The sequence below is a fragment of the Melozone crissalis genome, unplaced genomic scaffold (assembly GCF_028551555.1).
Source record: "Melozone crissalis strain CALT ecotype California unplaced genomic scaffold, PUWL_Pcris_2 ptg000357l_1, whole genome shotgun sequence".
NCBI lineage: Eukaryota > Metazoa > Chordata > Aves > Passeriformes > Passerellidae > Melozone > Melozone crissalis.
In genome coordinates, this window is record NW_026536102.1 from 77,690 (window position 1) to 221,868 (window position 144,179).

At 40.9% G+C, this 144,179-nt stretch overlaps 1 protein-coding gene across 1 annotated transcript; it reads right to left on the minus strand.

Moving 5' to 3' along the window:
• Positions 1 to 9,113: 9,113 nt before the first annotated feature.
• On the minus strand, positions 9,114 to 108,548 carry LOC128949966 (inositol polyphosphate 4-phosphatase type II-like; the record flags this gene model as incomplete). Its single annotated transcript, XM_054294858.1, has 17 exons — positions 9,114 to 9,246; positions 33,572 to 33,726; positions 35,552 to 35,664; positions 39,318 to 39,415; positions 41,964 to 42,104; positions 43,792 to 43,909; positions 44,825 to 44,949; positions 45,820 to 45,991; positions 54,070 to 54,214; positions 69,723 to 69,935; positions 74,640 to 74,817; positions 79,974 to 80,082; positions 83,315 to 83,419; positions 86,459 to 86,589; positions 101,787 to 101,934; positions 106,760 to 106,832; positions 108,444 to 108,548. Coding segments are annotated over 17 exons (2,262 nt in total), but the record flags the coding sequence as incomplete, so codon positions are not given.
• Positions 108,549 to 144,179: the final 35,631 nt, after the last annotated feature.

Below are 144,179 nucleotides of genomic sequence, written 5' to 3' on the forward strand. Positions count from 1 at the left end.
TGTTATAGTAAGTTCAGATATAAATAACTTGTTATAAAAGTCTTTACAGGGAAAAGGAAGTGAATAAGTTATCAACTACCTATAAACATACTAAAAAATGTGAAATTATAATAAAGACCCATCTTAGTAAGAACATGTCATTTTAAAATGTGGTAGTCTTAATGATAGCTAATTTATCAATGAGAGAAATGCAAAGGTTTAATTTTCTTTTGGAAAACATTTTGATGTGGAATTTATCACAATTCCTCCAGCAGGTCAAATGAAATAAGGCAGCATTAAATTCAGATTGCAGTCTCAGAACTGTGATGGCAATGTGTTACATCTTGCATCATTTGCAAAATCTCAATGCAGTTAGCAACTCAGAAAACTGTGATCCGTTCCATTTTCACTGCTGAAGAATGTATCACTACAGTGATGGTAATTTGCTGTAGAATAAAGTAGAGAGACAAAAAGTGTTATGTCTGTATTCCCGCTGGTGCACAATATATATATATATATATATATATATATATATTTATATATATATATACACTCATTGTTATGAAGAGAAATACATATTACTGTGCACTACACCTTTTTCCCTTTTGTTTTATGTCCTTTTCTAGACAGTGGAAGAGGATGAAGATTATCAGCCAATAAAAACTGTAGCAAACACCAGGCAAAGAGATAGAGGAGTTTGACATACAGCCAGCATCCCAAGGTCAAGCTCCTGGGACATGGATTGCTGCAGGGAAGCACAGAGTAAGAAAATAAGTATGAACATCCAGCTGCCTCAAACAAGAATAGATATAAAACTCTCCTATCTGCTTTGTGTGCTGATCTGGAATTTAAGTTGCCTTAATTGCTATTAGTCTTCATTTTGCTGTTTCAATAACACACTAGAGAAATGGGAGATATTATGACACATTTTCTGTCAAACCTAGTCATGAACTGAGCAGTACACTGGGAGAAAATGATTGAGGAAACTGTTGAAGTGGAATAAAGCTTTTAGTACCATGCAAGAGGGCTGCAACTTCTCAAGTTACCAGATGAGCAATGAAAGCAGGAAGCTAGATTGTAAAACAAAATTCTGGCAGAGGAAAACTAAGTACTAGAAGCTTCCTGTGGTGTCATAGATCTATATTGCTGATAGTGGCAGGGATTTATTGACACAGAGATGATTCAGATCGAGACTCACCAGAGTATTTAATCCATAGAAGGAACTTCTCATGTGTCTGGTTATCTTTTGTCGTATCTTCTTTGAGGACATGAACTCATATCTACTTATGTAGGTTATTCATTAAATCATGAATTGCTAATTAGATCATAACTTAAAAAGGAGATAGGAGGTGCTAGAGCAAAACAAAAGGCCAGCATATTTAGTAGGTCACAGGATTATGACAGTATTTATGATCCATGAGAGTGCAATCACAAACCATGAAAATATCTGAAGGCCATTTGATCCACACAGTTCCCTTCTTAGCTAAGGTGCATCCACCCTTCTCCCTAACACTAAGCAGTGCTCAGCTGAAAAAAGAATCCGTAATTCGGAAATGTGCCTTTCAGAACACTAATCATAGAAAAGAGTTTTGAATTAATGTCATATTGTAATGAAAAGAAAAATCAATTGACTCAGCCCCAAAATGTTCCATTTAAAACCTGTCACATCATAGCAGTCTTCTTCTCCAGACACCTAACAGGTATGGGGGCTGCACCTCAAGCACAGAAATTAGTGGGAGTATTCTGTAATGCTGGCTTTGCAAAAGTCAGGATCCTGTGTTTTGTGTGCTTCATGCTCTTGAACATAGCAGCGATATTTTCTTAACTCTACAATTTTCCCTTGTGCAAATGGCTGTTTGCGTGTCTGTGTGTGTGAGTGCAGACAATTAATAACTTGACAGGAATTTCAGTGCCTTAGTAGCACTAGAAGTTGTCATATTTTCATTTTAATGGTGTCCAAACAAATTATCTGTTAAAAATAAACTGCATGGTAGCACAATGGGAAGCAGAATTTAGCAGGCGGAAGATCAAAAGGAATTAAGTTCCAGAACTCTAGCCTATGTGCTTGTAAAAATTGATTTGACTTAATAAGTTTAATGCAAAAGCGAATTGCATAGTGTGCACTGCTTTCCTGTTGATTTTTAAAAAGTGTGGGATCACATCTCCCCTGCTGATGTCCATTAACCATGCCATTGAATATGTGAATATAAACTGGGTGCTCCACTTTTTTGTTTTTTGAACTCTTACTCAGTATTTTATACCTAAGTACACTAACTGGATTCACACACAAAAAACCTGCTAACACCTACTACTTCCCACCCATGAAATGATCACTTCTATTTCCCATACTGATATTAAAAAAGCAAAAACCCTGATTTAATTTTTTTTAATTAATTCTTTCTTTCAACAAAGCATGGAGGTGGTGTATCATGAGGAGGTAAAGGTAGTCATTAAAAGTATTCATTTATACTAGATGATGTTATTTTGTGAGTTTGGGAGTTGTTTTTAATTCCTGCTGAAAATTACCTTGATGTGTATCAAATATTCCCGTTGAACAGTGTAAATAATTAACCTATTTAAACTTAATTAAAAGTACTTAGAAGCAAGTAATTTATATTTACATTAGGACTTGCAATCAACCTCTAAAATTCTCTTTATCTTTTCTTTATCTAAAATGCTTTGTAACCTTTGGATGTGACTACAATTTTTATCTATCATAAAAAAAGCATTAAACCTTGATGCATTGTTACACTCCTTACCTCCTCAGCGGAGCACTGTCCTCTTCCCTTGCTGTTGGCAGAATGTGCAAAGTGGAACAACCATTTTTCCCTCAAAATCAAGCTCTTGCCTAGCAGAAGCAGCATTTGTGAACACATTCTGTTACAGGCAGCAATGGTCAGCCCAGTGTGGAACCCTGCAAACTGTGGTTCAGAAATATTATGTCACATACTCAAGCATGCTCTGAAGTAACACTGGAAAGGGAATCAGTGAAAACATATTTTTGCTATCATATTATTCTATCATCTCACTTCAGCTGTAGGTTCTTTCTCCTTTTCTGTCTTACATCGTTGTGAGAAGAAAGCGGCTCCCAGTTTACGAGGAAAATAAAATCCATAAACATGCAAAGTGAGACAAAGTAATTTAAAAATACTTTCACTTTTATTACTAAGAGACAAAACTCCTAGGCTCCTGTTAGCTGAATGCTAACAGCTTTTTAATTTATTTCCAAAGAAGCACCAATTCCCAGTGTTTTCTAAAGGTTATCAAGAACTCTGCAAGTAGTTAAAATCTCACTAAATATATTTTAGTAAAACTAAAAATGCTAACATATAAACAGAGATACTAAATTATGCAACCACCTTCTACTCGTAGTACTGACAGTACAGATGAGCCACATTTTATCATATACCCGAACAGAAGATCTGTTTGCTACATTTCAGCCAGCCATGGGGAACTTACCTTTCATTGTGGTGAGAGATCATATAATAAATCCGGATTCCAACAGAAACTCAAGAAAACAGCACAGAAGCAATCCATAATTATTTCCCAAGGAAATAATTTGCTGAGATGGTGAAGATGTGATACCAGACAAAGCATGACACATCACCTTTTTAAAAGTCTTCATTACGAAAAGCCTTGATCCCACCTGAATTAAAGATCAACAGTTATGTGAAAGGGATCTCCTTATGGGCATTGGAATGTTTTGTTTGCTTTGAACTAGAAAACGCATGACCCACCTGGTTCTGAGATGAAAGTTAAGGTAAGACTAAGAAGAATATGAACTATAAATTTTTGCCCATTGCCGGCTTTTAAATGTTATTTCAGAACTTTTCTTAAATCCTTGCTCCTAGAGGTGATGAGACCTGTGAGTGGGCTTCCCCCAACTGCTTCAGGAGGGAACACACTCTCATCAGCATGGACAATCCTCCCTCTGGGCAACGCCACCGCAATGACAATGAAAAATGAATAACGAACAGAAAAGTCAGAAACATAAAAAATAAACATTAAATTTATTTAAATAAAAATATACACATAGTGTACAATGGACATGGCTTACAGACAGCAATGAAACAAAACTGATAAACCCTGAAATATAAAAAGCATTGAATTCCTATAGTTGTGCTTTGTTTCTCTGGACACACACATGCTGCGGACTGAGGTCCTGTTAATGTTACTGATACACAGCCCTGTGTGCTCCAGAATGTAAGACAGGAACATCACAAGGAACAGCTACACAAAAGGAAAACAAGTACCAAAGTAATTTGGGATTTTAGAAGTTTTAAAGTCAGGCCATTCATAAACAGAAGTGCTGAAAACTTTCAAGGCACTTTGCATGCAAGGAAGGAGTAACCAAACACCACTGCAGCGTGGTTGAATTCTCACTGCTCTGAACCTGGCATGGCCAGGGCACTCTGTTAGCACAGACTCCAACTGTAACCTTTTTTCCCAGCCAGCACACAAATCCTGTGCCTTATGTTTCAGCTCTTTGGAATAGGGAGACGCTGGTTCACAAGTGTCTTACAGTTCATTTATCCTGAAGTATTTGCTCATATCTGAGCAAATGTAAGTTTTTAACTTGGATCGTGAGTATCATGCTGATAGTCACGGCTGTTATATTACTTATTCAGCAGATGCTATGAAAGAAAGAAAATAAATGTTTGAGTCCTGCAGAGTGCAAGCCAAATGCTTGGCAGCACAACAGTTGAGGTGTTGTACGGCTAAGGGAAAACCCCAGTGTTTTAAGGACTGAAATCTGTGATTTTTTTCTCTCTAAAAAGCATTTGTATGATTTTTTTTTTTGTAAACACACAATATACAAGGTAAGTTTGTGTTTTCGAGAACAGCAAATTACTTTAAACCATTTCCACTGTAAACATCTGCTTTTAAGCTGCAAGGAAGTGAAAAGCAAGATGCAAACATGCCTCATGGCACTACCTATACAGCGCAGTTCTTTATAATAAAAAAGAGCATAAATATAAATATCAATAGTTTCAAGTTTACAACATAACCAACTGGCACAATGTACGTATAAGACTGTTAAGTGATTACATACATTAACTCACACAAGTAATTTTGCTGCATAGTTTTCAATGCAATTCCTTTCTTTATTACACTGGTGGATGTTCAGTGCATTTCATGCTTTTTTTTAAATGGACCAAAGGATTTCTTGGAACTTGTGTTTAATCTAGAAATAAAAATAATTTTTTCCTGAAACTTTTAATAGGCATATTATAGAGTAGGCTTCAGAACGGAGTGTTGCACTTCTTTATACCAAAATTACTAATGAAGATTTAGAATATCATTACAAGTTATTCCACTGCAACTAAGTGAATTTTCATCAGGAGAGATTGATTTAGACACAAAATTGTTTGTTAATTTCCTCATTTCACTTACGTAATGGCAAAATTCAGACAGAAAAAAATTAAAATTGCATTGCAAAGGGCTTCCTTAAGGCTACTTCCCAGTTAATATTTTGTTTCAGCTGTCCTCCTAAATTATTTTTTTTTATAACACAGACATTGCTAGGATTCCATCAAAATACATAGCTTCACATAGACAAAAATCACACAACATGATTAAAAATTTTTGCTTTCTAATTGCTCCATAAAAGCCAAAGTATGAACATTAATCAGAATGCATTTTAAATTCCTCAGAAGACCTCAAAAAAAATACCCTGCCTGCTTAATGTCAGTCATGAACATGTATTATAAACAATAGATAATATAATGTCACTCATAGACATGTATTATAACAATATTACAATCATTTCTGGGGAAAAATACTTTAACATTCCTTTCCTTATGTTTTTAGTTATTTTAGGCTAGCTCTCTATTTAGTCACTACTCTGTGGTACAAAACCCCCATGGAAGTGTGTGATGCATTGTACAAATATTGAAAGCTAGAAGCCCTTATTTCAGGATTCCTCGAGACAGATCCTGATTAGATTTCTACAAATAATATCATCTCTAAGACAAGATTTGGCTTTAGATGCCAGATGTATTTTTGAATTTTCATCTTCTAGCCCTTAAGAACTGCCCTCCTCTAAAAGCAGATTATTTTATACCTTACAAAAGTTTTAAGACAGCAGTTATGGAACAGTTTTTGTGGAGCCACCATCAAAATCACTCTGCTTATGTTATCCCTCTGCAAGACAAAAAATGTAGTTTGCTCATAAAAATTAAGTAGTGCACTGAAATGCACAGTGAGCTAGAAGATAATGTGCAAGACCCCAGGGATGATTTAACTCCTCTGTCAGACACTCAAACAACCCACAGGGCTGGGAGCAGCTGCTACAAAGAGTAAATGTACTCCATGTAGCACAACCATCAACCTGCAGCAAGCCCCTCTTTGTTTCTCCATAAAAGGCAAACCAGAAAACCCCAAAATTTTGAATCCATGGCCAGCTGACGGCACAGCCTTTGCCCACAGGGACCACAGTAGCCCCAGCAGGCACTGACCAAACAACAAAATCTTTGGGCCTGTTTTGCTACTGAAGCAACGAGGTTTTTCCAGGACACTTGGAGCGCTTGTGCAGGTTTTACAAAGCTCTCCAGACCTACAACAAGATGTTCCAATCCAAATATCAGTGAGAAAAATTTCAGCACTATTTAGCACAGAGCTCAGGCAACTCTTCTGTAATGGCCCAAGCACGAGGCTTCACGGCAGCTGACTGATGTATTTGTGGTTTTGTCTAATTATCTTTAGCAAATAAGGGATTTATTTAATTTCACAAGAACATACTGTGAATGGTTGCTAAAACAAAAAGGATAGCAATCCAGTGCCATTTTTTCTTTCTCCTCATCAAATCCATGGCTTCAGCGTGAAAAACAATTTCAACGCAAAAATAACATGGTAGTGATAACAGCAATTTAGAGCCTGGGCAGGGCTAAAATGCTGAGGCACAATCTTGAAATACTATTTTCCTGGCAAGAAAATCTAGAATAATTTCATATTTTAATGTGACAGAATGCCAATGGGACTCAGATAAAGAAGTCTAGGTACCTATAGCACCCAGCAAAGAGCACCATCTCCACTGAGATTTTTACAGACAGTTTCAGAATTACTGTGCAATGGTTGGCATTCTCTACTGCATGCCTGGAGGTTATTTCAGAGACCCATAAGGAATTTATCACTATCTCTAAACTGCATATGTAGGGGTTCTTTAAGCTAATAATAAACATGTATATAGTGAGGGTTAGTGCAGCAGCCTGACACAAGAAAAATTACTTTTCTAGGAAAGATTATGTTCCATAAATTCAGAAGAAAGTTTCACACAGATCAGCTACATTATATTAATAGACAAACACTAATTTATGCACATATCCAGCCACCCAATGAGTATTGTCCCCTTCTACTGGTACATGACAAGAAGAAATCAAAGCATTATGTTCTCATGAGTCTGAGCTTATCTGTGATGCATTGTCAACTCTTCTGACATATACTGAATACATTCCAAGAAAAAGGAAGCAATTAATGACAGCATATTATATAATAGAAATAAAAAACTAATGCACCAAAACACTACTTACATTATCTACTTTTCTTGGAAAAAATAGTTCCAATTAGCTAATGTATTGTATAGGTGAATTTCTGGCTCCACTGAAGTCAATGAGTATTAGAACAAGAATCTCTTTCTGATGTTTTCCTACAAACTCCAAAGCCTGATCTTGCAAATACACAAGATGGATTTAATTTTAGGCAAATGATAGATCAGTTCCATGGATCACCCAAATAGAATTTGCAGAATCAGGCTCTTAAATTCTATTATAGTTACAGATTTATACCCAGTAATGAATATTAATGGATTAAAAAGAACTAATTAAAAGTCACGGTGTATAGAGATTTCTTTGACTTCCATAGGAGTAAGCAAACGTTTACTTCTTTATCCATGGCAATTACAATTTCCTACAGATGCTCAAATTCCCAGGGTAGTTTCATTAGGTTACATTTCTCATACTTCTGCTCTAGATATAAAAAGAAGGCATTGCATAAAGGTCAGTAACCAGTGAATACTTGGGAATTTTAAATTGTATTCCTCTCTGGGAGGCAGAAGAAGGTAAATAGAAGTAAATAGACACAATTAGAAAACACAAATGTTCTTTGCAAGACAAATTTCAGGATTAACACCAGCTGGCAGAACATTAACATTCATTTTTAAAGCTGATAGCTCTTCATCCTAGAGTGTCTACCTGCAGCATTACAAATTTTATATAAATCAGCTGCTGTGGCTAACTAGTCCTAGTACAGCAGTTTACTCATAACATTTATTTTAGGCTTTCTAATAACATACAAGTTTTCAGAGTCTAAGGATACATTAACTCCTGTATATACAACTTATTTTCCCTAGCACTAAAGAAAATTTGCTTTTAAGGGTTTACACTAAAGAGGAGGTGAAATTCAAGTCACATGACTTGTGGAATTAATCGCCCTGATTTCAGTGTGATCTATGTGAAAGTGAAATAAGTGGTATTTGGCTGAGGTGCAGAAAACCAAGAGTGATACATCCAAATGAACCGCAGGGAATCAAAATGGAATTACTGAAATTACAGTCTGCAATTACTAAAAACACATTATGAAGTTACCACGCTTATGTAAAGAAGCTAATTGTAATTACCAAAATTATATTTAGCCCAGGTATTATCATTAGCATCTTTCATAAACATTTCTGTGAAGGGTTTAATCCTTAGTGATCAAGACCTCAGTGCTCTGCTGGTTACAGAAAACACCTTTTCCAGCAGTAAGATACCCCTTAAATCAAATCTCAGGGTTTGGTTTGGAGTCAGAATGCCACCTTCCAGATTACTAATCTCTGTTCCTACAGCAAATGCCATTTCCCTTTTTAATCTTCAATCAAATGACCCCAGAAACTAATTCCAGCTGGCTTATGAGTCATACTAAGCTTCAATTTCACAAAGATAAGTTGAGTATATTTGATTTTCAGAATATCCAGTCCATTGCTTTTTCATGGTTTTATTTCATAATGACTAATCAGATTCATTTCAGTGTAAAGTGATAAAACCTGCTAAAAATAACACCTCCACTGGTCATACATTCCCAATTCATATGTCATAAACAGCAGTTGTTATATTCACTAATTAGCATGATACATGCTCCTGATTACACTTTTGTTAAACTTAGGTGTCAGCTTTTCCATATGTCCCCTCTGGAGGTCTGTAGTACTTTGGGAAAGCCATCAGCTGCATCATGTTGAATGCATACTTTCTGCATTTGACATTCTTCAGAACATTCTCTATGCGGCATCCTTCTCTAGTGAAAGGGGGAAAAAGTACAACTTCATGAAACATAGAATAAATAAATATGCTTTATTTGTTCATTGCAGAGTTTCAGCAACAGTTGAAGTAAAAATAACAAGGATTCAACTCTACATTTTTGTTTTCCATGAGTGATGATACATCTTACAGAATTAAATCCAAGGCCAGGCCCAGTACACTTATTGCCCTCAGAAATAGGTGATAAGATTTTCCATCCCCCTAATATATCTGCCCTTGAGGTTTAAAGTTCAGTAAAAAAATTTAATAACTTTAATGATACATTTTGTTCTAATTCCAGAAATATATTTGCCTTTTAAACCTTTTCATACCTTTCTTTTTCAAGTGATTTGCTATATATGTGTGAGTATACATTGCCCTAAAATGCGCATTCTAGGAATAAGGAATTTTATTAAGTCTGGCCCTAGAGATTCGTGAAGGAAAGTTTCATCTCTGCTTCATTTGCTGTATGTTCAGCTTTGCAATGAAAAAAAGAGAGAATGGCTTTTCAAACAGCCCAATCCACCTCTCTGCTTTATAAAGGAAGGATGTTCGTTCACATACAGTACAAAAGTCACAAGTGCCAAAGTGGTGCATCAAGACATAAACAGGACTTTGTTAAAAAGAATATAAAAGTGTACTGAAAGCAAAAGCAACTAAAGCAACAATTACAAACAGGCTAATTTCATTACAAAACAGAACTTAGTATATTCTATTTACTCTACAGAAAAGGGTTAGTTGTAGCAAAGTAATAATAATTTATTAAACGAAAACAATCCCGTCAGCTAGTTACAATGAAAAAACACAACGGAAGGTAAGTCTCACAAACCATTGCCCTGCCATATTTGTCTAGTTAGTTTGTGTTGTGCAAATTTTTATTTTATTTTTTTTTTTTTGGTCAGACTAATTACTCTGGAAAGAGGGATTCAAGCATTCAGGATTCCACAACTTCTATACAGTGACAGCATTGTAAGTGGGCTTTCTTTGCGCTAATTACAGTGGGAAAGCTTTACCATGAACAGAAAGAGCAAATCAATTCACTCAATGCATAGTATACTTCTCGGAGTTCAGAAAAAAAGAATGAAAACACAGTACATTTCAGACATGGGAATCTTAAAGATGAATCCTTGGGGTCTGAGACTGTAGAAATATTACAACATGATTCTTTTTTCTAGAGTTAGTTCGTTGCTGTTTGTAGAAAAGAAAGGAACACAAGTAAAGTTTATTGATATTTGGCTAATAGCAAAGCAAGACTTAAAATAAGCCACACAACCAGCAGGTGTGAGCTGACAAGCAGCAAGGCGACAGGATAGAAGTGTCGAGCAGTTGGCTTGTTATCAGTTAGACAGCCTGTTTCGGGATCATCCGAGTCAGTCAGTGCTCCCTGGGTCTGTCTGCTGTTAAACAGGGAAGTTAGGAACAGATAGAACAGCATTTCAGCAGCAAAGAAAGCCAACACGCAGGCATTTTGACAAAATGAAAGTACAGAGCCATTTTGAGGAAATAGATTTATCTAAGTACTTCCAGTATAACTTTTGTGTTCTACAGCTGACAGAGGAAGCACCATCACTGGGCGGCTACTAGCATACTAATGCTACTAGGTGCCTTGGAGTAGTATTCACAAGTGAACATTAAATCACTTCCACAATGAACTACACCATCACTAAAATCAACACACACACTGAACAGAAATGAAATAAGGAGGTTGAAAAAAAAAGTTAAGGAAGCAAAGAAAAAAAGATCATGAGTACGTCATAATGCAACACTGAACAAATGATGTCTCCATGGTGCTCACAGGCTTTTCAGTCCTGCTTCAGTATCTATTAGGAAGTTTATTGGCAGAAATGAAAAGGCCACACACTAACAGCTATTCTAAAATAGTATTAAATGATGGTAAACTGACTTCAAAAATTCATCACTGCTGGTGACTCAAAGTCCATAGCAGTTCTTTTTATTCAAAGGCTCGCACCTGCATTCCTGTAAGTAAATCACCTTGTATCTTTATCAGTCAACACAGGGAGGAGCTAATCTACTTAGAAGGAAGTTCTACTGAATCACGCTGGATTGTGTGGTCCTTGTCCTACCAGAGCAACAGGGACACTTCCACTGCCAGGCTTGCCTTTTGTATTCTTGACAGATTCTCTGTAAGTACAATTACTCACACTGCAACCACACTTCTTCAATTCCTCTGAAGCTTACTTGCATACACTCAGGAGTCCTGTTTATAGACTTCCTTTGGGCAGCAAGGACTGGCAAGATTTTTTTTTTTTTTCTATTTACTATGAATATCCTGTGATGAAAAGATAACTTGCCATTTTTTAATGTGGACTTGAGAATATCCAAATATATCAGATGACAATGCAGTGCCCTTTCAGAAGGACAGGTCACAAGTATGCTCTTGCTTTCAAGAGAGAAAAAGCTGGCAGACATTATCTTTACTGTCCCACAGCTGCAGGTAAGATGAAGAGGATACTCTGAAAACAGCAGCAGCCACATCACCTTACAGAAAGCCTGCCTTCTGACTCGTGTGTTAAAGGGCAGTGCTACATTTCCTAAGCTTGGATAGCAAGAGAGGTGCAAGAGCTGCGTTTGCAGGTGGAACCCTAGGCAAGGGGGGGTTGATCAAAACCTTTCCTTGCCCAATTTCTCTTTTGAACAAGCCTTCCATAATAAGTTCTTAGTCTTAGTCTTTGCTTTGAACTTCAGTCTGTATGTTACACTAATAAAGGGATCAATACATACTATTTCGAATAGCAAAATAAGAGATAAAAAAATAAAACCCCTGCTATTTTCATCTAGGTCAAAGTAATTGCTGGTGGCAGGGTGTTTGCTGCTTTTGTTCTACAGATCTCAAGTGTCCATGGATGGAACTTGGGCAGAACTGAGACTTTGCTGTAGACATTATCTCAGAAACTATCAAGAAATTAAGCTGATTGCATGGTTTATTGGCCTTGTCAGCACTGAAATAAGTAATTCTGTGTTTCTCTATCAGACTGCTCCAGCTATGCCTCTGTCCTAGGGCCCACCTACAGAACTGCCTTCCTCTTCTGCTCACAGTGACATTACTATTTGTGATCAGCTGGGAGGACTAACTTTATTGTTCCCAGTTAATGTTGTCCTCCATTATGTATTTCTATATACTTTTTTAAGAACCTGCTGCTTGCTGGTTTTCCTTTTCTTTTTTTAATCTCCACAGCATCCCACAGGTTTGTCCCTTTGACCCTGTCCCCTTACTCCCTTCCAACTCCTCAAGGTGAGCCTGCAGGTTTCAGCTTACTCCCCTTATGCCCACAACTCATGAGAAGTCCAGCTCAACCCTCCCAGTCCCATCTCTTCCTTCCCAGTCACAGAGTCCGGGTGATTTTTGTTTGCCCTGCATCCCTTCCATCACAGACATCACGTGTGCTCCTATGCACACACCAAACTTTTTTCTTCTGGAGAAATCCATCTGGGCAGCAGTGAAGTTGAGCATTCAGTAGGGTGCACAGCCACTGCATTAATCAGATTGATTGTTTACACCAATCTGGAGAGCCCTGGCTTTGCACACCAATGGTTCATTCCAAGCAGGCTGAGTCACACACTTGCAGGTTGTTCCTACAGGGATGAACCCTCCTGCTTCTGTGGTGTGCCTTGCTCTGTTGGACTCCACATCTCAACAGTGTCTGGCTTTCATCTGCACTGCTACAAGTCACATTAGCTTCAGTGAGATTTATGCGGGAGTAATGATGGAAATACAGATAAAAGCCATTTGTTCTCTTTTTTTTTTTTTTTTTTTCAACAGAAAAGCCTACAGTACATTTGTTCTTTGATATGCTGAAAAGAATGATCGGTGTCTTTTAACATAAAAAGTTTATCTTCCCCCCAGGAAAGCAACCGTGAACAGCTGATGCACAGGCACTCTGTTCCACAAATTAGTCACATCATTCAATGCATGATTCAATAAGATGTCCCCAAAATAGAGCAAGAGGATCCAAGTCCATTATTAGCTTCCTAAGAACAAGCTGAGCAGAATAGCTACGCATGCTTTTAATTGAGGAGGAATATTTGATCAGGGTCAGATGCCTTGCTATAGCGTGTGCCAACATTTCTCAGTGCAGTGCAGTGACAGTGCCTTCCAACACACCCCAAAGTGTCCTCTGCAGTGACTATTGAACAAAGCAAAGACCTACACCCAGCTGTCAGCACCATAACATTGCTTCCCCTGGCTCACCCCACCCTGGAGGAGTTTCACTGCAAACAGCAGAAATCCCACTAGTGCCCTGTCAGCTGGATTCATGTGGCTTCTGACTGACAGCACAACCAGAACAGAGCGCTAAGGGTGCTACATGCTCAGGTGTGAAGGTACAGCCATAGTTTCAGACGTTATCTCCATCACAAATTGAACTTTAACAGCAAAAGGAAGGAAGAAAACTTGAAAAATAACCAGCAAGTTTCTATTTTACAAATAATTTAAACAGAAGTAGTGAAACCACCTAAGTTCGCAACATCTGGAGTCATGAACACCCCACTAACCTATCATACAATTTTTATTCATTTACTCTCAAATTGTTCATTTGAGACCTCCGGCACAGCACAAACACATTGTAGCAGCCAAGGGTTCTGTAAGTTAATGACAATATAACCATTTCAGCCTGCCTTCTATCTCATTTGATGTTTTATCATCCTAAACTCCTGTTAGGAGTTGCTACATGCTTATCAAATGAGGCAAAGGCAAAACAGCAGGTATTTTTTGTTCTTTTCAAATTCAGCTGATAAATTATTTGGACCTCAAAGTAGTGAAGCAGAGATGATGAAAATGGTGTGAGGAAAAAGCCTCTCAAGTCCTTAAGAGAGTCAAGCACACACATGAGGGCACATTCTGGCTTTCGATTGTCAGTCACACTGATGTCCCTGAGCAACGTTTTTGGAGGAGATGATTTTCACATTTTGGGATGTATGCTTCTTTTTTAGAACTTTTCCAGCTACAGTTATTAGCAACACTGGAAACGTTGAACTCTTCTACACGATTTCTTCAGGTGGAATAAACAGGCAGCTTTCTATTAACAGGTGTCCCACGTGCTAGTGGTGACTACCGTTTGAATTCATGTCCTACTGCACTTGTACTTTATGGGAATTTCCCTTTTTTTTTTTGTAGACAGATTCAAGCAAGGTTTTTCTGGTCCTGATGTGTTTTTCTTCTTAAACTTCGGTGCTGACACAGAAAATAGCAAAAGTAAGTTGCTTCTCTAGAGTGCCATCTGGTAATAGTAGAGACATTTCTTCAAATAGAAAGGATGGCTAACAGTTCTCAGTCTTACACAATTTTGATAACTTACCTATTCCTTTTATTTCAAGACAGTCAAGTTCATAAGCAGCTTTCAAGAAGCAGCTTCTCTTAAGAAGTTTTTGGAACGAAAGCATCCTAATTTCTACATGATACATGTTACTGGGATTGACTGAAACACTTCAGAGAATAATCACCTGTATCAATGTACAGCACTACAGTTCAAGAAGGCAGCCTTAACTTTTTCAAAGAGAAAATGTGGGATCCTTGTGAACATCTCCTAGCCATTACCAAGCTGCTGCACTAGCACATCTAGAAGAATAAAACATCATGCAGAAGGAAATAAACAGGTATCAGCCTAGTCCTGAAGGATTTCAGTATCAGAGCAGAACTCAGATAAAACATATAAAGGAACATCGGGAAACAAAATTTTATTTTGAAATATGAAGTTGATGCAATAAACCTCCAACAATTTTTAAGAACAAAAAATGGTTCTGCATTGTTTCAAAATGGAAGCTAAGGGAGGGGAATCAGCAGAGACATCTTTTGTATCAATGATCTTTAAAATTATTCTTTTTCTGATACGCATTTAATAACTTAAATTTTTTCCCTCAAATCCACATGGCACTAAATAAAGTAGAAGATGCTAGAAATCAATTTTTGCTGCTTACATGATCCTATAATCTCAGCTCAAAACAACGAGAATTGCTGAAACTGATAAGCAGTCTTAGATCCAAGAATACTGAGAAATTCAGTCAGTGATTTAGGAAGCTGCTATTTAAACATACACAAAAACCCCAGACTGTTTATCAAATCTGTTTTATCAAATTGTCACACTAAACTCCCTCCTCCTGTTTTAACCTTTTGTAATGCAAGTTTTTCCCTACTCTTGTTGCTAGAATAGAAACCCTCTATTTCCCCACTCCTTTCTTCTCTCCTTGCTTGGTTATAACACACGACTTTTCTAATGCAATATTTAGGAAATAGAAAGGAAAGTAGATCATACAATATGAGGCTTGACCACTGAGTTGGACCATGCAGCAGATTCATGGTGCAGTCATGATGATAGGACACCTAGATCTTGAAAATCAGCTATTGTGAAGTAACTGTGGGGTTTGGGCTCAAAACCATTACGGAGTTTCAGTCTGTACAGAGCTAAAAATTCAATTTTGAGGAGGTGGTCAGAGACAGCAAGCTACTGGAGGCTCAGTGCTGGACAGGGTACAGGTTTTCAGCACTATTATGAACAGGCCTTAACAGTTCAGTACAGAGCAAGAGATTAATAAAGAAACCCTCTTGCAGCAATATTTAATAACAGGCAAGGAGACACTTGGTCCCACAGCCACACAACCACATCCGGGAAAACCCTGTTGTCTTATGTGCTGACATGGACAGGGATCCTTTGGAAGGAATGCTGAAGTCAAAACTCAATTTACACAGTTGCTCTTTTGCTCTGCTGTGTATGTGTTCTCCTTGAAGTCAAAATAATTATAAATGTGCAAATTTATGACCTATTTTATCAGCTTAGCTGTGTTTGGATTTCCCAGAGCAAGTGAAAGAGGCACACACCCTGCACTGCAGGCAACAAAACAGCACAACTCACTCCAGCTTTGGGCCATGGAAACATCTCCCGAATTGCTGGTTCACACAGAGCAACACCCCTATATTTGTCTATGTTTACTTTTTAACATACAATTAACTCCAAAGAATAGACGGGAAAAGGGCAGTTTCAAGCTTGATATCTAATATGCATAAAACATGCTACTGGGTAATATACATCTCTACCAGTGTTCATCTTAGCACTTTAGAAATCTCTGCTGATTGCAGAAGAATTAATATTTTCCTTTTTGACTGATACAGAATGCCTTCAAGAATGGTTTTCCCTCAATGTTAAAGAGTATCTATGTGGTAAAAAAGTAACATTGACAAACTTATTATAGTGAAAATACAAGAAACATTAAGAAAAAATTCCAGTTAGAATCACAATTTTTGTCACTGGTGCATTTAGGACACCTCCATTAGCAGGCTAAATTCACCCTCAGCATCTGAACAGCAAAGCCAAGTTGACTTTCTGTGCCTGTGTCCCTTAATCTGCCAAAATGGACAGCAGATGCTGCCCCATGGGCACAGTATCCTGGTCATGCCAACTCCCAAAGTGCCCTGGAATCACTTGAGAGCACACTTAATCTGCCAAAACTGCATCCGGAAACATTTAATAATTTCACTGTATAAAATGACTGAGATCATGTTCTAGCATCTGTCCGCAGAGGTTTTCAATTTACAGCTGTGGCCAGAAGCTTCAAGTCCTGCAAAGTCATTGTGGTGACTGTGTGAGAGATTAGCTTCAGAACTGGAAAGTGATGGGTTTGCAGAGGAGATTCTTCTTTACCTGTCGAGACAGCAGAGCAGTTTCTGAAACATGATTTTCACCTCTACTGTACTCCAAGGAAAGGATTTGCTATTTCATTCTGCTTTTTACTGATAGTCCTCTGTAGTATTACACATCAATTTTACAAAGGTTTCTCTGTCTATCAAAAAGTATGGTTCTAATAATCTTCCTAGACACTCTTCTATAAAGTATTAGGATTACATGTGTATGGGAATTTCTCAGGTCAAAGTTGCGAAATCTTTCCTGACAAATTTCTCTTACAAGGTGTCAAATTCAGTCTAATGTACGACCAACACTAAAGCCAATGTGGTCTGCATCTCTGTGCAGGAAAACAACCAAGCAAAACCCCACGGGTTTGACATTCACTTGAGCTCTGAACAGATCCAACATTTCCCTTCCGTAAGGGTAGGGCACTGGCATAATTGGTTAGCGAGTCACACTTGTTTCCAGACTGTTTCTGTCACAGCAAGAGAGTTTTACTGAAGATGTAGTTACACATTTAGCTCACATAGCACAGTGAAACATAAATCCATGATAAATTCTTTCATATGTCTAATCAGGTTTAAATACTTTCTGTTGGCCATGAAAATAAATCTTTGTGAGTCATCCCTTTTCTTTTGGCAAAAATTTTTTTAGTCTTTTTCCCCATGCTGAGGACAAAGTAGCAAAGCTGATTTTAGAGGCAGAAAGGGCTTCCTACACTAGTTAACAGACACGTGTGAAAGATGAAGCTTAAAATCTGTTATTCATTTCGAGATGTCCAAATCTATGGGTAGGATGACAGAATTAAGGTCAGAGAACTGCTGGTGTAAACAGAACATCATTTAATCTATGTTGCATCCCTAATTTAGGTATTTTAAGGGAGGAGGGTGCTGAACAGAAGGAATTCTAAATTTGAATGTTGTGACTTGCTGGGTTTTCACTTTGAGATATATGAAAGGAGGAATGCAACTGCTTTTCATTAATGACACCAAGAGACATAGTCTCTTCATGGGATTAACCAAAGTGTGAGTCATAAACTGCAGACAACTGCTAGTCTCTAAATAATTCAGCTAAATAATGTCAGTTCATTAAAAAAACTTTCACCTAACACACTGATACATTTTTTAAAAACCACAAAACCAGTTTGAGATTTTATCTGTTCTGATCCCAGCTGTTCTTTCAGCAGCACACAGTCTGGGGGTATATTTATACAAGGTGAATTTGTGCACATATAGATTCCCCAGCCACAAAGAAAAATGCATCTAAATCTGATTTTAGCTGCCACCAGGAAAAAAAATGCAGCCCTGTTTTGGTTAGGTAGGGAGCTAACCAAAACAACCTATCCAAAAAATGCATAGGCTGGGATGCACACTGCAGCAACCTGAAAATTGTGTCCCAACATTACTACCAATAAACCATCTTCTCCTCTCTTCAGCAGGTAGATTGTTAGAGAACTTTGGAAAATGCAAGGAAAACTCCATTTGAATCAGAAACACACAATTTTTCCATGTACTTCCTTCAGGGCAAATGACAAGGCTGGATAAAATTCTAATTTAAATGCCTTGAATGCATTTGTCATCTTTTCTGTTAATAGGTACAATGTGGAGACTTAGAGAAATAAACCTTTCTATGAGAAATTAGGAGTGAATGTAATTCTTTCATCTTACTTGTTTTGTTTCAGTATCTTTTTAGAAGATGGCTGAAATTTTGGAGTCTGTTCTTCACTCAAGTACCAAGGAGGAGAACTGAAACTGAAATCTTTTAAACAATATTGAATACAAGCATTTTCTCTTTGGTTGTTAAGCTGCATTTGTAAGGAAATCTTTATTTGAATGCTACTGCAGATTTGTTAAGAAGTTCATTGTATCTCACAAAGACAATATTAGCACAGATTCACTTTTTAAGCAAAAATACCACTGCACTGAAAGGGAGAATAAAGAGATGAAAGCCCATACTATTTTTCCCCCAGTATCAAGAAAAAAAAAAAGACTTTCAGAAGATTTGAGATCACTAAAGACTAAAAATTCAATAAGCCATTTATTTACCTTCTGCATTCCTAAATCTTTGCTGGCAGAAAGGAGTAAATAATTTATAACACAGGTGCAAATACCTTCCTCTCTGCAATAACACTACATTTTTCTCACTGTTACAAAGAGCTGAAGGACGTGGTTTTGCTCAGTGCAGTAACAGTAATTGTCAGTTTGCCAAAGATCAAAGACGCAGTTCTCAGGATAAGCTCTATGAACTATGCTCAAGACTCCCTGAGCTCAAGAGGAGTTCACTGCACTGTCAGCAGCACTTAACCATGAGCTAAGTCTCTGACAGATGAAAAAAATGGCCATTTATTTCCTGACCTGGACTGAACTATCAGATACATATGAAGTTTCTTATAAAGTCAGTCTTTCCTGCGTTGCAGACTGTGTTCCCTCAAGCGCATGACCAGTGGTGCTGAAACATTATCACCAGAGTTTAAACTACAATGCCTTGGGACCTTCTACAGAACCTGCCAATTCCTGAAACTTTGGAGTCTCTGGGTTTGAGATATTTTAAGTATGAATGTTCCCAAGCACATGTTTAGCAAGCCACATATGCAACTGCCAAGCAGAACAGCAATGGGGCTTTCCACATTTGGTGGCAATTGCAATCACGGGGAAAAGAGGGTGTTTTCCTGTGAGAAATCCAAAACATTAAAAAAAAAAAAAAAAGGAACCATCCAAGATTTTGTGGGAAACATTCATCCATTATTATTTTCTTCTGAAGAAGCAGCATGCCAATAGCAATGTTGGAGTATTCCTTCCTTCCTTCCTTCCCCAGGATGGGACACAGAAGGTAGCAAGTGGGTACAAATGTCTCACTGGGATGGTGGAGAGTGACCTTTGTCTGCAGTGCATTTTCCTACTCTATTATATGCACTGCTTATTATGTGCACTGGAAGGAAAACAGCTCAAGGTACATTTCAGAGTTTCATCATCTCACAGTGCTCCGACTTTAGCTAAACACTGCTCCAATTTTCCAGAAAAACCCTGTATTTTGAAATAACTACAAAATATTAGACTACACAGATTGAGGTTGTGCTGGAGGCAATGCCAGTGCCTCTGATTTTACACTCTCTTTATAAGAATACAGTTCTCAACTATATTCTTATACGTATATAAGATTACATTCTTATTACATTTGTATTACATTCATATATTCTGGTATGCTTATGTTTCTGGCCATGCCTTCTTCAGTCACTAGGAAAACCAATAACACTTATTCATATGCTTCAGGTGTTTGGATCAAATAAATATGAGCCAGAGGCCAGGTGTTCATACAGAAAAACCTACAGTGCAGCCAAAAAGCACACAGGTTGTTAATGAGAAACATTTCATCCTCTCCAAATGCCTGTAATGTCAGGCCTTAAGGAATTCCGCTTTCTTTTCAATTTCTAATAAATGCTAATGTCCTTCAATTATATTGCAACTCACTCCACATTAACCTCATTAGGAATAATGCTGCCTTTCCAGGTGAGTGAGGGATGTCAGCACTCACAGTCCTCTCTAGCACTTGCTCGTGGCCAGGGGACTACGAAAAAGGGCAGCCACCCTCCAAAAACATCTGAGCAGGCTGATTCTGTCCCTGGTTTTTAGATAATCCTGAGCTTCTGTGTCTGTTGGACAGCACTTACAGGCTTCTGGTAACTAAACAATTTCGGTTTGGTTATTTTTTAAAGATCTCAACAATTCTTATAGCTTTATTCTCAATTACCCTTTATTAAAAACTTATTATCAGTTAACATCATCTTGTCAGAGCCTGGTTTACACATGGAAATTAGTCCACTTGTCCCTTTTTATTAATATTCAATTCTGTGTTAAATGCACTATTAATGTACAGCTACTGATAGCTTAAATAAAATCTATAAAACACAAAAGCTGCAATTAAACAGCAAAAGCAATTTTAAAAAAATTATCTTTGCAGAGCTACAGGCATCTCTTGTTATCTCATTAATGTACACATGGGACAGGGCTTGTGCTCTCTTTGTTGTTCATAATATCCTTGCTACTCTCTTAGAACACTGGAGTTGGTTAAAGCAAGCACTCTGAATTCCTTGAACTATTTCCTTTGCTTTTCCTGCTTGCATGAATAGCTAATGATGGCAGATATGAGATTCAAATAAAGCTAAAGATATGTGAGTGCAGGCCAGCAGCTGCACTTGTCAGACAAGAAGGCTCATCAATGCAGACAGAGTATTTTGATGTATGAAATAATAAATGACATTTTCCCATGTATGGTGCACAGTAATGAAGCACATGCAGAACACTACAGAATATGAGAAATATTATAATCCTCCCCAAGATGGAATTGCTCACAGATAATGGAAATTTCAATGGAAAAGTAATGGGTTTAGATTTGACCAATAATGTTCTCTCGAGTGCAGAGGAATTCAACAACCGAAGAAGCAACAGACAACCTGAGGGCAAGGAAAGAGCTCTCTACCAAACACTTGCTTCCATAAACAGGACATACTTTATTTAGAAAGCTTCCTCACCCTCCCATTCATTCAAATTATTAGCTGCATATTTTTATTAAGGAACACTGATTATAAGTTCTTTTTCAAAAATAAACACATCAAATCACAATGGTAGAAAAACTAGAGCAACATCTAACGAAATACTGAAAAAGTGTTCTTCAGTATAGAAGTATAACTTCTGCACATGTATCTACTCAAAATGGCTAAATATCTGCAGAATTTGTAATGTTGCTGAAGTTATGCAAGCTAAAGTAACTTTGTCTGGAAGAGTTATCAAATAAAGTTTTTCTATGAAAATAAACAAGAATTTAGCATAAGGGCACTATAACTACATCACTTGATGGCTACTGCTCTCTATGTAAACAAGGAAAGTAACCAAAGTGGACTTCTACCCTTATTGCAAAGCATGCAGTAGTTATCATATGAATTGAGCAAACAAGCAGCCTCTATCTTGTAGCAGCTAAAGTTTAAAGAGTAACTTAACAGTACACATTTCGTTTCTTACCCATTTCTTCTTTCTAATAACTCCTGGCTTCCTTGACCTCATGATAATAAATAAATTAGTGTCTAGTGACAAGCATATGTTTAAAAGCCCATCAGGTTCTGATGTCAGCAAAATTTTCCTCAAGCTAAGTTTTGCCCTCATACCTTTATTTCACCTTCAGGTATTTACCATGACAACTACAGAATACACTTCTGAGACCTGATCCAACTCCTTTAAAAGGCAACATTCCCTAACCATGAGTGGCAAGTCTTTGGGTGCCAAATTTAACAGCCCAGGCTTCCTCTAGTTCTACAGAGCATCCCCAGGATGATTCAGGGCCCCTAAATCAGGCTACTAACCATCCTCCCCAGGACAGTATTGGGAACCTGAGTCCTTAGCTGGGATACAATAGCTATCTAAAGTTTTATGATAGAAATAGCTTGATTATAAGTGTTGCACTGAATTCAGTGGTCTTTGGAAATAACTTCTCCAATGCCAATCGCCCAAATGTTTTTTCCCTCTCATCTTCAAAGAGCTTCATAATCTCCAGTCCATACTTGCACTGCCACTGTATCCCCTAAAATATGAAGCTCACAAGCCTAGATTTTATCTCCAGCACCATAAACATAGTCAAACATGATGGATAACAACATAAACTTTCAAGCTCACTTGACGACAGAGTACTTTTGAAGGACAGACTTGATTTTTGTCTGTAGTGTAAATAAAAGAAAAACCAAGAGATTTATGAGCCAGGAATTGTCAGGTTTGGGCTACATTATGATGTGGTACAGAACATTAGGCTTTGCAACAAGATGAAATGTATTATTTCTCTTTTGGCATTCCATACCCAATGGAGTATGGATAGCGAGCTTCAAGTTTTTATTTTTGCCATATAAGATCATTTGACTTTTTCCACTCCATTGTAGTATATTTTTAATTTAATAAAACTTATAATTAAAAAACCCCTTCTAGTTTATTCAAGGATTACAATTCAGAGGGGGTTCATTTAATTCCAATAGTTTTAACATCTGTGGTTTAAGTTGCAGAAAGCTTCAAAAGTAGCTATTGAAGTAATGTATTGCTTCATTTACAAAGGAAATTGGATGCCTAATGCATTTTGTGGTGCAATAATAACGAAGCTGTAGTATTTGCATAAAGCAGCCCACAGTAGTACCAGGTGTAGGTCCTGTCTGAAGAAAGGCTTTTAGACTTTTCCTAGCCCAGTGTGGACACATTATTCCATCGGGTTACACATTAGCATAGAGTTTTGCATTCCAAATGGCTTTGATTGGTCTGATCAGAGGATCAGCCTCTTCATCTCAACAACCTATTATTTGCTACAAGGATCTCATCCTGATAATCATGAGCCATACTTCTTCTGGGTATGAATTTATGTAGACCTAATTCAAACCTAGGAGGTGAACTCCAAACGGTGTTACCGTATTCGCTGCAACAACAAGCAAAGCAGAAAATGTCAGGGTTTAATCTGCTCAAGAGAGAAACACTCTCAGAAGAGAACTATGTCTCAAAAATATCTGTCTTGTGTTTGAACATCTGTGTAAGCATGCAGGAGGTAATCTGTACTAAGTTCAAGTTCATTACCACCTCATTGCAAGTTTTTCAGATTGGAATTAAGTTAAGACTGAAATGAGGTTTTTTTAATCCCTATTGTGCTGCACCAAAGAAGATGCTTTGTGACAGCAGGAAGAACGATTGCCTTTAGGATAGAAAATATAAAATTTGAGATACATCTGTCACAAAAAGATTTTTAAATAGTCTGCTAAGCCTACAAATACTTTTCTACACTACTGTACCCAGCATTGTCTTGCCAGTGAATACCCTTGGTGTAAAAGTAAGAAAATGTGTCTGATTTGAAAAATGTTACTGCACTCAAGTTTCTCTGAAAACCAAGAACAAGAGCTTGATCACATTGTATGAAATGCCTACATTTTCCTAGAGCTTCTATCCCACCAAAATTTTCATTTACAAACAAAGATCATCACATGAAGATAATAAATCTGGCAGCACATCTTGGGCTCCTTGCACGGCACAGGAGAGAAAATAAACAGCATCATAGTCGTCTGATATGTGCCAAATTACTTGAAAAATAAATTCAAAAAGCGTCTTCACACGGCAAATGAACGTCAAACTAACTTTAATGTGGTTATCTACAAATTTGCTGATAATATCACTGTGATAGCAAATTTTTACAGAGAAAGGTGACATAGGGAGCAGCCTTCTCCCTGAGGCTACCACACAGCAGGAAAGCCAGAGAGGATTTTATTCAGGATGATGTTGAGGGAAGATTATCCATCAGCACTCAAAAGCTTAAACACCAGTTCAGCAGTGTCCAGAAGGCAGAGAGCCTTGAATTGTGCAGCCAGCATTGCTGCATTTGCTATGTCAGCATGAACCCAAGTAGCAAGAAGGAGTGTGAAAACAGAATTAGTACTATGCAGAAAAGTGAATGTCAGTAAGGTAATGAACATTATTTACAAGCTTTGCTATTGCACACTCAAGTACAGCAACAGGACTCTTATTTAAAGCAAAACAGTCTATGAGAAGAGGCCCTTTTAAAGAAAAAGTAGATTCAAATGAAATTTCAAACAAAGGAAGGACTATGATGTCATAAAGGACTTGGCACCTCTGTACTAGTTTTCTCCCACTTTAAAATTGAAAGAGATCCAAGAGCATTTCTTTCTCTTGCCCTTTGGTTGTCAATTATAAGCTTTTTAAATCAAAAAACATTTGACTTTAAAAAGTGCAAGTGGAATAAATACTCAAACCAGTTATAGCCAATATTATCAAAGCAGTCTCTTGTGGATTTTAAGAATAATTTAATGGATCTTTGAGAATGAGATATTGTTGTAGCTGCTTGCCTCTGCCTGATGCTACTTTGATCACTTCAAAACCAGCCAATAATGCCTCTGCCACAGTGCCAGTTTACCCATTTTCATTTGCTTTCCTGAGGCTTTCAATGTAACAACCATTTAGGAGAAATAAACTTAGAACAGAGACCATGCCAGTCTTGGTTAAACACCATGAGCTAAAACCCTAAAGAAACCAAACCAAAACCATGTGAAAAACACTCCACAACAAACTACTCTGGACCCTCACATATTTTACTTACTACACACCACAAGGCAGTTTGTTGGAAGCTGCAAACCTTTCTGAGCTGATTACTTTGTATTCTGTAGATGCTCTGCTATCAAGTTATGAAAGAATTATAAAGGAATTTAAATTAAAAAACCACCAACTTTGGAACGATGGTTGCAAATCAAATATAAAAGCCAACACTATTTTGACAGGAATTATGTATTTTCATCAGATTTTCAGTTCACCCAGGACACAAACTATTAACCAGATGATCCTACAACGGGGTTTTATAAAATACATGACTGTGTGATCAGATTGCACCTCAGTCTTTTCAATGTTTCAGTAATCTAAACAAGTTCCTCAAATCTGAAAAATGCTGAGTGGAGAGGGGCTGAAGAGTAAATATATATATTTTTTAAAGTCAGGTGTATCTCAGTGATCTATTGCAGATAATATGATGCCTTTTTAGCCTGTCTTTCTCTAGAAAGCAAAGGGCACATGCTAGCTCTCGGTGTGAGGGGAAGGAACAGCAATGTGTACATATCCTCTTTGGGCACAAGGACTGAGTTCAGCTAAACTGAAATGTGGGATAAGAAGGCTCACACATTACAGTGTTCCCACAAGGGTAAGGAGACGTGCAGCCAAGGGGAGGCTGTAGCATGAAATTAAAGCTGATGATACATCAGAAAACCCATAGGATGAATGAGAGGGACAGAAAGGAAGGTTTCTTATCTATGTACTACACAACAATTTCACGGAGCAGTAAGTGAAGTTCCTGAGCAGCACACACAGAGGCATTGTCTCCCTCAGCAAGAGGCAACCTAACAAAAGAGGCTGGTTCACATACCAAAGGATGTCATCCCTTAACAGAAGAGAGAGGGAGCAGTGATTCCCTTCCCACGCGCTGATCTCCGTGGTCTAAGGGACTGTAGATCTTGGCTAAGCCTTGTCTGGAATCACAAGACTCTGCAGAGGCAGAAACGCGCTCTGGCACCTTCCTGGGGCATTAGGAGCATCTCCAACAGAGCAGAAAAGCCAAGGGCTTTTCCCACTGCTGGAAGACAACACACACATGGCAACTTGCAGGCTGGGGAGAGGAGACAGGCTGGCAGGGAAGTAAACCCAGACCAGGGCACGGGAACAGCACTGCAGATGCACAGCCAAACCAGTGCCCAGGGATTGTGGCATTAGGGGTTTGGTTAGACCCACAGGACAACTGCAGCACCACTAAGTCCCAGGGCTGCAGAAACTACTTTAACTGTTCTATCATTAGGAGTCAGCTGTGGAGCGGGCTGTGCACTTTGGCAGGACTCCAACATTTCCTTTGCATTAACTTCCTTACAAACATGTGCTTTCTATTCATACAAATTATAGCAGAGACCTCCACTACTAAGAATGCAAATTCCCCAAACTATCTCCCAGCTTTATCTCTGGATGATCTAGAGAATAGGATAGCAATATAATACTGCTGTCTCCATTCCTGGGTTTAGTTCCAGCTGACTGCAGACAACATCATGAAAGTAGGAAATACATAATAGGTACATAATGATCCAAATGGAAACTCCTCTGGTCACTGCCCTGCAAACAGCTACCAGGACTTGTATTGCAGGTTAATACTGAGAAACAACTTGTTGCTGCCAGGGATTCCAGTGAAAGGTCACCAGTGGCTGCTGTAATGGTAAGGACACGCTTACAAAATGTCACTCACCAAACCAGAGCTGCCACAGAAAGCAACAAGTAGAAACTACTGCTAAAACTAAGCTGAGAAAAGCCACTGTCAGAAGAGTTTCTATAAAAATACCACACACTAAGATGTTACTGCAAGAGAGTAAGAAACAGGGAAATGCTCATTGGAAAAAGAAAAAGCAGCAGGCTGAAGGGAGAAAACCCCCATACATCAAAGACAGTTCCTCAAATTATGGTTATAAAATACGGGGGCTGATGATGACACACAATTACATCTCTCCTTTTATTTTGGTATCCAATATGATTTTAGATTCCTTCCCTAAAGAACCTGAGATAGAAAAATTCAGATCCAGTGTCTGAAGCTGAATAGGACCCTAATTATTTGAAAGCACAATTGTATAACAGAATGTGCCTGGTCACCTTATGAATGCATCATAATAAAAAATGGAAAAAGATAATGTGGAGATTGAATGCTGAATTCTCTCATGTCATGTACATCTTAAGCACTAGGCTAGCCCCCAGAGATGGTGGCTGGCCCTGAGCCAGTGTTCCATCCCAAAGGATGGGACTCAGGGAAAAAAAACCTGAAACCAGGCTGCTGGACAAGAAAAGATGATTATCTGAGCCAGAGAGCATTCCTACAATAGGAAACTAAGTTTATGAAGGGATCAAGGGAGTCTAAAATGAGAGGAAAGATAAACCTAGAAATGTATTTAGCTGCTTCCTTTACAAGGCAGCCAGAGCTATAGCCTGACACTCCGTCACCTTTCTCCTGAAGGAATGCAGGATCTGCTATCACAAAACCACCTTGTCTGGAAGAGCAGCTGGTTGCTTCATCCTTGTGTGCCCCCTCCCACCTTTGGACAGTCTGTAGGTTGCTGGGACTGCAGACAGGAAGTTATGAGCCCTCCCTGTCCAAGTTATATCACTCTGAGAAGAACACTGGTTTAGAGGCCAGTAACTTCTAGAAGAAATTTCATGTTTGATAGCTTTAACTCGCTGTTGTATGCTACTACTGCCCTCTTACTCTCATTTCCTGCTTCTTTCTTATCTACATTTTAGACTTGGCAGTGTTGTTCTTCCTGAGATTTAGCTGAACATGGCCAAAGCCATGGTAATTCAGCTGTAGGAACTGGATTTTCAATAGATAATGAACATGCATACAGGACTTTTCCCACACACTCTTCCAGGAAATCTTAATCAAAGTGAAATATAACAGGAAGAAACCTGGTATTACTCAGTCTGGTGATTATAAACATCTGGTTGTTGATTTCTGCTAAGACCGAGTTTTTCATGGAAGCTCTTAATAAGCAATAAAGCACTAGATGAATGAGAAAATTAATGAAGTTTTCCATAAGCAACTAGAAAAACCTCAAAAGTGAACACCAAACAATATTTTACAATAATCTAACTACTTGCATGCTAGCTTTGTCTAATCACAACAGGTGAATTAACTTTTAGAAAACAAGATGGATGGCAGTTCAAAGCACCAAAACTGGACCTTACCGTTACTTAATGCCCGGGCTCCTATCAGCACATCAGGTGATGCAAATCATCTACAGCTTCCACCTCCAAATAGAGATGTTAAGTTTCTAAAGAGCCATAGAATGATGTAAAAATCTATACTGGAAGTCAGGCTTGCCTTTCGAAAGTTTTGTTTGCACTGTGCTTATACTTTTAAAAGAAAAAAGAAAAGGTGGTGGAGGTCAGATATTCCTCCTCCTCAACTCACTCATTTTTAATGTCCTCAAACAGCTCTTTAAAAAAGGAGATATTTTCTTTATAATTGGCTCATCAAAAGCCCAATACTTGTTGTCCAGATCATTCATTCTTTGAACTCGTGCTTCAGGGATATTTTTGATAGGCACTTTATCTAAGACACCCTGAAATATCCTTAACCGTTTCAAGTGGAAACAGTGTGTGCCACACTGAGTCAAATTTTGTATTCAATGTCAGAAACACGTGACAGGTGTTGTGCCCAGCTCAGAACGATGATAAGGCTGACAGCATGGAGGATTCACCATAGACAGTGGATTTGTCATGGCCTTTGTTACTGCTTTGAGGCTTTATTGGAAACATGCCCAATGACAGGAGATCCTGAGGTTATTCATGACCCACAGCCTCCAAAAGGGATCCTGTCACTGAAACAATAAAGCTAAATAGAGTCAGAAAAGAAATAAATTTTAAAAAGGGAAAAAAATCTATTTTTTTTTACAGAGCTACTTCATTATGCATTGCCCACCAGTCCATCCTCCCTTAACAGCAGTCAGCTCTAAAGACCAAAAAAATAGAACCATGTGACAGATACTGCAATGAACTCAGGTAAACCAGTTTTGTGCCTCTCTGTCTCTTGGAATAGACTTAACACTGAATGATAGGAAACATTCAGGTATGGGTGAAGGGAAAAATAAGAATATTGATGCCTGCAAAAAGAGACTTGGAAGTGGCAGAGACATTATAAACAGGGTTTTAATACGATGTGAATTACAAGCACTTGATACAGAGGGGATGATATATTGATTTTCCTCATTCTGAACTATGCCTGTCACTAAGATCAATGGAAGTCACAAACCTATATCAAGGAAATTATAATATGTGGAATTATTTATAGAATGGCTGCTCCAGGTACACATCAATTGCAGCATCATAATGGCCCGACTTATGACTGAGGACAAAGCCATCTATTACATATTGTAAATGAGAAAGTGTGCATTGCCATCATTGCTTCATTTTCCACATTTTTCATAAGTGAAAGGAAGAACTAATAGAAGCATTCTTGTACAGCCTTTTTTTATAAAGAAGCAACAAACATTGTAGAGTTTATCACTAAACGACAACAATTCCACTTACAAACTAAGTCATTAAAAGAACAGCTACAGGCAGTATTTTCCAAAACAGAGTTATGCAATGTACACCAAGGCAAATACGCTGAAACTTTGGGAATCACTTCTGGATTGCTCAAAATTCTGGGCACCCTGAAGAAGCTGAAAAGCAGCAGCACACAGGAGGGCAGCATCTCCAAGCTGCTGGTGGCAAGGAAGCATGAACCTGTAAACGCATGCTTCCTTTTTCCACTGCAAAAGCTCTGTCACCACTGGCAGACAAAGAAAAAGTCTAATGGCTACACAGGCACCTTTATAATTTTCATATCTCAAAATTATGGCATTTCCAATAAAGTCTGCTTTTGAATCACCATTTACTTCTACAGTTCACTTAGTTTCACAGCAGTCTCTACCTCCCACTGTTAACTCTTAAAAGAAGCCTTTCAAAGGTCAACCCAAACTGTTAGGATTCTAGATGGTAAAACTGAATTTTTCATGTCTACTTGTTCTTCTGAAAGGCTTAAAAGCAATTTGTGGCAATCAGCACAAAGGGATTTGATTGACAAACTTTAACAAAGTGATCTAGAGAAGATTCATTGGGAAAAAAACTGCTAAAATTGCAAATTAAATGGCAAATAGTTTTTCTCTGTCTGCCCTTGAAGGAAAATAGGTTCTCTTCTTAGACGTGAAAATTTTGAATTCGGGAGGGAAAAAGAGGAATTTGGCTGGGTTTTTTTTGTATTTTATTTTTAAACCTCTAGTATTGTGTTAGACTGATAGCAACCAGCATAGTTAGAAGATTTATTTCTTTACTATCCTGATGGTGCAAATTATTTTGTATGCTACTGCCACTACTGCAAAGCCTTTGCTTTAGTCCTCAGACAATCCTATTACCCAAGTCAAAGTAACTCATTTTTCACCTACTTTAATTCAGTTCTGAAATTCATATACAGGGCAAGAGCAGGATAAAGCTTTTGTCTGTTTGAAAGTACAGCATAACTGATAGATTTTACATTTTTGTAATGGTGCTTCAACCTCATATACCCATTTGCTTGTTTAATTTTTAAGTATTATTCTGATTTTTTTGCCTTTACAACATTCTTCTGTGACTTCAAATTACTGTTGCCTGCAAATATAAACTAATGTGTTAATCTTCTCAACTTTCAAATCACTCACATGACATAAACCCACTCAAAACCATTTATATTTTGATCTACAAAAACCTACTACATTTTTTTACTAACAAGTTCAGGTTTTTTAAAATTATATTTATGTCTGTGAAAATTTTCCAATCTCCTACTCTACTCAAAGCTATTCTAACATTATGGCGATTTTATGTAATTAAATTATTTTCCTGTCTGGTAACTTACTGTAGTTTACATACTTTTGTATTTATTGGAGACATACCAGAAAAAAAAAAAAAAAGCATTTGAAATGCCAAAAAACAACATTTAACACAGAAAACTCAGAATTCATTAATGATAAAATATGTAGTTATGAAAGACTGCACAAAACTCATTCACTCACTGAATCACTACAGAGACTGAGGGATTTATGCAAGGTGCAATACATCCAAAACAATACAGCTCAGTTCAACACACCACATCTCACTGCATTAGTAGCACTTGTCAACTAAACCTACAGCTAAGCCATCTCAGCTCATTTACTCTTTATAAAATTACCTTTTCTCTTCAGAGCAGCTATCTTTGCCAAAGGACAAAGGGTTTATGTGGGCAAACCTACAGTATTAGTCTACACATTAAGCACCTATTCTGGCAATAATAAATATGAAGGTCCAGAATTACCCATTACAGACCGTAAACATGCTTGTTTACTTATTAGGATCTTTATAAAGCCACTATACAAACAATTTGTGTTTAAGAAAAGTCCAAGATATGATTCAGTTACTTCTTTGCAGGCTGACCAAAATATTTTCTATTAGTTTTGCAGTGACCTTTGTTATATGTTATTCTAGTGTCGGGGATACACATTTTAAAACTCCTCTTGACAATGTGATTAGAACTGTAACTATATGATTAAAACTATATGATTAAGCTCATTAAAACCAATGATGAAAGTTTCTTTAGATAATCTAGCATGTGGATTAATTTTATGATTGACATTTGTTTGCTCAAGAAGGTTTTTTTATTCATCAAAGACTCAGGTAATGAAAAATCTTTACATCTTTTAATTACACATTCCTGATAATATCAGCCTCAATTTCTGCATAGTTGCAATTTAGAATAAAACATGTTTTAATTCACTTCTTCTAAAGCGCAGTAAAGATTTCATCAGGTATTAGTGGCAAACACCACCAGTCCAAACCTACTTGGATGTTTCTTTTCAATAACATGACTAGTAAGAATTGCCATGCGTAACAAATTTTTCTTTTGCTTTCTCAGTGTTTGTGTAGATGTCGAACAAAAAATTTAATGACTGCGCAAATGGTTTTTAAAATACCCTCAAAATTGAAAGATAACTTTTTTTAAAAGCAACTGCTGCTCAGACTACTGCTCATATTCTACACTCGGTGAGCTGACCCTTGCAAGATTTCACATATCTGTCTCACAAACTGTTAATGACAGATAAAACACACCGCTGCAAAGAGCCTGCCCTGAGGTGACCCAGCAGCAGTCAGGCTGCTGCTCAGGCAGGCCTGGGCTCTGCTGGGCACTCAGAACCAGCCTCAGACCCTGTGCAGGCAGGCCTGGGCTCTGCTGGGCACTCAGAACCAGCCTCAGACCCTGTGCAGGCAGGCCTGGGCTCTGCTGGGCACTCAGAACCAGCCTCAGACCCTGTGCAGGCAGGCCTGGGCTCTGCTGGGCACTCAGAACCAGCCTGGGCTCTGCTGGGCACTCAGAACCAGCCTCAGACCCTGTGCAGGCAGGCCTGGGCTCTGCTGGGCCCTCAGAACCAGCCTCAGACCCTGTGTGCCCGTGGCCCTGGGCTCTGCTGGGCACTCAGCACCAGTCTGGGCTCTGCTGGGCACTCAGAACCAGCCTCAGACCCTGTGTGCCCGTGGCCCTGGGCACTCAGAACCAGCCTGGGCTCTGCTGGGCACTCAGCACCAGCCTGGGCTCTGCTGGGCCCTCAGAACCAGCCTCAGACCCTGTGTGCCCGTGGCCCTGGGCTCTGCTGGGCACTCAGCACCAGTCTGGGCTCTGCTGGGCACTCAGAACCAGCCTCAGACCCTGTGTGCCCGTGGCCCTGGGCACTCAGAACCAGCCTGGGCTCTGCTGGGCACTCAGCACCAGCCTGGGCTCTGCTGGGCCCTCAGAACCAGCCTCAGACCCTGTGTGCCCGTGGCCCTGGGCTCTGCTGGGCACTCAGCACCAGCCTGGGCTCTGCTGGGCACTCAGAACCAGCCTCAGACCCTGTGTGCCCGTGGCCCTGGGCACTCAGAACCAGCCTGGGCTCTGCTGGGCACTCAGCACCAGCCTGGGCTCTGCTGGGCACTCAGAACCAGCCTCAGACCCTGTGTGCCCGTGGCCCTGGGCTCTGCTGGGCACTCAGCACCAGTCTGGGCTCTGCTGGGCACTCAGAACCAGCCTCAGACCCTGTGTGCCCATGGCCCTGGGCACTCAGAACCAGCCTGGGCTCTGCTGGGCACTCAGCACCAGCCTGGGCTCTGCTGGGCACTCAGAACCAGCCTCAGACCCTGTGTGCCCGTGGCCCTGGGCTCTGCTGGGCACTCAGCACCAGCCTGGGCTCTGCTAGGCACTCAGAACCAGCCTCAGACCCTGTGCAGGCAGGCCTGGGCTCTGCGGGGCCCTCAGAACCAGCCTCAGACCCTGTGTGCCCGTGGCCCTGGGCTCTGCTGGGCACTCAGCACCAGCCTGGGCTCTGCTGGGCACTCAGAACCAGCCTCAGACCCTGTGTGCCCGTGGCCCTGGGCTCTGCTGGGCACTCAGAACCAGCCTCAGGCTCTGCTGGGCACTCAGAACCACCCTCAGACCCTGTGTGCCCGTGGCCCTGGGCTCTGCTGGGCACTCAGAACCTGCCTCAGGCTCTGCTGGGCCCTCAGAACCACCCTCAGGCCCTGTTCGCTGGCAGCCCTGGCCTGGCTCAGAGTTCCATGGAGCACCACGTACCTCCTCATGCAATCCAGCGCCCGGATGAAGAAGTCTTTGTGCAGCTGGTGCTCGTCCCTCAGGATGGAGCACTGCTCCAGCGTCACTGACATGGATGTCCTGTCTTTGGCACTCTTGCAGCAGGTGAAGCGCACTCCGTTCAGCTTGCGGCAAATCTGAAACACGGGCAGGCCCCACAGGTCAGCCCTTCCTTCCTACCAGGCTGCGCAGCCCTACAGCTCTGCAAGCCCAGCGAGGGCTTCCAGACAGCTACAGCACTTCTCAAGAAGAAAACATCTTCTGGAAGTTAGTACCAGTACACTGAATTCCTGAATTTGACATGGGACTTTCATAACTATAAAAGAAACAGTTCCTTCACCGTTTCCTCACTGAATGCAGCAGCTGCCCTGTTCAATGAAAGCTAAATTGTCTGAATATCTGATGAATGAAGATATGGTGAGTCTTAACTCACAAACATGAATGTAGCAGACTAACTTCTTGTGAAGGTATGGAGTCAGACACATCTAACTTACATAGTTTTTATTTTCAACAGGTGAACTGTTCAATGTATGGCTCACAATTAATAAAGTTTAACAAATTGCTGCCATGGATTGTCTACTTTCACTTATACTTTGAAAAAGTTATAACACATAAAGGAAACATGACATTTTGGAGGATGATTCCTCCTCTTAGGAATCAATCTGTGGTTGTATCATTCCATTAGTTTATACTATTGTTTCAAATGATATTTTACTAGAAAAAGAAAAATTGAAGGAGAGCTTCTGTGCCCAAATCTACCATTTCCCAGATATAACCTGTCCTGAGAAAAGGTAATACTTTGCTTACACCTATCCCTGGGGAATCACAGCTGTAATGGTACAAAACCTCAAAATGTTTGTGAGAATGCAGCAAGGCAATAAACTACAGCAGGAATCACAAAAAGAAACTTCCCGCATTGGCTATCATGGGAGAGCTCGCAGGATGAACTGGAACATGAACTGAAACATGACCAGTGTCAGTCCAGCAAATAAGTGTTTCTTCATCTAATGCTAATTGCATTCTTAGAAATTCTATTAAACAATAAATACTATTAAATTCTATAAAAATCAGAAAATACTTAGAGCCTTTAAGTTCTTTGTGATACCATGGTGAGGACAATCTCAAAAGTTTAATTTAGGGAACCAATTAAGGGAATCTTACTTAGAATCCAAAGAGGTACAGGATAGTGAAGGAGAACCTATGAGTGTTTCTTCCATCATATAATTGAAAATTTTAAAAGTTAAATCTGTTTAAAAATTTGAACAGTTGCACTGGGATTTAAAACAAGTACTATATGATAATCTGCTTAAATAATTATGTGAAAGAACTGTTTCATTGAAGAGATTAATTCTCTTTGCACTAGTATCTTTGGAAGCCCCCGATTCATTGGGGCTATTCGATGTGAATGAGTCCTAAAAAAATTTTAAAATATTAAAAAATCATTTATAAAATAAAGTAAAAAAATCCCAGGTAATTATTCTGGATGAGTGATGGGCTCATATGTGGAATCTTGTACTTCCACTGCAATAAAAAAGTGATATTGCACAGCTACTGCACTGACAAAGTTTTCTTCTTACATCTTTTTCAATAAATAAATGGAATATAGAATAACAGTGTGTAGATCACTAGGACCAGAAATACACATTTCAGAAAGTTAAAGTAAGGGAACCAAGCAATCGTGTCCCACATCATACCTCAAGGACACTAAAAAATTATTTTGAGTAATTTTATATTATCAAAGAATGGATATCAAACAAATCACTCAAATTCTAGCAGGTTCTACCAGTTTAAAAAGTGAGAAAAAGAAATTGTCTGCAAAAAACTATTACAGCACATCTGCCTCCTTTAACCAGTGAGTTTTCCAGTCATTTCCTTAAAATCCATTGCAGTTACAAAGTCAGCAAGCTTATGAAAATGAGTTTATGGTTAGTTCATCAATTTCTTTGAAACAAGAGAGCTCACCGTTGCAGCCAGCCACATGATTTCTACATTCTTTCTCTTTTTGGCCTGGATATTTTGATGAAGACTTTCTAGCAATCCCTTTAAATCATTTTGTTCTTGAAAATGTGGTAAACCTGGGAAAAAAGGACGAAAAAAGTTGCTCATTTTGATAAGGTTGGTGATATGATTGTCCCGACTAAAGAATGCTCATGGTAAAGAACAGGTCTATTATTTACAGCCTTGTTTTGGAACACAGGATAGAAATTACCAGCTAAATATTTAAGGAATAAGCAAACCTTATGTCTTTTGAGTATTGCCTTGTCCTCCCTAAGATCTTCACGTGGAAATTTGAAGTATCTTCAACCTTTATCTTATAAATGGATGGTGAAAAACAAAACCAAATCTCTGCTGTAGTTCTGTTCATCAGCTATTACAGACATTCAAAAGAAATCAGAAAAATAAAAAAAAAACTGAGTGTATTACAACCTGCTTTGATGGGATGATTATTTTTTAAAATTAAAGTAAAAAATTAGGGTTTTGTTTTCAAATTGAAACATCTAGTTTTTGTTTTAAAATATGCCTTAGATTTTTCTATAATGTAAGATAAGGGTTAAACAGCACTTAGTATCCCCTCTAAAAAGTAACAAAGTATCTTTCTCCTGAAATTAAGTGGGGCTTTATTTTGAAGTAGAAAATAATTTCAAGTTTGCTTAAAATCCAAAAATTTACCTGCTTGTTCTGGGTATGGAATTTAAGTTGAAGTTTAATTTATCCTACATCTCCAGCAAAAATTCAAGAGTAGGCAATTTAATTTCCCCCTCTGTTTCATATGTATATAGAGGAGGGATTTTTCTAATGTTGCATTTATCCTTGCTAGTTCTGAAAATCAATAAAAACATGCAGAATCTGTTTTTTGAAATTATTTCTTCTCATGGTGGCAAAGTAAAAAGAATTTAAATCATAGTTATCACCAAATAAAGGGGCCAGAATCAAGTGGAACAAAGTGAAACTAAATTGATCAATGGATTTCTTCAAGCAGAGAAAGTAAATTATCCATCCAGTGAGGGGAAAAAACCCCACAACCCAAGCCCCAAACCCAAGCCCAAAAACTTATACTCAATTGGAAGAAAAAAAATGAGGGAAGTATTAATGAAGGTCAATATCCATTCTCCTAACGTGATCCAAGTTGGAATGATCCCTCTCATCAACAGGCTTTTACCTTTTACATCTAATAAATTCTGTAGTTTCCCTTATCCATGATTCATAGGAAGAAGTACTTTAAATCTATTCAAAAAGAACTAAGTTGCTCCAGTCATACTGTGCTGTCTAAAAAAACTCACAAACAAGAAAAAAAGAAAAAGGGAGGAAAACGTACATCCAGAATCTGTTTTGCAATAATTTTAATGTGGATTGTTTTACCTCTGTATCACAAGCTCTGATTGTACATTAGATAATGTAGAGCACATAAAACCACATCACACTCTGCTAGACTATTACACTTATGGGTGCATCTGTTTCTTTAAAACAGACAGCACAAAATGGCAAAGATGCTTTGAGATGATGCAAATGTATCACTAAACATTCTATTGCTCCCAGTAGCTTTCCTTTGGGTCACAGCAGAAAACGTGACATCTCAGAGGGATGACTTCAGCACAGGTACAGCAAGAGTCTCCTAATTCACAGTACTGCCAAAGGGGTTGCACCTTGACTGGAAATGATCAATGGCCTAAACTCCTTGGGTCCCCCACAGTACCAAACCACCAAATCAGGCTGATAAGGGGGAGAAGCCTGGAAATACCAAACAGCCTTTTTGTTTTCAGGTACTTACGTACTACTAAACAACTATCTTACGTTTTTGGACCCTTACTGTCTTAGTATTTCTATAAAAGCAGTACCATTTTGAGCTATATTTGGTCAGCATTTTTGGTAGGAACCTTGCTGGAAACATGCTCTTATTTTCAGTTTCTGCTAAAAGAATTTAAGAAGTTAACAAATGGGTAAATGACGAAGTGTATGTTCATCCTAAAGACAGAAAGTCAGTGGATGCTTAGTTACAAGCAAGACTATTATTGCCAAGGAGAAATACAGACACAAGAGGAAAACTAACAGCGAAGGTGGCAATACCTTCCAGGGAGTGGGAAATTGAATTCTTTGAAAGGGAATATATGAATGAGGCAGCAGGCCAGGGAGGCTACCAAGGGTGGATCCAACAGCCTGGCAAATAGGGCTGCAAATGCTCAAATTCTGTTGGGCTTTTTGAGCACTGTTTGGAACTGACAGCTTTGGGAACACAGTCCTGCATTGATTTTGTAGCACAGATTTGGCATTATAGGAAATTATCTGGATAGGTGGGACAAAACCATCAAAAAGCCATCAATATTGAATGCCTCTCACGTGGCCCCAGCACCAGGGTTGCTGCCAGCCTTGTATGGAGGTTTGTCTTCCAGACGAGGGGGAACAGGAGTGGGATTAAGTCCTGCCACAAATGAACAAGTTTGAGAGCTTCCCTTTTTTCCCAGGGGACTGGTTTAAAAGGCACATTTCTCCAAGGCAAAAGACTGACTCTGTATACTGGCAGGGAGCTACTGGGAAGGGCAGTGGAACCAAAAGATGCTTTATGTTCCACAAAAAATTGTATAAAGAAGAGACTGAGTTCTTAAAGGTAAAGAAAAAAAGCAAGAAAGTTATAATAACCAGAAAATACACGATGAACTAGACACAATTAGTTCTCAAAAGCCTTCACAGTCTGAAAGAAGTCCAGGAACTGTGTGGCTCACTAATAATCCTTCAGGAAGGCAGTACAAGTTTAAATTGTGTTAATGAAAAGTAGCCAATACTGTCTGCATGCAGTATTTTATAAAATAAAATCCATTTATGAGGTAGCAGATCTACCTTAGTCCTAACCTGCATGAGGTTAGTTTTTCGAGGATGTTTTCTTAGCAAGATTCCCCTCAATTAATCACCCAACTTATTGTATGAGTTTCTCTGTAGACATCCTGGAAATAAATACTAGGTCTGTGGGGGGATGGATGGGCATCCTGCCCATCATTTAGGAAGGGCTTTTGTTTCTGTCAAAATGATTAACAAATTAAAATCATCCTGATATAAGAGATAAACATGTATACATACGCATGTGATGTATTAAAGTTTTACATAGCATTTAAACATCAGGCAGTTAAATCTCCCACATTTGGGACTATAGTTTGGGCATTAAAACTAACAGGATTCGATTGATGCAGATGTTTTCTTCAGTCCTTGCTTCTGGCAATCAGAGTAACAGCATAGTAATGCTTATGTTTATAATACAGAAGTTCTACAGAAGTGGAATACAGGGCCTATTCCAATGAAACCTTGTCGTTCATATAATGATGATGTGGCTCATTGCTTGTATTTGATCTGCAGATTTCTCCATGGTTCACCAAACCTCAACATATTTTCAGAATAAGAACAGAGGGTATGACTGAAGCTGATGAAATTGCCCACCAAGTATTTATGTAAAAATACAGTAGGTACAGACTGTCCTCTACATGAAATATTAACAAACTTATTATTTTAATAACTTAAAATAGCTGTTCAGTTCATCATTCCTCTGTTTCATTTTCTCTGTAGTTTCTGCTGTGGCACAAGGCCTGAAATCACTCCTGAGACCAGCAGGGTCATGTACAGGTACAAAATGTTTAAATTTATGGAACAAGTTATGGGATTCTGCTAATATTACTGTCTTATAACCTTCTACCTACTCAAAGCTTTTCAAACCGATTTGGACATTGCATTATTTTGTACTCACAATCAGGAGGCATTTTTTCTGTAAATAACTTGTAATATTCTTTGAGAAGCTCTAAGTTTTCCTGGTTAATGTTTTCCTGCAAAGTGGTATCTCCAAACCTATGAAAATACACAATAAATTATGAAAAAAACCCAAAACCCACAAACAACAACAAAAGATAAATTATCCTTCATAGTTATTTCTTTGCATAAAGAAATAACTTTGGTGCTAAATGCATTAGATTTTGTCAAACATGCAGTAGTTAAGTTCTTGTATGCTTTGGAATTAATTTTTGGAAACGAGATCATCGCTGATGCATACTTCTTCCAAAAGTTTATTAACAAAGCAATCTATTTACAAACATGCAATAAGGCACTTATTCTTTTCCCCTCACAAATCGTGAATAAATGGAAAGGCACTTTGGGGGAATTCCAATTCCAAAAATTGGGTACCACAGGCAGAGAACACCAACTCTCCATCTCTTAGTGCTGCTACTGCTTAAGCATACCAATTTCTGTAAGAGCTGGATAATATGGAAGTGACACAAGATGGAAGAGAAGCTTATCTACAAAATAACTGTAGCTATAAAAACAAATATCTTTCTCTCTGAGACCAAGATTTCTACAACAGCCACATTTCACATGCCAAGAAACTAAATCTCACGGTACTACAAGAGATATGATTGTAAAGACACGAATGTCCCCATGACAATTAGGGCCAAAGTTTTGAAATTCATCTTCAGAATAGATTTGAAACGGGAATGGAGGAGTACAGGAAGAGAGGCATGGGCAGATAAGTGAGAAACTCAGAGAGAAGGGGACACAGATCAGAAGATACCAAATATGCTGCTAAATTGGGAACAAGGGAAGCAAATATTTCAACAGGCCACAGGGAGAAGATGTAACTACTTCCTTAGTAGCCATTGCTGCACTGTCACATGAGAACATTTCTTTTAAATCGGAAACATTCTCAAGTGTATTCTATCAAAAAACAAATTAAAAGATTTTTTTTCTAATACAGTAACATTTCCTAGAAATTTGCCACGAAAGTGTTTTTATATTCTCAGGTTCTTTATCCCACAAACCCCTCCATGTTTTTAGCCATAAATCGTGTGTGGTGTTTTCAGTCTCAAAAACAAATGTACAACTTTAGGAGTTAAGCAGCATTTTGAATTAAGACAAAAGCAGACTGTAACTGCATGCATTAAAGCTGCTTCTGCATTGAACTTATTTTCTTGGCAGATATTAGTACATATCCATATTTATAAATATGCAGTTATTTTGTTTTCTCCTATGGCTTTCTTTGCACACAATGTAAAATGACCACTGGGAACAACACTTCCTGCCACTTCACTTGCAAGCCAGGCATCTTTTCATACCAACTCCTCTACAAGCCCCCAGGTAATCAGGCTATTTCTAAATGTTGTCAAATTTTTCCTCAGACTATTCATAACTCAGTCCTTCCTGCCTATCTCACTCGTGTAAGCTCCCACCAGCCTGCTTCTTGCTTACCACATCATGTCTTACCTCTTATTTTTTGAGTGTCCCACTCAGAACTGTCATGACTGATTTTGTTGGTTTTGCACATTATGAGTTTGGCCACGTCACTCCTCTCAGCACTTTTCTCTTTATGTCATCAGAATAACCTATTTTCATTTTCAAGAAGTTTCCAAGTTCTCTAACCAGCTATCCAGCTCTTTCACAGTAAAATGCCAGATTTTACTGTCTTTAGATTCAGTCTATGTCTCCCATTTCAACTTTCTGCCTAAATTTTCTCACATACCACCACTCAACTTGGAGAAGTGTCCCATAAACATTCACAAAGCTACCTAATGACATTCTTTAGTAGACTTCTTTAAAAGACTGGGTTTACTTGGCTGTCTACAGTGAACAGGAGATAAAATCCTGTGGTGTTTAACTTCTTGCCTATTACCCAGGTTAAGGATTTTCACTGTATCCCTCCATTACTCCAGCTACAGCTTTGCTATAAGCTTTTGGCTTAGAGCAAATGCAACCTCAAGATAAGCATTAGGTATTTTGGACGCTCTGTTAATAAAAGCAGCTAAAAGAAAAGAAGTTTTAACAAAGTAGCTGTCTGTATTGACATCTTGACTTCTACTTTGCAGTTTTAGCCCTGCACAAATGTGGTAATTTAACATGACTGACAGATACCCTTCTCTTGGAAGAGAAAATTAATACGTTGGTGAATCCATGACTATTTTTATACTAATTAATTAGTTTCCAGCAATCTGTTGCAGAGGAGTACTAATTTCTCTAGCTTATCACTTGTTTGGTCTCTTCAAACCCATCTTCAAGATGTAAGAATTTTGAATTTTCAAACTTGTGTGAGAATTTCAGAGTACTGCATACAACCAAAATTCTGCATCTGAAATAGAAATCCATTTTGCACCTGTATCCAAGAGAAACATGGCACCAACTCTGTGAAACGGAGCCCTGCTTATGATCTTATCTTCATCTGGACTTTTTCACTGTTCTACATTGCTTCATAGCTTGTGTTTATTTCCTTTAATACCTTTGAAAATACACACTGAGTCAATGTGAGATTGTCTAAGAGCAAATAACAAAGAAGATTTGTTTCTAATCCTGAGAGATAGCCTGTACCAGCATGGAGTACTTGGACAGAAAATGCAACGTGACTTTTCCTTACCTCTCTGCCAGTGTTTGCTGCTCATTGATTCCAACATTAAAGAGCACTGGATACATGCGAAGCAGCTTTCCCTCTTTAATCTCTTGTGGCAGCAGCTGAAACATCTTTGCTGGGAGCTGGACCTCTATAATGTAATGTTCACTAGCAACAATGAAAACAAGAGTGAGGATGGGGTTCTTGAATGTCAGGAAAAGTTTCTTCAGCCAGAGAATGGTTGAGCAGGTTGAACTGGCTCCCCTGGGAAGTGTCACAGCACCAAGCCTCACAGAGTTCAAGAAGCATCTGAACTCTCAGGCACGGGGTGTGATTCTTGGGAAGCCCTGTGCAAGGCCAGGAGTTGCACTTGATGATGCATATGGGTCCCTTCTAACTCAAAATATTCTGTGATTCTGTAAAGAATGTTCCAAAAGCGCCTCTAATAAAAGAATGGCCTCTAATAAAAGCATGTGAGCTCCTGAACAGAATTTCACCTCCCCTGGGTGGCTGGTGTCTACCACCCACACCAGATGATCAGTGCACTGCTAGACAGTGCCACACACTTTGGATTGATTTGTTTGTGCACACAGAATGTCAGGTTTAAGCACTTTCCTAGAAAAAACAATTACAAGTAAATATGCTGACTCTTCAAGATAAGAATTTGTAGTTTGATTTTTCTGTCTTGCATTTCTACAGTCTTTCACTCTCATTTATTGAGCCATACCATATAACAACCAAAATAAAAATGGAGGGTTTCTAAAAAAATTATTAGAAAATAACTAGATTTTCACCTTTTCATCTTTTCTTTTTACGGTTCACTTCCAATGCTGTTTGATAGGAGCAGTCTTATCACAGCTCTAAGAGGAATGGCACTCCTCCACATAAACCTTGTAGATTTTATTTTTAAAATTTTTTTAATTTTAATTATTCCCATTGTATTGCCTATCATATTCCAGCCTTCCTGTTATTTATTCAATCCCTTCTCAGAAAGCCCATATGATGAGAGTGAATCATCCAGATTAATTAAGTAAATCAGTGGTGAAAGCCCCCTTCAGAGGAAACATATATTTTCTAAAAGTTCCTGCTTTTAGCTGAATTTAATTTACAGTCATCTTAAGAGCAATGATACTATTAAGGAAGTGATTTTTGCAAAATAAAACTATTTGGAGCTTCAGACTAGAATAATAATAAAGATGAAAAATCCATTCCAATCTTGTTAACCCTCAAATAGCCAAAATAAACGGAGTATTGCAGTATATGTCCTGACATTCAGCAGTACTCACGTGAGATTCATAAAGGATAAGTGATTTTGTGCAAGGATTTCTGAGACTGCCTATGTCCTGTGTGATTTTCAGCAGCTAAAAAAGGCTTCCATTTTTAAAAGTGACTACTAAGTTTTTAATACTAAGTGGCATCGGAGTTTTTTGGTTTCCATCTTAAAAACAATCAAGGCCTAACTCTTGGAACTGCAGTTTCATTTCTCATGCTGAAATACAAATTCAGGACATTCAAAAGCAAAGTTTCTCAGTTAGAGACCACATTTGTAAACAATGGCCTTGTCACTTGTCCAGGGTTCAGTATCCATGTGTGAATAATGCACCAGCAGCTCTGCACAACACAGACGCTGCTCAGATTAATCTGTATTAGTAACTGGAACTTCAGCTTTTTATCAGGAGAGTAACCCAGAGCCTACTGGCTTTTAGAATCCCTACTAACTCACCTTCTAAAAAGTAAAACAATGCACTTTCAATAAAACAGAACTCAGCAACAAGAAAACCATTAGACGGGTTTCATGGGCTACAGATTAAAACTGCAGCTCAGTTTCCTGGGCTCCAAGAAACAAAGTTCTTACCGCCTTCCACTTATAATAGGCAAAAAATCTTCTGACTTGGCTTCAATTACTCTAAACATTACTTTCTGCAAATCTGAAATGCCCACAGCCATGTCTTCGAGCATCCCTGCTTCTTCACCTACATGAAAAGATTAAAGAGACTATTAACAGAGTTGGCAGATCAGTCACTGTATAGGTCAGGGCAAAGCAATATATTTTCCAGTCTGTGCATCTAAAAATCACAGTTCTAAATCCACATTACAGTAACCTACATAAAACCAGACTCATTTCTTGAACTGCTGACAATTCTGTGCCCTAAATGGTAACCATGAGTATTAAGCAATTCTGAAAATCAGCCTGCTCTATATAGACATAAAATAACCTCAGAAAAGCCATTTTTGTCTATTCTGAAAGTTTTCAAAAGGCTTTCCTGCTGATGGAGGACAAAGGTTTTGAGAATAAAAACAAGCATCATGTAAAATGAAGAAGACAGCTATCTCCAAATGAGCAACTGCATAATAAAGCTGCACAAATGCTAAATTCCTCTACTTTAGTCAAAATCTCTGATTCAGGGAATGATTCCAATAGATCTAGTTCAAAGTTTGAAAGATAAGGCAATTTCTCCCTCCAAATTTCCTTTTTAATACATATCAAATAATGGCATGTGTAACAAACTATGAAACTGTTTTCAGGCTATCTTCACATTATCAGCACTGGGGATCAGGGCCGAGGCTGATAAAAGCAGTAAGTGTTTAAATCTTCCGTTTGCATTAGTTTTATAAACCTGCTATTTTGGGTCAGGTCTGCATGGAACAATAAGCAGGCCGTGTTCTCTGAGGAACTCAGAATGAAACAGATTAATAACTTTTGCTGCAGAATTAACAACACAGTGTCAATGACTTCAGCTGTGCTATTATGTGCAAGTCTACTGTCTTGTAAGGACAAGATTTGATTCAGCAAGCCAAATAAGAGGCTTGCTGAGGTTAAAATAAGAACTTCCTGGGTAACTTCTGGGCAGGGAACATAAGGAACTTTGTCCAAGAGCAATACTTACTGTATGTGCTAAGGAGTCCTTCATACTGCACCAGCAATCCAACAGTGTGAAGCTGTTGTAAAAATCCTTGATCATGTAAACCTGTGTGCAATTTGATTGCAAAACCACAGACCAATCCAGCGAGTTGTAAAGATAATTAAAACATGTGCAAGAGTGTTACAAGACAAACAGATACAAGACATTTCAACTGTTACAAGACAAACAGTTAAAATGAGGCTTGCCATCATTATACACAACAGAGGTAGCACCTACATATTTGAGAAATCAGCATAGGTATTTCTGTTTAGTGACTAAGTACATGATTTCATAATAATGTATTTTGATGGGTTTTTTGGGGGTGTATAAAGTAGTGAAATATTCTGTTAAGGTATATTAGATAAGCTTAATTTGTTTTGTATCATTGTGTGTTATTTACACTGACATAAATAAGACCAGAACCTCACTTGTCAGGCTTCAAACATGCAAGACTGTGAATTAAACATGTGAATTCTGATGGATTTGAAAGTGGTTCAACATCTAATGTAACTGAATCTCCTAGGCAGCTGCCAACTTAAGAGAGAAATTAAGTGAAATGTTTAGAAAAAAATCTATCTGAAAAAAACATGATATACAGGAGAAGACATAAAGAGCTTCAGTTATTTGCCAAGAAAAGACAGTTCTAAGGAAAGACATGCTAATAGTATTTAAACACTTAAAACACTGCCACAAACTGAAAACAAATTGTCTTCTCCCTATTTCCAAGGTGACCAGGAGAAAAAAATCTCCCTGGCTTGGATGCTGCCTAGCCAGTACCATGGATTTCTACTTCCTATTTAATTTCTTACCACATTATAAATTATTTAGGTGAATATAATGGAAAATAAATGAAAAAGCTGTATCAAATTGTAAGGGAAAAAAAAAAAAACCAATGAGAAAGAAACCCACAAACACTGGCATGAAGAGTATGCTTATAATTAGAGCAAGAGAAGGAAGTGAGCGACACAAGACAACCTACTGCTTGGCTGAAGACGATGTCTCTCCTCAGGGTCAGCATCAGGCACTGGGGCAAGCCACAGGCAAGTTCCTGGAGCAGGACAAAGGCCATGGACTGCTTGGCCCTGGTCACCACCTCTGCCATGCAGTCCTTCAGCGTGACCACCAGCGGGTACAGCTGCTCGTACCAGTCACCTACAACACGACAGGTCATCTGCTCCAGACTGGAAAACTCGCAGTGAAAAACCCTTCTTCACTAGGAAGGATGGCAGGAGCAGCTGTGCACATCACCCTTCCCTTTAAAACAACCCCTGCAGCTCTCCCCAGACCACTGTGGGACCACAAATGCCACTGGAGAACATACTTATAAGCAGGATTCCATCTTACCACTGGGAATGGGGTTAAATCCCTGGCCTGAATCCAACTGCACTCTGAAACAATGGCCTTTTCCAACAGTCCCAGCATCCCTGTAAAACTGGTATTCAAGTGTCACAAACAGAGTACACAGGGAAACACATAAAACCTCATTTAGCACACAGAGATTAATACAGTGGCGATGGAGTCTCCTTTCAGGACTCAGAACTGGCTATGTAAGAAATGAAATAGCATCAAAAATGCAAAACCAAAGAGAATAACCAAATATTTAAGAAAAGGTGGGTGCTGGAGGGTAAAACACAATAACAAATAGGTATCTGGAAGGGTATCACCTACTTAATCTACAGGCTGGAAATATAAAAAGCTTCAGACCATATTCCTTTTTTTTTAGATTCTATGTTGTTCTCTTTAAACATTTAGACATTTTGAACTCATTTTAGCTATTTCTATCAGAGAGATGCAGAGTATTTTGAAACATGTTTTTCTCTATGAAAATACACGCTAGGCATATTAAAAAAAACACTCATGAAATGATTGAAAAATGTGATTCCTTAATACATTACAAATGAAACAGTGATAACTAGGAATGGAGGAGAATTGGAACACCTTACACAAACTTGCCCAATAATCCCAGCTACTCCTGAATTTTATATGATTTAATAAAATCAGACCTGCCTGGTAGTTGCATATGGCTTTGCCTACCCCTAAGTTGAGCAAATAATAAAAACAAATAAATAAATCCCCCTCCTTCAGAATCTACATCTCAGTTTGATTGTACAGTTTGAAATGAGGGAAATCAACACTCTAGAAGAATCTATATAAAAGTTGGGAATGCAACTGACAATGCAACAGTCTATAATTGGCTCATATTTTCTGTAGGTCAGTGTAATTAAGAATCAATGATAATTAAAATCTGTTGTAATTAGGTGCAAGACAGCAGCGTGTTGTTTCAGGTAACATTCTGAGTCAGGCCAGTAAAACCTCATTAGAACTGAGGAAGTTCTTGAGGCAGAAGACAGCTGCCTGTTGCCAGTCAATTTGGCTGAGCTCCAGAAAAACACACAAATTAATAAAACTGCAGCCAAGAAGACTGCAGAGAGCTTTGAAAGCTGGGAGAAATTAGAGAAAGCAAGGAGCAGGAAAGGGGAACAAGGACAGAGCATGCACAGAGAATCGGATGAGCTCTTTGTTAACTTTGTGGTCAGACAACATGAGTTTTACCACAGTCATACATATTTAACCATGAGTAACACAGACTGAGGAAGCATTCCCTGGAAAAAAGCAGTTCTGAAGCGAGTGTCATCCTGACAAAACAGACCATGAGCCACCCCCAGGCACAAGCTCCAGGTGATTTTATACATGTCATTGGCTAACAGAGTGATGACACGCTGTGTGCCAAACGCTGGTGTACACGTTTTAGAGAGGCTGCTGGAAAAATGGAGAGCTTGCAGCGCAGAGCTACCAAGATTTAATCTCCTTAAGCTGATGAAAAAGACTGAGCAGCAACTTGATTTCCCCTCTTCCTGAGGAGAAAATAACAAGAACTAACTGTGGTGTTTATTCCAGGGAATAAAAGCAAAAGAACAACCAGAGGCTGCTGCAAAACACAGACGAGTTTAGAAATAAGGTAGACAAAAAAGTGTAATGTACTGGAAGCCAGTGTAGACAGATCAGGCAATCTAAAGTCTCAGTCAAATTACAATCCTTTATTAATTTAAGCAATATACATATGCCAATAAAAGCATCAGCAGCAAAGTAAGCTCAAAGTCTAAAGTCTAAGAGTTCTCTTAGAGTGACTCAGTAAATCATATTGTATACATTTTAGAATAAGATATTTTTCAGAATACCTTTGTAGAATCACTTCAGGAAAGGAATAATACAAATTATTGCTTTTAACACATTCATGGACTCACACACATTGAGCCTTCGGATCTCAACTTTCTTTTAAATTAAAATCACAGCGGAAAATTGTTTGAAGAAGGGGTGAAGAATTAACTGAATGAGTGACCATCTAAAAAAAGGAGATTAGAAGCAAGAACAGAAGCGACAAGGAGACTCCGGGATGACTGTCAGGTTGCTAAAATGACATGGGCAGCCTGTCAGTTTGGAACACTTAGCATCCAGAAGAACTGTCAGAGTCTCCGGATAAAGCAAAGAAACTCAGCACAAAAATAGAGCTAGTCAGCCACGGGAAACTAAAACAAGGCATGAAAACCAAACATATTAAATTAAAAAATTAAAGGATGAAACTAAAAGGACAGTACCACCGCTATGCAGTTAGAATGAGATTAAAACAAAAGTGCATGTTCCACAAAGCACTGAGTAAATATTCCATGTTCATTGCCAAGAGAGTGATGGCAGCTCAGTCTGTGACAGGATTTGCCCTTTGGTTACTGGAAAACGCCCTTCAGCCCCATGTTCCTGTAATCAACAGGCTGTGCAGGCAAATGACCTGCTTAGCACCCAGCTAGTCAGTTCTGCGTGCTCATATCCAAGTTGCAATATGTCAAACCACATGTTAAATTTTATAAACTTTGGCAGAAAAGCAAGCTTCTGGTCTTTTCAAAGTCAGGCCCACTGAAATGCTCATTAAAATATGCTGGTAACCAAAAAGGATGCTTCAGCATAGTACTCCTATCTCCTTTAGCCCTAGCAACAGATTAAAAAAGCCAATTTTGTCACTGCTATTTGTGCCACCTAAAATCCATAAATTGCTTTAAGTCACTTCAAAACTTGAATGGTATGAAGTTAAAAAACCAAACCTTAAAGAAAAAGCAGAAGAATGCATAATGTTGTGCCCTTAAAGCAAAGGGGGGCACTACAGCCACACAAATGTAAGAAACACAAATATAAATGTGACGTATAAATGTAACAGCAGATACCCACGAGGTAACGTTTCACTTAAATTAATCACTCGCTACCTGATCATAAAAATATTCCATGACAGAATTGAAATAATTAGAGGTAAAAAAACATAAATGAGTTGTCTTTATATCACAAAGTGATCATTAGACAAACTCTGTTTTAATGAAAAAGGCAGGCAAATCAAACCAACCAACCAACACAGCAGCAGTAAATCCCTAAAATCAGCATGAAATAATTAACCCAGAATTTGATTTTACTGACTTAGGAAAGGAACAGTCTTTGAATTAATGTTTTTTTTTTTTTTAAAGGGAGGTTTAAAAAGACAGAAGATTGCACATATTCAACTTTGCACCATAAAAAGGTCAGTGCCTTATTTCTTTATTTTGCCACGCAGCTCTTGGAGCTCAGCTGAACTGCAGCTGAGGGCTAAGCTCTTTGAAAAAGGAGGAGGCTTTGTACTCATAATGCTGCAGCAGTTCTTGCAGGAACAATAAAAACCTGAATAAGATTTCCTGGTGTTCCTGCACTTGAAGGTAGCAGTTTGCTTTGCACAGTTTGGGTGTCCAGAAATTTGGAATTCTTGGGATTTATTATTCCACTGCAACCATCCAAGATTTTCTCCACTGTCACATGGATTAATAGCTAAACCCAAAACCATCCAATAATACCTACATGAGCATCTCAGCATGCTTAGTCAGAGTGAAAACAGAAAGAGAGGACAAAGGTAATAAAAGACAAAGCTAAGAAAATCTAATACACTTTAAGCATAGGAAGGTTCTGTGAATGCTGTGCAACTAAATATTCTTATATCTTGTTTTAGTTTGTTGATTCAGTTAAACAGTCTTTCCCTTACATATTTTTCAGCTTCTGTTTTTAGCCAAAGTACTTAGAGAAAGTACTGCTGAAGGGGATTGTCTTGTATTCCTGGGCTACATTCAGCCCAGATAAGGATCCTATCAAAAAGAAAAGGATGACACAGAAGAGAGGGGAAAAGGGGAAAAAAAAGCATAAGTAAAACTTTTGTAAATACAAGCTTCAAAGAAAAGGAAGGAAAAATGTGAGGAAGAGGAAGGAAAGAGAAAGCTTTTCACATGTGACTGCTCTAAATAAATTATGTCTGCTGCTCAAGGACACAGACCACAGAAAAATTTTTCATCTTCATGACTAAACAATATTTTATAATAAAAGCTTTTCTGAAGATTCCAATAAAACTAGAGCACGGCTTTATTTCCCACAGAACATAGCTTTATTTCCCACTTCTACCAGCCTGCATTGGAAGGGATGCAACGAAAGATGTAGTCCCCATCCCCAGGGCAATGAAAGTCCGAAATTTTGAATCTAAACTTATATAGTCCCCAACAGGTATGAGATAATACAAGAAAAATAAACCCACATGTGTCTGTAGCAATGTGAGTATGAACAGAGGTCTCCTGTAATTCCAGCTAGGAAATGTGGCAATGTTCCCCAGGTGCTCTTTGCAAACCTATGCTGAAGGTTATCAAGGGCCAGTTCACGGAGCTCATGATTCCATAATTCACTTAAAGGCAAAATCCAGGTGCAATCACACTGGCAACTCAAATTGTTTGTGATGCTAGGTGGATCCTGTGTGTATCAAATGGGGGAGTCCTCACGCAGAGGCAGCGAGGGAACGGCTGGGTGGGAGCTCTGACAGGAGGCACGAGCAGCAGACAGAAACAGCAGCCACATGCAGCAGCCAAGCACAGACATCTGTCGGGGCTGTGCCAGCACCAGAGCCAACGCTGTGTTCCACTGGCACCTCTAATGCTGCAGGACAGGCTTTCACATCACAACTCTCACGGAAAACGAAAAGGCAAAAGTGAAAAGAATTTAATGTTGTCACATATTTCTCCAAGGCAAACCAGACTAGAGTCAGAAGAACAACAAAAAAGCCCTCTCCTTAAAAATCCTTCTACTCTTCCTGATTTATCCTGCAGAGGATTCATAATCCTGCGACTGATGAAACCATAGCATGTTACCTTGGTAACTGTAACTCAAATTCAGTCTTTAGAATACACTCAAAGGTCAGACTGCATGAAAAGTTAAGGCTAAGGAAGGTATAATTCACATTGAAAGGCAGAGTACAGCAAAAAAAAGTGCTCCAGTATCTCCAATTACAAAGATTCCAAACAACAAATATAAACATGTTTGAAAAAAGAGAGTAAGATCACACAATGCCATAGTCACTGAGACTGCAAATATCAACCTACTTTAGGAAACTCTGAATATATGTTACAACAATATCTAAATTAATATGAAAATGCTATTGCATCAAAATATTGTCATAATATTTTCTATCATCTAAAATGAACAGATGTGCATTTTTTGAAAGGTCTTTCATTGCTATATGCTACAAAAAACCAGTCAGGTTCACTAAATAAGCAAAAATTTAATCTCATACTTCAAGGCTTATTTGTTATTATTTTGTTCAAAACTCTGCATTCTTTTTCTTACAAAAGCAGCCCAATTTCTCTGAGTATCAACTAAAGCAGTTTCAGACTTAAAGATCAACCTGTGCCATATATTTGCAGTATTAATGAAATACATTATGCTCAAATATGCTCAAATTATGTATAATATATAAGCAAGATGTGGCAAGCTTTTCATTTATGTCACGTTTGTGAATTTTAAGTAGTGCAAAAGTCTGTTATTTTAGAAATGTATCTATGGGCGTACACAGTGTGATTTTGTATCTAGGAAAATGCTGTGAACTCATAATCAGGCTTCAAGTTTAAAATGAAGCAGAATTAAAGCCAAATTTGTAACTGTAAACTTGGAATCTCAACCTCTGTGTAGTTGCTTCACAGTGCAGCCTTAGGGTTTCACGTTAAATTTCAGAGAGGGAGATGCAGAGAAAAACAAACATCTACACCCACACTCTCATAGAGAAGTCAAGCATGAAAAATTCTGGCCCCAAAGTTTTGAAAATCATTAGGGAACCAACTTTGGCACACACCTGGAAAGCTCTTCGGAAAGCTCCATCTTTCAAGTTAGTCCTATAAAAGAAAGCAATTTTAAAACGTCTCCATCTCTATGTGACCTTGAAAGTCCTATAAACTGTCCAAGGCATTCCTAAAACGATGTCTTACTCAAAAAGGACATGAAAACACAGCAGTTTGCCCCACAGATCTCTGCAGCTCTCATGTGAGGGCGTGTTAGAGAACTTTCAGGACAGCTCAACAAAAGCACTGCTCTCACTGAAGGACACCTGTACTTATTCAAGAGAAATAGGGATGGCTCTGAAATGAAGAAAAAAGCAAGGATTTATTCCAGCATCATAGCAGTTGGATATTTTTTGTGTCTTTGGCCCACCAGCTCCAGAAGACAACCTCTCAGCTGGATGAAGCTCATCTAAAATTTTCTAACCATCACTATTATCATTATTGCTAAGCAAGAGCTACCTTTCATTCTACTTGATGACTTGATGGCTGCCTTATTACAGTACTTTAAATGATGCAACTTTGCTTTTTCCTTTTTTGTTTTTGGCTTGTGACCTAAAAGTTGTAACCAATATTTCATTTGCCTGTGCTGGTTAAATCCATAACACGGCGTATAGCAGAGGAGATACTCAGGGGGTTGAAGAGAGTGAAGGAAATTAGGGAAAAGTCTGTAAAAGTCTGTAAAAGGCCCACCATCTAAGGATTCTCCCAAGTTCAAAACTACACCTACCTAGCTGTTGAATATTTGTACTTTCTCTGAGGAAGGCGGGAAAGGTGTAGAAAGCTGTGTTGATATTTTTCACCTGCAAGCCTTCACTAGAGAGCAGAGATTATATCACCCTCCTGTCTAACATTACATGCCTGGTAGACAGAAACTTAGAGAACCAAACAGATAAGGAATAAGCTGCTCTCTGAACAAATCACACAAAATCAAGTCCAACACATCTTGCACTGAAAACAAGGATGCCAGGACTCCAGCATAAACCTCTCACACTGGTAAAATGCAGATGTTACAGCTGCATTAAAAATCAATACTACAACCAGAATTCACAGATCTCACCAGTACTACACAAATGACATAAAACTTTAAAAGTGATTTTAATTCTTGTTGTGTAAGAAATAAATTACAAGTGAGTACTGATAACTTTAAAAGTCTTTATATAAAATGATGTAATTAAATTCCGTGGAGAACATGTAAGGGAAGACACAGGATAAAATGCACAATGAAAAAAAAGAAAATTGAAACTATACAAAACTGTACAAAATAAAGCAGTTGTGTTGGTTTGTTGTTTTGTATGGGGAGTTGATTTATTTAGCCAAAGAGTGGCACAAAGGTTGGCTCTGATGTCCTTCCATTAGGACTACTACCACCATCACTAAGGATCTGTTTCATTTATTGCAACACACTTTCAGACTAGAAAATCCCATTAGACTTATTAAGCAGATATAATCTATGCATCAAGAATGCAAACATGAATCATAGGAGAAGATCAGAAGAAGATCAGAAGATGAGAAGGAGAAGATCAGAAGGTGACAAGGACCCTTGTCACAAAATTTTCTTTACATCATCCCACTGAATTATTCCATTTGACCTTTTGACACAGGCTGACAGGTATATCCAGGTAAACATGAATTTTATCAAATCAGAAAATAAAACTCAGTATATCACCTCAGAAAAGCAGAAGCATTTGCAGGAGAATGACACTGATTCAGAATGTTCACCTTTCCTTACAAATTTTCTATGGGGTAAGACACAGTCCAATTTTTTTTTTCCTCAAAATACTACACGCAAGTAAAATCTAGAGTAAATTAAATTACATCAGCCTACAAAAAGAAAAGACTGTAGTTTCAAAAGGTTTACACTCTAGCACAAACAACTGCACATGGCAAGCAGTCTGAGCACACATTAAAGCTGTACTTTGATAAATAACCTCCCACAAATGTGTAAACCTTGCCATTAGCACTCTCATCAAAGATACTATGGAGTCTTCTCTAGATGACTTTTCTGTAGCTGTGCAAATTTTTCTTTACTCTTGTCAATGACTAAAAAAAAAAAAATTAGGGGAGGTTGCTTACCGCCTGTATGCAACACCTTGCAATCTTCTGCTGAAGGCTCATTTTCACCCTCTTTGATGTTGCTGATGTTGTCCTTTTCAAGCAGCCTGTCCACCATGGCAATAAGGCAGTTCAAACTCTTTGCCACGTTGGCCCAGACCCTGTCCTGAAAAGACCAGAATTATCACTGCATGTTACTGCAGAAAAAAAACCAAAAAGGGACAATAGTAAGTTATTCATGATGTTAGCATACGACTGCTCCTCTCATCCTTCAGCCTATTACCAACCTGAGCCTTTTTCATGGAGATTCTCTTGCAGCGTAAATGAACCCAAACTTTTATGGTTTTAGACACTGTGCACAAGCGCTTCAAACTCGACATAATGCGGACAAAGTTTCAGGTCTAATAGCAAGGAACTGAGCAGCTTGTCTATTTAAATGATACCTTAAGAGTACAGACACACTCAAAGCTTGACAAATGAAACCTTGTGTGGGCCAGTTTTGTCACAGTGTTTAATAACCTCTTTTTGATAATTTAACATATCCTGTATTTTATCACATCAGTTACTCTGCTGAAGAAAATGTTAATTCAAGGACTAAAATGAGAAACTTGCTGTCATGGCATATTTATTAGCTAACACAATTTCAGTTTTGTTCCTCACCTCTCACACAAACTGCAACCGTCACACTTAACTGAGTTTACAATAGGAGAATTAGGGAAGTAATAGAGAGGTACAAAAAGTTCTGTACAAGCAGAGAGGAAAAGAAATCATGTGGAGCATAAGAAAGAGCTGTTATGGATAATCAAAGCTTTTGCACCCACTTTTGCAGCACTGAATAAGAAGGAAGAAACCAAGCCATACAAGTAATGAGGCTGTTCACAAGACAAGCAATCAGACTAAAACCAAACCATAACAAACCCACAGAAACCACCCTTCCCTCTCCAAGTATATGTTTCAATGCTGAGTCATTCTGAAAGTATTGCAGAGCAACCAGAGTTTGCTTGAGGGTTAAAAATGGGAATTTAACATCACTGCTTTGTTTTGTATTTTACAGAGCCAGAAGCATTATGTATTTGTCAGGTCTTCAGGCAGAAAAATGAAGTTGCAAAAATACCAAGAGAGAAGGTTAAAGAAAACTGAGAACTCAGAGAAATAGCATAGTTCCGTTTAAATGGCAACCCTTGGATTTTGAGTGGAGGCAAATCTAGAGCCACTGCTAAGGCAAACATTTATATCTAATGTCGCTTTTCAACTATATGCCTTGCTTCAGCCTGACTAGAGGGATCTTATCTTATGCCCTGCTCCCTCCTCCTGAGGACACAAAAGACTGAGGGCAGGTATAGATTCCTTCAAAAGTTTCCTCCTCTATGCACTTCAAGCAATCCTGAAAAAACATTTACAATATGTGTGAAACTACTGATTTTTACCGCCCACAAGCATAATTCTGGGGAGAAGGATTCTATGAAGAATCCTCCAGAGTATAAGGGAGCTTCAGAGCTTTCAGTCACTGAAGTTGCTGAGGAATATGCAAGTGAGGTTGCTCAGAGAAGTTGGAGCAATCTAATTTCCCTTTTCTTTTGTGTGATGGGGGAACTTAATTCCTGCACAAAAAAAGCATTAAGCTCTTAAAGAGCATCTGGAGTTATTGCACAAGCAACACAAATATGAGCCCTTGTTTCACATCGGAAAGAGCACTTTTTTCAAACCAACTATTAACCCAGCATTGAGATGATTTCTATACAATATTCCCACAAACGTTCCCTGAGGGTTTAGAAGCGAAATTCATAAACATCTGTTGACAGAAAGCTCACTCTTATTATCATGTATCTGGCTTTTTTATATACAAGCAACTGAGAGGGAGCAAGGGCCTGTTTCACAGCCCCTTTTCTCCACACAGGAGGCTCCTGGGATTGTGGGCAGATAGAAAATGTAGAGGCATCTATTTATCATTCATTGAGATGTTATTCTGTCTGCACCAAAGGCAGTCACGTTTATCTAAGAAGGCTGTTGAAATTCTGCAGTTTGGCAGGAACAATTTTCAAGTAAAACTGCAGTTTCCCATCACTGAAAATCAAGTGGCTTCTATGATTCTCCATGAGAAGAAATTAATCCGTTTCTTTGTTGGAGAATTTTGCTCAGACATGGCTTGAAGGAAAAAAGGCCATGAAAATATACAGCTGATTGAAAAGTAAAAGGCAGCTGTAAACAGCAAAGTTCTCAGGCTTGTTTTTAATAACAAGTAAATACCTTGTCCTTGGGTAGTGATGGGAAAGCAGTGACAAACATGGAGGCCTTGAGAACAGTTAATAACAGGATGAGAAACACAAGTTTTGGTCTCAATAACAAACCACAGGTATTGAAAACAAGAGGAGGGGTTGCTGTGTAATCTGTAGCCAATGATGAGCTCGGGTTTTGCAATATGTATGAACTTAATTAACACGGTTATAAAAATGTGCATGTTAGATCAATAAATTGGAGTTCGATGCTGATCAATTAAGATGGGCCGTCTCCCTTCACTTCGTCACTTCTTATTGTCATCTTTTACTACTTCCAGAATATTTTCCTGTAGCCTAGCACTGACCTTTCATCTTCTTAAGCAGATGAAAAGATGGAAAGGCAGGCCTTGGCATCAGTGAAAGCTGGGCACCTCTCCTAGGACAATTAAAAATGAGCCTGTAAAATAATTCTCTTTCATTCATCCAACTGAAAAAATTGTAATTAAGTTCCATCTGATCAGAAAGTATCATTAAAAACTAAGACACCTTCCTCATTTCAGAGAGCAGGAATGGACACTCCTTTCTGTCACTGCACCTGACTGGATGTCTTCCTTCTAAACACTGCCAGCCAGTGGAGTCCCAGAGGCTGTTTCTGTTTTTAAAGGATTCTCAGCCTTTCCGAATTCACCACAGAGCTCCTCAGTCACTTCTTGTCCCTCCATACACACCACTTCAGCTGTGTGCTTTGCTTGTGCCATGTATGGCACAGCATCTGCACGTCCAAGCACTCTGAAGATGCTGTGTCGCCTTCATTTCAGTGGATATTCAGATAATTCCTTTGAAGCCCTAAAGCAGATAGCCTTCCAGAAGTAATGGGTTAAAACATAGAATGAGAAGCATGTAAAGAAGGGCCTGGCACTAGAACACACGGAGAAAGCACAGCACCAGGAAAACAGAGCAATAAATTAGATAAAAGGTAGAGCATCATGACAGGGGAAGAGATAAGTATAGGAGAAACTAATAAGCTAAGCAGGTTTAGAGCCAGCAATGTCAAAACGACCCTATGGGTTTTGCCAAGCCACGGGATCCAAGCCAAATACACCGGGAATTGACCAAATTAGGAAAAGAGTTCAAAAGTTTAAAGAGGAAGACTCATCAGAAAGACCCCGTCTATGATGAAGGCAACAGGAACGACCACCTGAAAATTCCCCAAAAGAGATGTCTCCACCTACGCTCCGCCCACGCTCCGCCTACACCACGCCCCATATGAATATGCATGATTATGTACCTGATCTGATGTAATTCTATACCCAAAATTGTATATAAGACTTGCTTTGCTATGAGAACTCAGAAATCCATTTTGTGATTTCTCCGACGCGTCGCTAATAAAAATACCTCCTGCTTAATTGACTTAAGCTGAGTCTGATTAGGCAGTCACCCTGCCTGTTTGGGGCAAAATTTGGCATCATTTTCTGGCGACCACGAAGGGACGTATGGCACCAGACAGGAGATCCAAGCCTTAAGGGTCCTCTCCCGGGCCCGGGTCTGGGTCTTCTGGGCGCCTCTGACGGCTTTTCGTCGGGAGAAGCTCCTTCCCTGGACCGGTGCTCTCGGATGGACGCTGGCTGCATCTCCTGCTCAATTAAGAGGTATTTGAATTGCCTATTGGCTTTAAGAGGTATTTGAATTGTTTGTTGGTTTTGGGATAAAGCGCTTTGTTTGGAAAACGAGGGTCAGACGTGACCGCTCGCAGGGTAAGCCGGAGGGACGCCTCGGTAAAAATCCCTGATTTTACGGGTTAAAGTCCCGTAAATACGGGTTAAAGTCCCGTAAATAGAGTACAAAAGGAAACGACTAGGTTGTGGTAGAGAAGAGTTGAACTTGGTATCCTTGGTTTGTTTTGCTGTATGGGAGATTGCCTATTGTTCTTTGAGAGCGGGAGAAAGATGTGTTAATTGGTGGTTTTATGTGTTTGTCTTATGTGTCCGCTGTAAAATTTTATAGGGGATGCTTTTATTACTTTCTATGTAAACAGATTGGAAATGTATGTGCATGAACTTGGCAAACTGGTATCTCACGGTCTGCAGGCGACCTCTCGTGGCCCTACCTGGTAAACAGTCCGTTCTGATATAGACCATAAGGCAGGAACTGTTTCATAAAGATGTGTGGGTGAGAGTGAATGAGACGCAGCATCGCTGCGAAGCGAGAGGGAGTCCCGCTCCGCATTTCCTGTTCTTCGCGAGAAGCCAGGTCGGAAACGGACAAAGCGATTGGAAATTGTGTGTATGAAGAGTTAAAATCAATTGACATACATTATTTGCGAAAAGAGACTGTTCCGGTTAAACAGAAAACGCAGACACAGGGAATAGCCATGGGAAGCCAACAGAGTAAAGATATAAATATGAAAACCCCTTTAGGATGTATCTTAAAACACTGGAAGGACCTGGGAGGGATTCCAGGGGGAAACATAAGTAAAAAAACACTTCTTAAGTATTGCACACAATGGTGGCCTCTGTACCGTCTTGATGACGGAGAAAAGTGGCCACCAGAGGGGACAACTAACTATAATACCATTTTACAACTTATGCTCTTCCTCCGACGGCTCAATAAATGGGATGAGGTAATATACGCAGACATGTTTTTCACCCTAAGGAATAAACCTGAGTGGCAAAAGGGATGTGGAATTAATGTAGCCCCTCAGGACCCCCTAGTATTGGCTTTGGAAAGAGATAAGAAAGGTCCGAAGTCAAAGGACCGTTGCTGTGATGCATGCAGTATTGGACAGCAGTGTCTCAAGTTAACAAGGAGGGATAGTGGAAAGGAGAGCGAAATAAGCTTGTGGGAATACCATCCATTCGCTCCAGGGCGGGAAGGACCCCTTCCCGGACCAAAAGAGGAACAAGGGGATCCTAGCCCATTAAAGGAATTGGAGCAGTGGTGGAAATCTAAGTTTGGATGCAGTCCTCAGAAACTAGACAACGGCTGGGAGGAGGGTAGCCCATCAAAATCGGGGATTAGCGAGGGAAAGGGCAGCCCTCAGGAACTAGGTAGCCCACAGGGGTCGGGGAGCTATGTTGACAGCCCACCCAGACTGGAGCTCGAAAGGGAAGAAGGCAGTCCATTGGGAGAAGAGAGCCGGGGGGAGACACGCAGCCCGCCCAAGCTTAGTCCATACGGGGATAGTAACACATCCAGAAATGGGGGTGACTGTAGAATGGAAACTAACACACCAAGGACTGGTGTTTGCAGAATGGAAACCAGCACACCAAAGGCTGGGGACAAGAGCGACTCATGGGGGGGCGACGTCCCTGAATTAAAATATAAGGGGAGTGGTAATGTGACATGCGAAAAGGAGACAGAGAACAACTCGCAGAGATTGAGTATAATAATACAGATAAAGGATAAAAGAGATGGGAAAGCAGCAGAGGATGAGAGGGGTAGTAGCCCGGGGCAGGATAAGGGTCGACAGATATTAGGGGGACGACAGACCCAGGACGGGAGTCGGACGGACTGTGTAATAGAGATAGGAGGTGAAAATGAGGAACTGGACATAGAGGCACAGGAAGAGAACCCCGGGGCAAGGACCAGTCACTCGCATTATACCAGATCTGTGGCACGAGGGGAAACAAAGCAAAGAGAGGAGGGGAACCATACGATAGCTCCTCTCCGACAAATTATGCCAATGGTAGGGGAAAAGACTAGAGTAAAGGTGCCGTTCTCGACAAGTGATTTGAACAATTGGAGGGATGAAGCAAAAAATTTTAGGAGAAATCCGGAGGGAGTAGCAAAGAGATTTGAATTAATGGCGAAGAATTTAGATATTGATTGGGAGGATATAGAAGTGATGCTGTCGGAGCTGACAGATACAGAAAGGGGGCTTGTGTTGGAAACAGGGAGACAACATGCTCAAGTGTTACCGGGGAGAATAGAAGATAATTTTCCCAGCAGTAAACCAGAATGGGACCCAGGTAACGCGGATCATTATCAACGGTTGGTGCAGTATAGGAAACTGATAGCGATGGGCTTGCGTAATGCAATCCCTAAGGCTATCAACTGGTCAGTGCTATATAACATCAGGCAGGGAAAGGATGAGACCCCATCGGAGTTCTTGGACAGACTCAGGGCGGCAATGAGACAATACACACCCCTAGACCCGGCAACAGAAGAAGGGAAACAGCACCTGCTAGGGTTAATGATGGGACAGAGTAACCCAGACATCAGGAAGAAGTTACAAAAGCTTGAGCACCCAGCAAACAAAAACCTAGAGACACTGCTAAATGAGGCATGGAAGGTATATAATAATAGAGAAGCAGAAGAGAAGAAAAAGGAAGACAGGAGGATAGCCCGAGTGGTGGCTGTAGCAGTGGCAGCTCAAAAGACAGGTTACCCGGAACCTGGAACTCGAGGAAGGGGTAGAGGCAACCCAATGGGAAGGGGAGGGAGACTCCAGCCCCACCCCACTAGGGTAGGGCCAAATCAATGTGCGCACTGCCTACAGATGGGGCACTGGAGGCGAGAATGTCCCCAACTGAGGGAAAGATTTATGGCCACTACCACCACCACACATCAGGATAGTGAATGACGGGGACCGGTGGGCCGTACCCTAGCAGACCCACTGGTTAAAATGGAGCTAGGGGAAGGTAAAAAGGAATTGCGATTTTTAATTGATACGGGAGCAACTTTTTCGGTTTTAAATCAGGAATTGGTACCTAAAAGTGATGAATTTGTACAAGTTGTGGGAGCAACAGGCCAACCAGAAAAAGCTTACTTTTTGAAACCCATTAAATACAAAATTGGGAAACAAATGGGAATACATCAGTTCCTGTATTTACCAAATTCGCCAAAGCCCTTATTGGGAAGAGACCTATTGGAAAACCTGGGAGCCATAATAAAGTTCAACAAGGACAAATTGGAATTTCAAGTAAACGATGAACAACTGATTACAGCCCTAAGCCTAACAATCAGTTGTGTGGAACCCAAACCTGAGAACCACAATTTCGAGCAAATCCTGAGCAAGACTTATCCATTGGTATGGGCTACAGATATACCTGGAAAATCAAAACGAGCGACACCGATTGTTGTCGAACTTAAGGTCGGGGCAAGACCGGTGGTAAGAAAACAATACCCTCTGAGGATAGAAGACAGAAAGGGAATTGAGCCCATAATCAAAAGGTTTTTAGAACTAGGGTTATTGGTAGAATGTGAATCGGACTTTAATACACCGATCTTGCCAGTAAAGAAACCTAATGGAACGTATAGGCTCGTTCAGGATCTGAGGGCAGTAAACGAAATAACCAAGACATTACACCCGGTGGTTGCTAATCCATATACGCTTTTAACTAGGCTAAAGGATAGCCTGGCCTGGTTCACCGTATTAGATTTGAAAGACGCATTCTTCTGCCTTCCCTTAGCCCCCGAGAGTCAAAGGATTTTTGCCTTTGAGTGGGAATCAGTAGATAGGGGGAGAAAGACCCAACTTACCTGGACACGGTTGCCCCAAGGCTGGTCTAACTCGCCCACGATCTTTGGGAATCAGTTAGCCAAAGAATTAGAACAATGGGAAGGGCCGCCGGGAGATGGCGCTCTCCTGCAGTACGTAGACAACCTCCTAATAGCGACAGTGACGGAGGAAGAATGCATTGAATGGACTATTTCCTTGTTGAATTTCCTGGGTTTAAGTGGATATCGAGTCTCTCAACAGAAAGCACAACTGGTGCAAAAGGAAGTGGTGTACTTGGGATACGAAATCTCCAGAGGACAGCGATCCCTGGGAGCAGCCAAGAAAGAGGCCATCTGCCAGATGCCCAAACCAGAGACGGTGAGAGACCTGCGCGCCTTTCTGGGGATGACAGGTTGGTGTCGGCTATAGATCTACCAGTATGGGATACTCGCTAAACCATTGTATGATTTGCTAAAAGAAACCAAGAATGTCCTAGTTTGGACTCCCGAGGCGGAAGGGGCCTTTAAGAGGCTGAAGCGGGAGCTGATGAGAGCACCAGCCTTAGGTCTCCCAGATGTGTCAAAACCATTCTGGCTATTTTCCCATGAGCGGCAAGGGATGGCCCTAGGAGTACTGGCACAGCAGTTGAGACCACACAAGAGAGCTGTGGCCTACTTCTCCAAGCGATTGGATGAAGTAAGTAAAGGATGGCCAGGCTGTCTGAGGGCAGTGGCCGCAGTAATAATTAACATAGAAGAGGCCAGGAAGTTTACGCTGGGCCAAAAGGTGACTGTGTTAGTATCCCACACTGTGTCAGCTGTGCTGGAACAGAAAGGCAACCATTGGTTGTCGCCTTCCAGATTTTTAAAGTACCAGGCCATCCTGGCTGAATCAGATGATGTAACCATTCAGGTAACTAATATTGTGAACCCAGCTTCATTCTTAGAAGGAAGAGCTCCAGCAGAACCCATCGAACATGACTGCCTGGAAACAATTGAAGCCGTCTACTCCAGTCGCCCAGATCTCAAAGAAGAGCCGTTCGAAGGCGCGGACAACTGGTTTTCGGATGGCAGCAGCTTCGTGAGGCAAGGAGTAAGAATGGCTGGCTATGCAGTCACCACTACAGAGAGGGTAATTGAGTCAAACCCCCTGCCTGCAGGGACTTCATCTCAAAAAGCAGAGCTGATAGCCCTGACCCGAGCCCTGGAATTAGCAGAGAACATGCAAATTAATATATGGACAGACTCTAAATATGCCTTTTCTGTCGTACATGCTCATGGAGCCATCTGGAAAGAAAGAGGACTGTTGACTACACAAGGAAAAACAGTCAAACATGCAGGAGAGGTTCTGCGACTGCTGGAGGCGGTCCAACTCCCAACACAGGTGGCCATAATGCATTGCAAGGGGCATTTGAAAGGCAATACTATTCCAGAAATAGGGAACAGGAAGGCAGATACAGAAGCTAAATTGGTGGCCATAAGAAATAAGAAAGCGGAAATAGCGGCCCTAATACCAGGGGAGCTGGATATCAATATCCAGCCAGATTACCAAGAATCAGATCATAAGTGGATTCAAAGGAATAAGGGCAAAATACTAGAAAATGGTTGGGGTCGATTAGAAACAGGACAGTTAGTGATACCAGGAAACGTGATGTGGCAGTTTGTGAAGGCAGAACATGAGAAGGCCCATTGGGGCCTAGATTCGCTTTACCAATATTTGCAGACCAGAATAGCAGGACCAAAATTATTTACTACTATAAAACACGTTACGTCCCAGTGTGAACGGTGTCTGAAGAACAACCCAAACACAGGAACCAAAGTACACCTAGGAGCTATAAACCGAGGTAAATTCCCAGGTGAGATATGGCAAATTGATTTTTCTGAACTCCCAAGAAAAGGGGGGGTTTCGGTACCTGTTGGTATTAACTGACACATTTTCTGGGTGGCCTGAAGCATTCCCCTGTAGGACAAATAAGGAAAGAGAGGTAACTAGAGTACTATTGAATGAAATTATTCCACGGTTTGGGGTACCGAAGAGCATTTCTTCAGATAGAGGTACACATTTCTGTGCAAAAGTAGTGAAAGCAATAAGCAAAGCATTACAAATCAATTGGCAATTGCACACGCCCTACCGTCCACAGGCCAGTGGGCAAGTGGAAAAGATGAATCATCTTATCAAACAGCAAATTGCTAAAATATGCCAAGAGACTAATTTGCAGTGGTATCAAGCTTTGCCTATTGCTCTGCTGAGACTGAGAGTCAAGCCAAGATCGAAGGAAAAGTTAAGTCCTTTTGAAATTCTATATGGTAGACCTTATGCTATGCAATCTGTAAATGGGGATGTCATAGACCAGATTGGTAATCAATACATTTACGATTATGTAATTGCGGTGGGGAAACAGTTTGATAAGAATGCTGCTGTGATGATAGAGCACCAACCTAAGCAACCGGATTACAAATTGCATCCGTTTAACCCCGGGGATTGGGTGTATGTTAAGAATCTTTCAGGAAAACCCCTACAAGAAAAGTGGGAGGGACCTTTCCAAGTGCTGCTGACTACCTTCACCGCGGTTCGGATCAAGGAACGACCTACGTGGATCCACTATTCACGGGTCAAGAGAGCTCCGGAAAACCAACAAGAGGACATTAAACCTGCCCTATATGTACAGACTTCTGAGTCAGCTGTCTCCGCAGGATCACGTGAGAATCCAACATAAACTAACATTGACTTTGCCAAAACCTTTATCTCTCATAGCAGAATTTAATGCCGAAGCTAGAGCTGCATTGCGTAGCACGCCAATACAGTGGATAGGGTGGGTCGAAACGTACAGTCAACAAGGACCTGACCCACAGGACCCTATTCACGATCGGCCGTGCTTTGGGTGTGGGGAAAGAAATTGTGTGGGACTAATTGGATTTCTTTGTGGAGGTTGCGATAGAAAATTTTGGAACGTACAAAGTTGTTTACTGGACCTCCAATGTTATGAGTGTACCTGCAAAGAAGCAAGGGAAAATGACGACTATTTGGCCTTAGAGAAATTCGCCAACAGACCCATTTTAGAGGCTAAGGAATTGTTTGAAGCTCCTGAACAAATTGTATTAGGGTGGTGCCATTGGAAAGTACACCGCTGGTTACAATATTGTTTGAAACTTAGTCGTTCTAAGGTTTTATCGACCCGTTGCTATTCTTCTGTCCCACGACATCCACTAACAAGTGACCAAATTGGACCCTTTAAAAAACAAAGAGATTTAGACACTGAACTAGAAAAGGCTATTTTACGAGTAGAACAAATTCACATCAAGCAACGAGAACGCCAAAAGAAACAAAATTGACAGCCAGACACTATGACCCCGACTCCACCCCAAACCTTTACAACTCTGATCATTGGACTCTCGATAAGTATAGCTCTTCCCCAAGACTCTTCCCCAATAGACCCATGGTCTCATGCACATCAGTGTATCCACCCGGAATTAGGAATGAGCGGACCCTACTTCGAGGTTTATGCCTTACGTAACAATCAGCCATATGCAAGTAAAGTATGGCATCAGCCCTCCATGATAGCATACAAGGGAGACCAAATCCAAATTAGGTGTCGAGAGCTTGACCCAACAGGAGAAAGAGGAGGAAAAACAAGGCGGCTGATATTAACAATTCAACCCTCGATGCCAGCCTCTAAACAAAACTTAATTACCTTTAGTCTAGTGAAAATGGGCAAACCCATTGCCTGGACTCAACAAAAGGGCCCAATTTCATGTCAGTGGAGCGACTTCAGGGAAGATCCACCTGGATCACAACCCCGAAACTCGGTGATTTATAGAGCATCTAGTGGTCCTGAGGGAGGAGAAGCACTGTGTGAGATGGTATTTAGATTGGATCAGTCAATGACGTTCACATGTGAAAGGGAGTTAAAAACACTGGGACAGGGTTTTAGCTCCCTCGGGCGTGTTTTCGGGCGTGCTGCCGAATATAGGATACAATTACCAGAAGATGTGATCCCATTGTATCCAGATCTAGACTTGCCTCAAGAAACCACCCTACCAGTGGAGTGTAAAGCAGTACACAACCTAACCTTTATAGGGCCTCAGGTGATAAGAAAATCTAACGAACTAAAATTATTGTTGGACCCCACTTATTCCCTGAAAAAGGTGCAAATGAACATTCACACCGATATTACTTATTTGCAAAAGGATTGTCGACCATTTATACAGCAAAGCCTTAAGGGATGGAATGCATGGCTAGCGACAAGGTCTCATCACAGAAAAACAAAAAGAGATTTAAGTGGGTGGATTGGCACCGGATTTGGCATAGTAAACACAATAGATCAAGAGGTATTAGTAAACAAATTAAGTACCGTCACATCGAGCTTAGGAAAGCTTAAGGTGCCTCTCAGTACATCCATGCTTACATTAGCCGAAACACAATCGCTAGTGGTGAAATTACTAGCCATGGTAGCAAACCATACTGCAGAAGATTTTGTAAAGCTCACTGACTACACAGGGGAACTCAGCAGAGACGTTGCACTCGCTATCCAATGCTCTCAGACGCAACAATGGGTACAATCAGTAGCGGCAGGAATAATGAGAGAAGGAACGTCAGGTATATTACCTCAAGAAATAAGGGAAACAATATTAAAGGACAATCACACTACACAATTTGAGAGGGACCATCAGGCTTGGTGGCAACTAGTGAACTTCACCTATGAGCCTCAACAAGAACACATTGAAGCTTATGTCCTCACCATTAGTGCGGCAGAGGAAAGAGCTATCTTTCCCATCCTCACTCTAGGGACAACACACCAAAAAGTCGTTGTTAGGCCAATAAACCATAACGTCTGGGCCAGTTATGATTACACCAAAAACAGGTGGCAATCGGTTAGCACGGAAGCATGTATCCCTAGAGGACAATTAGGCTATGTTTGCGAAAATGCTGTGGTAGAAGCCGAAGATTTATGCTTAGATGCTGAAAACAGTGTATGTACCTTAGAAATGCTTCCGCATGATAAAACACAATCACAAGTTTACTATATAGGAAATGGGTGTGCTTGCGTAAGGACAGCTTGTGACAACGTCACTATAGATAATTGCCTAGAAGAGACTAACAATACTAACTTTTGTGTATGCAACTTTACCAAGATCATAGGTTGTGATTTTCATTACACTGTCCCAATAACTACCCAACAGCTAATTAACACAAATTTCAACCTATATCAAGAGATACCGAAATTACAAATAGGGATGGACGTCAAAATCCTCAAAGCAATGCTTGCACACCCTGAAGTAAAGAAATTGGTGCAAAAGGTGAATCAAACAACTAAACGAATGGTATGGCAGATAGAACACAATTCAGAAAAGATAAAGAATGTCCTGACCGAAATAGAACAAGTAGGCCAGCATCACTGGTGGGACATCCTTACAGGATACTCCCCAACAGCTACACAGGTCTTCCATTACCTGGTGCACCCAATGCTAGTAGTAATTGTAGCTTTGTTATTACTAACTCTTACAAACATCTGTTTGTGGTGGAAATTAAGGGGCATAATGAAGAGGACCCAAATGATTTGGGCAATGGTACGAGCCTATCAGCGTCCTGTGGGACCAGAACTTGACGAAAGAATTCGTAAGTTACTAGAAGAAGGGGGGAAATGAAGCCCTAAAGCAGATAGCCTTCCAGAAGTAATGGGTTAAAACATAGAATGAGAAGCATGTAAAGAAGGGCCTGGCACTAGAACACACGGAGAAAGCACAGCACCAGGAAAACAGAGCAATAAATTAGATAAAAGGTAGAGCATCATGACAGGGGAAGAGATAAGTATAGGAGAAACTAATAAGCTAAGCAGGTTTAGAGCCAGCAATGTCAAAACGACCCTATGGGTTTTGCCAAGCCACGGGATCCAAGCCAAATACACCGGGAATTGACCAAATTAGGAAAAGAGTTCAAAAGTTTAAAGAGGAAGACTCATCAGAAAGACCCCGTCTATGATGAAGGCAACAGGAACGACCACCTGAAAATTCCCCAAAAGAGATGTCTCCACCTACGCTCCGTCCACGCTCCGCCTACACCACGCCCCATATGAATATGCATGATTATGTACCTGATCTGATGTAATTCTATACCCAAAATTGTATATAAGACTTGCTTTGCTATGAGAACTCAGAAATCCATTTTGTGATTTCTCCGACGCGTCGCTAATAAAAATACCTCCTGCTTAATTGACTTAAGCTGAGTCTGATTAGGCAGTCACCCTGCCTGTTTGGGGCAAAATTTGGCATCACCTTAAGGCCTTTTTGAGCTCTGCTCAGAGATTAACACCCTCGTGGGCTGCTTCAAGGGTCAGCTTAAAGAGTTGTTTAAGGATGTAGATTTCAGGCAAAACTAAAGTTCCAACTGCAAAATGTAACACTAGTACTTATAATAGTACTTATAACACTTAGTACTGATAATAGTGAGGAAAAAACCTACAACAGCAAAGGAGGATAGAGCATTGTGCATACAAAGCAACATATATTAAAGTTTTTCCCTTTATAGTTGTGTTTCACAGTGGATTAAGTGTTTTTTCAAATTTTACATGCCTTTATTCTTTCTCTTTCCATCGTGCTAATCACAATTTGATTATTAAAACTCATATCACCTCTACTGACAGAAATAACTGAAAAGTTTAACCATTCAAATCCAGAAAAAATCACAAAATTTCTCCAAAATTTATACTGTCTCAAGTTTGACAATGACTCTGACTCAGCTCAATTCAGAAAACAGTGAAAGATACATTTAATTTGAATCAAGATTACTAATTCAGCAGAAAAAAATGAATGCTGTTTAAAATTACCCACTTATGCAGTTTAATAGGTGAGGACCAAGCACCTGGCGGCTTTTAGTTATGAATTACAGCAAAGCTATCTTCTCTTCAGAGATGCTGAACTGCAGTACTAAATTAAAATGCAGCTTTCACAAATGCCACTTTTTCCAGTGCAAAATTTATCTCTTTTACAAAAACTATTGTGTTATTTATATCTCTAAATGTTTCAACAGCTAAAAACAAACATTTTGGCTTTAGTTCAAGCAAAGAGCACCATTCCAGCCCCTCAGGTTGTTGAGAAAACAAGAAAAAGTGAATTAAAGGCTCTAAAACTGGAGGACAAATGAAATAATGAGTTATTTATTGTTTAAATCTCACGAATACTTAATGCATGGGGCTGGAAATAATTGCCTTTCTTCTAGAAGAAATATATTCTTCTTCCTTTATTTTTGGTGTGGAAAAAATTACAGGTTAGGTGGAATACCATAGCTCACACAAGTTATTAATTATTTACAATAGAGATGAATATGCTGACATCCTTTACGTCTATGAGAATACAGTGATGAACTCAAAGCATGAGCCTGGACTGAATAAAAATAGCTTGAGTACGTATGAAATAAAGTAACAGACCTATTAAAGAAGACATCCACCAAAATAATTGATTTATAACATTTCAGCCATATAAATAATACATATCTTTGAAAGATATGCTAAGAATGTTAAAATCCAAACACTGTATTTAATTCTTTTACAGAACCTCAGACAGTTTCTAAGAACAGAGTCTAGGGGCAATGGGCTGAGGGTTAATTCAGTGTATTTAAAATGATTACAGCCTGAGGGCTGGAGAGGGGTGTTGCAGGGGGTGGGGAACAAAAAAACCATTTCCCTGTGAACAGCATATACTGTTCCAGTCCTTAAATCTGCCCAACTAGCAAAACCAACCCAAGTAAGAACAAAGACTATTCTTGTGTCTGGGCAAGAATACACTCAACACCTTCACTGTTCTATGCACAACTAGGCAGTCTCAGAGCAGCACACTGTACTTAGGCAAAGCCTTGCAATTTAGCTTCAAAATCTGCATATCTGCGATGCATCTGAGAAGCACAATTTTACAGTTTTGCACCCCTTTGCCCCCTGCAACGGCATGTGACAAGGACACTGAGGGCTTGAGGTGGCTTATGCTAATTTGTAGGGTTTCACTGGCCAAGGGTTTCTGTCCACTTACCCACTCCTCCTCATCATACTCAGAATGATGGGGTATGGAGTCCTGCCTTTTGACGTGAGCAGGATGGTCCTGGTGCTGTGCATCAGCCCCTTCCTCTGCACTGCTCCTGGGCACAGCTGGTTTCTTGAGCACACAGCCAGGCCGGGCTGTGTACAGCGCTAGAAGGGCACTTCTCACCAGCTGGTCCTTGAACGTGTGCACAAATAACTCCGTCTAGGGAAAAAACCAAACCAATGGAAAGGTTAGAGCAAAGAATGTGGTATGGCAGCAAAGCTGTGTAACACTGAATTATCCTTAGGCAGAGCGGCTATTTGTTTCAGGCCTGCCTGGGAGGCAGAAAACAAAGTAGGCCAACAAATAATGAGGAAAATTTCAAGAGTTTTAGAGATCACATTCTACAATCCCAGTGTTCTAAGCATTAACACAGGAGCACATTATCTGTCAGAGATCACAATCTTTTCACATTTTATTTGAATTCCAAATTTCACCTCAGAGGCAAGCCTCAACAAGAACCACTTCCAAGAGTAACCAACCACAGCACAATGATTTCTGAATAAGTGTAAGATAAAACACAATTAACCAGTTCAATAATCTCTCTAAATAAAACCCACCACTCTACAATGCTGAAATAGCAGTATCTGCAAAAGCAGTATTTCCACAGATAAATTTTACTACTGGTAGGTGTCAACCCAGATATCATGGTAGGTGACACCTGATTTCAAGCTTGATTTTTTTGTATATTTTAAAGAAAGGAAACTCTGAAGTTGTCTTCTCGGGTCTTCTGAAGATGCTATTCAATCTCTGCATCATTTTTCTATGTTGACTGTTACAGCTGGCATTTTACCGTATTTTTTAAATCCTTCAACCTCCCTGCATTATTCATCTCCCTTCCACCTCAACAAGGAAAGTATGCCTTTGTGCAGACAATCTTAATTAAACAGGGATGTGGGAAGGTATGTAGATAAGAGTCAGAGGATCCAGCCTCAACCAGCAGGAAATGCCAAAAATGAGGGCTGCCCAGCCAAGCTCTCTTCAGCCCTTATGTGCTGCTTATGCAAAAACTGGAGGGAAAAGTAGCCAAAAAAACCCCAAAACAAACAAGTGCCAAGTGCCAGCACCTCCCTGGAACTCCTGAGAAGATTCCTGGAAGTCTTTTCTCCCAGTTTCTGCATTTCTTATCCTATCCCTTTCTTCATGCTACCTGTTCCTCTTTTGCACCCACTCCTACTCAACTTCTTTTTCTTGCCTTCCTGTCTCAAGACCCTCTCAAAAGTTTACAGATATTTAAGACAGAAAGGCTCTAAAAAATTAATGGTTTTCTTAAGGCTCCAGCTGCTAGGTGAGGTACTTAAATGAGAAGTTTCTGCCTTTCCCATTTTCATTATGTTTACCAAAAAAATGCTTTCTGAATTGTTTCACATGGACGGGCTGAAAATTTTACTCCAAATAAATCTCTACAGTTCTAAAAATAAGAACTGCAGGAACATCTAAGAAAAATTATTGATTTTTTAAAACCAAAATCAGACCTGACTTGGGATTCTTTAGACTTGGCAACGCTACTCATCTCCCTGGCGATATTACCAGACCCATTCCTTCTCCTCATTACCAACTTGGTGCCTGAGGGAAAGGCCATTTTTTAACAGTTTTCTCAGGACTGTCTCCTCGTTGTCCTGAATTGCTCTGCAGGACAATTGCAGTTTTCTACATTTCCAACCCAGATGGTGCATGCCTGGAGAATGACTTAGTCTCTGGGGAATAGTGCTATCACACCCCACCATTCTTTGCCTTACCATGGCACAATGAGATTTGAGGGGTTGTGTGGTAACAGCAAAGCTCCTCTTCAACACTTCTACAGTTCCATAGCAAGAGAGTTGAAACTCCATTACTTGTCTACCCTTAAAAACAGCAATATAATGGTTTTGCTGAGGTTTAATATCTACCTTCCCCACAATGTCTGTTTGAGAAAATTTCACGTTTCTGGTTCAGAATAACGCTCAAAAAAACTTTACATTTCAAAAAATTAGGAGAATTGGATAGCTTGATGTAAATAATGCCCACTAGGACTGCAAAGTTTAAGTAATATAATTGAATAGAAATATTTTATAGGGAAATTTAGTTTTTAAAAGAAAATCAGTACAGAAGTGCGACTCCATTTTTCATGCAGCAACTCAAATAATTCTGTAATTAAATTCCATTCAGAGATCCCATTGGTTTTACAGCAGTCTATGTTTTAACTTCACTTTCTAACAGCTCAGTACAGCTAAATTTGCAGAACATCACTATTTATGAAACTGCACTGAAATCACAAAACCAGTCTATACAAAGAAATAAAAACTCTGCAAATTCTTTCAGATACTCTACTAAAGAGTATTTCTGCAAACAAAGATAGGCATAGCTGGAAAATTAATTTATCAAGCCTGCTGCAAGCTGCAAATGCTGATACACTTGTCGATAGCTAAAGGCTTCCTTAATCAACTAACAAAAAGGGATGATAAAAGGTTAGTCTCAGGAAAACACTACAGGAAACTGTAAATTATATATGGAGATGCTTAACAGGAGAAAATAAGCTCCTTTTAAGAAGCAGCAGTGGAATTATTTGATTTCATTTTCCACTTTCAATCCATGCAGCCAGTCCTTCCATTTCCAACATGAACACTTTAATGTAATTCACATTATTGATAATTCAGATTTACTCACTGCTACCTAATAATTATAGAAAGAATTCTTATATATACCAAGTGATATGTTTTTTAATAAACTTGCAGAATTTAATCACCAGGCAAATAATTTTTATGGCTTCAAACAGATGTTTACTTTCTAAATATCTATCCAGTTAAAACATCAGAGCATTTATTTTTTACATACAAAAAGTGCAGGAAAGATGGAATAGCAAAGCACTACATATGCCTCAGGAGCACAAGCAGATATCATGTCATTATACTCAGCAGAGCATGTGCTACTCTGTGTTAAATGCAAGCAGGAACACTCTGGTAGTCTTGGTTCTCCAGTACTGTACCAGACTATACAGACAGAATATTTCAAGACAGCAATATAAGGCTTTGAATTAACCATGAGGGATCTAATTTCAGTATTGTGTGGGTTCACTGAGTTTAGGGCTTTGAAATTGTATTTCTCTTTCCTGAAGCTGTTTCTTGGTCTCTCTTCCCCATCTCTCCTCCCCTCTTTACAAGCAGCTGTCCCAGCACACTTGCTTCCTCAGCAATCCACCCTATTTCTCTATTGTCCACCTTTTCCTAGGAGTGCATTTGGTAATAGACAGGGAAGCAGGTATTGAACCACTCCTGCTGCAGTTGTTCAGACAACTGGATTTGTCTCTTCCAAGCAAAAGGTGGAGGCTAGACAGACATCCAAGGAGTACATGGGGTGAGACTCCTTCTTCTGGGAACCTGAGCTCATGCACTAACAGCAATTTAATCCTGGTCCTGAAAAGCTGATATGAACACACTCAACTAAGCCACCAGCTATAAATGTAAAATACCTAAGGCTTTAGCAAACTGAATGAATTGTCTTTTTTGTCCCCTTTTTATAGCCAGAGTCTCTAGCGAGCCATGGTTCAAGCAGTACTTTAGTACCATGGCTCCTGCCTCTGAAATCATCCCCTCCTCCTGTCCAGAGGCCAATGGCAGAGAAAATGCACATTGCTCAGCAACCACCCCTTGGATCTTCAGAACAAACCCTTCTTTGCCTGATTGGCTTTGCCTGTGCATACAGATTTCTTTGAACTAACCTCTAACAGAGCAGCTTCACTCTTCTATGCACAGCTAAAAATGCCCTCCTGCATCCAGAGGTACACCATAATCACTACAGTCCCCCTCCTTAAATTCCTCTGTTTCATTTCCAGGCTGAATTCTGCCTTCTTCCATCACCCCTGACGCTCAGAGCGACTCCACATTCTCAGAGCGAGTGTGGATTCACACATCTGCCGCTGAGAGCGATGTTCCTCTCCCTAGTGCTCTTCTGGAATGCCTTCCCAGCAAGTGGCCAAGCTCAATATCAATATTTGAAACCCTCCTATGGCACGAGGAGCTGCTGGGGTAATGGTGCTCAACAGACCAACAGGGCTGTCACTTCCCAATAGCTGAAGATGCATGGAAATGGTTACTGATCGTGTTATTGAGCCATACTGGGATCATACTGCTGAAGGGATGGCCCGTGGAGAAATGGGAAACTCTTCACAAGCTCTCGGGTCACAGAGTTCATATTGTTATTCATATAAGGGCTCATATTTTTATAGGGTAACATATGCTGGGAAGCACTACAGGCTTCAGCTAATCTCCATTATCAGTCTGTGAGACCAGCGGCGAACATTATCTTCTCTAATTTAGAACTAAAGGAACTAAAATGAGGAAGAGGTTACAGCTACAGACAGATATAATAGGAAAAAGAGAAATAAACTTTGAGATCTCCTAGAGCAAATTTCCCAGCTTCTCCTTCCAGGCTGCATCACCATTTCTGATCATGCTGTTATTCTAAACCTTATACACCAACCTGGCTTGAACTACCTCCCATAACCAGCAGCTTGAAATATCATAGAAAGAGAATGAAAAAAAAAGACTTCTCATACTACAAAATTATTTATAATTGTTGATATTTTCATAAACTCCACTATGTAGCCACTAGAGGATGAAGAAGCTACATGAAATTAAATTAATTACACTTTTTAATAAAGCAATCTTTATAGATTTCATTAACTTTCTATACGGAAGGCCTACAGAAATGCTAAATAACATTATTTTTCTAATAACAACATTTTGATGCTTATTTTAGCTGAGTTTATTTAACATTTCCTGATGCTGTGAAAGTCAAATGATGCAGAAACCCCCCCCCCCTTCCTCCCCAGCAGTTAGAGAGACTTGGTTACTCCATTTTCCATTGCAGTGAGGATTTGAATCTTACTTTTTCTGAAAGCATCTTTAAAGAGTTCTTCAAGCTGTCTGGAGAACGCTGGCTTGCAGAACTGAGCAGCAGGTCTGCATGGCTTGATATGAGAGGCTGCAGATGACTGATGTTGCTGAAAACTTCTTTTGCCTTGGCTGTGTTTTCAGGTGAATAGTAAATACACTGGTATCCAGTGCTGTGATAACAGAGAGTCACATCATGTCAAATTCATTTCTGCCATTAACAGCAATGCTTATGGTGCTAAAAATCTTACCACTGCTTTTGCAAAAAAAAAAAAAGCCAGATGCCTGAACTTCACAGACACCACTGATCCTGCATTTAAGGGTAAAAACAAACCTTTCCTTGAACAGTAAAAGCATAAACGGCATGAAACAGCCCACCACCACATGCTCCAAGTAATACAGTGCAAAATTCCTTTGAGTGGGTGATCTGAACATAAACCCCCATGTTTTTATGTGTTTCTTTTAAACACTGTAATTCTAGAGACAGAAAATATTTGACAAAGTCAGGTAATAATATCAAAGAGCATAAGGCTCCTTATTCTTCCAACTGAGCTCCCCAAAAGAGAATTGACTGCCTCACCGAGTCTTTCCAAGTGGGCCATTAAGGTTGAATTGATCAGTGGCCCACACTGTGTTTTGATTGGCCTCAATGATGTCCAGGAAGAGACGATAAACAGAGTTATCTCCAATAAAGAACAGGCATCTGATTTGCAAGAAGAGACCCAGCAATGGGTGCGGAAGTGAATTACTTCAAAACCACACAAATGCACACTGCAAACTTCCTACTGTCCACTGTTCAAACTACTGCAATTATTTTGCAGGACTTCTCCTATCCCTCTTTCTTCTTTTCCTCCCTACAAATTATGCAATATCCTCTTACACCACTGTTCTCAAACACCACTTCAGACAGCATGCACACACCCACTGGCTCTTGCCTGCAGCCCACAGCTCCTCACCTGAACCTCTGGTACGTAACCCTTCCTTTTATAAAGCCCTGGTTTAGTCTTTCAGAGAAACTAACCAAAATCTTCTGCAGCTTCAGATTAAAACAGGAAAAAAAGAACCCAAGCCCCTCCTGGCACATCACCAATGCCAGAGGAATGTACATGCTACTCCCAGCTGGTACTGTTTGTATCTCCCTTCTCTCCTTTTTGTCTGAAGTATTTCAGTCCCTTCAGCCATTTCACCACTTTCTTTCTTTCTTAATTTGGCATACCAAGACCAAATACTGACACTTGTTCAATCCTCTGAACTTTATGCATTCGCTTTCATTTCAGTCTTTGTCCAGATCTCTTCCCTACCCCCAGTTCCCCTTTGTGCCTTTTATTGAGTGAATTCTAGTTCCTTCTCTTTAGTTTTCTACAAATTAGAAACTAAATCTTGATCAGTCCCTTCCAATTCAGCATTTTCTATGATTCTGGCAAATAAGGATAGCTTCAAGCAGTTTTAAAATGAAGGCTCTTGCTTACATATTTTGCTGAGGTATACTCTCAATACCCAATTCTAATTTTCTATTCCCCAATATCCATTCTATTTTTCTGTCTTTCACCAATGTCTTCATTCCTAGATACAATTCTTTGTAGAAGCAATCAGGATTAATGGCATATAGCTGCCATTACTACCAGCCACATCTAAATTACGACACATCTCCAACTTACATGAGCTACTCATGTCTACTAGACCCATGTCTAGTAGAAGTCATAATTCTGAGTATTTCAGCAAAGTGAATAATATAAACTGTCCCTCCTAATGAATTAGGAAAAACAAGCAAACCTCTGTCCCTCTGAGTAATCAAGAAACTGCCACAGTTCTGCCTTTGAGGTGGAGAGCCTGTTAGTGAGATGACTTCCAGAGTCAGATCTGGCACTACATCCACTGGAACCCTCAAGCAGCAGGCTCAGTGGATAGGGCAGGGACAAAGAGCAACAGTCTATGTTAATTGCAGTGAAGACATAGTCTTAAAAGTCTTGACACTTCTCTAATTCCCCATCAGGCTTTTCCCTCCCTTTATCAAAAAGTCCTTTTTGCAGGCTGAATCTGGCTAATGCTGTTATCAAGTTCACTCCTTTCTGGGATTTCCCTCAGTCTTTAAATCCTAGATAGTTTTCACTGATCTCCCACAGCTCTAGGCTTCACTGAATATTGCAGCAGAAAAGCTACAGACACCACTTGTAAGAAAGAGGGCAGTGACACCAAAGGTGTGGGCAGTTCTCATTGCAATTAAGTAAATCATAGCTTTTAAGTAAAGGAATTAGTGAAGAGAGAATGACTCTTCAGAATGAAGTGCACTACCAGACTGGTAATTATTTGGACAATTTAAACATTTTCAGAACCCTAGAAAGCACGACACAACTTCAAATATTTAGTTCCTCTCATAATTTGAGAGCAACTTTCTCAATCCCCCTAGAAGAATGTGTAATTATTTTTCAGAAACAACACGTTTGAAGTTTCTAACTGTTGTGTTCACACTGCTGCATGTATGACTAGCTGAGGTTTTCTGTGGCCTTAGCCTTCACAAACAGATATTCCCACTCACAAGTAAGCGACATTCCCTCCTCTGCAGCTACTTTTAAAGCTTAGTGCTGCATGCAGCTCTGGTATGTAAGCACTGTTAGGCAGAAGAGAAACTTTTCACAGGTGTCCTAAGGCACAAACTGCATGAAACTTCTGCATTAGGGTAAAGGCCGCATGGGTAGGTCCAGTGCAGAATAGCAGCAGCATAATGAAAACATACCTCTCATATGTAAATTATGACTCAGGTACCTTTTGAAAACTGTATTATAATGCTTTCTGGGAAAAGTTTGAAAGCTTTCACTAAGCATATAAAACCACACTTGACCATTTCCATATATTGGCGCCATCATTAACCATAACCACATGACTGTCAGCGGTCATTTCAGTCCTAAACTTGCTTTATGGACATTCTTCAGATCACATACCAGAAACTTTTCACTTAAAAGAAAAGCCTTTCTTGCTCTCATTTCAGGTCCTATTTTTTTTTTATAATGTGCCTTTTATAAAAATTGGATATGACATTCCTGATGGTAATAAATGAGAGAAGAATTGCAAAGCCACTGTATTTTTGTAAATATTATTATACAGGACTTTCCCTTTGTGTCTGCACAAAGATTGATATTCTGTGTAATAGAAAAGACGCCAGAACTATCTTCACATACACATTTTCCACATTCTTCTGCTTGATAAACTTTCACAAAACATATGTCTCAGTCTTGTTTTTGTTTTGCAACTGCAAATGCTACCAGATAACTGTTTCTCTTTGTCTGCAAATTCCACAAGTCTAAGACTGCGCAAGAAATATATTGCAATATGCTGACACTGTTGAATATTTTGATAAACTGCTCTAATAATCAGACTGAAGGTCAAAAACACGCAAGGCAATTCTGTCACATCTAGACAGCTGCTAGGATTGGCTGAGAACTAGTCTCTTCCCACGTCCTGCATTAGGTCTTCAGCTCAGTTAGCCTAGAGAAAACGGCTGCTGAATCTGCATTTTTCCTGTTCGTTCTGTATTCTGACTGACATCGCAAGGTGTCACTTCTTCCTTCAACAAAATCTTCAGAAAATCTAGCCCCATCATAAAACAGGAAATTCAAATTGCAGAAGGTGCCCCGGGGGACACAAGGTGTCCTCAAAACACCTTTATCCAGCAAAATAAACAGGTGCATGCAAAGTAGCACTGTTGTCGCCAGAGTGAAATAAATTTGTCCATTATAAGATTGAGAATGTAGTAAGAAATGGTTCATTTTCTGAAAGGTGAGCACTGTGAGAACTGTAATGCTACTTTATATCATATAACTTTAAAGGATTATGTCTATTATATTATTTATATCTAGCGGCTTCAGTTATAAATTTTTATGATAAAAACCCACAAATCACTATTGCAACTGCATTAATCAGATAGTAAAGGAGAAAATACTTTAAGAAGTGTCTTCAGACATTTTCTTCAACAGAAAACATGTACTTTCTAGGCCCTCATATGATGGGGATGAGGCTGCCCATACCAGTTTGCTGACAGCAGAATATTAACACCGAGTTTCTCGATGCGTCTTATGTGATCAACATGATGTACATGTTTCATTGGCAGGTTTCAGCATCAGAGGTGGTCAGGGAAATGAAAGCTTTTTGAAGATTTAACAGGGTTTTTATACTGTGTAGGGCAAGCAAGACCCCCTCAATAATACAGCTTTCAAAGCAACTAGATCTGCTGGGTTTTGTTTGATGTTAATATTAATGCCAGCTCCTATTCAACCTAGAAGTCAACAGAAGAATTGAATAATTTCCCTTTTATTCTCTATGATATTTTATCCATGAAACTTTTTTGAGCATTGACTATAATGGAATTAATTTTCTGTGGACTGTCATGGTAATTTAGATCAGAGCACTCCCTCCCTGCTTTCCCTTTGGAATGCTGTAACACTGCAGTTGGCACCATCAGCTGGAGCACTGAGCAGTCACAACTACTGAAAAAATCTGAACAGCCACAGCAACAAACACAAATACATCCAATTCTTAGGAAAAGATGTGACTAACACTTTGGCGCATGTTCAACAGTGAACAAAGCATTTGAGCTCCACAATAAACTGAAACCTTTATTTTTGATTAGTCTTATTTTGGCTTTCTGAAGAATAAGAGTAGTTTGTTTTTTCACAGCGTACTAAAAATACTTCTACCTTAGCATACACCCAGGCCTGTCAGAAATAAAGCTGCTACCTTAAGTTACAATTTCTGTATTTAAAAATTGTCTACAGATACATTCCTCTTAGCACAAGAATTGCCAAAGAGATCGCTCATTCTGAACAGCAGGTTTTCAAGTACTGATATACCTCCAGCTTCCTAAAATACAAGGAAAAAAAATCATAATTTTGAACCATTAAGGTTGCAGAGGACCTCCAAGATCATCGAGTCCAACCTTTGACAGAACAACCCCCATATCAACTAAACCGCAGCACCGAGTGCCGAGTCCTGCCTTTTCTTGAGCACTTCCAGGGATGATGACTCCACCACAAGTCCCAATGCACAAAAACCCTTTACATGAAGAAATCCTCCCAACCTGAACACCCTGCAGCACAGCTTGAGGTAATTTCCTGTGTTTACTCAAAATTGGTCTTAACACAAGAAGTAGAGCGTGTTTCAATTTTCATCAAAGCAGGGGAAAAAAGGGGAATATTTTATGAATGCAGTGTTCAATCCTACCAGATTTTAATCTTCCATTCATTCAGCAGGATAAACTGTTTTGTTATTCAGTGAGCTTATAGCATTTTAATGCAACCTTAATGGTATTTTCCCAGCTGCTGGAAAGAATACTTACTTTCGTCTTTCAGCCTCAAATTTACTCAGCAGTTTCCGGAGACCACCATTCTTAAATCCTTGGAAATGTGCTTCTGGGGCTCCCACAGTGATAACATCATACAGAGCATCTGGAATGGGAACAGAGGAACACAGACATCTGAATGCTTCTATCCCTAAATCATGGAAACACTATGACATCTATTCCACAAAAAGTAAGGACAAGTCTATATAATTTCCAGGGAATAATTGATAATCCATGTCCCAAGAAGGCCCAAGAGCTAATCAATCTTTCTATACAGCCACTGCACACTTTAAAAAGTTCATTTGATTTATGGCTATATGTAAATTATGTGCCACTGAGTAGAAGAATATTCCAGCTCTGCAGTTTACAAAGCTGACAAGTAAATTGGCCCATTGCGTATTCCACTCTATTGCCCCTTTCATTATTTAACTTGTAGTCATGTTCAAGCATTTTAGAGTCAAAAGAGACCATTTTGATGGAATAGTCTGACTGAATAATAGAGACTACTGAATCACAGCTAATAATTCCTGCATCAAGCTTGTCTCTTGGTTGAGTGAAGGCATCTCTTTGTTTAGGCATCTAATCTTGATTAAAAGATTTCAAATGACAACAAACTCACTGCATTCCCAGAGAAGTCAATTAGGCTAGTAAAAATCCCTATTCCTTTTCTAGCTTGAATTTGTTCGGATGTAATGCTACTGTACTTTCAGATATAATGGTGTTTAATGCTGAATTGGTGAGCCCTGCTCTAGGATATACACTTCTTATATATGTTTATAAACACAAAGTCAGTTGAGAAGCTACCAGAATAGGAAATAAATCATACTAATGAAATGCTTGCTGAGAAAACAATCTGTTGTCTCTTTCTGTATATACCTGGTGCCTTATGACATAGGGGATGAATTCTTTTTGTGGATATATGCTTACAGAACTGGAGGTGAAACATCATTTTTCAAAGAGCTCGTGATTGATTCTCAGGGTGGAGATGAAGATTTAATTACATCCCACACCACATAACTATTTTTTTCTAAGTTTAAAAATTTACATTTACAGTAAGTACCTGTTTTGTACCTGAACTTACTGGAGGTACAAAAGTGCAGTTCCGAATGCCTCATCTTTAAAATGCATTTCTAAAGGAAACGTTACAGGATGTTTTTTGAGAACTGTTTTATTCCTCAAAGAAGTTTCCCATGTAAATTAAAATCTAGACCTCTCCTAAAATAGAACTTGCATTGTTATGATAAATATGCCCAGAAGCATGAGCACTGTACAAATGATTCACAGTTAATGAACTATGCCTTACTTCCTGAGCTGAATCTCAGAACACATTTGCTCAAATTGATTTGAGCTCTAATGAGTTGGTGACTCTTCAATATCCACTTAAAAGGAGAAGTGACATAATTTCATTTGCCTAAGGTGAGCCTCAAGGTTCTTAAATAGCCCATTCTTTTAGGTCTTTATACAGATTATCACTAATACATATTCTTCAGCTATTAGGACTCCACTGATACTTGACAATAAGGAGGAGGAGGAGGCAGTCAGTGTCTTAAACTGGCCAGATGCAAAACAAAAACCACTTCAGTTCACCAAATCTATTTAAAACAAGCACATATTGCAAACAGAAATAAAAGCAAAGCTATGTCAATATACAGATTTAAGTTCTCTAGTATGATGAACAGAGCACAATGTGGGGTTTATCAAATGGATAAGGATACCATTGACCCATAGGAAAACAGTATTTTTCCTCAAAGCTACTCCTACTGAAAGCTTAAGCACACTTTCTCTTCCATTTCAGTACTCAATGACAACCCAAACAAAAGTTCAGGAAAAGCAAACCTATTATTATACATGTCAAACACAAAAAAACCCACATACCAATGTGTATATACAATAGATGGGATAAAAACCTATCTTGCATTCCCAAAATTAAGATATCTGATAGTGTAAGGGCTAATGACACCTCCATGGATCATTAGCTTGTTTAAATGCCACCTCCATGAATTTTTATTCTTCCCCTTCCAGCATCATTCTCCTGGTTATATTCCAGGTGTCCTTTGATATATGCCAAGCAAAGCATGAGCTGAGAAAGACCAACTTCATATCGAAGTGCTGCCTATTCCAGATCAATTAGCAATTGCTGCAAACTGCTTAGCCTGCATATATCTAATACAAGACACAGGGAAGAACATCAGTTAACTAGCAGAGGCAGAGTTTTATAATTTGAAGATCCAAATTTGGAAGACAACTAGAACAATTCTAACATTTATCTCTTCCTGTACTCTTTTTGATTATCAATTAATGATGTGTGCAAAGCAAAATGGTTTTGGAGAAGAAGGGAGAAAATTCATTAAAAAGCAAAACAAAACTCCAGTACTGTAAAAGTTGTGGGTGCTTAAGTAAGTCACAGATTTCACTCAAATTCTCTTTTTATTTAGCAAATAGAACAGTGTCCTGTTCACAAAGAGGTTTTGTTGAAAAGACAACGTTAAGCTTCTGGCCCCCATTACAAACCTAAAAATCCTTTTCAGTTAATTAATTAACTTGAAAACATTAAATTAAAATCTGTGTTATCACATTATGTCACTATAAATCCCCATCTTGTTGAAATATTTGGAGGCACAATTTTTTAGTAAAACAAATAACAAAATATTGAACCAACAAGTATCTAACAGATAATTGGAAGCCCCTGTGTCCCAATTTAGAAGTGGATGTATACTCACACAGTACAAAACAGGAAATTTACCACTGTTTTTATTTCCTGTTTTACAATCTTAGATGCAGAGTGTATTAATAAGGCAAAAACCATATCAGAATGTAATTTCTGTGTTTGTAGTTACAGCAAATTTATCAGATCTCAATTGATCAACAAATTATTCACTGTGCCATTTGGTCATATATATGTATCAATATGATCTTTGATCTGTAAAGGAAGCTGCTAAAATCATATGCAAGTGGCAACAACAGAATTCTGTGTTAAAAAGAACCACAGACCATGTTAGAGAAAGTTATCCCCCTTTCCAGGAGATGTTGGAAGCTTGCAGTATTTTCACTCAACACTGAGCCAAAATAGCACATATTCTCCATTTACTTATTTGCTTGAAGTGTCATAGGAACAACATGAGCACATTCTTGGAATCTGTTTTTAGAAAAGAACTTGGAAGAAATTTAGTTAACCAGCCCCTAGTTTTCCAAGATGTGCAGTAATTGTCCACAACTTGTGGCATCAGAAGACGAGGCAGGGAAATTCCTTGCAGAGCTTTGACTTTGGATGTGATTTCTAGATTTCAGTGAAACTGTGTTTCAAAGCACACTTAGTCATACTTGGGGAATTTCTTTACCTTTCAGTCGAGGACTATGCACATGCATTCTTTGCAGATGAAGATTTATTGGGATGAATTCTAGTGTTTTTTCTCCTTTGCTACAGCTTGATTTAAAGGAAGAACCTGAAAAACAAAAGTTTAAAGAATCATTGTCTTAACCACCCAGATGTTTTTGTATTCCTTTTAAAGGGAGACAATACTTGTATGTGAGGAGTTGTCTTTAATTTACCTTCAATGGATAATTATATATTAGGAGATGAAATGTTCACTGAGTCTCAGCATGTATCCATACTGGAAGCAGCAAAGCAGCATTTAATTCACAGAGCAATCTAACTGTTTTATTCTGGGAGACAGATACTCTTCCCTGCTGTCTGAAATCAGTCTGTAGTCTGCTGGAGACAACGCAGCAGTTAATGTGCATTGTGTATATTCTGTGCTAAAACTGCGAGGTTACAGAGCTATGATGGCACTGCATTTTTCCAAGTAAGATTATTTTCTTTGAAGAAAAGTATTGTATTGAATAGGCTATGCGTTCTTCCTAGAAAGGTCAAATAAAGAAACACAAACTATCTTAAGAAAAGCTATATATTTGTTCAGAGGAGGCATGATGCCTTGGAAAAACAAAACAAAACAAATTAATATGGCTGTATATTTCCAAAACATTAGAATTTGAGTAGTTTTTTGGTAGCGTAAAGAAAAATAATTAAAGTCCGACAGCATGAAAATATAATTTACCTGAACACATTTAATACAGAATCTGTATAAAATAAAAGGGTGTAGATTAGGAAAGAGAGGTGGCCTTGTCTTCTAACTCAGGCAGCCCAACGTTCACCTAGGCCACTTTTCCAACATTCTATCATTTCGCCAACTATTAATTACTAGAACTAAAATTCCTCTCACTCAGATGGAATTTTTAAATAAGTTTTGCCAAGGTTCAGCCTTTTTTTGAAGCAAACACATAAAAAGATAAAGAAAATATTTTAAATTGTTTTTTGCTTGCCCAATCAAGACTTGCTAGTGTTTATCTGTTGAAACTGCCACAGGACTGAGCACTGAGCCTCCCAATATAAACCACTCTGCCAGAGGGCACCAACGATGCTCCAGACCAGCCAAGCATGCTCAGGCTGCTCCCTAAGTTAGGAACTTAAAATTATAATTTAATACAGATGAAGAGCACAGCCAGGAGTCAAAATTTTAGATTAGACAGGAAATCCCATGATGCAGATTGAAACAAACAAATAATTTTCAAAGTTCCACTCCCTCCCAATATCACCAAATCTGTGCTTTAGAGTTACCTGAAATTACTGGGCTTTTTGTTTCCTAACACTTATATCTTCCTGGTATATTTCCTTACAATAAAATGCTTTACATTCTCTCAAATTCTCCCATAACTGAGGATAAAAGTGTTTGCCAAAACAACTCAAATCTGAAATAGTTTTAACTTTCTTAAACATCCATTTTCAATAAATATGCTGGTAAACCAAAATTGCTGTCTAACACTAATGTGGCTTCCTCATACTTCCACAGCAATCTCTCAACTTCAAAAAGAAATTAGGTGGTCTCCTAACAGCCTTCTCCACTAAATTCCCAAATAGTTTGGTTGAGTTCAAGTGGGTATCACTCAAAAAGCCCAACGTGAGATTATTGTGCTGGGGAAGCATGAGCATATTTTGGAGAAATTTTATTTGCAGGTGCCATCTGCCCTTCTGAACAATTCAACACAAACTCAGGCGATGTTTTAGGATGAAGAAAGACACCTGCACTGGCTACACTGAACAGCAAAATGGTTTTTGGCATGCCTTGAAATATGTTGACCTGAAAAGTCTGAATTAAAATTGTACTCACATCCCTAATCTTAGCAATTTCTACTTCATAAGTACTTGAATTTCAACGTGCTCCCAACGTAACTATTTGTTCAACTACAGTATTAAATCAAATCTATGTCTGGCTCGCTTTTCTGATCTTGTATACAATCTTGTATTAGACTGCTTTGTTTTCTGATTAATGTCCCTTTCTCTTTTACATGTGCTGATTTGCTCCTCCCGGATGACCTCAGTTTCCCAGGACCACATTATTTCTCTCAAGACCCAATTAAGATGGGTCCTTTAACATTATAAACCCTTTAGAAAGCCACTTTGCACAACACAGGTCTTGCAGGGTTTATGTTTAAGAGATTATATTGTCTGTTTTTTAAAATCTCAAAATGTTCCCTCAATATCTTCCTGAATGTTATAATTATTACATTGGATCTGTCATTATCTGTATTTATTGGCTTGTTTACGACACTTTATGGAGCGCTTTCAAGATTAATTAGGCAAAGATTGAAAATACATATAGATACTATTTAAAACAGAATCAGGAAGTGCCATACTGGGCTAGACAGTAGATGCCAAAATTGGAACTGGGATATTCTGATGATGACAAACAATCATAAATACAAGAAACGTCACTTCTGCCAACAAAATGGAAATAATTATACAACATTTAGTGCAACACAAGAGCTTTTTCCCCCACCAAATATTTAAGCAGCTGACCGACTGCTTTCAAAAAGGTGACTTTCAGTTAGAGACTGGTTTTTTTTAATACACTCAAATCGGATTTCTCCTTTTCTGTGACCAAGATCTCTGCATCCAGCTCTGGGCTCCCAGCGCAGGAGGGACACAGACCTGCTGGAGTGAGTCCAGAGGAGGCCACAGAGATGCTGATTGGAACAGTTCAGCTTGGGAAAGAGATTTCAGGCTGATGCAATTGCAACCTTACTGCCTCAGTACCTGGAGGGAGCTTACAATAAAAGCTGGAGCGGAACTTTCTACAAGATCATGTGATGACAGGACAAGGGGATTCAAACTTAAATGAGGAGATCTGGATTAGACATAAGGAAGAAATTCTTTAATGTGGAGGGAGGTGAGACACTGGAACAGGCTGCCCAGAGGAGCTGGGGATGCCCCATTGCTGGAAGTATTCAAGGCCAGGCTGGATGGGAGTTTGAGTAACCTGGTCCAGGTGGGCTAGAACTTGATAATCTTTAAGGTCCCTTCCAATCCAAACCATCCTTTGATTCTAAGATTTTTATGTATTTTATTCCCACTGAATATGCCAGTATTTTATAGCTAACAATCTAGTAAGCTCTGAAAGGTTCCAGATAAAATCACAGATTCCCACCTGTATGCTTCCCAAGCTCTGCCAGAGTGTCCTGGTACATGCTCAGCAACTGATCACAGTGAGCAATTACACTTTTGCGCATGTTGTCCCAGTGAGGAGCAAGCTCTCCCAGGTCTTTAAGCTCCTGATTCCTGTACCAAAAAGCAAAAAGGGAAGGTGCTAATTAACTCATTAATCTATCAAGGTTCATCCAAATTAATCTAAAACAAGTTTGCTACAAAACATCAGAAAGATTTCTAATTGAAATAAAATCCATTTTCGGACTGCTTGTGAGATCTGCTTATCATCTCTCTTTTACAAGTAAACAATAAATTATGTCAGTAGATAATGCAGTAACTTTTGTGCTCAAAACTCATCTGGTATAAATGCAGTAACCTTCAAAATGAAATACCACTTCTTTCATGAAGGAAAGAAGGCTTCCAGGCTCCAGAGAGTTGTGCTCAGAGCAAGTAACTTTATCTCAAGAGATATTAAACAACATTGGAAAGAATATAAAGTTTCTTTTTCCTGCAAAACTTTCAGTATGGTTGTTTTGATGCACTACTCTTTGTATACTTTCATAAACATTTCATAAACACATATTTCTAGCAGTGTTTCTACAAATTCAGTTTAATCAACACATCAGCTCTCACCACATTTCTTCAGGATTCAAAACAAAATATACACAAAAAATCCCAACACCTGCTCCCTAAAATGTCATGTCCAGTGTTCATCAGGTCAAAAAAGTACTGCTGTGGTAACCAAACAGGTCACTGGAAATCCAAAAGGAAATCCTTTAGTAAATTATCAGTTTTCCTGTACACTCCTGAGAGCTGACCTGAGTGAAATAGAGATCATCTGAATTTCCTGCACAAACAAGCTTAGTATTTTGGGCTTTCTGTTTGGTTTTTCCTCTTGCAGAGGAAGTTTCTCCTGTATCTCTCCCAAAGCCATTTTGTGGGACCTGCTTTTAAGGAAAATAAAAGATCTTCAGTCAGTCTTCAAACATCTGGAATTTAACAGGAGAAAATGTTTGCAACACAACCAGTTTTCATTATTTTCCTTGGAGCATCAAGAAGAGTGTTCCACTGTAATTCTTGGAAGTCTCCAAAAAGTCTTCCAGAAGACAGTTCTTGCATACAGAAAAATTATGTAAGAAAAAGCAAAAATAGGGTAGAAGAGGTGGAAAGAGGGAGGAAAGGACCAGTGAGCTTGCAGCGCAGGAACACAGAGCTCACTTATGTGAGCAGCAGATCTGACCATTAGTCAAAAAAGCCTTAAAATGACTTCTTAAATGGAACAGCAACACACTGGTGGTGCTTTCCCCATCATTATTAGCTTTGCATTAGTGTGAGCAGTGCAGTCAGAACAAGCTCCATAGGCAGACCTCTGCTCCTGGTGTAGGTGACAATCAAAACCAGAGAGACTGCACTGGAAGCGGAATTAAAGCATTGCATTTGTACATGTTCTTGAAAATATCAACATGGAAACAAAGACACAACACGTGGACTTGCTGACAGTCTATGTTAACGATATTATTACTTTCTGCCATTTAATTGCTCCTGAAGCTGAACCAATTAAACTTTCCTCCAGCAATACAAACTGCTAATGCTGTAGCATAAGAACAATCTGTCACGAAGGGATTTGAGAGGATAAACCAAACATTCTCAGGGACCATTTTCTTTGCCAGTTTTTAGCAGTATAACATGAGGTTCCCTTTCAATTAAAATCTTAGGGCTTCCTTCTCAGCAAAGTGTGTAAAATTTGTCAGGGTATGCAATTTTGTTTATGTGCAGCGATAATGTTTTGGCCCTTAATATTTATGGTGTCTGATTTAATAGTTTTAGCAACAATGTTTGGACCTGGCTGGCTTCCAAAACTTTACTACTCCTTCTGTATAGGAATAGAGTATTCTATCCAAGAACTACATCCCTGCCTCCATCTAAGCTCATGCCTGGAGCTGCTGGTCTCAAACTGAAGTTTGAGAGTTAACTCCACTGACATCAATAGCAATGGGAATATTAATTTTAATAGGTCTTCAAGAAATATCAAATCCTGTCCCCATTACTGGTGACAAGGTTGGTATTTGTTTCTCCTCAGAAACATGTACAAATCAATGAAGTAAAAATTCAGTCTTCAATATGTGGCAAAAAAAGACACATCAACAATGCTTAAAGTGAGAGTACAGCGCTATAGCAATCTAGAGCATACACAGCGTGGAAATTTTAAAGACTACGATTTCTGAATTTATTTGCATTTTAAACTCCAGCAAAATCAAAACCATTAGAAAACAGGATTATATGGCAGACACTTCCATAGAAAACAGTCTCATAGCCTCACTTTATATCTATTTCTTTTTCTAATGAAATTATAGAAGACAGAGCATTTAAATTGGATTTATGTCTCGTGGTCTTTTTACAGTTTATCACTGCTGTTGTTGACTCCATAAAATTCTGAGTTATGAATGAAAAAAGAGTTGTCTTTTCTATATCTAAACTCCATCAACAATACTCCACAGTACCAAGCTTTATTATTATTACATGAAAGGCCTTTTCTAAAAGTACACAGAGTGGAAAAACCATAATATTTTCCATTTTTGAAAAAGTTTACAGTTCACACTAATACAATTGTTGAAATTTTTAATAATATTTTAATACTTTAATGTTAACTTATTTCATTGAATAACTTTAAAAATCCACTTCAACCAGTAACTGTGTCAAACAACAATTGTGCTATTAAAAAGCACATAAGCTGAAAATGCTGTATGAAGGCCAAGTAGCAATTTTTTATACATACAGCTTCAAAAATCTAATGATGTGTTTCCTAGTAAAGCAAACATGACAAATTCAAAACCTAGAAGACTAAGTGATTTTGGCCTCCGCTAAGCAAAATGAGCTTCTGAAATCTACTTTTGCAAAACATCAGTGCGCGAGGGCGTACACGGCCCTAAGTCCGGCTAGCTGAAGGGGTAAAGCGGCCGACGCCCCTGCGCATCTGAGGCCAGCCCCCCTTGGCATCCTGGCCTCGGGCTGGGCTGGATTGCGGACTTGGGTTCGCGCTGGACGAGACGAGAGAGGAGGCGACCACTTGCTGGGGGTAAAACGTCGGTTTATTGAAGAGCCCACATGCAGCACAGGGCAAACCAACAGGTGGAAAAACCCACAGCAAAAATGGCCCCGAACACGGGGGGAGACAGAGTTTTACAGGGAAGGGGTGGAGACGGGAGGGGAAGCCCAGCTAACCAATAGGGGAACATGTGGGGAGGTACATAAGAAAACTGACACAAGAACTTATCCAATAAGGAGGGGCCCTGGGACGCCAGCCAACTATGACCCCAGAGAGAAGAATGTTCTCGAAAGCAGGGAGGAGTGGGGGGTGATTGACTGGGCCCAGGGAGGAGGAAAACTTTACTTATATGGTGGGATAAGGGAGGAGCAGTTATGTAACTTGAGAGATTGACAAATAAGGGGGACAGGGGTAACCGTGGTAACATAACTGCCAAAGACTCTGTGGCGGGAAAACTGGAGGGGGAAGAACCATCTTACAAAGAACAGGGAGAGAATAATACCTAAAATGGGGGAACAAAACAAGAAACTTAAAAACACACTACAACATCTCCCCGTTTCTTAACAAATAAAATAAAAAGAACGGGAAGTCCACAGAAACTTAAAATTCAGGATCTCGCGGCTGGTCCGGCCAGGCCTCGCTTTCTTCGAGCTGGAATCCGCCCGCCCCTGGGTGGTCGAAGGACGGTGCAGTCGCCCCTTCCTCATCTGTAGCTTCTTCGGCCTCCGAGGAGAGGTCTTCCAGCTCGATGGGCTTGTCCGACGGGACTGCGGCATGGTTGACAGATGCTGAGGTATCTCTGACCATTAGTCTCTGGACCAAACCGCGGATCAAAATAATGAAAACTAAAAGTACTAATTAACTCAGAACAACCTTGCAAACAGATTCTATTATGGAACCGGCCCACCCGCTGAGGCCCCAACCCTTGAAAATGTCCCCCAGCCAGTCAGAGGTTTCTTGCTTGACCTGATGGACAAGGTCTTGCAGCCTCTTGATGGAATGTCTGGCGTCCTCGGCTCGAGAGGATAGGTTCAGGCAGCAGAGGCCCTCAAACTCCTCACAGTGATGATGATGGAGCAGCAATAGAAAATCTATTGCTGCTCTGTTTTGGAGTGTCGCCTTCCTTGTTATTTCCTCGTCTGTGAGGAGGTCGTAGAGCGCGGCCGAAGTAAAATTTGCTTGTTTAGCCACCCAGCACTCTAGACAGCCCAATTCACCTAGAGCCTTCGCCACCGATACCCAAGGCAACAAGATGGTAAAGGCGACGGATTTTGAGTGTGACCAATGAGTAATTTCATCATCACAATCCTCAATGAGATCCTTGAGATCTCTTTTAGGTCTAGCCAATTTAGATGTGATGTTTGTCTTCTTCCAATTGATAATTTGAGTGACGTTGGGGGTAAACAGTGTCAGCCGGCCAAAAGTGCACGGCCCTTCCGACCAGGCCAGAGGGGATGCCTGCCCACGCCCGGTCGCCACAATTAAAAACACGCCTCGGGGAAGGGAGTAAGGGGTCCGTCTGGTAGTGGTGGGGCCGAGGATCTTTAGGACAGCCTTACACCACTGCTTAGCTTGGTATTCTAACTTGGACTGTAGCACTACCTCACTACCCCTCTCGACGGGGGTGATTGTATAATCAAACTGAAAGCAAATTGATGCATTGGTCGAACCGAGGAAATGTAACTCTGTGGGCTCGGAGGGTGCAGGATCTAGCCTGCTCACTCCGTCTCTCCAGGCGTTGGAGGAATCACAACTGGGGAGGATAGTGAGGCTCTGGGCTAGGATAGCATTAAAGGCACTTTAGAAGGCAGGGAGAAACTCGCCTGGAGAGAAAGGGATCCCCACAAGGTGACATCGGGTCCTCTGCTGCGCCTGTGTCTAGGCATATACTGTCCTGTCCTAACGATTGAGCCAAGGCACGCCAGACGTTGACTTTCCGCTGGGGGATGACCCACGGCTCCGAAGGTGGCAAAAGGAGTCCGCAGGTCGTCATGATCGCCATTAGCAGGCTAGGGTTGGGAGTCAGCGATGTTGAAACGGGGGCCATGGGGGAGATGTAACTGAAATGAGATAAGATAGTAAAAGTATGACGAATTCACAAAAATGGTTCTTCTCCAAACAACCAGTTTAAGTAAAACATACAGGGGGTAAGAGCTGGAGCAGGGGGTGAATGGGAGGAAACATGACATAGGAGGTCAAGGGGTGGAGGAGAAGCTGGAGGAGAGGGCTCTTCTGTAACTGGGGGAAGATCCGGAAAGAAAGACAAAGATTGATGGTGTGGTTTCCTCCGCCAACGCCAACAAGCTTGCCGGACTTGTGGTACTGCCTCCTTCTTAGTCCTCTGTTTCGGGACGAAGGGCCTGACCCACTTAGATGGAATCCACCTGGGGCCTGAGGGAGTGGACACGCAGGCATATCCCCTCCCCCAGGTCACCAGGTCAAAGGGGCCCTCCGTCCGCCAGGTCTCCGGATCTTTTACAAGAACCGGTGGCCTGGCTTTAGGCTGCAGCTGCTGGTGACTGCCAAAGTGCCGGACCACTGGAGGATTTTGGCTGTCAAAAGAGCAATTTAGAAAGTTAAGCGTGTACAATGCCCTTGACAGCCGGACGTGGGGGGTCTCCACCTTCATCGCCGGTTGTTGCCGGGATAAGATCTTCTTAAAGCTCTGGTGGGCCCTCTCCACCATGGCTTGGCCTGTTGGGGAATAGGGGATGCCAGTCGTATGGACTACTCCCCATTGCTACAGGAAGCTCCGCAGCTCCTTGGAGGTATACGCAGGGCCATTATCTGTTTTTAGGGCCCTAAAGATGCCCAAGACAGCGAATGCCTGAAGCAGATGCTTCTGCACATCCGCTGCCTTTTCACCTGTGTGGGCAGAAGCATAGATAGCCCCAGAGAAGGTATCAACTGAGACATGGACGTAACACAATCGACCAAAAGATGGGACATGCGTCACGTCCATCTGCCACACTTCGCAGCTCGCCAAACCTCGGGAATTGGCCCCTGAGGCCACAGTAGGCATCTGATCTTGTTGGCATTGGGGACATGTGGCCACTATCGCCTTGGCCTGATCCTGTGTCAGATTGAACTGCCGGACCAGGCCAGGCGCATTCTGATGGAAAAGTTGGTGACTGATCTTAGCCTGGCCGAACACGTCTGGGAGAGGGGCCTGCGTAACAGCAGCCGCGGCCAGAGAGTCGGCACAACGGTTGCCTTCCGCAATAAACCCGGGCAGATCAGTATGTGATCTCACATGCATAACATAAAAAGGGTGCTCGCGGTGGGAGACTAGCTCGACGAGCCTGTTAAGCAATTCAAATAATCTTTTGCTGGTGACCTCTTGAAGAACCGCAGACTCAGCTTGAGACACTACACCTGCGACATATGCAGAATCTGTAACCAAATTAGAAGGCCCAGGGAACCTCTGGAATGCCCTGACGACTGCGTCCAACTCAGCAACTTGTGGAGAGCCCTCCACAACAACATCAGTCTCCCACTGCTGAGTCTGAGGATCTTTCCAAGTCATTACTGACTTGTGGGATGCTCCAGACGCGTCTGTGAAAACTGTCAAGGCATCCAGCAGCTTCCTGCTCTGAACCTTTTTCAGCGATAATTTAAACTCCGAATTGAATAATTTGTAGGCCGGCCGATCTACTGCGATGCGCCCGGTGTAGCTGTCGAGTGCAAACTGAAGATATTCATTAGTTTGCAGCAGTTCTTCAAAGGTCTTTAATTTGAGTTGTCCTGATTCTAATTTAATTGGGATATGTATGCATGCGAAATCACACCCCGCCAGCTCCCTGATCCTCGATCTTGCTTTGAGGATCAGTTCGGCTACCAACTCCTGTGGCCGTGTCATTCTTTTGGACCGATGGTGGCTGAGAAACACCCACTCTATAATTAAGAGGGGGTCACCCAGCCCCTGGTCCTTTACACTGGTGTCCCACTGGTGTATCACGCCATGGAGATGTGGCAATTTTCTCAGTATAATAAATTTGAAGGGCAGGCCCGGATGGTAACGGTGGGCCTGCCTGGCCAAAATAACTTTCTGTATCTTCTCCAAAGCCACCCCTGCCTCTGGGGTGAGAGCCCTAGGGGAACTCAGCCCCTCTCCCCCTTTCAACAAATTGAAAAGGGGGGCTAGGTCTTCAGTTGAAATGCCTAGCCAGGGTCTCACCCAATTTAAAGACCCACACAGCTGATGGACATCCGCTAGGGTCTGGACTTTTGTCCTAATAGCCTATTTCTGCGGAACAATGGTCCGCTTTGTGATTTCGAGGCCCAGGTATTTCCAAGGTGGCATCCGCTGAATTTTGTCCTGCTGGAGCTCGAACCCTGCAGCAACCAACGCATTGGTTGTCAGGTCAAGCGCATGGGCAAGCAGACTGTGGTCGGGTGCACACACGAGGATGTCGTCCATGTAATGGTGAATGATGACGGCATTTCCGAGGGCTGTACGTATGGGTGACAGCAGCAAAGCGACATACCATTGGCAGATCACAGGGCTGTTCTTTAGGCCTTGCGGAAGCATTCGCCAATGATAGCGCTTGGCTGGGGACTCACGATTGATGGATGGAACCGTGAACGCAAAGCGCGGGGCATCGTCTGGGTGCAGGGGAATCTGGAAAAAACCATCTTTTATATCTATAACTGCCAAATTCCAGTTTTGGGGGAGCATTGCTGGGGAAGGCATCCCTGGCTGAAGAGGACCCATGTCCATTATTTGTTCGTTAATTTGGCGGAGGTCGGTCAGGAGCCGCCACTTGTCCTTATTAGGCTTCTTAATGACAAACACTGGGGAGTTCCAAGGTGACATTGTCTCCACCAGGTGGCCTTTCAGTAACTGCTCCTGAATGAGCTCATTGAGCGCTTTTAATTTTTGCTTGTTGAGTGGCCACTGCAAGACCTGTACTGGTTTATCTGACAGCCAATTCAGCTTCCAGGTCTGGCGCTCCTCAGTGGCCACTGCCCGAAAAACCTGGGGAGCCTTTGGGAGGTCAATTCTGGCTCCCCACTGGGCTAGTAGGTCCCTTCCCCAGAGAGGCTCGGTGTAATCTAAAACGAACGGGCGTATAGAGGCCAATTGCCCATCGGGCCCCTTAATTTGCACAATGCTCTTAGATTGATTGGCCAATTGAAGGCCCCCAACACCTGAGATTGTGCCCGCAGCGCTTTGCAAGTCCCAATGTGACGGCCACTCCCGAGAGGGAATGATCGTCACATCCGCACCTGTGTCCAAAAGACCCCTCACGATCTTTCTGTCCCCTCCCAACGAGAGCTGACAAGTCAGGCGGGGCTTCTCCCTCCCCACCAGCTGTGCCCAGGCTACTGTCGGAGGCGATGTCCTCTCCACGGAGTTCTTCCAATTATCTTTATCTGGAACCGGAATAGCCTGGGCAATGATCTGTCCCTTAGGGAGGAAGAGTGGGGGTCGGACACAGTACAGCCCTACCGCGAAATGGTCCCGGTCGGTAGTTACTAGACCAGGGACGATGTGAATGTCTCGCGGTGTGTGCTTTGTGTCCCCGACGACTGTCCACCTGCAACGTCCAAGTTTCCTCCAGCGACCCGGGTGTTGCAGGTCGACAGACACCAGCTGGATGTCACTACTAGGGAGATAGAAGTCCCTAGTTAGCTGCAGCCTGTAGGGACAGAGGACATGGTGTCAAGCGCAGGTGTAGGCTGAATACCACAGGTATGTGTCAAGTCTGGTACTAAGTAAGACAAATCCGGCAGTGTGTACGGCAGCTCTCTGTCGTCTCCTCCCTCCCCGCTTGTTTTTAAGTGGCCTGCCGCATTTTTGTCTTCGCGCAGGGAGGGGCTGGGCTCCAGGCCTAGTTTTTTGTGCCCTTACTCTCCTCCTTTTCCCGCTTCCTTCTATACTCCAAATAATCTAATCGTATCTGGCATTGAGGCATCCAATGCCCTGTCTTGCCACAGAGGTGGCAGGGGTGGGTGGCTGTTGATCTTCTGCCGGACCCGGGTGTTGGGGGCCCGGCAACGGGGGCAGCTTCTATATCAAAGAAGTCCGGTTCGGGGTCCTCCGCAAAAGCCACTGAGGCTCTTTTAGGCCGCGATGGTAAGGATACCTGGCCTACCACGGCCTCTATCATGGCCTCCACCGTGGGCCGGGGACTTCGAGGGAGCCTCCTGATGGCCTTCCGACACTCTAGGTTGGCGTTGCTATACGCCATCCTCCAGAGCATCTTCTCCCTGTCGTCGTCCCCGGTCGCCTGGGCCTCCACGTATCTGTAGAGGCGCTCGATAAAAACCATGTAAGGCTCTTGCGGCCCCTGCCGGACTTCATCGTCCTCCCATTGGGAGGTCATCACCTCTAGCTTATAAAAGGCCCGCTCTGCTGCCTTAGCGGTCTCTACAAGCTGAGACGAGAACAAGGCCTTTGCTTGAGCTATCCCCTCTGCCCACTGTCCCTCGCCTAAAAGATATTCTTGGGAAATTGCCAAACCGTCCGCGTCATGAGACACTGAAGGATTCCCCCAAAGAATCGGGAGAACCTCCACTATCTCCCTCCTCCATTCCCCCACCCAGACCCTAAACTCCATGGGTCTTGTTAAACTAGAGAAAAGGGCCCTCAGGTCCGCCGGCACCTGATCTCCCTGTGCAAGGGCATTCCGGAGCATACCCCAGAAGTATTCAGACCCGCGAGAGTAGTCCTTCTGCGCCTTGCACAGTTTCTTAATCCGGGCCTGTGCTAAAGGCACCCACTGGGCCTGAGAGCTCCCCTCCCCGCTGAGGTGGTACGTAACCGGAGCGGCTTCCAATAAAGGCGCCTGCCCCGGCTTCCAGTCATCCATCCCCCCCCACCCCGAACACAAGGCGTGAGAACCGGAAGGGGGAGCGTGGGAACCGGAGTTGGAGGAGGTTGAGGCGGAGTCTGGCAATGGGGCAGGGCGAGGGAGTGGGCGCGGCACACCGCCCCTCTCCGCCCCCTGGGTGGAGTTCAGAGGCGGAGCAGAGTATGAAGGTGGAGCAGGGGAGGAGTAAACAGGGGGCTGAACTGGGGGAGGAACCTGGGGAGGAGCCGACGGAGGATCGGAGGGCGGAGAAATGGAAGGAGCAGAGGAAAGAGATGGGGGAGGGACAACCGAAAAAGAGGTTCGGTCCAGGGGAAGGAAAGGGTTAGCATTAGGGAGGAAAGGGTTAGGAGGAGAAGAAAGAGCCCTGGCGGGAGCGGCCGCGTGGCCGCCGCCATCTCGGGCACCAAGGGACCCCTTTTGAGGGTCGTCGCAAAACCGAACAACTTTGGGGTTTGGAACCGGGGACTTGGGGACCGGGGTAGAGGGTAAGGGAAGAGAAGGAGCCTGGCCAGGGCTCCTCGAAGGGGGAGGCCGAGCCGGTCGAGGGGGAGCAGGGGCAGGATGGACCCCCTGCCTCTGGTCGGCCCTCAAAATCCTCCTCGAGGGCTCATGCCTACGGGACGAGGGAAAGGTTTGGGGGACAAGGGCAACTGAACGAGGAGAACGAGGGGACAAACCAGAAACCGCGGGACATTTCTTAGGCTCCACAGGCACGCCGAGTGTCGCATGAACTCTGCGCGCGCAATACGCCACGGTGGCTAGTTATGTCTCCCCGGAATTTATGGCCTCTTCTAATTTTGCCACAACGGCTGCCCAAAACCGCGGCTCTTTTACGCGTTCCGGGGAGACCTCGGGAAACCTAGAAAATACCCACTTAACTAAACATTTTAACTCCTGCTTGCGGGCTTTCTGACCACCCCCAAGCAACAAACCCTTCACAACATAATAAACCTCCTTCTGGGATTTTCCCAAGCCGGCACCCATTGCGCCTTTCTAGAGCAGAAACTGCTACCGCTAGAAAGGGGGAAAATCCTCTGATGACGCAACCGCACGCCCGGGAAACAACGAGAACTTAAACAATGAGCCGCCTGCCGCCGGCCCCTGCCCCCCCCCACTGCCCCAAAGTCTGGGTAAACAGCCGGAGGGAAAAAGAGATTGGGTGATGGGTGCGGCCCCACGTCTGGGGAAATCCGGCACCCAAAGGGAAGAGAAAACAAAAACGGCGCGGGGACGAGGAAAAACCTCAAGGAGAGAAGGCGGGGGGGTAGGTCCCCAACGCAGGGCATATACCCCTAGGGAAAGTTAAAAAGGCAGAGGGGAAGCCGGAGAGTCCCCAGGACGGGGCCCGAACTCACCAATCCTGCTGCGGCGACAAAGAAAAAACCAGGCGAAGGTCACTCGTCTCGGGGAGTCGTCCTCTGAGGGTGCGAGGAGTCCCGACTCCCTTCCGCCGGGGAGCGCTGCTTCTAAAACGAAGCCTGCTACTACCCGGGGTAGTCTGGCGTCCAGAGGGTAAGTAAATCCCAACTCCGCAGGGTCCAGTCCGTGGTCAAAAGTCCACTTCGTCGGCCCCCACGTTGGACGGCAAACTGCGCGAGGGCGTACACGGCCCTAAGTCCGGCTAGCTGAAGGGGTAAAGCGGCCGACGCCCCTGCGCATCTGAGGCCAGCCCCCCTTGGCGTCCTGGCCTCGGGCTGGGCTGGACTGCGGACTTGGGTTCGCGCTGGACGAGACGAGAGAGGAGGCGACCACTTGCTGGGGGTAAAACGTCGGTTTATTGAAGAGCCCACAGGCAGCACAGGGCAAACCAACAAGTGGAAAAACCCACAGCAAAATGGCCCCGAACACGGGGGGAGACAGAGTTTTACAGGGAAGGGGTGGAGACGGGAGGGGAAGCCCAGCTAACCAATAGGGGAACATGTGGGGAGGTACATAAGAAAACTGACACAAGAACTTATCCAATAAACATAGAACAAAGGAGGGGCCCTGGGACGCCAGCCAACTATGACCCCCAGAGAGAAGAATGTTCTCGAAAGCAGGGAGGAGTGGGGGGTGATTGACTGGGCCCAGGGAGGAGGAAAACTTTACTTACATGGTGGGATAAGGGAGGAGCAGTTATGTAACTTGGGAGATTGACAAATAAGGGGGGCAGGGGTAACCGTGGTAACATAACTGCCAAAGACTCTGTGGCGGGAAAACTGGAGGGGGAAGAACCATCTTACAAAGAACAGGGGGAGAATAATACCTAAAATGGGGGAACAAAACAAGAAACTTAAAAACACACTACAACACATCAGAAGCAAAGAGCTTAGCAGGATTCAAAACAAGAGGGGACATTTCTGCAGATTATATTTGCAAAACTTCTGTAATATTGTAACAGCTTAAAAATTCTGAATATTTATCAAACAGCAGCTTTGGAGTAAATATAAACTATAGCTTTGGGATATGACTCAATCATTCATACATAATGGAAGTTTAGAAGCTTCTAAGGAAAGGAGCACAGGAATTATTCTTCCTAACAAAGTTCACTTTAAAATGTATGGATAACCACTTCAATTTTTTTTTTTTTTTAAAGAACAGAATCAGATAAAATTACTCTCATTTTTCTTTGCTACAAGATATGCTTCTGTGATATATAGGCAATAAACTCCAGACAAACAATATAACATTCCCTCCAGAAATAAAATACTCATAGCTTTTTCACTCTGTTGTTTCCAAACCAGGCAAATAATTATTACGGAGGAGTCAATAAGAAAAAAAAAAGAAAAAAAAGAAAAAAAAAAAGGCATGTTTTTCTTTCTCTACTAATAATCTCATTTTAGACTCTCTTGAAAACAGTTGCAATTTTTGTCTCCTTACAGAATTTCCCAAAATTATTTCAAGTTTTGGTGAGCCTGACCCGACAGGCAACTAAAAACTTCAATGTGAGTTGTGCTTACCTTTGCATGCCCTGAACAGTTGTTTAGAAACAGAAAAAGAGAAAACAAAGCAGAAAAAAGAGACAAAAGAAACCCCACCAGAACCCCATGAGCAAACTACCCACCCCAAAAATGGCAACAAATACATTTAAAATTATTTTAAAGCCTCTTTTCCTATGCATGTGAGGAGAATAGACTGGGATTTGCAAAGCCATGATACGATTTTATATGGTTCCTAAGAGATGAAAACTTTAAGTTCCTTTTAAATTTCTATCCACTACACTTTTTATTATACAAAAGTGTAGACAATTATAAGCTAAATTTAACTTGTTTCTCCCTTCCTACTTTAAGATCATTTTGCTTCCATTCCTGCTTTAAATTCTTTCCCTTAAAGTTAAAATAAAGTCAAATACTGTTAGAAGTTACAAATTTCAAAGCATCATGTCAATAAATGAAAGGGTTTGGTTAACAATGAACACTGAAGTTTTATCAAGAGACAATCAATCTCAAGATGGCGAGAAAAGGGAATTTAAACTACAATTTTTAATGAATACTGAATAGCATTAACACTTACTGGCACATTTTTATAGATAATTGCTTCAGGCCTGACTATATTGAAGCCACAATAAAAAAAATGAAACAGGCTGAGTATGATAAGTGGCTTCTGAGACAGAAATATTTATCCTTTTATACTAACAGAGGGGAAAAGACACAGAGAAGAATACTTGAGCCCACACCGAATATAGCAGCATCCTCCTCACACGTTCTACTAGACTACAAGTGTAAGGACTCCACAAGAACACACATCTCCACAATTGCTTTTCTTGAAAAAGAAAGGCCAGACAAAGCAGAAGCTCCAACCCACACTCTTATATGATGGTAGATGACACAGATGCTCCTGTTCCCACCATCTGCTGGTATTCTACATAGTGTTGCTCATTTTGGTTAGTCTTATCTCCTCCTCCAGACTGCATCAATCACTTGGTCTCTTTCTTTCACACCCACACTTTCAACTAGGCTTGAACAGCTCAACCACACCGGCAGTCAGGAAAATCAGAGGCACTTATCTCAATCTTTGTGCCACTGTTACTTCTGTTTCTTTTTCAAATCTTTATTTTGGTGAAGAGAAAACCCCACCATGGTGAATTCTTCCTAGGAGTTTGTCCAGGGAGGTGAATTCTATAATATGATACAACAACAAGGGCTATTACTTGTATTATGCCTTTGGAGAGAATAATGCAGAAGTAGTAAAAGTGGTTCAAGTAATCCTCTAACATTTAAAAGGCACTTACCCATGAGGCAAATGAAAATATGGGAAGTGCATGAACTGTGAGACTCAGTATAATCTATTTTTATTGCTTACTGCAAAAACCTTGCCCATAAGTATTCTCAAACAAGATGAGGCCATAAATGCCTAAACACAGTACTAAATGAATAAAATAAACTATTATAACAATTCATAGGAATTTTATAACCCATCATCACCATGCATAAGGATGTATCAGTCCAGTGACTTTATTAAAATCAAGATTCCAGCCTCCCACATGCTGTTCTATTGGCATATAAACATCACAGGGAAGCAACAGATGGGGTAAATAAAAAAAGGAAAAGAAGCTTGATACTGCAGAACAAACAGCCACAACAGGTTGTTTTGGGATGTGACACAACAGGAAGGAATTGCCTCAAAGCGCACAGGATGGCTTTGGAATGCAGCACTGGGTCCCAGCATCACTCTTACACATGAGACCAGCTGCCCATCTATGTGTTAAGTAACTTGCATGAGGAAGGAGGCAATATCTTCTACATCATCCATTATCGCTGGAAGAAGAAGGAGGCACTGTCTTCAGGGTAGCCCTGGGTTACTTAAAAAGATGTTTCCCCAAATTTTATCAGCACAGCTTACAAGGGTTCAAGGACAGGCTCCATTTTAATCACTGCAATGGCAAATTGGACATTCAAAGGCTTTTGGGACACCTGTGTTCTCTATTCTCCTTTTTCTCCAGGCCATACACATTGTTATGATTCTCAGATATCTCTCTGGGTTATGAGGCCAAACGTTAGGGTTTCAAACAAACATTACTTTGGAATCCTTTTCTTATGCCAACTAATTTAGATTAGCTAAAGGAATGTCCATTTTATCCTCATTGCTCCTTTATTCACTATAAACTTGTCATTTTTCATGGCATAATGTTTCTCTATGTTATTAACTCTACCCAGACACATAGCCAAACACAGCACAATGTTGCTCAGCCCCCTGTCATTTTCTGATCCTTTATAAAATGCTAATGTTCCAGAATATTTAAATTGTTAATCAAACGGTGGTGCTAACAGGTTTAAAGCCATGACTGCACTTTAGCACAGTTCATTGCTCAGAACTTATGAGGTCACTGGAGTCCTATTGAGCAATCAATTCTGTTCAGTTACAGCTGTAAATTCTTAGCAGCTATAAAAGTGCCCATTTCATACTACAAATAAATATATTTTAGCTCCTCGTCTGCATGATTCAAAGTCAGAAAAATATAATTTATATTGCTGCCTCTTCCTTACCTTCTCATGTCCTCCTTTATGTGCAGATTTATTAGTTCTTTAGGAACGTGGAAGGAGAGGGTGGTCTCAGCCATCTGCTCCCGGATCCGCATCCACTTGTTGTCAGAAGTAGGGAATCTATACAACTTACAAACAGGGTTTCTCAACACTGCAAAGAGCAAAAATAATATCATTGCTTTCATGTGCTTATATGAGTCCAAACATTTATGACAATAACCTGCATAATTATTATATTATTTCCCCCTAGCTTACAAAATTAATTTTAGTATCATTAAAATTCCACTAAAAACATTTAATATCTATTTCATTTTTATACCAGCATGTGGAGGGCAAAGTATTACTAGTACATCAATAAATCGCATTTTACCAGCAGAGTAGCTAACTTTTGAATTTAGGTCTTCAAAGTAGTGAGAATGTCAATCAGACTCTCTTTTCTTGCATTTCAGCTGGAGTTAGGAAAACCAGAGAGCACAAATGAACAATGAACTCAGTACAGCCACCACCACAGCTTGCCAGCACCACTCACAATTCCAATAAATTGCACAGGACTCAGGGTTCAGCTGCATCTTCCCCTGGACATGCACACACAAATCATTAATGCAAATTGGAGGTGTGCTTCTGCATTAAAGGAAACTTGAACATATTAGAGTTACCTGGAACTTTGATGGGGTCAAGACACTGCCACTACATAGAAATAAATATAACAGCCCTGTCGATATGTTACACACACAGTTTTCAGATCACTATTGCAATGTGACATAAGAACATCACTTGACTTGGAATGAGTGACAGCTACTAACAGTGACAGCTACTAACAGACATTTCACAGACACCATTAATGTTTATGTAGTCTGATTTATAGAGAATTAAAAATAAAAGGTACCCAAACTGCCTTGTCTATCTAAGCAATCAGGATTTTTAACAAATATCCTTTAGGAAAGGCCTAAAAGAAGACCAGAGATTTAAATACACTGATAATAAACCCACTGCTTGCAACCCGAAGAAAGGAGCAATGTTTAAGTGGTCGCACTGCTCTATATTCCCATCACTCCACTGAGATGTCTTTCATCAGCAATCTTGGATGAAAAACTGTTGTTGGATTATGCCCTTTTCTGATCCAGAGATGGAGCAACCGAGTCTTAAAAAACTTTTATTCTATTTTCAATCTCTTGGGAAGGGTGAGACAATACAGATGTTATAATTTACGCCTTTACAATCAGAAGCCAACTATTTCTTAATTACAGTACATTATAAGCACTTCTTGCCATTTTATTGTCATTTTATGAGCCTTTTTAGAGTAATTTTGCCTTTAGTTCTTAGTGATTTTACTTTCAAAAACTAAATTTTCACTCAGTATTGTGAAATAAGCGAAAGAGATGCTTAATTTCTCTGACATATTAAAAAGAGCAATTTTTCTTTACTATCAATACCCAAAATATCTCAATGTTCAAACCTCAGGAAACTAAGGGCTAATTCAAGGGCTAATTCAAGTCTGGCCTTAAACAGAAAACTGCCAAACCAGATGATAATTTTGAGTTGGTACTGTTTTTTCTGTTGTGCCCCCCGATCAGCATATTACCTGGACATTTTAAATGATGATGCCCCTGACACAAAAGATTCTTTATTTTACCTTTTTATATCTACTTCCTAAGGAGTTTATCAAGGGATTTTTTCCAAGAGCAGCCCTTAAATTCACACTCAGAATCGACTACACTGAAAAATGCACATTAATCTGTGAGAACCTAATGCAAATATGTATCTGAAAAATCTCTTTCCTCCCATCTCCCCAATGTTGCCACCATCACAAAGTAAAGCAAAGCCCAGAAAACCCATCACAACTGCACCAAGGGACAAAGAACACTAAAAATATGGATTCAAAGTTGTGACTTTTATTGTGGCTAGAATTATTAAACTCCTCTCCAGGTACTGGCTTCATCTTCAGGTCTTTGATTCAGGTCTGAATTTTCAGATGGGGATAATCTCAAGTGTGTTGTAAGTTTTTTAAATGGTCAAATCCATGGGTTTAAGAAGAAAATTTCATTTACAAAGTCAAAAAAAGCCTGGGCATTTTTCCCAAATAATCCCAATATGCAGTATTGCTAAAGCTTAAGATTTAAGGCCAATAAAAGCTGCATAAGTACTTGATGTTTTTTCCTTATAAACAGAACTACTGAAGGCATGCAACTCCATAAAAATCTCAGAAGTATCTTCCCCTCCAACTGCAACAATAATTAATTTCTACCTGTAACAAGTTGTCTAGAACCAAATTCTAGAGGGCATGTACAATAAGAAGGGTGAGACTAGAATTGGTTTTCATAAAAAGTAGTGATTAAAATGAGTGGAAGTTTCATAAAGATAATCCTTGCTGTACTCAGACAGTGATCATGAGAAGCATTGAAGAAAACCCAAAATCCACATGAACTGCAGTGGTTAAAAAAGAGAAAACTCTGTTTTAAAAGCTTTTCTCACAGCATCAAGCCTGAAAGCCAATGCCATATATTTACCCATGAATATTTTTGGACATTGTCATTTTTAATATGAAGAACCTCTGTGCTTTTTATTCCATGCAATATCCTTCACATTGCTTCCCCTGAGAGTACAATAAAAATAATAAAAGATTGAATACTCTGGTTTTATTTTCATTCCCTATTGAACACAGATCAAAGCATATCTTTGCCATATATTAATTTGCTAACAGTGTTCCTATTTATATCTTTCTTTGTAGCATAGGAATATGATGTGTATTACCTCAGGAATAATAATTAAAGCTTTCCTAATTTTGCTTAATTTCAATTACTTTTCTTATCTTTCTTTTTTAATTTAGAATGCAATTTGTTTACATGTAAACAACTGGCAAACTCTCCAGCATTATAAATAAGTAACTGAATTTTGAGACGTAAATTCAGTCTCTGGAGGTATAGAAGCAATAGTGATAAGGCTCTGAAACACACTGCTTATTCCCACTCGCTCAACAAGCATCTCATAACTCACTGGAGGGCTGAGAGTTCCCTATCCTAGGATTTAAATTTCACAAGAATGCCAGCATGCTTCTATGCCTACAAGCTTAAGGATTCACAGAGGCAGCTTTTTTTTTCAGTTTCATCATTTTGAAGGCCTGATAAACAACAAGAAAATACCAGAAAGCTTTACAGCAGCATACACGTGAACTAAATATGAATGTATATGGAAAACATACTGTTCTGGGGGCAGTTCTGTATGAGCACAGCATGTCAGCAGGAAAGTGGAGGTGATGCTGCACGAGAAGAGAAAGTCACAAATACAGGAAACAGACTGAAGACTAATTATTTATCTGAGAAAAACTTCCTGTGAGTGCAAACTCTTCCCAATAGCCTGCATGCTGTCATTTCTTGCATATGCACCTCTTTCCCCTCAATTCTTTAAAAAAAGCCTGACAACCCAAAAAATGACAAAAAAAAAAAAAAAAAAAAAAGCTCTTCAAGGTGTGTTTGACTTTATAACTTTATAAACCCGAGTAGTGTTGGGTGGGCTTTGGTTTTATATTGTGTTTGTATATGACAATAACAAATGTGAAAACGCTGCCTAGATACACTGTAGAATCACATGGAAATATTCTTGACAAATTGATCGAGACTTCAATATTCCTAAAACTGACATCTACCTTGGAAGTTCCAACAAAACATATTCACAACCTACAGCATTTTCCTATACAAAAGAAGTCAACAAAAAACCCCAATCAGACCTATACAAGGGAGGCAACAAACAGAAAACAATCTGTTGTGAATCAGCATCGTTCTCTGGCAGAAATGTCATTTCTTCAAGTCTCACTAATCTGGATGACATACAGAATCACAACCAAAGAACTGCACTGGGCTAGATGAAATCCTTCACCTGGCCTCTGTATCTTGTGCCCAAGAAAAGCCATAAATACACACCTGGAGACACAGGATACCCTCCATGCCTCCAGCTATTTCCAGTTCAGGAATTTCTGGAGCCGGATGTAGCTCCGGCACATTCAGAAATTCTCAATTAACATCTTTCTCACTTTGAATTGATGAAAATAAATGGTATTTCTCTAGAACATATTTTTTCTGATTCTGATCTAATCTCAACAACTCACAGAAAAAAAATGCAATATTCACACACATATGGAAGAACTTAATTTTTGGCAGTTTTTAGGGCTTCCTTCAGACTGCAAAGCAGATTCAGAAAGTCTGCCCTATCAGAGAAATCAGATTAAAAAGTTTCAAGAAAGATTTTAAAAAGTTGTAAAAGTTTGGTAACATTCCTCCTCAACGGTATGTAGCAAACACAGAATTCTTGACAGTGCTGTGGTTTTAGATGACCCATATAACTTATTTGTGACATTGTTATTGCCGAGTAATGGAGATTCATAAACTCGGGCTAATAAAGGTTTTATGGCACAGCACATCAGCATGTAATACTCCTCAGATAATGAAAGAAAAACAGATCTAGTTTAACACCATGCACTCAAGCCCAAGCTGGCCTAGAATTGAGAATGCCTTGCCAACAGCTCCCTTCATTCTAGGACAGACAGTTTCCAGATCAATCTGAAACTGCCACTTCACCAGTTATGAATGAGAGAGATTGATTGTCCTGGGTATTCACTTACAAATAATGCAGAATTATTTTACAGAATGCCGTGCAATGACACAACAGAAACTAATGATGGTAATTCCATGCCCATGGAAGTCACTGACAGTGATTTTTAGTCACTGAAAATCACTGAACAGTAAAGATGCAGGAGATGGAGATTTCAGCACTGCTTCAGAAAGCGCAATTGACACACACTTATTCAAACTTCTCCGTGAAATGATAATGCCAAACATGTATAAAACACTAAAATATTGAACTTGAACATCTGTGCAGCATTTGAAGAGACATTGATGAGCTCTGCCACGAATCTGTGTGATTTCTACAGGACCAGAGGTGGAGTTGCAAGAGCTGTCTCTTACAGATATTGGAATTCTTACCTGCATTTAAGGAAGGCAGGTTGTCCTTCCCACTTATGCCCTCAGTGGCTGTACACTCACGAACCAATGCACACTGCAAAAAAATACAATACAGATGTGACACATTCAGGGGGTCTGAGATAAATCCATGGCAGTTTATAAAAGGTAGGCTGAAAACCATGAGTGATAATAATACAAACTTCCAAAGTCTTACTTAGAATTTACATTTTTCTTTATATTTCTGTTCCAAGATACTGAAACACAATCAGAATTATAGCCAAGAAAATGAAAAAAATATGATCAGCTGTTCCATAACAAAACAGAAATGTTTCCTACCAGTATTATGGCAGAAATGTTGGGAGATAGTAATAGTTTAGCTTAATACGTTTTACTATAAAAATAAGGCACTTTAGTTTAAAACCATTTTTGACAAGTTCCATACTTTCGAAGAGGTTTCTTTAGACAAAGCAGTTTTCACATGCACAGTGCAAGAAAACCCTTCATTAATTTTTAAACAAGGGAAAAGCAGGAAGCACAAAAAAGTCCTTAAAATGTGCTCAGATTTTGTGATTCACCAGTTCAAAACTTATTTATTTTTTATTAATTCAATGACTCACCATTCTCACAATTGCATCCTCACTATCAACATATAATCCAAGACTGTGTTGCCACTGATTTGTACAAACCAAGGACTCCTTTAAAGACCATACATTGGTCATGAGTCTGGTCTCTCTTTACAAGTATTAGAAACCCCTAGAAAGCTGCTATTAAAGCCTTCTGTGTCCCCCAGGCCCAACAGAGCTCAGTAACTACATCTCCAATAACTGCAAGGAGTCTCATTCCACATTCTGCAGTGGAAGAAAAGCCAAATAAAAGAGAAGGCTGAAAAAAACAGCTCATGTTGCCTATATTGTGCAAGTTTTACGGGTCAAAGTCAGGAAGATTTCACAGCATTTGTTGCTTTTTTGGAACTGGTCACACTCATCTAAGGCATTGAAGTTCTCTGAGATAAGCAGTGAAAAAAAAGTGTGAAATTTACCCTCAGACTGATTTTGCTATGCAGAAAAGATACTGAAAATAATGTCCTCTGCTCAAAAAATAGTTTTATATGTAACTTCCAAACAAAAAAATCCTGCATTCCCTGTAGCAATATTTCCTTTTATTCAGGAAGAACAGGATACACCACAGTGTTAAGCAGTGAACTGTTGTATTCGGGCTGCAAAAATTGTGTGCTCCCATTTAATGCAGATGAACCTGCCCCTTTGCAAGGGAATTTACCTCTTCTTTGCTTTGCCTGTCTGTCATTCTTCCAGCTTTTCAGTATTGTGGGCACAGATTGCACATAAAAATCAACATAAACAGGACTTCAAGGGCAGAAACCAGACCAGCTGTCCAAGGAAAAAAGAAGCTGTATTTATGGCATCTCTCTGGACAGTTTTTATCAGAAGTGATCAAATATATTCAGTTGAGATAAAAATAAGCTATTTTTTTCTTCAAGAAGGAGAGGGCCTAGGAAACTCAGGTTAGGATATTACTCTGTACATCTTCATGAATTTGGTTTTTTTGGATGAGGGAGATAAGTTTACACAGCACTTGCGCCACAAATTTTGTTTTAAGTTCTTAACCCAATTTGGTAATTAGTATTTTAGACATCTGGTACAACAGATCATTCTAATTAACTTTGTGCAATAAACTGAGTTTCTACCTTTTGATCCTGAGCATCTGCTGTGATGTGGTCTGTTTCCCCCTCATCCAGCTCTCCCATCTTCATAAGATTGACTTCAATGGTACCAACTGTCTTTCCACCATCAGATGTCCAGGGAAAAAAACCAACCCATGACACCGGGTCACTTGCAGCATCAAATCCTTTCAATTAGAATAACATCAGTAAATATTTAGTGCCCTCTCCATTCTGTAAAGTGCAGCCACCGCTACTGAGCTGGCTATTTACCATCACAAACCAAATGTTAACAACAATGAGGCAACTTCTTCAGGACAATGAAAGCTCTCATCACAACACTGAGGACAGGTAAGTGCTATGAATGGTGCATGAATCCATGAACACTGCCAGGTTCTCATTCTAGACCTTATCCTCTTTGTGGACCATTGGATAAAGGGCTGTAACACTGCACCAATATTCCACTTAGGATCTGCAATCCCAATGCAGAGTACATGGCTTTGTTTCCTAACAATCTGCAAAGAAAGGATAGAGTGTATTAACAGAATCCCTGCAAAACCAAAACAGTGAAGCTAATCTGAATATCACGTTTCCCTTTGTAATCCCTCCACAGAGAAATTATTCAGAATCCATCCCATTTCTTGAACTATATGGGAATGGTAGTATAGTTACAGGTGAATTCCTTCATTATCATCCCCATAAATAGTTTACTTTCAATTAATCAAAAACAAATAATTTAGATGTACATCACCGAGGGAAGAGCATTGCTGACTTCCTTTAGGAAGAAACAAGGATTTAAACTCCTGAAAGATACCAAATGCTTTTTCAGCTTTCACTGGCAGCACAGCACCAAGTTTATCTCCCTGACTTCTTCTGAACAGCTAGATTTTTTTTTTTTTAAAGGAAGGAAAGAAGAGTAACTGATAGTTTCATAATAATGAGGAAAGGGTAACAAAAGGCACCAAGCAAAAATAGGCAAAAAGGAAATGACGAGAATAAGTTCAGCACAATTACAAAAACACAGCGAGGAAGGAGAATCAAAACAAATACGTGTGGGGCAATACTGTGTCTTTTCTGAGCAGTGGAAATGAAGAGTGATGAATCAAGAAAAAAGAATACATAGAAAACTTCAATGTCATAAAATCATTAAACCACAGAATTATTGAATATGCTGAGTTGGAAGGGACCCATTAAACAAGTTCAGCTCGTACAGTAAAGTCTCAAAAAATAGTTACCCCCAAGCTTTCAAATTAAATAATTATCTTCCTTGAAAACCATTAGGCTTTACTATGCACTCAGTAGAATACACTCATCTTGCAACTACACAAATCTGGTCTTCTATAAAACCTTGCAAAATAAACATAATTCTTCATATTTTACATGTGTAAAACTTCATCTGCTCTAAGCCAAATTAATTACTGACAATAAAGAGACTATTAAAAATGAACCAGTTCCAGATATTTTTGCAATTGAAGAAGCCTGTATTAATTTAAGAAGTATCCAGAAGAAAAGCAGTAAGGGTTCAGTGTCCAAATTATGAGCAGAAATACATAATAATATTGAAAGGGCCTTCTGAATGAAGAACTTTCCCTGGAGTTGCTACAGCCGTGTGGCTTGACTGCTCCTTCTTGTGTCAAACCAGCACCCAAACTAGGCTCTGTCAACAAATGCACTGCAGCATCCCCAGCAGAAAGGGAATACAGCAGATGTCAGCAAATCACATATCTTTAGAAGCCAAAGTGTGTGGTTATGAGACTGACAATTTTTCAGGAGCTTAAGGTGTTCCGATCAAAGTGCCAAGCAAATGAACTGATCCAAACCAACAGGGCCTGTTGCTCCAGTAAAATGGAAATGCTAACTACACTTTCTCATCCTTGTCTCCTGTTCTTTAGAATCCTCAATATTTCCCTTGGTGCTATTATTAAAAGCTTGGCCTCAGTATGATAGCGAGCATTGCACTGTTTGCCTGCACAAGGAGCAATATGTATTTTGTATGGGTTTAAAAACAGTGATTGATATAATTCCACTTTTATATATTTTTTTATTATTATTTTCTTCTCAAAATCACTCCTGTTCTGGTCTAATACATATTTAATACTACAATCTGTTACAGGTGTTACCTGTAAGAGAAGGTAATGCAACACAATAAAACTAAACAGTGGGACTTGTTGCACTGTAGTTGCACTCCTTTCTCCAGTTCTTATCTTCCCACACAGAAATACGAAGACACATTTTAACGAAAAAGGCAACAACAACAAAATCAACAAATCCCAAACCCAAAGTTTCTTTTGAATGCTACGGGCATACAAATCAACAAAGAGCTCTGTAAATGCCCAGGGTAAAACTGTCAGACTGATTTTAAAACACCAGCAGTGCTTGAGAGTCTTCAGCTACTTGAAAACACGCATTTCAAACTTTCCAGCAATACCATGAGATTAAAATTTCATTTGAAAGAAAATTTAAAAAGAGAAACAGAAGTGACGGAGTGGGAAAAAAACAAAAGCTTAGTGATCATACCTTAGTAGGATAAAACCCTGCATAATTTTACTTTGCACTAACAGTATTGAGCACACACACACATTATGTATACACCTCATGTCCTTTGCTTGTAGAGATGTAAAAAGTCTCACACAGACACACTGTTCAACACAGCACCAGATAAGGAATCAATTGGTTTTAGGATACTTCACAATGCATTAGAATGAGATCAGCTTATTTGCTGTAGTTTAATAAAGCTGAGAAGGGCACTCTGCACTCACACGGTGCAGTGAAGACGGTCCCTGCACCAAATTGCTTTCAGTCATGAGTGAGGAGACACATCCCCACAAAACAAAGGACTGCACCTTGACAACCTGCTTAGGGCGAGTTGGGATGGGGAATCTGGCCAAGAGAATAAACTCAGCATCAACATAAGAAGCCCATACACGGGACAAAACCCACCTGGCTTATGGAGATGGAAAATTGCTGATATTTTTTGGCACCCTGGGACAAGGATCAGCACTCATCTGATACCTGTCAGCAGAGCACCTGCATTTGAAACAGATTTCTCTACTATCCCAGGTCCTTAAGGATCCCCAGGTCAGTATTAGTTCCCCCAAATGTGAGGGAAGGAGATAGCCAGTAACACCACGAGCAGCAGGAATCTGTGCCCACCTTACTCCTTCTGGCCATAAAATGCTGACCAAGGCATCCAGGGAGAAAAAAGGTAACAAGCTAGTGATGGAAAAGTAAGTGAACAAGATGGACTGAGAACAGCAGGCATTTGCCTCCAATCTTCTAAAAAAAAAAAAATAAAAAAAATCAGCTTTTATTGCTAAATTAGCAACCAGTATACCTAGCTCTTATTTAGAAAGGAAAAAAAAAAGTGTGATTTTATTTTTTTCATCAGACACACTGTATCATACACTCAATATTAAGAAACATTCTCCTACTGAAAAATACTTCTGTTGCATTCAACAGCCCATTTTTTGCCATTCATCATCACAACTGTATGAGAAAGCTGGAAGCAAGTGACATTGCGTTATCACTGCAAAATGAAACATGCAAGTCTATAGAAAACCTCTCTCTTCTTATAAATTCCATATTGAAAACTGCAATCCCAAATCTCTAATAACTAAATTCCTCTCCCAACACCTGTTGTGTACACTGAAGTAATTCTGCAAATCAATCTTTTTGTGTTTTGATGATTACTGCATAGATCTACCAGAAACACTCAGCCACCAGTTTAGGACACCTTTATGGAGAAGAAAGGACAATCAAAATAAAAACTTCTTTTGCAGAGGTTTTGTAACTTGTGTCCCTAATCACTATTAGGGCACAATGGTAGAAAAAAAGGGAAGTAGAGCACTGTGTGTCAGCAGTAAGAATTTGTAGACACAAGCCAGCTCTCCACAAAATAACAGAAAAACACAAGAATGCTCCTTTGAAAACACTTTTATATTGTTCCATTTTACCTCAGAAAGATAAAGGAAAAACATAACTAAAAAAAAGGAAAAGAAAAAGAAAACTCAGTTAAAAATTAAGCAGATTCTATAATTACACCAATCTTTACAGGGCACACCACAGAGCTATTTCTGGGTCCTTAAATCTCTACTTTAAATCTAACAAAGGAGTATCTCAATCACAGGCATGCCCTGATAAACTCCTATCCAAAGAATATCAACAAGAATTAAATAGAATTTATTGCTCTGACAAGTCCCTTGATATATCCTCTATCCTCCTGAGAGGTACTAATATTGCAGGGTAATTAGAGGAAAGCAAGCTTAAATAAGTAGACTGCTCTGGTTAAATTGCCATCAAAGAAATGTGGATCATTTCTACTGACATTCTGCTGCCCAATAGTCATAACCAGAAAACAAACCCACTTTTGAAAGGTTAGGATGTTTTTCTTAAAAAATATCCAACTGACTAAACCCTACCATTTAATGTGTCTGCAAATTAAATTTCATTGGTACATTTGTATTTTAGTGTTAGCTGAACAAAGAGGGCAACCAAGACTAAAAATATTAATGAAAACCAATTTTTTCATCTATTTCTTATGAGTTTTCCATCTTAACTTTTTGCTTACAAATTGGATGGCTGAGATACAAAATATTTACTCTGAAACCGAAGCTTTCCGTTCTGTCAATTACTGTGCCACCTGTTGGAGACAATCTTCCAGATCAAATTTTCAATATGTCAGTTAGGGAAACCAAATTTATCCCAAAGAGCTGAAGACAACTTGAATTCCTGTAAGAACAGATTCTTACAATCACTAAGCTGGAGTTCATCAACCTAGGTCTGTACCCTGTCACTTATTAGAGTTCTGTATCACACCCCCTGCAGTCTCAGTGTAGCTGCATACAACGAGTTCAGGAGACCACAAGCATTTTCATGTGGGAGACACCTTCAATAATTAGGACCACCTTCTTTAAACGTGCCTAAAAAAACCTGTACACTGCTAATTCTTTAAACCACACACACCAAACAAAACTGACAATTTTATGCTCCTTTCTAAAGGAAACTTTGAATGAATATTCCCTATGCCAAGTTCTCTACAATTCTTCCATAGGTTATCATGGTATAAAATGACCTTTTCTAATCTGGCACATGGGAAGCTCACTTGCTACCTCTTGGGAGAAGAGACCAACCTGCATTTCTCAACATGGCCTTTCAGTTAACTGTGGAGGGTGACAGGGTCTGGCTGAGCCTCCTTTTCTGCAGGATGAACATGCCAGCTCCCTCAGCCATTCCTTGTTCGACTCGTGCTGCAGACCCTTCCCTATCTCTGCTGCCATTCTTTGGATGAGAAATGCCAAAGGTTAGTACTTAGAAAAACCCTGATTTACAACACTTACCTGAGGGTGAGGGTCAACTGCTGCTCCTTTGACTTTACCAGATCACCCACTCTAAAAGTTGCACAGCCCAGGAAGCTTCGCTACAAATCAAAGCAGAAAGAAAAGATAACATATTCATTCATTTTTGTTATTTCTTTTGCTCACACACTTGAAAATCTTCCTTTGCTACAAAGAAAAATATTGCATTTCAATATAACAGTTTGATACTTAATCCTCTAGAATTTTTTTTGTGCAGCATGATTATCAGTAAACTGTTAAAAACTTTGGTTTTATGGGCAGGAACCTTTCTCATTTCCATTAAGAACAGTCTAACAACCTGACAAAATAACAGGTTGTAAGATGTACAGCCACAGGAAGATTTTCATTCAGTACCAGTATTTGCATTTTGCATCTGTTCCTTCCTATTTTTCTAATTTCTGGATTACAAGAAGTGCTAAGTTTTCAGTGTTATACCAAAGTTGTTCTTGTTATGGTTTTTCCTCAAGCCATTGGCACTACCATCCACGTATTCAAAATATGAATGTATGTGCTAGGAAGGCATTCTTAAATTGAGTTCAGCACAAGTTTATTAATAGAAATGTTTTATTTCTCTAGTTCTTGGCAATGTTTTAAGTAGTGTTTTCCTCTATTTCCATTGTAAGGTGAACTTATTTACTGCATTAAAATTGCAGAGAAATGTGGTAATGTAACTAGAATGCCTAAAGTTAAATTAGGCTACACCACTGTATCTTTTTCTTCTATAAAAATCACTCTTCACGCATAACAAAGTACAAAGAGGAAAAAGGGTTAAATCTTCTCTTGCACTTGGGCTATTTTTTAACCTCTGCTCATATCCTGCTGAGATCCCATTTTGTCAATTTGGCCAGCAGTAGTATTCTTGCCTTGGGAACAATGGGCAAGAAACTAACAGCCATCTTCTACCAATTTATCTTTCAAATGTACAACACAACATCACTTGCTCTAAATAAATTGTAAGAAGATCATGACATTATGTTTAATTTTTAGCAAAAAAAAATAAGAAGGGCACAAAGTTTGGTTTTTCTTACATAACACTAAGTTTACTGTTGGAATGGCAAATTAGAATTCCAGGCTAAATTATATACATTCTTGGCTATACAAATGAAAGAAGAATCAAGTTGCTCTGAGTGAACAGAGGCTGCCTACAGAGAGCAATGTTCTCTTCAAGGAAAACAGAAAAGAATTTGTCACTGCTGAGAAGAGTTACTTCTCTGGTAAAAAAAAAAACAAACCTTCAGCCTGCTTTCTTTCAGGAAAGCCAGCAGGATGTTGTGTGCTTGAATGCAAACAATAAAGCTTTACACTAAGATAAGTTTTCTTCCATACACAACGTACAGTTCAAACACCAACTCTGAAATTGGGCAAGCACCCACAGTGCAGTTAGTAAACTGCAAACTGCATGTCTGCAGTTCAATAAACTGAGTCATGAGGTAAGGCTTGTTCCCATAAATGGCACAGCCTTAGATTTCCTAAGCAGCATGTAAGCAGCAATGGAACAAGGACACAAGTGTCTAGGGCAGGCTGGAAAAACATTGAATTTGGGAAGCGATGAACAGGAAGAAAGGAAGAAAAATAACACAGCCACACAAGCAAAGAGCACAGTTAGTTTTCAATGCCAAAATTAAAGGCACTTCTACAAAAAAAGACATCCAGGTGCAACACATGGTGATGCACAGCCTTGCTGGAGTGAACACACAGGTGGTTCTGTCTTCCTTTGGATGAGTCAGTGTGAGAGTGTTTCCACACTAAAACTCTGTGGTCACACACACTTAGCCCAGATTATTCATCTTCTTCCAAGAGCATATCCTTCTCCATGCTGCAAGAACGCATTCCACAGCACTGTCTCTCCACAGCAGCCTTTATTCTGGCATTTCATGACATTTGAGTGTTTGTATTTGAAACCTGACCGCTTGGAAAGGGGAAGAGGGCTATTTGGAATGAAACTGATATAAGGTTTGGTCACCTGGGGCTTCTTTCTGCAGCAAAATAGAACCATAAATATATTTAAGAATCCTAAGTCAGAATCCTCAAGTGACCAGGGCCAAGAGACAACTACACTGCTCTCTCATAAAGCCAAAGAGCTTTGGTCATTGTACCCACTAAACATGTCTGAGCATCAGATCTACTTCTTCTGTGTCATAAAATTAAAGGTGAATTATTTTATCGGCTTAAAATGTTCTACTTAGTTCTCTGTTTCATATTCATATGCTTATTTAGAAAAAAAGAAATTCTTTGCTTGACAGCACAGAGCTATGTGCAAAATCAAATAAAATTTCAAATGATCCCATGACCCAAATTAAGAGAGTTATGCTAATGTTCAAGGGGTCTAATATCAAACTGGAGAATACTTTTTCTATACTGATTCAGATACCAATAGTCCACCCTGGGGCCTGAACTGGCAGTCTACAAACCAATTTAACTTTGCCCACATGACTTGGAAAGGCTTGAAAAGTAGGCTTTAGAACAAAATTTGTTCTGTAATCCTAATCGCAGAGTAATGCTCCTTCGGAATTTTGCTAGTGTTCCAGACACAAATCTAAAGACACTCGCCTTGAGTAGTTTGATGAATAATCTCAACTAGCCAAAGAGAAAAGTCTCTATAATAGCTATATGGAAAGCTAAAACACACTGATTATTTCACTAAGATTGAACTTGCTGCCAAGCTACAGGTTTTTCAAACACTAGCTGAAGTCTTGAAAACCATGCCAAGGAAGCCCTTGTAAGGCAGAAAAGTCAAACCCTTAGGCTAAAAAATTGAAGCCTCCAGGCATTTTCCATATTTGCAGACAGATCTGACACCTGCACCAGGTGAGCTTTGTTCTTCTACTCAGCTCGAGCAGGACCAACCTTTCCCACTCCCACCAGGGGCCCATATTATCCATGAGGTTTTAGCCCTCTCAGAAAATGACTTCCCATCCAGACTGCTTGCTTGATATTAGCAAGGACTTTACAGGGTTATGCTGGTCTCAGGATAGCTTCAGTTGAAAGAGGTTTTCAAAAAGATGTGAATGGGATGACATCAATCCATGAGACTGCCACTCCTGCCTTGATTATTTTATTCATTCCACCAAAAACTTTCGCTATTAAAAAAGCTTTTCAGCTCCTGTTGAGCACTGAGTGTTAGTGCCTTCCAATGAGATGGAAAAAAAAAAAAATCAATTACTGAAAATGATTTCTTACCCCAACATCTGCTCTTGGTTCCTTGTGGTCAGGTAGGACACTGGTGTGGACCTGAGAGAAGGGAGGGGAAAAAAAGGCAAGAAATAATCAAACTCCTTCTGTAAATCTCTCTGCAAAAGACTCATTTTTTTTCCCATGCCCTCAAAAGTGACCCTCAATTCTTCTATTCTAGCTGCAACTTAGTGCACAAAAAGAAACACTCCTTTAATGTAAAGATAATTTAATTGTCTGTTTTATTCTAAATACATGTTGTTATAAAGCACCAATATAAAGGCTACCACAAAGACTTGACAAAGCAGAACCACAGCTTTTCTCAGCCAGCTCTTATCCCTTGATTTCCTACAGTGAGAACTTTGATTTTTCCACAAAAGCCTGGAGATAGTAAAAAAAATGCTATAATTAATTTATTAAGGGACAGCATACTTTAGAAATCTGTGGGAGTCCTCATATGGATGCAATTTTACATTTCGATTTTCCACACTAATACATTAGCAACTCCAAAGCATTTGGAAATCTACAGAAAGCTAGTATAAAATGTTCAATCATGATATTTTTATCTAAAATTAACCTTTAAATGCTTCACGCCCTGAATGAAAATGAAATTACTGGCATTTTCTTGTTGGTGATACCCATCTTTCCCTTTTGAAGCTGAGGAAATAACTTAGAGCAATCTGTTTCTTAAAAGAAAGATGGAGTATCAACACCAAACCAAAAATGCTGTGTCATTTTAAGATGCTAAAAAGCTGCTCTATGTGCCAGCCTCAAAGAAGTGACATCTGGCCCAACAACTGAGGTATTTATATTTTCTAATTATTATTATGGCTATTTATTCAAGAGAAATAAACTAATAATGCAAGAATTAACACTCCTTTTCATAATTTACTTACGTATTTGTAACCCAACAGCAGTTCATATTTTTAACAGTGTATGCGTTTTTATATGAGACTACGTTGTATTTCACAGCAAGAGAAAGCTAATGTTTCTTTTACACATACTGAAATCAAGGAAATTCAACATTAATTTAGAATCAAAGAATATTAATTCCTTCTTTTGCTGGATAAAATATCAATTCAGGAGAACATATTTCAGCTTTTCTGACCCAACACAGGAGCAGAAAGGGATGTCAACACCTGACTAACCTAGAGTCTTCCATATAATAAAAGCATATTCCTGAATTTCAAATGGACTTAAAATACAGAAAAAACTTCTGCTGCATTTTGCAATACTTTTTGGTTCAGCTATGTTTATTTGTTTTCATTGGGTTTTAACCCCTTTAAATTAGACTGTACATTAGACCGTACCTCTCTTCTTCCCAAAGTATATTTTGTTTGAAATTAAATCTAGTGCCTTGATCCAAGTGTGTGCAAATATCTGCAATTTCGGAAGCAGTTTTACTATTTGACATTTATCAAAAGAGAAGCCACATATGTGTATGTAAATACATACATGGGTGGTACAGGCTGAACACTATCAGGCTGTCTGTTGGTTGAGTTCCCGAACAAACTCTCTGAATGCTGCAATTACTGGGGTATCATTATGGGGTGTTCACACAGGCCTCATTATAAACATCAGGTCAGCTCATAAAAACTTATAAAACATAAGAAACGAGTCAGTTTTAGTCCCAGTCCACAAAATGGAAGAGAAAAAATGGGAGATAAATACAGAGGATTTGACAGGTCAAATATCCTCCCAGCGCATTTCTTGATTAAACAAACTGCCACACTTTTTAAAACCACGTCATAAATCAACTTTTCCCCTCTGGCCCCATCCAGAACAACTATAAAATCTAAAAGCAAACAGAAAGTCAGATTTTATTCCCAAACCTCCACTACTCTGTTAGAATTTCAGTTTTCCCATTACTCTCTCTAGGTTTTCCTGTGCAAAATGCAAACCTCTGAGTGGGGAGGTCATTCACAACCGGGGTAAGCCCATGCCTGCAGGGAATAGCACCACTACTGCTTTACCTTTGTGACACAAAGAGATCACAAAGGCACACAAGAAACACAGCTTGTGACCTGGACTAAATGCAGCAAAGGTTTTGGCATCCATTCCTGTAATTTTGTGTGTAGAACAACACAGTTACCTTTTTACACCACAGTGGAGGCCTGTGAACCCACTGGGAAAAGGGCAGTGTGATGAAGGTTCGTGCAAGTGAAAGATGCACAAGAGTAGAGTTAGTTTTCAATGCCAAACACATCAGAGTCCAGGAGTTATGACTCCCTGGAATTTCCCAGTCAAACAAATTGCAGCTTCGTGTGTTTGTGCTGGGTGAGCCTAAAATGCCAAAACTGTTATGGGGTTCTGCCACAAAACCAATCAGTTTTTCCTACAGTCCATATAAAACAAAAGAGAAAATCTTTTCAAAATGGACATGCACGTGGTATTGCGGGATTCTACAGTTCCAATGGAAAACCTGATAGGCAGCGAAACTAATAAATGTTAAAACTTCATTAAAGATGAAAACTAATAAAGGGAATATAAGATTTATCAAATTACTGCAACATTGCATAATACATTGCATAATAACTGCATGATTTTTATTATATATTAAGTAGTTTAAACTTACAAAATATTTATATATATATATATATATATATATATATATATATATATATATGTGCCTGTGTGTGTATATATATATATATATATATATATTTCCTACTACAGATAGTAGGGAAAATATGTATGCCCCTATCACTTGCTGTATAGCAACTGATATGGCACGAGAGAAGAATCACGAGATCCCCCAAGCAAAGACTGAGTTTAACATAAATCTAAATAATTTTAATATGTTTTTAGTGTATGCAACGAAAAAAATGGAAGGAAGGAAGAGTTTATTTACCTTCTTAACACAGCACACAGCGTGAGACTGGATTCAATTTTTTTAACCAATTTGAAACAGCATTTTTTCTGCAGAGAAAGCTTTGTCACGTAAGGTTATGCCACAGATAAAAAGTGACAAAGAAAAACGTGTATAACTGTGACAGGGACACTCAGGCATCCCAGTGCCCCACAGTGATGAGTGCTGACTGGCACAGACCCACTGGGGTTTTTTTAAGCAGTTGAATTTTTGCAATCCATGACCACTGGTAGCAAGCTAATGAGCCACAGGCTTTTTCTGCCATTTTTCAGGCTTTTTTGAACAAAGCCCAATGATGCAAAGTAGCCTTCTAAAGTCTTAATAGGTACTGAATATTCTAAGCATTTGGTCAGTTATAATTTTAATGAAATAGAGCAGAAAATCACATTTAAGTCTGTAGCTGTTACAATCAGCCAGTTAGCCTTGCCTCCTCCCCATAATAATTCCCAGGAATGAACCTGTTGAAGTCTGTTTTATGCTGGGAACAATCTGCAAAATTTGAAGAGTAAAAATACCCTTCAAAGTGCTTGTGGTGCCTCCTCTTTCCAGCTTTCTTCCACTGTGAAATAAAATTCACAAAAAGCAAATTCTGGCTTCTGTCAGCAAGCTACAGCTGGAGCATTCCTAAGCTCTTCTGGCTCTTCATTTACATGGAGCAGGCAATGGGGACCTGTGTTCCCAGATCCAAACACCTCAGCCCAGTCACTGCAATGGCACTATTCAAAAATCCCCGAGACAGACTCCACAGTCCAAACAAGGCAGCAGCTAATGGCAGCCAAAGAAATCCAGATGTTCTGACAAATTATATCCCAAAAAATACTCACTCTAGTGCGATGAAGGAAATAGGAAACTTGAGAGGATGCAAGCCCAAGCTGGTAAAAAGCTCCTACAGTTGTCTGATGAACACTCAGGTCAGCTCCACCTCGCTTCAGTGTATGGCAGACAACATGAATTAAAGCAAGTATTACTGGAGTGATCAGATGAGCTCAATGGCATAACAAAATTTCCAGAACATGATCTTCTGCCTAAAAACTTCAGCAAAATTTAAAATTTGACTGTGAATATCTGACAAAATAAACTGAAATCCTATATTTTGATTTACTGAATAAACAGCCTTTTTTGAATATGCTAAAGTCCACGTTTCATAATTTGCATCTATTACCATAGAAGCTGCAGTAAGAAATCTTAGTATAGATTAAGCATGATGCCATTTCCACTGACGAACCAGTTACAAGAAACAAGATTGATTTTATTCATTTTTTAGAGGTATATCCAAGTGTTCCAGTTCCTTACCAGATTGCAACATCTACTCAAGTGACAAAAGATTATTCACATATTAAACACAGAAAAAAAGTCTTGCTGCCTTAAACAAGTCCAGACCCTTCAAGACTCCACACAAAATACCCCTGTCTTCTGACTCATGGCAGAAGCTGAAATGAAGAACTCAGAATTTAACTTGCTGGAGCAGTCCATGAACCTCCAAAGTTCCCTTGAGGAGCTTGTATTATCCCTCTGCCAAGAAGACCTAAGTGCATTTCCAGCTGGGGGCCTTGAGTTCAATATTTTGAAAGAGTTATTTTCATGTGAGGTACCAAACTAACCAAATATAGAAGCAAACAGTGGTTTTAAGATCACCCCCAAAAAACAGTGAAGATTTTATCCCCCACTCCATGTTTTATGGTAACTTTTTAACATAAATTTTTAGATTCTAAAGTGAACACTTTCTAACTACACATTGAAATTATTTTAATTTCCTATTTCCTCTGCCTCTCTTCTGACTGGAAGGTCATTCAAAACACAGGATTGCAATGATAGCTCAGAGTCCTTTCCTAATCTACAGCCCATCATTATTCATGGCAAGTTTATACTCCTTTGCTCTTCTGCCAACATGGTGTCTTAGATAAGTAATTCTTTTCTGTTCCTCATACTGGTCTCCTGATGAATCAATGAGAAAGGAATCATATGCCCTCTTGTACTTCATTTTGTTAGGATAATAAGCCAATCTTTTCCAGTACACTGTCATACCATAAGCTCTGCATTCCCCAAATCACATCATCTGCTCCAGTCCTATGTCACACTTTGAACAACTAATTTACCTTTTTTTTTCCTTCACACCATTTGTTTCTGATGTATTAAGTCTTTGTTCACCCAAAAAACTTCATGTTATTAGAAAAGCACAGAGGCATGTACTGAGAGTCTACTTTATTTCATCCTGTTTGCATTGTTCCAGCTGGCAAACGCTTTTTTTTTAGGAGAACTAAGGGAAATTTCTGCACACACCAAACTTTTCTCTAACACATAGAAGCTGAAGGACTCTCGCACAAACATCCACAAAAGCAAAGAAAATTATATTTGCCAAGAAGGATTTTTCTTTTCTTCTCCTGACAGTTTGTGATAATGTTTAAAAAACAGCTGAGGCTGAGGTCTGGTGCTAGCATTACCTAATGGATAGGATTTCACTTCTCCTTTACAGAATTAGGGGTAAAATTGCTCATCAGATTTACTGTGGCAGAAGGTGTATTTTAGACAGATGAGAGGGAGTAGGAAAATATTCGGGGCTTCCTACAAGCTCTGGGTTTTTTTGCCTTCATAGACAGGATCTATTTATTCACAAAAGTCTGTTCTAGCAAGATTATAGCTGCACTTCCATAGTGAATGTCCCTTCCAGCCTGTGGAACTGCAGCATGAGAATTCATGAGAATTACTGCTCTGTCCAGGGCTCCCACATGCTCCGTCCACATTTCTAACAATCCGCGCTCGAGGGGAGCAAGGAATTTTCTCTAAAGAGCCTCCAGAAGATCCTGGGAAAATAAATGTTGCCAGCTATCCAAATATAAACACTCCCAACTACCCAAATATAAACATTTCTAAAGCTATCTAAAAAGAAAAAATGTACATTTTTTTTTTTCATTTGAGAAAGCATTTTTTCTTGGGTTAAAACAGTTAAACCTGCATAGCAAGAATTAAATTCTTAAGTACACAAACACTAAAACCCATAACCTCCTGATCAGCTATCTTTAAATAGTTTTTGCTAGTGCTCTGCCCTTTGCTCCCTGTCTTCTGAGATGAGAAACTGAAAGGAGTTTTATTTATTTATTTATCAAATAAATTCACTGCTGGCTTTGGAAGAAGTTTCCAGACAAATGTGTCATCTGTCCCACAATCTAAATTAGTTTCTGTTTTAAAGGAAGGAGGAGGTATCACTGGGAACAAGTATCTCTGTGGGACTATTTCACTATGCAGCAACCCAAAAGAAACTTTGTGCCTACAAGCGAAGGTAAAAAGCAGTTTTCACACAGCACCTTCTCTCTCCTGTACCAGACACAGGTTTGTGTGAAGAGAAGTTCATTTTCCCATCAGTGATACTGTATTCATGGCTACATCCCCATTAAACACACGTGATTTTGCTCTCCAAACCATTTCACAGGAAGAGCAGCTTTCCTCACCAGAGTGTGCGTCATTGTGCCTGACTGCCACACAAAGATAAACCCTTTCCCTCCTCTACAGCGTCAATTCTACTTTTTTTAAAGCACAACTGCAATCTGCAAGACATGGTAATCCTCTTCTGCAAGCATGATCAAGCTCTTGCAGAGATGTTACTTAAAACCAGGTAAGAAATGAGCTCCCTACTTTCAGACTGATAAGCAGGCTCAGGAAAGTTCATAGTCACAGCTGCCTGAGATAAGTAATTAAACTCTGATTCTTACGAAGCACAAGGTGTGAATAAAGACATTAGGTGTATGTTTTTAAGCAATCATTTTGCCTCTTTCAGAATTAATGCAGAAAGATGCTAAGGCTCAGAGAGCCAAATATATTTCAATATTTTCACTGCTTAGAAAAAACAAAATAAGAGTTTTTTCAGAACCTGAAAAGTGGCCTTTTTTTGGGGAACTGTTTCAGTGATGCTTTTTCTGCAAATAAAAGGATCTATTAGGAACAATATTGTTGGCAAAGCTGCTTAGGTCTGAAATTTGACCACCACACTTCTATTTCTAGAAATTACTTACAGATTCTTTCTTCCTTTTTATATTGCATCTTCTTATTTGGAAATTCAGCATGACATTGTTTTCTGGGAAAGATAGGATCTGTTATCAGACAAGCTGATGTAAGATGGAAACAGGCACTTTTTTCTTGGCCCAAGGTTCCTTCAGGAACTAAAGAAAGCTCGTGCTTCTGAAAATTTCTGTGTTTTCTCCATCATACCGCAAGAATAGGGGTTGAAAAAAGCACGTGCACATTTCCACAGCAAGGATTTTATGTAATCTAAATTAGATGACAGAGTTGATTTCTCTCTAAATAAAGTGAAAGGAACAGATACATTTTGCCGTAGACAAATCTAAATTTACATAACTTGAAATGGGTCACTACAGATAATGCAACATCTTGAGGAGGGACTTCTGAAAAACAGTGAGAGATTCTATCCGTTTAATAAACCACATAGTCTGTGCTTCCAAAAATGTGTTGGTGGCCTCATGTATCATAAGGCCACAGGCCACAAGTTGTAGGTATCATAATTCAGCCAAGTACAGAGCAGCTTCACTCCTTCCACATGGAGCAGAACCTCCTTCCCTGACAAAGGGAGTCATTATTTGTAAAAGAAAACCATTTTAACACATGATGGATGATATGAACAGTAACTTTACATGTGAAAATATGGTAACCTCCTCAGCCTGAGGACAGCTGGTGATATAGCATCCCCAATAGCACAGCATCCCATGTGCTGGCAGGATAATGGTAGTTCTGGAAAATTAATGTTTAAAGGCTTCCCCTTCCACAACTCAACTAAAAGGGAAAAAGATATATGCAACAAGGAAGAGCTTATATGTGAAATAATGTTGTATTCACAGAACATCGCACAACTCATGCCATAAATTCTCCGTAAATTATTGCAGACCCACATTGCATCCAATATTACTATTATGGTGGAATCATAGAATCATCAGTGTTGGAAAAGCCCTCCAAAAGGAGTCCTCCAACTCAACCATCTTACAGATGGGTCCTTCTGACAAAAATCAAAAGCAAGACAAAACTCCATTAGATAAAAATGCATTCATTTTTATCTAATTAATTCCAGGAAACATTTCAAGATATTAACTAAGCTAGCATGAATGCCAAGGGTCACGTGCCCAGTTTTCTAATAAAACCCATTCAATTTCCAATGTTAAAAAAGCCATATCCAGCAGCTGAATTGTCCAAGTTAATTCAGAATCAAACCCCAAAAATACAACCCCAAAAACACAACCCAAAACACCTCCTACACACAGATTTATGACTTTTATTTGTCATACCACAAATAAAGAGTCCAAGTCCTCATCCACAACAGCAACAGCCACACTGAAAAATGACAAACAAAACATGAGGATGTAATGAGGTCAATGAACACTGGAGATGAGTAGAGAGTCTAACCTTAAAGGGAGACAGACAGTGTCTGTTTCACACACATCATTTGAAACACCCCATATAAAAGTTTATCACATCTTTCTGAAGACAGAAAAATCCCATTCTCACATATATGCCCCAACTTAGTCATTATTTTGTACAGTACCAGTATCATCAGAATTATTTTGAAATTAATCCTGAGTCTTCTCTCCATCTTTAAAACTTCCATAAAGTTGGCCAAAATTAATTTTGTCACTTCTAGCTTATTTCACAAAGGAAAGAATAAAAAGGCTCAAAATGCTTTTCAATATTTTGGCTAGCAAATCAAAAAAATATTTTTAAAATCTAAGAAGCTAATAATTTAACTTTAAAAAGAACCAAACACCAGCAAAATCACAATAAGTATTTCCATACACATCTCCTAGAATTCGCTACAATTTCCTCTATTTGCACATAAATATTAGCACCATTAAAAACCATCTTTATTCAGATGTACAAGAACGAAAATGGGCAGTTAAACCAAAGTATACCAATTGTTTATTTATGCACCTTCAATAGACATGGCCTAAACGAGAATAATTTCTTTTTGTTGCAGTCTGTGATTTCATTAAGTCACTCTGCTCAGCTTTAAGCACTAAAGATCTTGAAATAATACCTAATTTAATACTGCTGCAAGAACCTTAACTCCAAAGCTATCAGCACAGACCTCATCAGAGAGCCATTAATAAAATGCTCTTTATTGAAGTCTATCTTTTGGTTTTGAAAAGATCAGAGTGGAATAAAACCCACATTAATGATCTTCAGTAATCATTCCCTGCAAAAACTAAAACATGCTTGGACTTGAAAGCACACATTTAAAAATAATAGCTGAGCATTCTTTTAAAAGGAAGGCCCAGCACTGATCTAAATTTCATGTGAGGCTTCAGCTCAAGATTATGTTAGGATTAACAAAGTGTGCATGACAGGTGTGATTTAAAGACTGCAGCTTAAAATTCTCCTCCTTCCACACAAATCTCATGGCACAGAAAGGCAGTGATTTCTGTACCACTCTCTACCACAAACCTTTGAGCAATCCACAATTGCAAATACCTTGAGAGGGACAGTTTCAGGGCATGTGAAGGTCCTCAAAAACGCCAAGAATTCTCAAGGTTGGTCTGAGTTAACAATACTTCCCTTTTCCCTTGTGCATGTAAGAATAAACCAAGAGCCCTTGAATGAAGCCCATGAAGAACGTTTTGCAAACACAAGAGTGACAGACTTGCAGACCTCTGCAGGAAGGTTGATTGTGTGAAATAGCAAGCTCAAAAGCTAGACATTTATGGAAGCCGTTTTCTGGTCAATATTCATCTCATAAAAGCCATCCATGTCTATGTAAAACTAAATGCCTTTGTCCTGCAGAATGGAGGACCTAAGATGCTGGAGCCAGGACATCAATTCTCTGCTCCACCTGTCCTCTCGTTTCTGTCATGGTAGTTTTTGTTTCCCCTACCCCAATTTAATTCAACTGTTAATTTATTTTCTACCTAGCATCTTTGTCCTTAGCACACAGCAATTCCTTCCATGCTGCCACAGTGAAACACGTCCTTCCTGAGGCAGCACTTCCCTTAATTCCTCACCATGACTCACAACAGGACAAAGAATGACATTTTCAGCCTCTGTCAGAGGGAAGTCAGACTGCACAGCACTCAGCACCCAGACCCTTCTTTTCTTCAAAAGCCATGTGCCAACCCAGGCGTATTTTCTCCTGAGATATTTCTCTCCTGGAAGAGAGAATTGCTTTTCCTGCCTAACAGTGAGCTGAACACAGTGATCTACAAAGCCCTGCTGAGGAAAGCTGGTATTTAACACCTCAACCTGGACAGCACCAGGATGGATCACATGTCATAAGCATCCTTCCAGGATTCCTGGACTCCCATGATCAGAAACTTCTATTTGCTGGTAGGCCAAACTTCTACTCCTTTCCATTCTTCACTACCAAGAATTTGATAATAAAGTTTGCTGCAGAAGTTTCCTTTTCATGTAAGTCATTATGACGTTTTACCACTGGCATATGAAACAAAAGTTAAGTTGGTTACTCTTTTTTATTTTATGGACATAAAAAGGAAACTCATGCAAATAAATGCCTTCATTTAAAAACATTACCATTCCCTCTTTTCAAGTTTCATTTGTGAACATAGCTGGTAGAAGCCTTGGGAAAAGGCACACAGCTGCTGAAGGACTACTTTTTGGCACATGTCTCTTCCAAGTTCTTCCAAATGACAGAACCCATTTTACTCCTAACTTCAGTTTCTACTTAAAAATACCATACCAGTTATCCATAACATATAATCACAGAAACTTGGTTCTTCCAAAGACAACATTAAGAAGCAGCAGCTGGAAATGTCAGCATCATGAGAAGTATTATTAGTCTCACGGCCAAAAAATTCCTGTTGGTTCTTCTGGTTTGCCATGTATTGATGATCATTTTACAATCATGCACTTCACCTGCCTACACACAAGAGAGCTCCTGCCAGTACTATAGCTACCATAACCCCACAAATCCAAGTGAAGTCTGGAAGATATTTTTTTTTCCCTGCTAAAAAGTGATCTTCAAATGACAAAGAATTATTCAAGGTTTAACCTTTTTGTTCATCTACTGTGTTGTGGATGCTAAAGATCTCTCAAGGGCAGAGCTACTGTTCTTGTTCCATTTCACCAAAGACATAAGCACAGTGTCATCCCAGCAAACTACACTTTCCAGGAAAGAACGTCTGTAGGCTGGCTTCCATTTTGTCTTGCATATTTCTCTGTAAAGATAAGCACCAGTGCCTGGTGAACATCGTTTAAGAACACCAAACTTCCTGAGCAGATGCTCAGTTTGCTTCCAGCACTGCCTCCATATAGCAAAGCAACGACAAAAGCCACTTCCAGTTATGCAGCTCAATTGTATTAACAGCAGTATTTCTTCCTCTCCCTTTTTTTCTCCCCTAAATTTCCCACATCCTGTGCTGATAATAAACAGCTCCAATGCATTCTGTATAAATCCTGCTCTGTTGGCAACCCATGAATCATGTGGCAGTATAATTCCTCGTGCCTGCAGGGCACAGATAAAGGCTGCCCCGTGGCACGGGGCCAGTGCAGCACATTCACTGGTTCCAGACACCAGGAGTCGGCATGGTCACGCTGAACCCAGAAAAGGGTTTTACTCTTTTCTCTGTATATCTTATTCTTTTGTTAGTAACCACAAATCAAACTAGGCTCTGTGCTTGACTCGGAGCAACCAGCTCACTGGCCACCAAGTTTGCATCACAAAGGAAAGTCATCTCTGCTTTTCTAAACTCCCACATTCACAGCCTTTTTATATTAAGGCCTTAACAAACTCCATCTGCAAAGTTTCAAATTCAAAATTATCAAAGTTCGCATACATGTCTTTTAACTTTCACTTACATGTCTTTTAACTTTCTTTTAATCCTTACCGTAACATTGGCAAATATATTCCTGGGTGTGATCTACTAGCATTTATAATAGGATTTCACAGAAATTTTTTCTTGTACAAATATTTTAATATACACCACTTTCCATGAGGAGACACACACACATTAGACTGCACTAAACAACTGTTCGATTATCTACTCCTGACTTTCCTGCTCTTTATTTTCTGAGAATAAGATTTGCTCTCTCCATATATGAAAGAAAATTATTCATAAACGGTCTCATGCTCCTGCAAACTTCAGTAATTTCTGTACAACAGTAGATCAGTAGATCAGAAAAACCTGACACCCACATTTCAAATTTTAAAGAAACAAACAAAAAACCTCTCCACTTGTTTGCATATTAAAACAAGCAACACCACCATACTCAAAATAAGTGAAAACAAGCTGCAGTGAATAGTCAGGGTGAAGCCCCCAGAGGCTGACTGGCAGCCAAGCAGGACAACACAAAATATTTCAGCAAAGGTTACACACAGTAACATTTAAGTTAAAGGCAGCTCAGTCGGGTAACTAAACGAAATGCCAGCTCAAATCACATTCCTGACCATCACACACAGTAATATTCCATGGAACTCACTCCAGTGTATCTGCAGCTGCAAAAAAGGGTTAATAAACCAAGAAGCTATGGAAAAGCTTTGGATCCCTATTCATTTCAGGTAGACAGATGAACTCTAGCTACAAAAGCATTAAAAGAAAAAAATCTGTTTCTATTACCTTGATTGCTGTGTATTTATATACCTTTGTGAAAGAAAAAGAAGGAAAAAAGAAACACACTATAGGTTTTTTACTTGGTTTAGCTGTTCAGAAACTGTTTTAAATTATGGCACTCTTCCTCCATTCTGGTCAGAATTCACCACACAAAAGAGTTTGGGCTGAAATGAGTAACTTTGCCTTCTCCCACAGCCCAAGACCCCCAGAGATAAAATGAATTACTTATGAGGAATTTACCTGCAGAAAACTAAAACCATTCCTCTCCACGAGTGATACTTTCACAAGGGGCATGAATAATACTGCTTCAGAACTCCTCACTGGAGTCAGGAACTGCCTTTGGCAGTGGAATGCACGCTGGTTTGGGGAAGAGGTGAAAAAATTATGCGCAAACAAGTTGTTGCACCAGGATGGAAAATAAATTCTAAAGCCGCTGGTAGCCCCCTGGCATCCCAAGGAAGAAACTCAACTTTTCTACTTAGTTAGAATGCAGATGGCTAATATCAGTAGAGTCTAAAAGCTGGGGTAGTCTTTAACCAAAAGCAAAGAACTGAAGCTTTTGGAACATCCCAAACACTATGCCACAGCACGTGGGGACACCCAAACCAGACAGATAGCAGTGTATTAAAGACTCCAAGCAGGTCTAAGTTTCTCAGCATCCCTCTATTTAGAACTAGTGACAAGAAAAGTGGCAGAACCTTACTAGAAAAAGTGAACTTCCTTGCATCCAAATGCAAATAGATAAAAATAGATACAAGTCACTGTTTAAAGACTGAATAATACCAAAATAATTTAAACAAGAGATCCCCTTGTGACTCAGCATAATTATTTTTCTTTCAGAAAAGATTAGTTTTGAACCTAACTGAATCCAATCTTCCAAATGACCATATCTCCAAATGTAATTGAAAAATTGCAAATTCCTTTTGGGCTGTACTCCTCTTGAATTCTTTTGGGCACTCCATGACTGCTGCTATGCTTGCACTGCCCTGGGGACCATGACTGCTATTCTGGGCCACAGCAGACACACTCAGCTAAGAATCTGGCACAGTTTTAACCACCTGGCCTGGATTCAGTGGCACAGGCTCAAAGCACCCAAAATTCCTGTTTTGTCCTGAGGTGTGTAAAAGAGTAAGAGCATTGCCTTGCTTAAAATACTGACAGTATTGTTGTCCTAATTACATACATCCAGCTGCTCCTTCGCGCAAAGACGATTCTGCCGCTCACAGTGCTCTGCGGTGTGTGTCTTCTGCTGAAAGAGGCCCGGGAGCGGTGCTTAGCTCTGCAGAGCACCGTACCTGCGTCTTTACCCTCTCTTCTCGTCTACATCTTAGCAAAAAACTTTTCCACTCTGTCTGGCAAGGAGAAACTGTGCCAGCACAAAAAACATCTTCCATCGTGTTCTAGAAGCTGCACGGAGGTCTGCCGAGTGTTTTGCAAGAAGAGAAAGAAAGTTGTCCAAAACAGCTTGCAATCGAATGTTCATGTGAATAGAAAAGGCAGGAGAGTGGTCAGGTACTGTTTTCTCTCAGTTGGCAAGCTGCGCACACAATCGCAGTGTTGTACAGCTTGTATCACCACCTTTGCGAAGCTGCCGCACTCTCCGGCTCCCGGAGACGAAGAAGCTGCTTCTTCGCGCAAAGACGATTCTGCCGCTCACAGTGCTCTGCGGTGTGCGGCTTCTGCCGAAAGAGGCACGGGAGCGGTGCTTAGCTCTGCAGAGCACCGTACCTGCGTCTTTAGCCTCTCTTCTCGTCTACATCTTAGCAAAAAGCTTTTCCACTCTGTCTGGCAAGGAGAAACTGTGCCAGCACAGAAAACATCTCCCATCGTCTTCTAGAGGCTGCACGGAGGCCTGCCGAGTGTTTTGCAAGAAGAGAAAGAAAGTTGTCCAAAACAGCTTGCAATCGAATGTTCATGTGAATAGAAAAGGCAGGAGAGTGGTCAGGTACTGTTTTCTCTCAGTTGGCAAGCTGCGCACACAATCGCAGTGTTGTACAGCTTGTTTCATCACCTTTGCGAAGTTGCCGCTCTCTCCGGCTCCCAGAGACGAAGAAGCTGCTTCTTCGCGTAAAGACGATTCTGCCGCTCACAGTGCTCTGCGGTGTGCGCCTTCTGCCGAAAGAGGCCCGGGAGCTGTGCTTAGCTCTGCAGAGCACCGTACCTTCGTCGTTACCCTCTCTTCTCGTCTACATCTTAGCAAAAAGCTCTTCCACTCTGTCTGGCAAGGAGAAACTGTGCCAGCACAAAAAACATCTCCCATCGTGTTCTAGAGGCTACACGGAGGTCTGCCGAGTGTTTTGCAAGAAGAGAAAGAAAGTTGTCCAAAACAGCTTGCAATCGAATGTTCATGTGTATAAAAAAGGCAGGAGAGTGGTCAGGTACTGTTTTCTCTCAGTTGGCAAGCTGCGCACACAATCGCAGTGTTGTACAGCTTGTTTCATCACCTTTGCCAAGTTGCCGCTCTCTCCGGCTCCCGGAGACGAAGAAGCAGCTTCTTCGCGCAAAGACGATTCTGCCGCTCACAGTGCTCTGCAGTGTGCGGATTCTGCCGAAAGTGGTCCGGGAGCGGTGCTTAGCTCTGCAGAGCACCGTACCTTCGTCTTTAGCCTCTCTTCTCGTCTACATCTTAGGAAAAAGCTCTTCCACTCTGTCTGGCAAGGAGAAACTGTGCCAGCACAGAAAACATCTCCCATCGTGTTCTAGAGGCTGCACGGAGGTCTGCCGAGTGTTTTGCTGGAAGAGAAAGAAAGTTGTCCAAAACAGCTTGCAATCGAATGTTCATGTGAATAGAAAAGGCAGGAGAGTGGTCAGGTACTGTTTTCTCTCAGTTGGCAAGCTACGCACACAATCGCAGTGTTGTACAGCTTGTTTCATCACCTTTGCGAAGCTGCAGCTCTCTCCGGCTCCCGGAGACGAAGAAGCTGCTTCTTCGCGCAAAGACGATTCTGCCGATCACGGTGCTCTCCGGTGTGCGGCTTCTGCCGAAAGAGGCCCGGGAGCTGTGCTTAGCTCTGCAGAGCACCGTACCTTCGTCTTTAGCCTCTCTTCTCGTCTACATCTTAGCAAAAAGCTTTTCCACTCTGTCTGGCAAGGAGAAACTGTGCCAGCACAAAAAACATCTCCCATCGTGTTCTAGAGGCTGCACGGAGGTCTGCCGAGTGTTTTGCAAGAAGAGAAAGAAAGTTGTCCAAAACAACTTGCAATCAAATGTTCATGTGAATAGAAAAGGCAGGAGAGTGGTCAGGTACTGTTTTCTCTCAGTTGGCAAGCTGCGCACACAATCGCAGTGTTGTACAGCTTGTTTCATCACCTTTGCGAAGTTGCCGCTCTCTCTGGCTCCCAGAGACGAAGAAGCTGCTTCTTCGCGCAAAGACGATTCTGCCGCTCACAGTGCTCTTCGGTGTGCGCCTTCTGCCGAAAGAGGTCCGGGAGCGGTGCTCAGCTCTGCAGAGCACCGTACCTTCGTCTTTAGCCTCTCTTCTCGTCTACATCTTAAGAAAAAGCTTTTCCACACTCTCTGGCAAGGAGAAACTGTGCCAGCACAGAAAACATCTCCCATCGTGTTCTAGAGGCTGCACGGAGGTCTGTTGAGTGTTTTGCAAGAAGAGAAAGAAAGTTGTCCAAAACAGCTTGCAATCGAATGTTCATGTGAATAGAAAAAGCAGGAGAGTGGTCAGGTACTGTTTTCTCTCAGTTGGCAAGCTGCGCACACAATCGCAGTGTTGTACAGCTTGTTTCATCACCTTTGTGAAGTTGCCGCTCTCTCCGGCTCCCGGAGACAAAGAAGCTGCTTCTTCGCGCAAAGACGATTCTGCCGCTCACAGTGCTCTGCGGTGTGCGCCTTCTGCCGAAAGAGGTCCGAGAGCGGTGCTCAGCTCTGCAGAGCACCGTACCTTCGCCTTCAGCCTCTCTTCTCGTCTACATCTTAAGAAAAAGCTCTTCCACTCTGTCTGGCAAGGAGAAACTGTGCCAGCACAGAAAACATCTCCCAACGTGTTCTAGAAGCTGCACGGAGGTCTGCCGAGTGTTTTGCAAGAAGAGAAAGCAAGTTGTCCAAAACAGCTTGCAATCGAATGTTCATCTGAATAGAAAAGGCAGGAGAGTGGTCAGGTACTGTTTTCTCTCAGTTGGCAAGCTGCGCACACAATCGCAGTGTTGTACAGCTTGTTTCATCACCTTTGCGAAGTTGTCGCTCTCTCCGGCTCCCAGAGACGAAGAAGCTGCTTCTTCGCGCAAAGACGATTCTGCCGCTCACAGTGCTCTGCAGTGTGTGTCATCTGCCGAAGGAGGCCCGGGAGCTGTGCTTAGCTCTGCAGAGCACCGTACCTTCGTCTTTAGCCTCTCTTCTCGTCTACATCTTAGCAAAAAGCTTTTCCACTCTGTCTGGCAAGGAGAAACTGTGCCAGAACAAAAAACACCTCCATTCGTGTTCTAGAGGCTGCACGCAGGTCTGCCGAGTGTTTTGCAAGAAGAGAAAGAAAGTTGTCCAAAACAGCTTGCAATCGAATGTTCATGTGAATAGAAAAGGCAGGAGAGTGGTCAGGTACTGTTTTCTCTCAGTTGGCAAGCTGCGCACACAATCGCAGTGTTGTACAGCTTGTTTCATCACCTTTGCCAAGTTGCCGCTCTCTCCGGCTCCCGGAGACGAAGAAGCTGCTTCTTCGCGCAAAGACGATTCTGCCGCTCACAGTGCTCTGCGGTGTGCGCCTTCTGCCGAAAGAGGCCCGGGAGCGGTGCTCAGTTCTGCAGAGCACCGTACCTTCGTCTTTAGCCTCTCTTCTCCTCTACATTTTAAGAAAAAGCTTTTCCAGTCTGTCTGGCAAGGAGAAACTGTGCCAGCACAGAAAACATCTCCCATCGTGTTCTAGAAGCTGCACGGAGGTCTGCCGAGTGTTTTGCAAGAAGAGAAAGAAAGTTGTCCAAAACAGCTTGCAATCGAATGTTCATGTGATTAGAAAAGGCAGGAGAGTGGTCAGGTACTGTTTTCTCTCAGTTGGCAAGCTGCGCACACAATCGCAGTGTTGTACAGCTTGTTTCATCACCTTTGCCAAGTTGCCGCTCTCTCCGGCTCCCGGAGACGAAGAAGCTGCTTCTTCGCGCAAAGACGATTCTGCCGCTCACAGTGCTCTGCGGTGTGCGGCTTCTGCCGAAAGAGGTCCGGGAGCGGTGCTTAGCTCTGCAGAGCACCGTACCTTCGTCTTTAGCCTCTCTTCTCGTCTACATCTTAGCAAAAAGCTTTTCCACTCTGTCTGGCAAGGAGAAACTGTGCCAGCACAAAAAACATCTCCCATCGTGTTATAGAGGCTGCACGCAGGTCTGCCGAGTGTTTTGCAAGAAGAGAAAGAAAGTTGTCCAAAACAGCTTGCAATCGAATGTTCATGTGAATAGAAAAGGCAGAAGAGTGGTCAGGTACTGTTTTCTCTCACTTGGCAAGCTGCGCACATAATCGCAGTGTTGTACAGCTTGTTTCATCACCTTTGCCAAGTTGCCGCTCTCTCCGGCTCCCGGAGACCAAGAAGCTGCTTCTTCGCGCAAAGACGATTCTGCCGCTCACAGTGCTCTGCGGTGTGCGCCTTCTGCCGAAAGAGGTCCGGGAGCGGTGCTTAGCTCTGCAGAGCACCATACCTTCGTCTTTAGCCTCTCTTCTCGTCTACATCTTAAGAAAAAGCTCTTCCACTCTGTCTGGCAAGGAGAAACTGTGCCAGCACAGAAAACATCTCCCATCGTGTTCTAGAAGCTGCACGGAGGTCTACCGGATGTTTTGCAAGAAGAGAAAGAAAGTTGTCCAAAACAGCTTGCAATCGAATGTTCATGTGAATAGAAAAGGCAGGAGAGTGGTCAGGTACTGTTTTCTCTCAGTTGGCAAGCTGCGCACACAATCGCAGTGTTGTACAGCTTGTTTCATCACCTTTGCCAAGTTGTCGCTCTCTCCGGCTCCCAGAGACGAAGAAGCTGCTTCTTCGCGCAAAGACGATTCTGCCGCTCACAGTGCTCTGCAGTGTGTGTCTTCTGCCGAAAGAGGCCCGGGAGCTGTGCTTAGCTCTGCAGAGCACCGTACCTTCGTCTTTAGCCTCTCTTCTCGTCTACATCTTAGCAAAAAGATTTTCCACTCTGTCTGGCAAGGAGAAACTGTGCCAGAACAAAAAACACCTCCCATCGTGTTCTAGAGGCTGCACGCAGGTCTGCCGAGTGTTTTGCAAGAAGAGAAAGAAAGTTGTCCAAAACAGCTTGCAATCGAATATTCATGTGAATAGAAAAGGCAGGAGAGTGGTCAGGTACTGTTTTCTCTCAGTTGGCAAGCTGCGCACACAATCGCAGTGTTGTACAGCTTGTTTCATCACCTTTGCCAAGTTGCCGCTCTCTCCGGCTCCCGGAGACGAAGAAGCTGCTTCTTCGCGCAAAGACGATTCTGCCGCTCACAGTGCTCTGCGGTGTGCGCCTTCCTCCGAAAGAGGCCCGGGAGCTGTGCTTAGCTCTGCAGAGCACCGTGCCTTGGTCGTTAGCCTCTCTTCTCGTCTACATCTTAGCAAAAAGCTTTTCCACTCTGTCTGGCAAGGAGAAACTGTGCCAGCACAAAAAACATCTCCCATCGTGTTCTAGAGGCTGCACGGAGGTCTGCCGAGTGTTTTGCAAGAAGAGAAAGAAAGTTGTCCAAAACAGCTTGCAATCGAATGTTCATGTGAATAGAAAAGGCAGGAGAGTGGTCAGGTACTGTTTTCTCTCAGTTGGCAAGCTGCGCACACAATCGCAGTGTTGTACAGCTTGTTTCATCACCTTTGCGAAGTTGCTGCTCTCTCCGGCTCCCGGAGACGAAGAAGCTGCTTCTTCGCGCAAAGACGATTCTGCCGCTCACAGTGCTCTGCAGTGTGCGGCTTCTGCCGAAAGAGGTCCGGGAGCGGTGCTTAGCTCTGCAGAGCACCGTACCTTCGTCTTCAGCCTCTCTTCTCGTCTACATCTTAGCAAAAAGCTTTTCCACTCTTTCTGGCAAGGAGAAACTGTGCCAGCACAAAAAACATCTCCCATCGTCTTCTAGAAGCTGCACGGAGGTCTGCCGAGTGTTTTGCAAGAAGAGAAAGAATGTTGTCCAAAACACTTCTAATCGAATGTTCATGTGAATAGAAAAGGCAGGAGGGTGGTCAGGTACTGTTTTCTCTCAGTTGGCAAGCTGCGCACACAATCGCAGTGTTGTACAGCTTGTTTCATCACCTTTGCGAAGTTGCCGCTCTCTCCGGCTCCCGGAGGCGAAGAAGCTGCTTCTTCACGCAAAGACGATTCTGCCGCTCACAGTGCTCTGCGGTGTGCGCCTTCTGCCGAAAGAGGCCCGGGAGCAGTGCTTAGCTCTGCAGAGCACCGTACCTTCGTCTTTAGCCTCTCTTCTCGTCTACATCTTAGCAAAAAGCTTTTCCACTCTGTCTGGCAAGGAGAAACTGTGCCAGCACAGAAAACATCTCCCATCGTGTTCTAGAAGCTGCACGGAGGTCTGCCGAGTGTTTTGCAAGAAGAGAAAGAAAGTTGTCCAAAACAGCTTGCAATCGAATGTTCATGTGAATAGAAAAGGCAGGAGAGTGCTCAGGTACTGTTTTCTCTCAGTTGGCAAGCTGCGCACACAATCGCAGTGTTGTACAGCTTGTTTCATCACCTTTGCGAAGTTGCCGCTCTCTCCGGCTCCCGGAGACGAAGAAGCTGCTTCTTTGCGCAAAGACGATTCTGCCGCTCACAGTGCTCTGCGGGGTGCGCCTTCTGCCGAAAGAGGCCCGGGAGCGGTGCTTAGCTCTGCAGAGCACCGTACCTTCGTCTTTAGCCTCTCTTCTCGTCTACATCTTAGCAAAAAGCTTTTCCAGTCTGTCTGGCAAGGAGAAACTGTGCCAGCACAGAAAACATCTCCCAACGTGTTCTAGAGGCTGCACGGGGGTCTGCCGAGTGTTTTGCAAGAAGAGAAAGAAAGTTGTCCAAAACAGCTTGCAATCGAATGTTCATGTGAATAGAAAAGGCAGGAGAGTGGTCAGGTACTGTTTTCTCTCAGTTGGCAAGCTGCGCACACAATCGCAGTGTTGTACAGCTTGTTTCATCACCTTTGCGAAGTTGCCGCTCTCTCCGGCTCCCGGTGACGAAGAAGCTGCTTCTTCGCGCAAAGAAGATTCTGCCCCTCACAGTGCTCTGCGGTGTGTGTCTTCTGCCGAAAGAGGCCCGGGAGCGGTGCTTAGCTCTGCAGAGCACCGTACCTTCGTCTTTAGCCTCTCTTCTCGTCTACATCTTAGCAAAAAGCTTTTCCACTCTGTCTGGCAAGGAGAAACTGTGCCAGCACAAAAAACATCTCCCATCGTGTTCTAGAGGCTGCACGGAGGTCTGCCGAGTGTTTTGCAAGAAGAGAAAGAAAGTTGTCCAAAATAGCTTGCAATCGAATGTTCATGTGAATAGAAAAGGCAGGCGAGTGGTCAGGTACTGTTTTCTCTCACTTGGCAAGCTGCGCACACAATCGCAGTGTTGTACAGCTTGTTTCATCACCTTTGCCAAGTTGCCGCTCTCTCCGGCTCCCGGAGACGAAGAAGCTGCTTCTTCGCGCAAAGACGATTCTGCCGCTCACAGTGCTCTTCAGTGTGTGTCGTCTGCCGAAAGAGGCCCGGGAGCGGTGCTTAGCTCTGCAGAGCACCGTACCTTCGTCTTTAGCCTCTCTTCTCGTCTACATCTTAGCAAAAAGCTTTTCCACTCTGTCTGCCAAGGAGAAACTGTGCCAGCACAGAAAACATCTCCCATCGTGTTCTAGAGGCTGCACGGAGGTCTGCCGAGTGTTTTGCAAGAAGAGAAAGAAAGTTGTCCAAAACAGCTTCCAATCGAATGTTCATGTGAATAGAAAAGGCAGGAGAGTGGTCAGGTACTGTTTTCTCTCAGTTGGCAAGCTGCGCACACAATCGCAGTGTTGTACAGCTTGTTTCATCACCTTTGCCAAGTTGCCGCTCTCTCCGGCTCCCGGAGACGAAGAAGCTGCTTCTTCGCGCAAAGAAGATTCTGCCCCTCACAGTGCTCTGCGGTGTGTGTCTTCTGCCGAAAGAGGCCCGGGAGCGGTGCTTAGCTCTGCAGAGCACCGTACCTTCGTCTTTAGCCTCTCTTCTCGTCTACATCTTAGCAAAAAGCTTTTCCACTCTGTCTGGCAAGGAGAAACTGTGCCAGCACAAAAAACATCTCCCATCGTGTTCTAGAGGCTGCACGGAGGTCTGCCGAGTGTTTTGCAAGAAGAGAAAGAAAGTTGTCCAAAATAGCTTGCAATCGAATGTTCATGTGAATAGAAAAGGCAGGCGAGTGGTCAGGTACTGTTTTCTCTCACTTGGCAAGCTGCGCACACAATCGCAGTGTTGTACAGCTTGTTTCATCACCTTTGCCAAGTTGCCGCTCTCTCCGGCTCCCGGAGACGAAGAAGCTGCTTCTTCGCGCAAAGACGATTCTGCCGCTCACAGTGCTCTTCAGTGTGTGTCGTCTGCCGAAAGAGGCCCGGGAGCGGTGCTTAGCTCTGCAGAGCACCGTACCTTCGTCTTTAGCCTCTCTTCTCGTCTACATCTTAGCAAAAAGCTTTTCCACTCTGTCTGCCAAGGAGAAACTGTGCCAGCACAGAAAACATCTCCCATCGTGTTCTAGAGGCTGCACGGAGGTCTGCCGAGTGTTTTGCAAGAAGAGAAAGAAAGTTGACCAAAACAGCTTGCAATCGAATGTTCATGTGAATAGAAAAGGCAGGAGAGTGGTCAGGTACTGTTTTCTCTCAGTTGGCAAGCTGCGCACACAATCGCAGTGTTGTACAGCTTGTTTCATCACCTTTGTGAAGTTGCCGCTCTCTCCGGCTCCCAGAGACGAAGAAGCTGCTTCTTCGCGTAAAGACGATTCTGCCGCTCACAGTGCTCTGCGGTGTGCGCCTTCTGCCGAAAGAGGCCCGGGAGCGGTGCTTAGCTCTGCAGAGCACCGTACCTTCGTCTTTAGCCTCTCTTCTCGTCTACATCTTAGCAAAAAGCTTTTCCACTCTGTCTGGCAAGGAGAAACTGTGCCAGCACAAAAAACATCTCCCATCGTGTTCTAGAGGCTGCACGGAGGTCTGCCGAGTGTTTTGCAAGAAGAGAAAGAAAGTTGTCCAAAATAGCTTGCAATCGAATGTTCATGTGAATAGAAAAGGCAGGAGAGTGGTCAGGTACTGTTTTCTCTCACTTGGCAAGCTGCGCACACAATCGCAGTGTTGTACAGCTTGTTTCATCACCTTTGCCAAGTTGCCGCTCTCTCCGGCTCCCGGAGACCAAGAAGCTGCTTCTTCGCGCAAAGACGATTCTGCCGCTCACAGTGCTCTTCAGTGTGTGTCGTCTGCCGAAAGAGGCCCGGGAGCGGTGCTTAGCTCTGCAGAGCACCGTACCTTCGTCTTTAGCCTCTCTTCTCGTCTACATCTTAGCAAAAAGCTTTTCCACTCTGTCTGGCAAGGAGAAACTGTGCCAGCACAGAAAACATCTCCCATCGTGTTCTAGAGGCTGCACGGAGGTCTGCCGAGTGTTTTGCAAAAAGAGAAAGAAAGTTGTCCAAAACAGCTTGCAATCGAATGTTCATGTGAATAGAAAAGGCAGGAGAGTGGTCAGGTACTGTTTTCTCTCACTTGGCCAGCTTCGCACACAATCGCAGTGTTGTACAGCTTGTTTCATCACCTTTGCGAAGTTGCCGCTCTCTCCGGCTCCCAGAGACGAAGAAGCTGCTTCTTCGCGCAAAGACGATTCTGCCGCTCACAGTGCTCTGCGGTGTGCGGCTTCTGCCGAAAGAGGCCCGGGAGCAGTGCTTAGCTCTGCAGAGCACCGTACCTTCGTCTTTAGCGTCTCTTCTCGTCTACATCTTAACAAAAACCATATCCACTCTGTCTGGCAAGGAGAAACTGTGCCAGCACAGAAAACATCTCCCATCGTGTTCTAGAGGCTGCACGGAGGTCTGCCGAGTGTTTTGCAAGAAGAGAAAGAAAGTTGTCCAAAACAGCTTGCAATCGAATGTTCATGTGAATAGAAAAGGCAGGAGAGTGGTCAGGTACTGTTTTCTCTCACTTGGCAAGCTGCGCACACAATCGCAGTGTTGTACAGCTTGTTTCATCACCTTTGCCAAGTTGCCGCTCTCTCCGGCTCCCGGAGACCAAGAAGCTGCTTCTTCGCGCAAAGACGATTCTGCCGCTCACAGTGCTCTGCGGTGTGCGCCTTCTGCCGAAAGAGGTCCGGGAGCGGTGCTTAGCTCTGCAGAGCACCGTACCTTCGTCTTTAGCGTCTCTTCTCGTCTACATCTTAGCAAAAAGCTTTTCCTCTCTGTCTGGCAAGGAGAAACTGTGCCAGCACAGAAAACATCTCCCAACGTGTTCTAGAGGCTGCACGGGGGTCTGCCGAGTGTTTTGCAAGAAGAGAAAGAAAGTTGTCCAAAACAGCTTGCAATCGAATGTTCATGTGAATAGAAAAGGCAGGAGAGTGGTCAGGTACTGTTTTCTCTCAGTTGGCAAGCTGCGCACACAATCGCAGTGTTGTACAGCTTGTTTCATCACCTTTGCGAAGTTGCCGCTCTCTCCGGCTCCCGGTGACGAAGAAGCTGCTTCTTCGCGCAAAGAAGATTCTGCCCCTCACAGTGCTCTGCGGTGTGTGTCTTCTGCCGAAAGAGGCCCGGGAGCGGTGCTTAGCTCTGCAGAGCACCGTACCTTCGTCTTTAGCCTCTCTTCTCGTCTACATCTTAGCAAAAAGCTTTTCCACTCTGTCTGGCAAGGAGAAACTGTGCCAGCACAAAAAACATCTCCCATCGTGTTCTAGAGGCTGCACGGAGGTCTGCCGAGTGTTTTGCAAGAAGAGAAAGAAAGTTGTCCAAAATAGCTTGCAATCGAATGTTCATGTGAATAGAAAAGGCAGGCGAGTGGTCAGGTACTGTTTTCTCTCACTTGGCAAGCTGCGCACACAATCGCAGTGTTGTACAGCTTGTTTCATCACCTTTGCCAAGTTGCCGCTCTCTCCGGCTCCCGGAGACGAAGAAGCTGCTTCTTCGCGCAAAGACGATTCTGCCGCTCACAGTGCTCTTCAGTGTGTGTCGTCTGCCGAAAGAGGCCCGGGAGCGGTGCTTAGCTCTGCAGAGCACCGTACCTTCGTCTTTAGCCTCTCTTCTCGTCTACATCTTAGCAAAAAGCTTTTCCACTCTGTCTGCCAAGGAGAAACTGTGCCAGCACAGAAAACATCTCCCATCGTGTTCTAGAGGCTGCACGGAGGTCTGCCGAGTGTTTTGCAAGAAGAGAAAGAAAGTTGTCCAAAACAGCTTCCAATCGAATGTTCATGTGAATAGAAAAGGCAGGAGAGTGGTCAGGTACTGTTTTCTCTCAGTTGGCAAGCTGCGCACACAATCGCAGTGTTGTACAGCTTGTTTCATCACCTTTGTGAAGTTGCCGCTCTCTCCGGCTCCCAGAGACGAAGAAGCTGCTTCTTCGCGTAAAGACGATTCTGCCGCTCACAGTGCTCTGCGGTGTGCGCCTTCTGCCGAAAGAGGCCCGGGAGCGGTGCTTAGCTCTGCAGAGCACCGTACCTTCGTCTTTAGCCTCTCTTCTCGTCTACATCTTAGCAAAAAGCTTTTCCACTCTGTCTGGCAAGGAGAAACTGTGCCAGCACAAAAAACATCTCCCATCGTGTTCTAGAGGCTGCACGGAGGTCTGCCGAGTGTTTTGCAAGAAGAGAAAGAAAGTTGTCCAAAATAGCTTGCAATCGAATGTTCATGTGAATAGAAAAGGCAGGAGAGTGGTCAGGTACTGTTTTCTCTCAGTTGGCAAGCTGCGCACACAATCGCAGTGTTGTACAGCTTGTTTCATCACCTTTGCCAAGTTGCCGCTCTCTCCGGCTCCCGGAGACCAAGAAGCTGCTTCTTCGCGCAAAGACGATTCTGCCGCTCACAGTGCTCTTCAGTGTGTGTCGTCTGCCGAAAGAGGCCCGGGAGCGGTGCTTAGCTCTGCAGAGCACCGTACCTTCGTCTTTAGCCTCTCTTCTCGTCTACATCTTAGCAAAAAGCTTTTCCACTCTGTCTGGCAAGGAGAAACTGTGCCAGCACAGAAAACATCTCCCATCGTGTTCTAGAGGCTGCACGGAGGTCTGCCGAGTGTTTTGCAAAAAGAGAAAGAAAGTTGTCCAAAACAGCTTGCAATCGAATGTTCATGTGAATAGAAAAGGCAGGAGAGTGGTCAGGTACTGTTTTCTCTCACTTGGCCAGCTTCGCACACAATCGCAGTGTTGTACAGCTTGTTTCATCACCTTTGCGAAGTTGCCGCTCTCTCCGGCTCCCAGAGACGAAGAAGCTGCTTCTTCGCGCAAAGACGATTCTGCCGCTCACAGTGCTCTGCGGTGTGCGGCTTCTGCCGAAAGAGGCCCGGGAGCAGTGCTTAGCTCTGCAGAGCACCGTACCTTCGTCTTTAGCGTCTCTTCTCGTCTACATCTTAACAAAAACCATATCCACTCTGTCTGGCAAGGAGAAACTGTGCCAGCACAGAAAACATCTCCCATCGTGTTCTAGAGGCTGCACGGAGGTCTGCCGAGTGTTTTGCAAGAAGAGAAAGAAAGTTGTCCAAAACAGCTTGCAATCGAATGTTCATGTGAATAGAAAAGGCAGGAGAGTGGTCAGGTACTGTTTTCTCTCACTTGGCAAGCTGCGCACACAATCGCAGTGTTGTACAGCTTGTTTCATCACCTTTGCCAAGTTGCCGCTCTCTCCGGCTCCCGGAGACCAAGAAGCTGCTTCTTCGCGCAAAGACGATTCTGCCGCTCACAGTGCTCTTCAGTGTGTGTCGTCTGCCGAAAGAGGCCCGGGAGCGGTGCTTAGCTCTGCAGAGCACCGTACCTTCGTCTTTAGCCTCTCTTCTCGTCTACATCTTAGCAAAAAGCTTTTCCACTCTGTCTGGCAAGGAGAAACTGTGCCAGCACAGAAAACATCTCCCATCGTGTTCTAGAGGCTGAACGGAGGTCTGCCGAGTGTTTTGCAAGAAGAGAAAGAAAGTTGTCCAAAACAGCTTGCAATCGAATGTTCATGTGAATAGAAAAGGCAGGAGAGTGGTCAGGTACTGTTTTCTCTCACTTGGCCAGCTTCGCACACAATCGCAGTGTTGTACAGCTTGTTTCATCACCTTTGCGAAGTTGCCGCTCTCTCCGGCTCCCAGAGACGAAGAAGCTGCTTCTTCGCGCAAAGACGATTCTGCCGCTCACAGTGCTCTGCGGTGTGCGGCTTCTGCCGAAAGAGGCCCGGGAGCAGTGCTTAGCTCTGCAGAGCACCGTACCTTCGTCTTTAGCGTCTCTTCTCGTCTACATCTTAGCAAAAAGCTTTTCCACTCTGTCTGGCAAGGAGAAACTGTGCCAGCACAAAAAACATCTCCCATCGTGTTCTAGAGGCTGCACGGAGGTCTGCCGAGTGTTTTGCAAGAAGAGAAAGAAAGTTGTCCAAAACAGCTTGCAATCGAATGTTCATGTGAATAGAAAAGGCAGGAGAGTGGTCAGGTACTGTTTTCTCTCACTTGGCAAGCTGCGCACACAATCGCAGTGTTGTACAGCTTGTTTCATCACCTTTGCCAAGTTGCCGCTCTCTCCGGCTCCCGGAGACCAAGAAGCTGCTTCTTCGCGCAAAGACGATTCTGCCGCTCACAGTGCTCTGCGGTGTGCGCCTTCTGCCGAAAGAGGTCCGGGAGCGGTGCTTAGCTCTGCAGAGCACCGTACCTTCGTCTTTAGCGTCTCTTCTCGTCTACATCTTAGCAAAAAGCTTTTCCTCTCTGTCTGGCAAGGAGAAACTGTGCCAGCACAGAAAACATCTC